Source organism: Calliphora vicina, chromosome 1 (genome assembly GCF_958450345.1).
Source record: "Calliphora vicina chromosome 1, idCalVici1.1, whole genome shotgun sequence".
Taxonomy (NCBI): domain Eukaryota; kingdom Metazoa; phylum Arthropoda; class Insecta; order Diptera; family Calliphoridae; genus Calliphora; species Calliphora vicina.
This window is the reverse complement of record NC_088780.1, coordinates 153796695-153912151: the sequence shown is the minus strand read 5'-3', so window position 1 is coordinate 153912151 and position 115457 is coordinate 153796695. Positions and strand designations below refer to the sequence as shown.

At 29.3% G+C, this 115457-nt stretch overlaps 4 protein-coding genes across 6 annotated transcripts; 2 read left to right on the top strand and 2 right to left on the bottom strand.

The window, feature by feature from the left end:
• Positions 1–7027: 7027 nt before the first annotated feature.
• Positions 7028–42773, top strand: LOC135964131 (juvenile hormone esterase). Of its 2 annotated transcripts, none has more exons than XM_065516211.1 (8): positions 7028–7443; positions 29904–30008; positions 38233–38369; positions 38436–38597; positions 38661–39388; positions 39454–39623; positions 40928–41208; positions 41286–42773. In XM_065516211.1, the coding sequence occupies exons 1-8, from the start codon at positions 7282–7284 to the stop codon at positions 41476–41478; spliced, it is 1938 nt and encodes a 645-aa protein (XP_065372283.1). In that variant the 5' UTR covers positions 7028–7281; the 3' UTR covers positions 41479–42773. The 2 variants fall into 2 exon arrangements, with proteins under 2 accessions (XP_065372283.1, XP_065372284.1); XM_065516212.1 differs by lacking the exon at positions 7028–7443 and adding an exon at positions 23547–24086.
• Polr3C (RNA polymerase III subunit C) lies at positions 42521–45794 on the bottom strand. Its single transcript, XM_065516213.1, has 8 exons — positions 45568–45794; positions 45371–45498; positions 44966–45309; positions 44656–44810; positions 43676–43781; positions 43263–43612; positions 43018–43185; positions 42521–42952 (listed from the first exon to the last, which is right to left on the bottom strand). The coding sequence occupies exons 1-8, from the start codon at positions 45712–45714 to the stop codon at positions 42785–42787; spliced, it is 1566 nt and encodes a 521-aa protein (XP_065372285.1). The 5' UTR covers positions 45715–45794; the 3' UTR covers positions 42521–42784.
• A 12123-nt stretch (positions 45795–57917) lies between these two features.
• On the bottom strand, positions 57918–112022 carry LOC135964128 (fatty-acid amide hydrolase 2-A). 2 transcript variants are annotated; one of them, XM_065516208.1, is made up of 4 exons: positions 111888–112011; positions 111688–111772; positions 94017–94197; positions 57918–60059 (listed from the first exon to the last, which is right to left on the bottom strand). In XM_065516208.1, the coding sequence occupies exons 2-4, from the start codon at positions 111738–111740 to the stop codon at positions 58656–58658; spliced, it is 1638 nt and encodes a 545-aa protein (XP_065372280.1). In that variant the 5' UTR covers positions 111741–111772; positions 111888–112011; the 3' UTR covers positions 57918–58655. The 2 variants fall into 2 exon arrangements, with proteins under 2 accessions (XP_065372280.1, XP_065372278.1); XM_065516206.1 differs by having other exon boundaries at positions 111688–112022.
• Positions 109138–110653, top strand: LOC135964127 (succinate--hydroxymethylglutarate CoA-transferase). The gene has a single exon (XM_065516205.1). It carries the CDS (start codon positions 109223–109225, stop codon positions 110537–110539), a length of 1317 nt encoding a protein of 438 aa, XP_065372277.1. The 5' UTR covers positions 109138–109222; the 3' UTR covers positions 110540–110653.
• Positions 112023–115457: the final 3435 nt, after the last annotated feature.

Below are 115457 nucleotides of genomic sequence, written 5' to 3'. Positions count from 1 at the left end.
GAAAAACAAAAAAACATGCATTAAAAATTATGAAACAATTAACAATAATTTCAGCAATGTAAAACGCTTAACGTTAAAATAAAATAAAAATAAATACATGATGACACATTAATGGATTTCTGTTAAACTTGCTCTCCAAAGTATGCAATTTTTACAAGAGATGAAAACAGTTTAAAAGAGATGATGAGATTTTTAGTTCCGTTAAAGAAAAAAAATGTTGGTAGGTGAGCGTTTAAAAATAAATGTTGTTGCGATCAATGTAAACAAAAACGATTAAACAATAAACTTGTATGTGAATGATCTTGTTACATAATAATTATATGTGTGCACCAAAGTGTGTGTGAATTCATCACTTTCATCTCCTGAAATATTTTTCAACGATCACTATGGTTTTTGTTATTGATTTTGTTCGATGGTCCGTTCGTTGGTTAGTGCTTTTTTCACTTTCTTTATTTATCGTTATTTTGTTGACTTTTTTCGTTATTTTCATGGTGTGTGTATGTGAACAATGAATTGTTATTTGTTTTTGTTATTGCATTTTTTCATCTTTCTTCATTTTACTAAAGAATGTTCACGAAAAATAAGATCAGCAATATAGAGTTTCGAAGTTTGTATTTTTATACATTACAAAACTTTTCATAGAATTCCATTCCTATCGAAAGTGGAATTTATTACGTTTTACATGGGAATTAACAAAATCAAGAGGAATAGTATCTACAGAATCGAAATCTCTCAATGTTTTTTGATATTTAACTTCGTATGAGTCGATCTAGTACCATAAGTATATAAGTATAATTAGCGATATTAACAGCTTCAAAATTCGTTTGTAGAAATTTATTGTATTACATTTGTATTTCCAAACTATGTATATTGGTCTGTATTTTTCTCCTGTTAAAACTATCTCTGGCACCCACTCTAAATTGTTGTAAATTTTCTTGTATTTATTTACTTATTCGTTTCTTTTCCAACAATTTAGGTGACTGCAATGATGATGAACTTGCATAATCGTTTACGGCTCGCAAAGTGTATTTTAAATCGTTATATTTAATCAGTCAGTTGGTCAGTGGTTGAAATTGAACTGGTATTGTTTATCTGTCGACTTCATTGTTAAAAATATTAAATTTTGCGCGGTTTTATTTATAATTTAAATAAATAATGCTTTATATTATGGGAATTTGTTGCGTTAAGTTTATCTTGTTGTTGTAAGTAATTAATTTAATTGAAAAACGAAAGACTTAAGCTAAAAACCGGCCATTATTTAAAATGTATTAAGTGGAATTTCAAAAAGTATTAATTGGAAAATTATCAAGGTAACACTTTACAAGGAGGAGAAAGTTAAAAAACTGTTACAATTACATATAGCTGCGGTCAAAATATTAGCACCACAAGCTTCATATGCATACTTATACATACAGTGGTGGCCAGGAATTTAAGGCAACATTTTTTTTGCTAAATTCCATGTAATTGTCAATTATTTTTTCAAATATTTCCACAAATATGAATGCATGAGGAATGTTTTAACACACAAGTGTTTTTTATTCGACTGTGCCAATTCATACATATTCACCATGAACACATAAAATTTTTCGACAACTTGACCAAAAAATTGTTTTTTTAAATAAACATATTTTCACACATTTATATCATTATAATTTTATTATTATAAAATATTCGGACCAAATTTCGTATTTTTAGTTCCATTAGTTTCGGTCATATTAACAGCGGATGTTCGCTGAGGTGGGCCAACGTATTTCCACATATCTTTGTCCATATGTGTATGTTTTACCGATTTTTCCAAACATTTTTCAGAAACTAGAAACATTAATAATAAATTTCATACCCTTAGAGGTCCTTTTATTTTGGCTCTATCGCACTTAAAATTCAGTTGATGAAAAATTCAAGTATTTGTCTTAAATTGGTGGCCACCACTGTATATTATATTTAATTAAAATTACTACAGAAATAAAAATATACCCCATATTAATTGCTTTAAAGATCTGTGGTGTTAATATTTTAACCGGAACTTCTTAAATATTAAGTCCTTAAAAATTACAAACATGCATAAAAAACATCATAGGGAGAATCCACCCCAAAGCTGACAGAAAACAGCACTCTTCGGATTTCTCAGTTATTATCGGGCCTGTCACACATTTCGTTCGCTATGGTTTCAATTCCGTGTTATCAATCAATATTTCACATGAAATATGTTCCCTTTTCCCATTTTTCGTTCATTGACTTTGTCTGCTTTTATACAGAGCAAGTTTACTTGAAGCAAGTCTCTTCGATTCCCTTTTAAACTTGCTCGTCTGTTTACACACACCAAGTCTGTGTGCAATTTTGTATGTCAAAACCTAATAGACGTCATAGTGAAAGTGAGAAAACAAAAGAGAATTGAAGAGACTTGCCTGTACAAGCAAGTGTGTACCCCTGTTCTTTCTTCTTGCCTCTCTCACCTATAAACTCTAGAATTGCGCAAGAAAACTTGCCCTGTGTAAAAGCAGACTTTGTTTACGTGGAAAAATTCCCCATGTTGTGAAATTTTTAGATGGAATTTCGTAAACAATAAAGAGCTGTTACGAACAAAATCACCTATTGTGAATGAACAGGATTATCACGACAGCAATTTTATCTTAGAGGAAAATGGATATTTCATGGGAATATAAATTTCACATGTTATTGTCTTCGACTACTGTTGAACCACTAACCTGAACAAAATTTCATTAAGTACCTACTCAACGAAATAAAATAATGGGCTTTGGTAACGTCGTATGTATGTGGCAACTAGTCCATTACCAAAATTCACAAATTTTTTGCTGGGGAGTAGTTATAAAATAAAATAATTCATTAAAATTCGAGATGACTGTTATCCGCTTTGGCACAGTTCATCCACATAAGATATCGTAAAAATGTTCTAAATTTAAAAATATTATAATGTTTTTAATGAATAATACAAAGGGTAATATTTTATTTAACTTATCTTCATAATTATTTCATTGCGCGTAAAATCTTTATAAGAAATTAGTGGCAAAATAATTATTACACTTTTACTATTTTAGTCAGGTCAAAATAAAGGTTCAATTGCAAAATCACCTTTAAACATTGAGAATCTTGTGAATTTGCATTGCAAATTTAAGCAATGGTGTGTTTCTGTATATTTTGTAAGTGTAGTAAAAATGCAATGCATATACAATGATGCAAGACCATTTGCACAATATTGTGAATAGGGCTAATAAATATTGTAGGGAGAATCCATATCAAAACGCACATAAAACTGCTATTTTCGGATTTGACATCTACGATTCCAAAGGGTTCCTCAAATCAATGACTAATTTCATCGGAGAACCTTTCCATTTCAAAAAATATATCGATTTGAAAATTGAAAAATTGGTTAAAATTGTCTAAAATTATATACTCATAATTGCCCATAACTTTGAAGGTACTCAAAGTTCAACATAATTTTTGTTCCCATTTTAAAGGCAAAGATATTGTCCTTAAAATGGTGTGAATAAAATTGTTTACTTTCAAAAGTTTAAAGGTAAATTTAATGGTATGAGTTCACCTAAACTCTCTACTATATTCGCGATGGAGGCTCGATTAGTTCAGGAGTTATATAGAAAAACGTTATTAAAAGTACATTTTTTCATAAACATTCATATACAAATTTAAGCACTTGTATTTTACCACATAAATTGAAATTGATTCAACTATTTGCTTAAATTTGTATATGAATTTATATGACAAAACGTACTTTTAACAATATCTGTATACAGATATTGAATTACACTGGCTTTCAACTTGAATTCCAGTAAAAATGTTTATTGGGTAAGAATCCTTGGAATGTACTGTCTAATGCTCAACCGAAGTTGCATCGCTGAATTGTTGTATAATGGTTATTAAAATTGTAATATTAACAACTATACGATATTAACAACACTGTATGAACTACAATTTTTCAATATTAAATAATAATACTTTTCTGGCTAGTGTCCATAGTGTCTCTTATATTAATGTTATTTTTTTTGTCGTTAAATATTTCTCTTAAAACCTGTACGTCGCAACTACGTCATTATCACAATAAAAGTAAAAAAAAAACAAACAACTGTATACAAGAATACAACACCCTATTATGTGAGACAACAACAACAGCAATTACAATAAACAATAAATGTTACTTTCATTAAAAAGTGCAAGTGTTTCTTTCCGTGGCATTGTTATTGTTTAACAACAACAACAGCATTTTGTTCAGAGAAACGCAATGGAAACACAGTAAACAAAACAAACCAAAAAACAATCCAGTCTGACCACTTGTTTTTTAACTTTTTTTCGGATTATTGTTATTATCATCTGTTCAGAGAGGCTGAACACATTGAAAGTCAGTCTACTACCGGTAGTGGACGAAGTCCTAACTAGGTTATTGGTCTGGTGTTGGCAACAAAATACCAAAACTGTATTAAAACATTCATAAATACATATTAATTATTGCTGAAAAATACAGACTGTATTGTTAAATATTAGTTTTTGTTTAAATAGTTATGCTAATTCTTTTTTTTACTATTTCAGAGTTGTTAGACTTGACGTTTTTGGTTATTGTTATGTTAGACAACATCGATTATGTATTTATGTTAAAATTAACATTTTGAGAGGGCGTCCAGCCATCATAACTGTTAAACTAACGGTTTAGGAAAAATTTGAATTTGTTAAAAATTAATGAAACAGTTTTTCGACCGTAACAATATTGTGGGTGATTAATATCAGCTTTTGAGAAATTATATTTTAAGATACGTTTTTTGTTGTATGTACTTCCTCGTATCTCGTATCGCTCGTATATGAATGCTAATTAGCCCCATGTTTATTACACATTTTGTTCAGGAGGGCCTTATTTTTTAGTTACCCTTGCCATTGCTTTTATTTTATATCCTTCAGATTCTTGTAAATTTTGTTAATAATAAATATCACATCAAAATTTCAAAAGTAATTTTTGTTGCACTTTTGTTGACTGAAGTTTATGTCAGTTGGTCAAGATGTAACCAAAATTTATTACAAAAGGTCTTCCAATTGTAGTTTAGAAATATTCAATAGAATTTCAGAAATTTGTAATTATATTTCAGAATTTTTTAATTCTATTTCAGATATTCCAAATTGTATTTTTTGGGAATGGTTTCAATTTCGATTTCGTTTTAGGTTCTTCAGATTTTAATTTGACAGCGTTTTTAATACTAAAACAAAAGTGAAGATTTTGGTTAATAATCTGTGGTTTTGGTACTGAAATTGATTAACATTTTTAGAAAAATAAATATGAATTCCACTTTGAAAACTGAAAGTGATTTAATTCCGAAAGAAATTTTCGTTTTACTTTTTCTGAAGAAGCGAAATACGGAATTATTTTCGCTTTCGATCAGAATGGAGTTCTGTGACAGGCCTACTAATAACCCGATCCAAAAAAATCATTCGACTTTGTATTTTTTATACATGGAAATCCGAAAATGCTTTCTTTCGAATCCAATTACACAATAGCTCCTAGAATTTTCTATTTGTATTTCAGATATTTCCAATTGTATTTCAGAATTTTGTAATTGTACTTTAAAATTGTCTAATGTTATTTTAAAAATTTTCCAATTGTCTTTCAGACATTTTCGTCACACAGCTTTCACACAAAACAACAATTTAAATACTCATGTTTCAACTTCCCCTCTTTTCACCAACCAAATCCGGGTAACGTTTTCGTTTTTCAAACGAATTCAACTATTTTGGTGTTTTGTAAATCGAATCCACTCGTTTTACTTTCGAGTAAACAAACCTATTTCAATTTTCATTTATACAATTTTAGAAATCGCTCTTTTTTAAAACCCCCGATTTATAGAACATTATTAGGTTTTAAATATTTAAGCTAAACTTTTAGTGTTATAGTTACTGAAATTGTAACATTTACTTTTCTGAAGCGAACATTTTGCGTTTTTCGTTTTCTGAAGAAGTTTTCATACGTTGTGACTGTGACTTTCGTACAGTATACAAATGTAGGAAGTAAATGTACCTAAATATGTTCCTAGTAAAACAAATATAGTAAATTTGACGAACTTATGTCAACTGTTTGTGTTAATTAATATTTTTTAAGTTTGAAATATTAGAAAAAAAAAATTTTTTATAACAGGAAATAAAAAATATTTCATTAACAGGTTTATAGGTTTTTGGTCAAATCAACTAAACAAAAGACTTAAACTTTAGCTGATTTTACCAAAAACGTAGAATGATTCTAAGTATTCTTCAACAAGTTTATGGTTTAGATCATTTGTTAAAAATGTTCTAATCAGTGGAAAAAAAATGTTTGTCTAACTAAACTGTTATTATTGGCAAACTACGGAAGAGTTTAAGGGAACATAAGATAAACTTCCTACATTACCATAAACGAAAAATCAAATATTATAAACAAAAAAAAATATTTTGAATAAAATAATATGTATAATAAAAACCCTATAAGTTTAAATAAAATATTTATTTGTTTTAGATAATAAATAAACATGTTATGTATATAAAATCAAAGTTTTAGCAAAACAAACATTATAACGCAAAAAACGGTAGAGCAGGTTAAAGACTTTTTTAAATTTAATTTGAATCTATTAAAAACATATTTGAAATAGACCCATTATAAATACATTGACATGAGAAATTCTAATTTCTGATTGAATGATTAAATGAGCAAAATTGAAAACACATTCTTACAAATTGTTCATGTTGAATCCGTTAAATTCGAAATAAAACCTTAAACTAGTTGACATTCATTTGGAAAAAGACCATGACCGAGCAAAGATATTGTTTTGGTTAAAATATTTAGAGATACACACAAAACTTAAATATACAAAACGAATTCATAACTGTGCAAACTTGGAAAATGCTTTGTAGAAAGAATTAATTTAAACAAAAGCTCAAACACATGTAAAACAAAAAGAAGTGACTTGTTTAAATAATTTAAAAACTAATAAAACAAATTGCTTGTGAATTTATTATAATTATTTTATATCTGCAGTAAATTGAAACAACTACTAAAAAAACCGTGTTTATTTAAAAAAAATTAAGCATCAAAATTTGTAATTGTAACTACATGCCACAGTTGGTGTTCAACAAAATTTAATATATTTTAATACTTAAAAAAATATACAAAGAAGAATTTAAAGAAATTAATGTGAATGCTACAGAAGTAGTTGAAAAAAATAAATAAAGTGTCTTATAGTTGGCCTAAACAAAAAAAAGAAATATATATGAGAATATTATAAAAAAATTAAAAACATGTTGTTTCGTAAACCTTGTGGCAGTAGTACAATATTAACATTGCTAACCTTCGTACTAGTCTGCATAATTGGAGTGCCAGAATCCACATCAATTGCTATAGCACCTTCAACATTTGGTACAGCCATTGCTAGAGCGGGCAAACTCTCAAACTCTTTAAAGGTGAGTACAATTGTATTAATTAGAAACAAACAAACAAATGAAAAACAATATAAATATTACTAGTTAAAATAATATTAATACAGGGTCTTAATTATTATTCAACAAATTCATTTGCACGTGAGATAAATTTATTTTGAAAATATGTATTTCAAAACTTGAAATTCTCATTATTCACAAAGAAGAAGAAAAATGTTTTCGCTAATATGACTCTTAATATTTGATAATTATATTAGAAGACAGCTGTGTGAAAATGTTTGTAGAAAAAAATATTTGGTAATAACAAACAAATATTTTCAAATCAGATTATTAAAGTTGTCAAATCTTACAATGTTGTCAGATCTGGTAATGTACTGATAAAGAAAAATTGTCAGGCGGATTATTATGTAACTGCTTTCGAAAATAAATTCGTTGGAATTTGTATGCTTTATACATTGTATTTCGAAAGTGTTTCGTTTAGAATCGAGTTAAATAATAACCCCCCAGTTCAGACGATTGTAAATATAAATAAATAATAAATTTAAATAAATTTATCTACCACCAAAAATTGCCAGTTCACGCGGTTGTCAGACTGTTGTATGGCAAAAATTGCCAGATCCAAACAATTTGGAATTATTCATCAGTGCCTTGTTCTATCTTTTTTCTTCCCATAAACATCGCCGTGCCTCAACTTCTTCGCTAAGTTTTATAATATTTTCGTGTGATCACACGGATTCAACCTTTCAGCTGTAGGATTTTAGCTTGTGCCTTGATATTTTACCGTTTTCATAGCCTATTGGCGACTGGGTAAGAAAAGTCAAGTCAATTGGCTCATATCTGCAATTTATGATGCAGGCATAGAGAAACATAGAGCGGAAACTAGAAAAAAACTCAAACAAAAAAATTACTCAAAATAATCACACATACGAGTGTTTTTGTTTTCATATAGTTTTTTCTACTAATACATTCTCACCACTTAGGTTTCTGACAACTGAGTTAGGTCTTTGACAGGAGAGTTTCTGCTCTATGCCAATTCTCTATGGATGCAGGTTTCATTAATTGAAATGTCGCTATACATTTTTTATTTAATTTTTGTCCCATAAACCACTTTTGAATTTCAAATGATTTTATTGTCCCTGATAATTCTCTGACATTAGCAACGCGATGTGTTCAAACAATTGTCAGATGTCTGACAAAAATGTTAGACATTTGTTGAACATTTTTCTGACAATATTATAAGATCTGATAGTACTTTAACAAAAGAGCAATAAATCATCATAATATTAATAGGCAAGTCGATTTCTTTAGACCCCTTTTACGCTCACATTATACATTCAATTTGGGCAAGAAATATACCATTTTAAAGGGATTTATTCACAGAAGTGCAGAATATATATTTTATTGAAATCGGTTCAGTTTTTTAGGAGCTATAACCCAGCAGTTAAGCAAGTAGTCAATGTATCCCTTAAAGACAGTAATTGTCACAAATGTCTTATCACTTGGCTGACACCATTTTATATATTTTGGTCATTTGACACGTGTGTGCACTTTGTAGTGCAGAGAGAAGACAATTGGTTACTTTATGCATCCCAAGTAATCTAGCGTGAAGACAATTGTCACTTAAGTGTCTCTAAGTAATCTAGAGTGTAGTCACTTTAAACGTTTTGTGAGTAATTCGTACAAACTGGTTTTTTACAAATTGTGTTAATATAATTCTCATACAGTTTATTTTTATTTTTGCTTAAGTATATTGATATCGCATGTAACATAGCATGAAGTCAATAGTCACTTTAGTGTCTCTTAGTAACCTATGATGAAGTCACTTCAAACTTTTTTTGTACTGCAGTTTATTTTACCCACCAGAAGCGTTGACTACCTTCGATCAGCTATCCGATAGTCACTTAGGACATGCATGAGTTAAAATAACTAGTCAAGTAGCTGATCAAGTAACCAGTTACAAAGCTAGCGAGGTAACTGACGCTATGTAACCAGTATGTGAAGCCAATGCGTTGCCTACTTTGGACCAGCTATTAGACAGTCCCATTGTAATCAAAAAGAGACAATTGACCCCCTGCCTAGGACATGCCCGTGTTAAAATGACTAGTCACGTGGCTATTGAAGTAACTAGCTCCCACCCTAAATGATGGGTAAAGTGACTAGTTCGGTACTGTCTCCTAGAACTGCTGGGAAGCGTTTAAAGATGTTACTAACACATATGCAAAAACGTGTACATGTGAACCTTAAGCTAAAAAGTAAACAAAGCAATGCGTATCCCACCAGTTCGAGGAGACAGTACCGAACTAGTGATTTTACCCATCCTTTAGGGTGGGAGCTAGTTACTTCGATAGCCACGTGACTAGTCATTTTAACACGGGCATGTCCTAGGCAGGGGGTCAATTGTCTCTTTTTGATTACAATGGGACTGTCTAGCTGGTCCAAAGTAGGCACGCATTAGATTCACATACTTGTTACATAGCGTCAGTTACACTACTAGCTTTGTAACTGGTTACTTGATCAGCTACTTGACTAGTTATTTTAATACGTACATGTCCTAAGCAGGGGTTCAATTGACTCATTTGATACAATGTGACTATCTGATCGAAAGTAGTCAACGCTTCTGGTGGGTAAAATAAAGTGCAGTACAAAAAAAAAGTATGAAGTGACTTCTCCATAGGTTACTAAGAGACACTAAAGTGACTATTGACTTCATGCTATGTTACATGGGATACCAGATACTTAAGCAAAAATAAAAATAAACTGTATGAGAATTATATCAACACAATTTTTATAAAACCAGTTTGTACGAATTACTCACAAAACGTTTAAAGTGACTACACTCCAGATTACTTAGAGACACTTAAGTGTCAATTGTCTTCACGCTAGATTACTTGGGATGTATAAAGTAACCAATTGTCTTCTCTCTGCACTACAAAGTGCACACACGTGTCAAATGACCAAAATATATAAATTGGAGTTAGCCAAGTGATAAGACATTTGTGACAATTACTGTCTTTAAGGGATACATTGACTACTTGCTTAACTGCTGGGGTTTGTCCAATTTGTTGTTGTAAATAAATAAGATAAGAGAAACAATTAAACAGTATTGATTTCGCTCTGTTTTAAGTCAGAGTTGTTATAGAAAACAATGAAGAAGAAGATTTTAATAATTTAAAGTCGCTTGCAGGTTTTTTTTATTTTCTCAATATGTAAATAGTAAGTAAATAGTTATTGTATAATATCTGCAGAACTATAATTTTGACGGTCTTTAAACTTTATACGAATCAATTTCTTATCACTGCATGAAGTTTAAGCAAAAATGGAACGGATAGGAACAGGTGGCGAGTCACCTCCCATACAAAGTAAATAGTTATTTTTAAATATTTTGTGAGCTATAATTCCAAGATTATTCAAACTTTGTATAAATGTCTCTTTTATCATTTTGCATAGTATCGCTGAAAATTTTCGGGATTGGAATAGTGGTCGTGTCACACCCTATACAAAGTAAATATTTAATTTTGAATATATGGAGAATTATTACAATTATAAAAGTGTTAAAACTTTTTACGAATTAATTTCTTATTACTGTGCGGAGTTAGCTGAATATAGGCGAAGTTAGATTAGAGGGCGTAGCACCTCCCATACAAAGTATTTATTTCGAAAGTCTGGGGAACCAAAATGGAGGGTCGGTAAAGGAGGTGAGTCACCTCCCATTAAAAGTAATAATTACAAGATTCTGCAAACTTTGTACGCATAGATCTATTACCATTTTACAGAGATTGGATGAAAATGGTCGGGATTTCATTAGCGGTCGTGGCAATTCCCATACAAAGTAAATAATTAATTTCGAATATCGGGAGAACTATAATTCTAAAAGTATTTAAAATGTGTATCAATCAATTTATTACCATTCTACGGAGGTTAGCTAAAAACGCATTTATTCCTGATCCTTTTTACAAAGTTTAGTGATTGGATTAGTAGGAATGACCCCTCCCATAAAAAGGAATGTTAAAGTGAAGCTTGATATGAGTTATTTTTTTACATAAAATACATAAAAATGGGTGGGATTAGTGGTATCTCCCATACCAAATTAGTTATTGTTTGAATATCAAGTAAACTGTAATTGAGAAATTCTCAATATTTTGCATGTGTTATTAAATATAAATATATGATAATATGACCTTTTTTAGGTCATATTTCTAGTTTCCCTAGTGATAGATTTTATCGTAGTTCCTATAGTAATCAAGATTTTTGAATTTATAATTTCTTAAGCTTTCGGTGGATTTTATAATTGACATTCTAAAAGGTCTTCCAATAGGAACTTCCGAACTTTGACAGTTGATAGCGATCATATTGTTGAATCTACATCTGTCGAATTTTATCGAGCAAATGATAAAATTGTTTTATCAAAATAGGTGTTGTTCGGGCCCATTTAAAATCAGCGTCAACGATGAGGTCAATTTCAATTTCGCGCTAGCCAGCGAAGCCGATGTTATATTCTGTTATACATAGTGGCCTTTCAAACGAATACAAAATTTATCGGAATGAAATCAAATACTTTCCATTTCTTAAGTTGATTTAAACCTAAAAATTAAATTACATTTTTAATGAAACCACTTTCAGTTTTCTTAGTGGCATTTATTCCTCTTGCATTTCATTTCGCTCGAATGTGCAATTAATACCGTATTTTACTTCTTCAGAAAATGTCGAATTAGTCAAACCTGTCACAGATTTCAATTCCGATTGAAAGTGGAATTAATTCCGTATTTTGCTTATTCTAGCGTTTTCGTTTGTCAGAACATCAGTTTGGCGTTTTCAAATCAAAAACGCAAATTTTAAGCGATATGCGCTTTTCAAAACATGGGCGAATAAATTATACAGAATCTGAGGAACCTAATATGTGATCGAACGAAATAAAAACCATTCCGAACAAAATGTATGACAGGCCTGAATATTTGCTAATTCTCGCATTCGTATACGAGCGAATACTTATTCGAACGTTTCTCTTATACCATTTCGAATAAATTGTAAAGAAAATTATAATGATTGTGCTCGATAACAAACGAGTTTTTACTCGAACGCGAGAATTAGCCCCCAGAATGTGTGACAGACCTGTATAAAAAGTTTTTAATAAAAATTTAAATTCTTTGCCACATCTCTTTTTTTACCAAGTCATTTAAAATGTTGTAACATACATAATACAAAAGGTATACATACAAATAAAAATATTCTTAACTCATTCACTTAATATTTTAAATCTTTCAATAGTTATTTGATTTTTTGTAATGAAAGATGACTTAATGGTTGCGATTAACAATCAAAAACCATTAAGTAAGATCTTGCATGATATTTTTGGAAAAAATAAAACAATAAATAATTTTAAAAAATTATGAAAAAATTACAGTTTTATTTTGCTAACGGCACTTGAATGTTGAGAAAAAAATATTCAAGGCAAATTTTGTAAAACAGAAGTTGTATTAATATTTTTTTTTTCTTTTTGTAACTGTAATATTAAACAATAATAGTAATAATATTTAATAAAAATAATAAAATAAAACAGTTACAATAATATTGTAATAAATCACGTGCATCGTACACATTTTAAAACTCTAGACTCTCAATCAATATGACAGAATCATGTCAAGGTCGTTTAATGAACTCTTAAACAAACTAAAAATAAAAGATAAATAGAATATAAAGATTTTTGTAAAAATATAAAATTAATCTAATGACTTTGATTAGCTGTGTCTTTTTAAATTTTTCTAAGTAATTTAATAAATTTAATTTCAAGGTACATTTACTTTAAATCAAATTATTTGCGTTGATTTTTATTAATGAAACCTTTTAGCGGTAAATACGGAAGATGAGCCACAAACAAAATAGGTGTTAGATAATATCAACTAATTAGATAAACGAAAATTATATACAAACAAACAAACATTTCATTTTACAATTTATTTTAAGTTTTTTTTTAAAAAAAAAATAAATAAGTAGCAATACTAAGATAAAAATTCTTAAAACAAAATAATTTTAATGTATTTGTTTTGTTTCTTTTTTATTATATTTAAGCTTTTAAGGTTCCATTTAATTTGTTTGTATTTTTTATTTACTTTTAATTATAGTTAAAACAAAAAGCGTTTTTGTAGGCAACATTGTTCGTAAATTACTGACTGACTGTCTGTCTGTCTATTTGTTTGTCATATTTTAACAGTACATGGCATTGTTGTTTAATATTGGGTGTAGTGTTGCCATACGGCCTTGAATGAGCTTGATTGTAAAGTTATTTTAAGGCTTGTCAAGGCACATTCTTAACTATCGCACCTGTCACAGAATTCCCTTTCTATCGAAAGTGAAATAATTCTGTATTTCGCTTCTTCAGAAAAAGTAAAACGAAAATTTCTTTCGGAATGAAATCACTTACCGTTTTCAAAGTGGAATTGACATTTCTTCGTAATTATTTGTTTTTCTAAAATTGTAAAATTCATAAAATTGTCCAGTAAAAAATGAATGAGTGACGTGTTATACCAGGGCATTGAAATTGATTGGATTTTTCCACCAACTGCGGAAAAGATACCAAAAAATAGTCCAATAATGAAATTGAATTATGACGAACATCAAAATGCGTAGGCATTGAATTATGAATAGGCGAAAGACTCATTCCACGAGCTGTCAGAGACTAAATCGGATCAAATTATTATTGAATTTACCAATAATACGAATTTTTGAATATCGAAGAAGAATATCAGATATTTCACCATCAAGTGAAAGAAAGTCACCATGAGGAAGATATACAATCCCCACTAAAAGCTTTACATCACCAAAAACAATTTCAACAAAGAGACACTCAACAACTCCATAATTTTGTAGAGTTTGGATTTAAATTTGGACTCGTACAATTTAAATGAGCTACGTTAAAGTTACGATTCAAATTATATAATTGAGATCGTAGTAAATTATTGTCACTGCCAACATTTCCTAAATTATCTCGGGCAGACATATTAAATACAATTTTAAAAAAATATTCAAATGCTTAAAAATAATCTATCTATCTACAGTGACTCAAATGCAAAATCGGACAAGAGTTTATCTGATATAAATGTGCTCTAAACATAAATGGATGTACCAAAAAAATTGTTTTTTTCGCTTCTATTTACAATACACATACCTATATCTCTAAAAAATAACAAAAACTAAAATTTGTATAATTAAAACTGTAAACTTTTGCATAAAAACCAAAATAACTCAATTTTTTGAGCCAAACACATACTCCGGCACTCAATATTCAGCCCAAACCATAACAGAGCCTACTCCATGCTTAACAGTGGCCTTTGTGTTTTTATAATAGAATTCGGCAACAGCTTGCAGTCTGATCCATGTACAATAATTTTACTTCCGTCAGTGATTAAAGGCTTAAAATAATGGCAACTATCAATAAAAATGCGCTTTACGGTGGTTTATCAACAAATTTACTACTTTGTCCCAAAAATCTTCTATTTTGTTTATGGTTTGGGACTGCATATTGAGTGCCGGAGTATGAATTTGCATTTTATCGATGGCAAAATAGACAAATTTGTCTATCTCAACATTTTGAAGCAAAATTTTGAGAAAAGTGCGCAAAAGTTGGTACAGAAAACATCTTTTCATTTTATCAAGACTACGATCCCAAGCTCACATCAGGTGTTGCAAATCTGTGGTTGATCCATAACTGTCCCAAACTTATGGAAACTCCTGCACAGAGCCCAGACTTTAATGCAATGGAGCATCTTTGGAAGGAATTAGCTAGGAGAGTGCATCAAATTAAATTTAAGACTTTAGGTCAGATAAAAGAATCCTTACTGGAAGCATGGAACTCAATAGCGCCGGAAGTATGCCAAAACATGGTAAAATCGATTCAAAAGCGATTACAGTTCATTCGAGAAAACAAAGGATATGCAACTAAATATTTATCGCCCACTTTTGAATACCTATTTTACTCTGTCCGATTTTGTGTTTGGGTCAAGAAATTGAATTATTTTGGTTTTTATGCAAAAGTTTACAGTTTTAATTATGCAAATTTTAGTTTTTGTTATTTTTTAGAGATATAGGTTTTTTTGGTACACCCATTTATGTTTAGAGCACATTTATATCAGACAAACTCTTGTCCGATTTTGCGTTTGAGTCACTGTATATAAATAAAAATCAATTGTCGTTCGCCCACTTTTTTCGATTTATCTAAAATCGGAAAACGGCTATACCGATTTGGCTAATTTTTTGATTAAATGTTCGTAGTTATCCAATTTAAGTTTCTACTGAAGGAATTCGATTTATCTAAAATCGGAAAACGTCTATTTGGCTAATTTGTTTTTAAATGTTCGCCCACTTTTTTCGATACATGTATCTAAATTCGCAGAACGCCTGGACCGATTTGGCTATTTATTTTTAAATGTTCGCAATAGTCCACAACAGTTTTGTACGCCCTATAATACGCTCACTAATACGCCCACTTATCAAATGCTGTAAATATGTGACCGAAAGTGATCACTCATTTTTCTGGCCAAAAATCTATTTTTTATATAAAAGCACACAATGTCTCGATCTGTGATCACTCATATTTCTGAACAAAAATCGATTTTTTATATAAAAACTCAAAATATGTACATTGATTTATATGTATGCTGTTGTTGCTTGGACAGCACAACGTCTGTCGGGTCAGCTAGTACACAATAAATGAAGTAAAATTAAAATTTTCCCAATTTTTAGTTTGTCAAGTTATTTTTTTTCAAAATCAAGCTTCCCAATATCAAGATAATTCACTAATCGAATCTGGCAACCCTAATTGGGTGTCATTGTTGGCGGCAAATTATTTTTGTTGTATTTGTTTTAACGATAATTTAACAATTAGCTGAAGAAAAGTGAATAGCGGGTCATAATATTTAAATATTTATGGTTTAACATAACTCATGTTTATGCTAAATGAATAGCGACATACTTAATTTATCTCATGTAAGGGTAGTGCTCATAGGGAGTGTCATTACAGTGACCTACATATTTGTAAACGTAATTAAAATACAGCAGTTTAAAAATAATTTTTGCAAATTTCAATATTTTTCTAAACACTGAAATGTTTGATAATGCCAGCCAGCGTAACTGTCGGAACTTGATCTAGTTGGAAATAATAGACTACCCATAAAATGTATGGGATTTTCGAAAAATATTTATTTGTTTCACTCCAACGGAAATTTCGTCTAAAAATATGTTTTACAATTTTAGGCGGTATAATAAACCAGATATGAAATTTATGGAATTTTTCGCTCCACCGTCAGTTTTTTTTTTAGTGGGATAATGTAAATGAATTTCGCATATTACGTTGGAATTGGTATCGATTCCGTATTATTTCCATGAAGTTTATACAACTTTGTAACGTGTCAAAGCGATATATGGATTTTGTGATTCCGCGTGTAACCAGTTGAAATTTACCACTGATATTTTCTACTAATATAAAATATAAAATGAGAAGATTCAGTATAACCGAATATAACACTTTTACTTGTTTTAAGTAATGGATCTACTTATATAAAAAGTTTCAGACTCAGGAAGCTCTGATAAGAGTATGAGAACTTATTGTCCCCCAAACAGCATTTTGTAGTTCTGTTTCATGTAAAATGATTAAAAACATTTATTTGATGCAATGAGTTGCAATACAATGGAAACTTTTTTGATGAATCCGAATACAATTTAAGAGGCAGTCATGGGAGAACATTTGTAAGACGGCTGAAGGGAAAAAGACTGGACACCAGGTCCACAAAAATACAGATAAGATTGTCAGTATCAATATTATTGTGTGGGGCTGTTTGGTCCAATTTATATCATAAAATATACTATGGAATCCGATACAGATCAATTTTTAACGATATTATCTATTAATACCCTGAGGAAAATATGACCCTAGCTTGGGGTACGTGTTTTGAAGTGGACTGAACAATCGAAAATGGAAAATTGTAGAGAGCAAAATATACAGGCCTGTCACACATTTCGGAATGGTTTCAATTCCGTAGTTTTTATTCTGATCGATTTAATTTTAGGTTCTTTAGATTCCGTGTAATTTATTATAATGTTAATTAATATTTAATAATTCTGTATTTCATATTTTAATTTGAAAACGGAAAGTGGTTTCATTCCGAAAGAAATGTTCGTACTTTTTGTGAAGAAGCAAATTAAGGAATTAATTCCACTTTCGGTCGGAATGGAATTCTGAGACAAGCCTGATAGACTTCAAATTATAACTCGATTATAAGGAGATGGCAAAATATTTCAAAGGAGTCGATTGCATCTTTAATTGGGTCAATATATTGTCACTGTAAAGCAGTAAAAATTAAACCTAAGTTTAAATACTTTTGAATCTTTACAAATAAAAATCAAATGTCGTTCGTTGGTAATTGAATCAGTAGGGAACGGCCATAGCCCAACATAGGTTTTTACGGAATGAAAAACAGACCACGCCTTCTTTTACGCCCACTTTTTTCGATTTATCTAAAATCGGAAAACGGCTGCATCGATTTGGCTAATTTGTTGTTTGACTGATCATAGTAATCCAATTTATGTTTTTACTGAAAAACATAAATTGGATTACCATTTTTTTTGATATATATAAAATCGCAGGACGCCTGGACCGATTAAACTATTTTTTTTTACTGTTCGCAATACATAGTCCGCAAAAGTTTTTACATAAATAAAAATTGTCCACGTCCGCTAATACGCCCACTTATTAAATACATCTGCAAAATACATCGGTCTGTGATCAATCATATTTAAGACCAAAACTCATATTTCTGACCAAAAATCGATTTTTTATATAAAAACTCAAAATATCTAAATTCGCTAATAACTTTGCCAATAAGCGTTTAATCAAGAAAAGAAGCTCGATCAGTGATCACTCATATTTCTGACCAAAAATCGATTTTTTATATAAAAACCCAAAATATGTAAATTCGCTAATAACTTGGCCAATAAGCGTTTCATCGAGAAAAGAAGCTCAATCTGTGATCACTCATAATTCTGACCAAAATTCGATGTTTTTATATAAAAACCCATCTAAATTCGCTAATAACTTGGCCAATAAGCGTTTAATCGAGAAAAGAAACTCGATCAGTGATCACTCATATTTCTGACCAAAAATCGATTTTTTATATAAAAACTCAAAATATCTAAATTCGCTAATAACATGGCCAATAAGCGTTTAATCAAGAAAAGAAGCTCGATCTGTGATCACTCATATGTCTGACCAAAAATCGATTTTTTATATAAAAACTCAAAATATCTAAATTCGCTAATAACTTGGCCAATAAGCGTTTAATCAAGAAAAAGAGCTCGATCTGTGATCACTCATATTTCTTAACAAAAATCGATTTTTTATATAAAAACTCAAAATATCTAAATTCGCTAATAACTTGGCCAATAAGCGTTTAATCAAGATAAGAAGCTCGATCAGTGATCACTCATATTTCTGATCAAAAATCGATTTTTTATATAAAAACCCAAAATATCTAAATTCGATAATAACTTGGCCAATAAGCGTTTAATCAAGAAAAAGAGCTCGATCTGTGATCACTCATATTTCTTAACAAAAATCGATTTTTTATATAAAAACTCAAAATATCTAAATTCGCTAATAACTGGGCCAATAAGCGTTTAATCAAGAAAAGGAGCTCGATCTGTGATCACTCATATTTCTGACCATAAATCGATTTTTTATATAAAAACCCAAAATATCTAAATTCGATAATAACTTGGCCAATAAGCGTTTAATCAAGAAAAAGAGCTCGATCTGTGATCACTCATATTTCTTAACAAAAATCGATTTTTTATATAAAAACTCAAGATATCTAAATTGGCTAATAACTTGGCCAATAAGCGTTTAATCAAGAAAAAGAGCTCGATCTGTGATCACTCATATTTCTTAACAAAAATCGATTTTTTATATAAAAACTCAAAATATCTAATAACTTGGCCAATAAGCGTTTAATCAAGAAAAGAAGCTCGATCTGTGATCACTCATATTTCTGACCAAAAATCGATTTTTTATATAAAAACTCAAAATATCTAAATTCGCTAATAAATTGGCCAATAAGCGATTAATCAAAAAAAGAAGCTCGATCTGTGATCATTTCTGACAAAAAAAATAATTTTTTATATAAAAACGAAAAGAAGCTCGATCTGTGATCAATCATTTTTCAGACCAAAATTCGATTATTTATATAAAAACTCAAAATATGTACATTTATTTACATGTATTCTGTTGTGGCAAGACTTAGGTTCTTTGTCTCTCAGTAGCGCTTCTATGTATATTTTATTGTATGTCCTATTTGAATAAAAATTATCATTCAATAATACGTTTTTTTTTCATTTTAACTATTTTTACCCTTTTCAAACCGCTTCTCACAAATTTACAAATCGAACACAAGCTTTTTTTTAATTTGGACAGAACAACGTCTTTCTGGTCAGCTAGTTTTTAATATTTTTTTGTTAATATAAGTAAATAATTTTTGACTTTGACTTATTAATTGAATCCGTATATATTCAAAATTTGAAAAATTGTTAGAGATAAAATTAAAATTTCTTTCATGACCAAATACTGGTACCACAGAGAATAGAACTTCCGAAATATATTTTTATTTGTAAAAGGTTTTTTAAATTTTAAACAACATCTCATTAAATAAATAATTTTGTTTATAATAAACCGAACAATGCCAATAAATAATTTGAAAGATTCACGCATTCGATTAGAAAAAAGAACCAGTACAATAAACAAAAATTATAACATTTCCGAAACAAGATCATAATGTAATTAAAAACAGTAGCAAACAATAATAATAACAATAAATTACTACAAATAGTGCTGCTTTAAGTGAGTAATGTGTATCGAGTAGTTGGTACTCAATATCAGTTCAGAGGCCAAATTACCACATACGAGATCGAATGAGCTCTCGTATCCAAAGAAATGTCGAAAGCGAAATTAAAATAAAATATACTACATGTCTTGATCGATTTAGAATGCCATAATTCCAAACAAGAAAATTGTAATTTATTTAACAAATAAGATAATTCAGTTCCAGAATACATTTTTTAGTTTTTAAAGTTAAGACATGTGACACCACTAAGAAGAAAATAAACAACTTCAACTTTTAAAACAAGATAGTGATGGAAATCAAATGATTTCAGATAATAAGCTTAATTTTGATCGATTTCAAATATAATTTTTGAGCCAATACCTTTTTATTTACATTAAAATATGTATGTATGATTGAGTTAAATCGTACTAACTACAACACAACATCAGTTTAAATTGCATTGTAATCGAAAAAGGCATCACTTGCAACAAAAAACATGTCAACAACAATACAAAACAACAATTGTTGGTGCTGTTTGTTGTTGTATTTGTTGCGTGTTTTATAACAAAACTACAATACGATTAGCTCTAGAGCTGCTAGAGTAATTACGAGTATTTTGGGAGAGCAAAAATTTAAAAATTCGTAGAAAATATTGTTAAATAGACAGCAATCAAATATTGTTAATAAAATATAAATAACAAATCAAATTAGTGGTAGTTGCATTTAAAAAATTAATGAAAAAAAAAAACAAAAACGAAAAAACCTATTGCAAAAATTTTAAAATAAAACCACATTATAGTGCATGAAAATACCAGCAAAAATAGTGAGCCAAACTAAGCCAGTATATCTTGCAAATACTCTGTTTGACTGGATTTAAAAAATCAGTTACAAACGAATAGTTGTAGTGTTTAAACACACAAAAAAGTGTATAATTTAGTTAAACGCAAGAAAATTTATAAAACGAAAACATTAAGGAAATTTTCCACAAATAATATTCAACCAAAATAAGAGAATTTTCCAAAAATTCCAAGTAAAAATGTAATAAAATTTAGGAAGTGTTGGAAAGTTTAGTGTTTCTATACAAAATGTTTAAATTATAAGAAAATTTTATAGTTTTCTCAAACATATTTCCTTTACATTAAAAAGCGCAATATGTTACACAATAATGCACAGTGGAATGAAATAAACAAATATGTTATAATTGAAATTTTTAAAAATCTTTGACACTAACAAGTTATATATAAATTACTTTAAAAGTGACGCCAAAACAAACAAACAAACAATCAAACGCTTCTTCAGGCCTCAAAAAACGTTTGACGTATGGAAATATGATTTCATGTCTGATGTGTTCAAAGTTCAGTGAATAGTTCGATATGTCATAGCTGAGATACAGTCGACTTATTTTTATTTTCGCATTCCTAAGGATTATAGACAGGTTCTTCTTCAAAATAATACAAATAAGTATTTTGGTGAGGTTTTCAGTATTGTTTTTTATACCCACCAATAAAAATACTTATGAGGGTGGTGTTTAAAACCGAAAAACCGGATTTTTTCCGTAATTTTGATTTACCCTTTTATGTCACTCGGTTAAGCGGTTTTAAAAATTTGGCACAAAAAATGATAAATTTCATGTTTTGGTGGATTTTTGGTTGGACTTATTTGGTCCGACTTAAAATCTAAACTTCTGTTTTAAAAGCTGTTTTGATACCAATTTTCAAGCATTACAAGAATTCTAAATATATATGTATTAGAGACCGGCTAAATCGGTTAACCGTAGGACCGGTTTTCTTAACAATCCGGCATTTTATAAACTCTATATGGGCGGATTATATTGATTTTGCCATTCCGTTGGTAAATCATCGAATCGAAAAATAATGTACTAAATTTCTTGCTCGATATCGAAGCCATAATCTCAAATAAGAAAATAACGTTCGAATTGTCTGTCTGTAGAAGGCACGATGGGATATAGGTAAGGAAAGGACCTAGGTAGATGAACAAGGAGACCTAGAAAACTGAAGTTATAACACCGTCATCGATACATTAGTTAAAGTAGAAAAGTGCATATTCAGTTTTTCTTGATCGCATCAAAATTCCTTTTAAATGAACTATAAAATATCAAAGGATAAACAATTTTCATGAATTATATTTCGTATATTACTTAAAAATTAGGGATTTTTTTAAAATTCTTAGCATTTATTTTGAAACATTTGTACAATATAAATTTATTCAAAGCATTATCCCCTATCGGCAATAACATGTGAAATTTTCCATTTCCCTCGAAGGGAAAATTGCTATCGTGATATTCCCATGAAATTTTCATTCACAATAGTTCATTTTGTTCGTAACAGCTGTTAATTGTTTACAAAATTCCATCTAAAAATTTCACAACAAGGGGAATTTTTTCAATATTTCATGTAAAATATTGATTCAGAGCCATGTTGTTTTAAGTAACTGCTCATCTCTCTGTTCTAAAGCGAAGCATATCCTAGAGAGAGCGTTCTGCATCGATCGCAAATAGTAGTCGGACGGGGCACGGTCTGGTCTATAAATCGGGTGAGGCAAAACTTCCCAACCACTTCATGTGGTTGGGAAGTGGCCGAGCATTGTCATGATGGAATATTACGGTTTCATGTCTGGCAGCATATTCTGGGCCAATGCTCGCTTCAAACGAATCAGTTGCGTTCAGTACAGATTCCCTGTGATGGTCTGGTCTGATTTCAGCAGCCCATTTGCTCCCACCAAATGCAAAAATAATTTTCTTTTATAGCGTTCAAGCATCGTCTTTCAAGGTCTCTCGGCTTCAATTCGTATGGTACCCAATTTCCCTGCTTTTGGATGAATGCTCGTGCTCGCAAACGTTTTGAAATTGCTGCTTTAGTAGCTCCCAATGATTTTGCAAGCTCTTGTTGAGTTTTACAACAATCTTTATTAAGTAATGCCTCCAATTCTTGGTCTTAAAACTTTCAAAATCACCACTTCTGAACCGTACAAACCAACATTTATTTCGTTCGAAATTTATCGATTACGAGTGCGAGAATTTGCCGCCAGAAGTTTTATAAGGATTTTTGACATACCTGATACAACTTCAAATACATAATATTATACATTTAAAAAATATAAATTTTGTTCCACTATGCAAACTACAAGAAGAAAAAACCAAACTTTAAGAGTGTTACAAAAATGTAGCTTTATCTCCAGTTGTCTCCGTACACGCTCACTTTATATAATAACAAAAAGAAAGAAGGAAAAAAACTAACAACAACAATGGCTTGTCGTCGCTCATTGGAATATGTGACTGCATTAGCAGCAATTGCAATGGCTCTTGCTCTGATTGCATTCGCAATATCGGTCACAAACCTAAATCGTGATAATCGTGAAAGAAAAGAAAACAATGATTTTAATACAACAAATAGACAACAAATGGAAAATAACTCCGAAACACAATTACTAATTGGAACAACCACAACGAACAATAATTTAATAAATTCGACGATAAAATCAACTGAAATATCAAGCTCAGCAACGGAAACAGCTACGTCAACGACAACGACTACCGCAAGTACAAGCACAAGTACTTCCACTACTACTACTACTACAGCATCAACGTTGACTCCAACCGAGGAAAACAATAATATTCATATTGTATTGCCGACTATTAAATCCATGGTAACAGCAGTGACATCAAATAACATTTTACCGGTTGATGATGATGTTGCCGATGATGCTGCTGTTGTTATCAATAATAGCTATGGTGAATTTTTAACGACAACAATGTCTTCCGCAATTGATCCTTCAACAATAGAGGTAATTTCACAAGTTGTTTGCCAAATGTGCGAGTTTACTTAATGTCTGTACTTAAAGGAATGCAGTCGTTAATATAATTTTAAATTGGGAGCAAATTTGTTTTTTGAACCACTTTTCAGGGCCATAGAAATTTGTAAATGATCCTTTGCCATAAATTTGGAATCCGTAAATATAAGTTGCAATTTTTTTTAATAACACAAAATCTTTTTAAAACGTTTTGGAGAAAATAATAGAACCAACAATAGAACCAAAGCCAGGGTTCTATTGTAGTTATAGTTTTTCTTTTTCCCGCACTTTTTCATTTCTCGGGAAATCGGGATTAATTTTGATCCCGGGAATTCCCGCCTAGAACAAATTATTAAATTTTAAGAATGTAGACTTCGTTAAAAAACTATAAAATGTAATTGGATACAAATAAAAAAATCCAATAAAAATTTAATATAACGAGATAAAGTGACTCGATTTCGCATTTTGGTTATATACAATCCTGTCACCATTCGCAATTGTATCGGAATATCTTCAATTTCCATTAGATTTTGTTATACCTTCGTTAGATTCCAATTAATTCTGTTAATTCGCAAAAATATTTTTTTTTTTTAATTTTTGAATTGGCAATGTTTTGATTACTAAATTAAAAATTTAGTAAAAATGTTAATTAAAACTTGAAGAAAACGCTAATATTAAACAAAATTCAATTCCACGGAAGGTTTCATTCTAAAAAATTTTGTTTTACTCTTTGTGAAAAATCAAACTAAAATAATTCCATTTTCGATCGGAATAAAATTCGGTGACCGCCCTGAACATTCACGAGTATAAGGAATTATTTGTTGGAACATTGATGATTATCTCCACCCAACTAAAATGTTTCAAAACACAACAGAAAAATTCGCACATTTAATCAATAAATTCAATTAGCTCAACCTAAAAGTAATTGTCAAAAACCTAAGTCTGTAGTAAATTATAGGCAGCTATTGTTTGGCACTTGGCTGACAATTTTTTTGGTCATTTGACACGTACATGCTCTTTGTAGTTCAGAGAGTTCCAGAAGTAATCTATTGGAGAGTTGTCGTAAGGTTTGTTTACAAGCAATCGGTTATAGGTAGAGTTCTTCACGGGAATTTCCGGGGAATTGTGCGAGAATTCCTGGGAATTATTTTCCTAAGTTTTATGTGATATTTTTTGAACTTGAGTTTCTTTAAAAGATTCTTAAAGCTCCAAAACAAATGCAGAATATTCATACAACAAAACAAAATAGACCAATAACAAGTTCATTATTCAAATTAATGCAAAAACTCGTGAATATTCAGGGCTGTCACAGAATTCTATTCCAAACGAAAGTGGAATTATTTTAGTATTTAGCTTTTTCACAAAGAGTAAAACGAACATTATTGGAATAAAATTTTGTTTAATATTATTGGGTTTTCTTCTAGTTTTAATTAACTTTACTTAATTTTCGATTTAATAAGCCAAACATTGTCAATTCAAAATTAAAAAAAAATATTTAGTTTTTGCGAATTAACAAAATTAATTAGAATCTAAAGAAGGTAGAACAGAATCTAATGCAAATTAAAGCTATTCCGATGCAAATGGTGACAGGTTTGTATATAATCAAAATTAGAAATCGAGTCGTTTATCTCGTTATGTTAAATTTTTATTAAATTTTTTATTTGTATCCAATTAAAAAATTTCCGGGAATTCCCGGGAATATTTTTTTGTTAATTTTCGGGAAATGATTGTCGGGAATTTTCGGGAATTTCTTCATAAGTTTTCTTCTAAAAGTTACAATTTTCAGATTCGTTTCGATGGCCAAATTTGTTGCTAATTGAATCATTATATTATATCCATAGATTTGTTCGGTTCTAGCAACTGATAGTCAGTTGGCAAAGAAGTATTACAGTTGAAATAATCGAATTTTTTTCACTCAACTCAAGCCACTGCAGAAACATTTGGTTATTAAGAATGAATATAATTTAAATTTTATGCTCTTAAAGGAATTATTAAGATGTCAAACATTACAACTTTTAGGGATATTCAATGAATATTATTCATATTTAGAGAAAATAATTACAATAATAGTGGTTCAAATTTGTTTATATACAATCAGATATGAAAAATGTCTCTAACTACGCATGTTTTATAGATTTAACTTAGTCGAAATTCTTAAGTTTTTTAATTAAACATAGAATTTATTGATTTTATACTGATTAAAACTACGACTGTAACAATACCGATAAAATGCCAATATTAAATTAGAAACCCTTATAAAGGCTGGACAGCACTGTACAACCAAATATAGTTAATTTATACTTCTTTTAAAATCTTGGTACAATTACAATTCAATTTATTCGAAAAAAAATTCCCGGGAATTCCGGAATGAAACGATTTTTTAATTTCCTCCCGGGAAAGAAAAAAGTCTGGGAAATTAGGAACCCTAGTCCACATTCTTAAAATTGAATTTGTTGTAGGCGGGAATTCCCGGGATCACGGGAATTTCAAAATTAATCCCGATTCCCCAGGAAATGAAAAAGTGTGGGAAAAGAAAAACTCTAGTTATAGGACTACATTAAAAAATGCATTTTTTATTAAAAGTGCATTTATAATGCAATTTTCATATTTCACACACATTTAGCTTTTTTGCAATATAGTAGATATATTTCAAACTGGAGTGAATCCCAGTCTTGCAAAGAATGCACTGGCTTAAGAACCTGCTTTAGTACCACAATTTTGTAGCATTCATTAGGCACGTATGCATAATTTATATGTTGACAAATTTATATCTATCATTTCACAAATAAAACTAAAGTTTATTATTAAATTGTTTCCTTCAATGTAATGTTTAGTGAAAAATGAAATAACCCACATTTTTTGAGACCACTTTTCTTTCTTCATCAAGTTTCCATAAAGAAAGTGAAAATAATTGTAAAGTTATATAAACAAAATGAGTAGTAAATGAACATAAATAGGAAAATGCATTACGAGTTGTCAGACGTGTACGTTTGTTGGTCATAATGATGTTTATGCAAAAACTCTTGAATATTATTATTATTATTATTTGATGTACCAATTTTTAAAGTTGGCCAATAGCCATTGACTTGAATTATAGTTAAATGCGAGCGAAGATGAAAAACTTTACGGTTTTGTTTTATGATTTATTAATACACAAAAGCTATTGTTATATTGTTTTAAGCATCACCATTATTGGCTGCCTTCGCAAAACTATTTTCGAATATAGTTTTGCAAAATAAATGGCGCAAAATGGGATAATTAAAAACTGCGTAATACGCACCTATATTAGATGATTTGCTTTAAATGTTTAAGTTTTTATTTCAAAAAGAAGAAATTCTTACCGATAAGCAACTTCGCGCTCTCCTGTACGCGGTCGAGTAACTCAAAAATAGAGTTGTATTCCATTTTGAGTCGGAATATGTGGTGGAAATAATAAGGAGATCAGATGGAGTGAAGGTACTTGAATGCTTCTTTCGACATTGCACTGAATACACATGCCTAGAACATCAAGAGCTTCTTTCTTTAATTTATACCATCCATAAAAACAGATGGAACAACATGATCTGTTGAGTCTTGCGTACATTAAAATCGTCTCTATGAGCATAACCCCATTCAGAGATTGTCACATGATCTTGGTTAAGTGTAACATTCATGTTTTGCCTCATTGCCCCAATCTCCGACAGGCTTGGTCTATAATTGAATGAATATGAATGGCAAATGTTGCTGTCATCTGCAAAAGAATAGATTTGATTGGAAGTTTGACGTAGAATGTAGTTTAGAAAGAGAAAGATAAGAAATAGAGATAAGATAAGATAAAGACCCCTGAATTGGTCTTGAAGTCGTTTGATGAGATTCGATCTATTACTATTCGTATAGTGCAATCTCTAAGAATGCTCGATATAAATCTAGAGAAGTTGTTTCCGACACCGAAAGCAATAAGTTTTGATAAAAGCGCACCATGACACACTCTATCAAAGGCCTCAGAAATATCTAGAGCCACCTTTACTTTCGCCATAACTTTGAATGGAACGACACCATTTCTCCGATTCCTCTACGAAAGCCATACTGCAACGTGCAGAACTAATTGCTATTCTGCGATTATCTTCAGGGTTGTTAGCCTCTCTCTTTTTAGGAATTGGCATTACATTAGCAACCTTTCAACATACTGGAAATGTGACGGCTCGGTATAAAGAGCTGAATAGGTTAACTAATGGACGAGCTAGCGTTGAAGAACATTGCTTCAAACCAGTGCTATCAGGCCCAGGAGACTTTTTTATGTTGAGTTCCGCTAAAACCTTTTCCTTAATTTAGTTTCTTCTGTTTAAAGCAACCTCAATATCTCGAATTTAAATTCGAATTTTCGAACATATCTTAAGTAGCATATATTCTGAAACTACTGTAAAATTAATGAAAGTTTTTAATTTTTTTAAAAAATTGTACGAGAATTCCCGGGAATTATTTTCCTTAGTTTTATTTGATGTTTTTTGAACTTGACATTCTCTAAAAATCCTTAAAGCTCCAAAACAAATGCAGAAGATTAATACAACAAAAAATATTTAATAACACATTCATTATTAAAATTATTCCAAAAACTCGTGAATGTTAAGGCTGACACAGAATTCTATTCCGACCGAAAGTGGAATTATTTTAGTATTTAGCTTTTTCACAAAGAGTAATAAGCAAATTAACATAATTATTTGAAGTCTAACGAAGGGAAAAAAAAATCTAATGGAAATTGAAGCCATTCCGATACAAATGACAAATGGTGACAGGTTTGTATATAACCAAAAATAGAAATCGAGTCAGTTTATTTCTTTATATTAAATTTTTATTGGATTTTTTACATTTTAAAACCAAAGAAATTTTTTAGATTTTAAACGAAGTCTACATTCTTAAAATTTAATAATTTGTTCTATGCGGGAATTCCCGGGATCCCTGGAAATTTCAAAATTAATGCCGATTTCCCGGGAAATGAAAAAGTGAGGTAAAAGAAACACTTTACTTCCATATGTATTGGGACATGTATTCGATACATATGGAATTCCTTGTGTACGTCTAAATTCACGTTCTACATACCATTCATAATTTCGATAATTTCGAGTTGAAATTATGACCGTAATGAGTTATAAAACACTTCTCAATAAATGTTTAGTTTTTACATACTGTATGTTTCAGTTAGTCACTAATTTAACTTAATTTTAAATTTCAACATTTTATTTTTGAAAACATAGTAGTAATCTCCTTAAAAACTGAGTACCCAAATACACAATACTTTCATAACACTTTCATCCCACACTAGTAAAATACTTTCTCTTCAAACAAAATTATATTTGAATGAATTTTGAATCGTTATTGTTATTTAAAACATATAAACAAACTAATTTAATTCCCTTATTTAGAATGTCTCAAACGTTTGTGTAATACAAAATGTTACAGAACCATGGAAAAATATTACGTACGAATTTTTACGTAAACATCAAACCGAACATTTTAAAATATTCATAAACCATTAAATACGGATATTGAACTCATTTCAAACAATATGAAAACAAAATCGAAATTAACATACAACGATATACAAAAACGTTTTGCTAGACATGATGAAACCACAAAAAAAAAAACACAAATTTGAATAAAAAACTTTTTAAAATGAAATCATAATAGAAAAAAATTTAGCAAAATATTAAAAAACAAAAACTTGTTTCAGGTTCTTTTTAAAAAGCACGTGTAATAAACATTTGTAATAACTAATAAATAATAAAAATTAAAATGAAATAGAAACTTACCTAATACCTATCTATTTCTTTTCAGGAAACCACAGCATGGAAAACACTGACATCACATCCAAATTCTCTGGTACAATTGTTACCATCACGTGCCATGCGTGTGGTGCAAGAAGTTGTAAGGTCATTTCGTGTAAGTATTTTAAATGCTGCATTAAACTAAATTATAATAAAACAGAAATTAAAATGATTAGAAGAAAAAAAAAATAACAAATCTTTATACATAAATTAACACCATTAATTGGTTAATACCAATAATGGTTATTACTCGTACAATAACAATGAAAATACTAACAAAAACAACAACCAAAACGCAAATATTGAATTCTGCAACTAGCCATAACCAAACCAAACATGCATTCTTAGCAGCCAACAAGTGTCCTTCAAATCAGCTCATGAAACCAACCAGCAAACACACTTTGTTGTTTTTGCAAAGCAAAAAACTGACCAATATGTATTATGGTTGCAACTAGATTTTGAAGAAAAATCTAAGATTGGTGAAGGAAATAAATCATTTCGTAGCAAACTCAATAATTTTGAGATTTTGCTAATTAGGGGCATATTTTTTTCTCGAATGTCTAAATTAAACCGGTTTTTTTTATTGTTGTAAACTCGACCAGTTTCCGTTTTCTTTAACATTTCGGTTTTTTGACAAACCGAGTTTTTTAAGACGGTTAGCCGGTTTTAACGAAATGTATTTTCTAAAGCTTATTTCAACATATTTTTGAAAAACTTTTATAATATTTATAAAAATATTCACCCCTATCGCGAATCTATATTTCACATGAAATATGTTCCCTTTTCCTTTTTTCGTTCATCAACTTTGTTCACGTGAAAAAATTCCCCATGTTGTGGAATTTTTAGATGGAATTTTGTAAACAATAAAAAGCAGTTACGAACAAAATCAACTATTGTGAATGAAAAGTTCATGGGAAATTTCACGATAGCAATTTTCCCTTCAAGGGAAATGGATATTTCATGGGAACAAAATTTCACATGTTATTGCCGATATTCGCCAAATGACGAAATCGTTTATTTTAAACGTACTTTTTCGGCTAAACCTACAACCGGTTTTTTTAAATTTGCCGTTTTTAGCATATTCTGTTCTAACTTCACATACACAGTTATCGCTCCTGACAGTCATTTCCCAGCAGCTCTAGGATAATATCCTGAACTTGTGATTGTATCTATCATTCATTGAGTTAACTAGTTACATAACCAGCAACGTTACTACACAATTAATGTTTAAATTAACTACACTATAGATTACATAGAGATAGTTAAGTGACAATTGTCTTTACGCTAGATTACATTTGATGTACAAAGTAACCAATTTATCTTTGCTTTACAAATATTACATAAGTGTCAAATGACCCAAAATATATAAATTGGAGTCAGCCAAGTGATCAGACATTAGTGACAAATACTATCTATAAGGGATACATTTACTACATACTTAACTAGGTTGGGTGCTACTGATTTTAAAACCCATAATTGAGGTGTTTTAATCAAAAATTTACTTTTTCTCATCTCTTAAATACCTTGAAAATAGTGTATGCATACTGGAAAAGTAGATAAAAAACAAGTAAGAGTGCTATATTCGGCTGTGCCAAATCTTACATACCTTTCACCAAATTATATTTCAAAATAAAAATTTTTAATATTTTTAGGTAAAAAAATTTATTTTTTTTGCAGTTTTTTAATTTTTTGGAAAAACTAATTTTCAAATTGTTAATATTTAGCGAAAAAAAAACTTTTGGTGAAAAAAAAAATCGGGTTAAAAAATATTAATTTGTGGTTTTATATACCTCTTTGCAAAGGTCTTTGAAATATCTATCATTAGATATCAATATTGTCTATATTAATGACTTAGTAATCCAGATATAGGTAAAAAATCGAGGTTGTCCTGGTTTTTCCTCATATCTCAGCCATTTGTGGATCGATTTTGCTGATTTTAAATAGCAAACTTCTCGAAAGCATGTTTGATAGAATTATTGATTTGGATCCCGAAGATATCTGGGGTCTTCAGAAAATTGATTTCAACAGACAGACAGGCGGACATGGCTTAATCGACTCCGCTATCTATAAGGATCCAGAATATATATACTTTATAGGGTCGGAAATGAAAAATGTAGAAATTACAAACGGAATGACAAACTCATATAAACCCTTCTCACGAAGGTGAGGGTATAAAAATGTTTCAGAATTCCAAAATATGTGAATTAGTTTAAAAAGGAAAATGTTACTTTGATTTGGTTTACAGAACAGGGGGATTTTAATGATTAATTATATTGTAATGAGGAATAACAGAGTGTTCAATGAAAAAATAAAAGTCGAAATGACCTTGTTCTGCAAATAGAGTGATTTAAACGAGCGATTTTCAAAAACGAATAATTAACAAATTGATGTTCTTTGGAAATCACACAATTGTGTACATTGAAAAGGTTTGTTTACACGAAAGTAAAACGAGTAAATCATGTGTTTCACAGGACACCAAAATATTTGAATTTGAGTAAACCGAAAACCTTACTCGGATTCGGTTTACAGAGTAGATGTAATATCAAAGAGCAGGTTTCCAAAAATGTATATCTAGACTAGTGTGAATATAGCGTTTTGTTAATTATGAACTAAGTTCAAAATAATCACCCTTTTTCTGTAAATCAAATGATTTCAAAAAGGAGCGATTTTCAAAAACAAATAATTGACAAATTTATGTTCTGAAAATCGCACGATTTTGTACATTGTTTGGTTAATACTGATACTGATTTGAAACTTATAACAATTTATAAATATATATAAAAGGTATTTTACAGCATAGATATCTATTTGTTAAAATTACGGGCAGAAATCATTTGGATTTGATTTATAGCAGACCAAAATATGTGAATTCGTTTTAAAAACGGAAACGTTACCGGATTCGGTTTACAGAACAGGAGGAATACTTTTACTGATCATCGTTACCCTTAAAATATCCCTATAGCTCGACTGACGTTATCTCTAAAATACATTTACCAACATAGATACAATTAACGATACCGTTTTAACTATGTTACTGATATAATCGAAACTACAGTTATCATTGTTATATAAATTATTAAAATTATTCTATAATTGAGTCTATTAAAATGAAAGAAGTTAAAAAATGTCTTGTAAATTTTAGTAATGAGAGGTTGTCAGAGGTTGCCCTAACTATTAAATCCGAAAACCCAAACCGATTAAAAATGGATTTATGTGAATTTTGGGAGCCATAGATATGCAATTGAAATTACTTCTTCCCTAAACCAATGTCTAAACCACAATAGCATTTAGACGATGGTGATGACGATGACCATAAACCGTAAAAATTTAACAACAAAAAATCGAGTATTTATGTTACAAACTTGCAGAGATGTCCAAACAAAATTAAAAATTATTTGAAAAATAAATACAAAACAAGTTCACTAAGATTGCCAATGGCCATGTTCATGTACGCATACATTATTTTAGTATTAGAAAATAAAATCTTACCATAAACGTTTGATAAGGCCTACAGCTAAAGAGTTTTTTTTTGGCCAAATTAGTTTAAATAGTCAGAGTTTTTCAATAATGATGGTGACACCTGTCACTGACAACAGCCACTACCATTCAACTTCATGGTATTCTGTGTCAATGCCTTTGTGAATAGTCTGTCAGTAAGTCCATGCTGGTGTTTTGTTTTACGATCCACATTGTTTCATAGTATAGAGTCTGAGTACGTACAAACATATTTTTATGTCTATTTATTTAACAAATTTTGTTAAATATAATAAAAGATTATTTCATATGAGTACGAGTAGAGTATCGAATAGATGAGATCGTCGTCGGCCATAGACAAGTGTAGTGAATGTATGATGTATTTTTTTTGTTTAGTATTTAACCGTAAGCTTTTAATTTTGAAAACATACTGGTAGGTGATACTGAACTGATACTGTTTGATATTCGTATACGTTAATACACTTAAACTTGTTCACAATTATTAATGATTGAAGTTCAATACAGTTTTGTTGCATTTTTGGAAAAAATTCATTAAAAAAATAAAAAACTGGGCAGAAAATTTTGAAAAACCTGTTCGATTTTGCATTGCATAATATTTAAGAGATTGTTGCTTAAAAATCGTTTTTATTACATATTTATAATTGCATACTAATTTGGCCTAATTTGGTTAACAAATTTTAACGAAGATGCAACTTGTGTGGTGGGAAGATAAATTAGTAATTTTGAAACAATGCAGTTTATTTTATGTTTAAAAATTTAAGTAATAACACAGCTGTATTAATGATAAATTAAAGCATTTTTTGGTTTCTTTTAACTCTTGATTAAAACTTGTTAGATTATCTGATTTTCACTGGTTTTTGTAACCGATTTTCCTTATTACAAACATTCCCTCCTGTTCTGTAAACCGAATCCGAGTACAGCTTTCGTTTTTAAAGCGAATTTATTCTCCCTGCTCTTTAAATCGAGTGATTTCAAAAACGACTAATTGAAAAATTTATGTTCTCCAAATTGCACGATTTTTTTACATTGAACCAGGGATGATAAATGACATTTTCAAAATTGTACATAATTCAGTACAAAATTTTACTTTTTTTACCATAATTGTACTAAAACGCAAAACCGTCACACCTTCTTTAATAACATTGTTTAGATGGTCCAGAATTGAAAATGGTAAGTTGTGTTCCGCAACAAACAAGCTTAACATAACTTCTAGTTTTTAGCGGATTCTGCCACAGGACATGTGGTTGTTTTTACAAAATAATTTATTTTTCGTGTGGTCTTAACTGCATTAATTTTTCTAATGTGTCTGTCACAGGATTCATGTCGTTTTATATGAGTTATTCCACCTAGAATAGAAATATTACAAATACCACATTTTTTGTTGGCCCCGTCTTTAATAATCCACGGAAATTCTTTGGTCCATGCTTCTCTGAAGGTTGTTGTATATGGTTTGCGCGTTTTATTCGTTCTATAACACAATGAAAAACATATTTTACATATTGAAATCCAATTATTTTGTCTTCAAACTTACGTTGCTTCTTCTAGATCCATTAAGGTAATTAAAAATATTTAGTTGCACTTATTAAAATGTATAAATTAAATCGTTTGAATATGTTTGTATGAGCTTTATATAATTTATGATTAGTGATGGAACATGCCATTGGAGTACTGAACATTCCATTGGAGTACTGCAGTACTTTTACAATGCCAATTGTACTGAAAAAAGTACAATTGTACTGACTTTATCATCCCTGCATTGAACAGGTTAGCTTACACGAAAGTAAAACGGGTAATTCTTGTGTATTCGTTTTACAGAACACCAAAAAGTGAATCCGTCGAATTCATATGATTTCCAATTTTACTTTGGCATAAAAAATACCACATTAAATGTACAAAATCGTGCGATTTGGAGAACATCAAATTGTCAATTATTCGTTTTTTAAATCACTCGATTTGCTTAACAGGGACCATTGTTATATAACTCATTGTCCTGTAAATCAAATCCAACTAAAGTTTTCTGTTTTAACACGAATTCACATATTTTGGTGTTCTGTAAAACGAATCCATTTTATTTACTCGCTTTACTTTCTAGTAAACAAACCAGTTTCAATGTACAAATCAAATTCTCAATTATTCGATGTAATAGCTTGTTTTAAAATCCCTCGATTAAGAGGACAGGGGCGATAATCTTCCTTTATTTTGTTATTCATTTGATTATAAACGTAACACTTGCATATTTATATATTTGTTTTCGCTCCATGTGGATAAGATCCACTATTGCCATCGCTACTTTTCTTTTCTTTTCTGATCTTGAATTATGGGATTTTATCTTAAAATTTTGTTTATAGTTTGTCCTCAAGTCCAAGAAAATATTAAGCACGATTCACCCTAAATCAAATATCTGCATCATTTTTGGAACATTACATATTGATATTGATAATTAAGCCAAATGCCAGTAAATAAATTTCAAATAATCCATCACTAATGTGTAAACTTTTATCAAAAGACTTTTATTGAAAGGTTAAATGTGGAAAAAATGCGTAATTCATTTCGAAAGAGAACTTTTCAAATTTATTTTCTCTACATATAAATATCCTTACAAGTTTTAACCCAGTTAGCATTTGGAAGATTGTTGAGTCTTTTCGACTAGTTTTGATAACCTAAAACTGATTAATAAGTTGCACTCTTAACAAATGATTCAAAAACGATTTCCTTTAATGATTAAAAAGTGATTCAACTCAAAAATTATTCAAAAATGAGTGAAAACTAATCAGAAGAGGGGCCCATAAAATACGAATTTAGACGAGTCGCGGATAAGGTACCATTTTCTCCCGACAAAAGTATCATTTATGATCAGAAAATGAGCGCATATTCCAGCTTTTAATCAAAAATGACTGGAGTTTGATTAAAATTTTCAAAAAATGCTAGCTGGGAATGTTTAGCATCTCCAAACATGTTTCTGTTTTTGTCACAAAGAGAAAGTAAAGAGTGAGCCAGAAGAAACTTATACTTGTATTATGTTAAACAAAACTTAAACCGTTCAATAAAAAATTCTCAAAAATACGTAAATATTGCACAAATTCATTAAACATTAAAATATTAGCATATTACTCGGTATTTATAAATTTATCCACTTTATCCGGGAATCCTCCCATTAAAGATTTTATAGTTGATTCCGTAACTCTTTTGGAAGAGGTGGTCAACTTACGCTTAAAATCGGACATGTCCTGGGATACGTTTCATGTGTTCTTTAATTCTATTTTTACAAGAGCCCAATACCATTCCATTGGCTGAAGTTCTGGACAGTTGGGTGGATTTGCCTCCAGTTGTACATAATTTACATTATTGTTTGAATATCACTCAAGGGCCTTTTTTCCATAGTGGCGTGATGACAATTCGGGCCAAAAATAAGAAGGCTCTCTGTGCTGTTTTAAGAAAGGTAAAATCCGTTTTTGTAGGCACTCCATAATATATATTAATGTGTTTATCGTGCCTGATGTCACAAATGATTGGCTTATTTTGCCACAACTGCAAATGGCTTGCCACACAAGAACATTACCTCATCCATTAACCACATGAAAACCTTGACCCAACAGCTGTATTTTTTTTTAATAAAATTTGACTTCAACTTTTTCGTTCGTTCTTTATACGACTCCAACTCAGCATTAGTTTTAACTCCGCGTACAAAATAATCAGATCATTTAACTGTAAGAGCTGCTTTTCTGATAGAAGTGTTCGGTGCTCTTCGAAAGAGATGTTCAATGTTCAGAAAGTCTTCCTTATACTGTTTAATGGCTTTTGTTACAGTGTGACGATGAACCTTCAGATCTTTCTTTTAAAGGCCATATTGGATTTTTTTGAAAAGTTAATGTTGAGAAATCATTAATTTTCAATTGTATAAAAGCTAACGTGATTAAAAGAATAATAATTTGTTGGACCAAGGATAAGTTTTGGGTGGAATAGTGTGTATAATTTTTTTCTGACTCACATTCACTTTAAATGACCGAGTATTTCTGTTGTGTCAGTTGATTTTCTGTTACTAGTTTCGAAAAAACGATTTCGTAAACGACTTTGCACATTTTGGTGTTCTGTAAATCCAATACACATGATTTACTAGTTTAACTTTCGATTAAACAAACCTAATCATTGCAAATATCACGAATGTCAACGGAGTTCATAAAAATTATCAAACTAGTAAAGTTACAACGGAGAAAAAAGTGCATAACAAGTTATTATAATCCATGTTCTCTTTGTGCCGCCCACTAGTTTCAAAAGAACCTGATATTTAAAGACGAATCTTTTTAGGAGTATAAATGTACTTATATTTATATTTAGATTGGTACTTTAAATTGTTAGAATAGTTTATAGCATAAAAATTAACATAATTGCTTAAATAATATTTCAAAATTAATTGCTCACCAAAATGACCACTCCTTAACGACCTCCAAGCTAAGACAGGTGAATAAAAACATTTGTTTTAGGTGGACTTAATTGAGCTAAGAAGTAAAGCCAACAAAATGACATACATACAAGTGAAAACTTCTTATATTTGTTAATAAATCAAAAAGATACAAAATCATTTAAAATAATATTTTGAAATGTTATTTTGGCAAAGATATTCTAACAAGATGCTAAACAATTTAAGAACTTTTGTTAACCATTTAGAAGTGGCATGTCAAAAATGTTAACCAAACAACCATGTCAAGGTGCTTGCAAGAAAACAAAAATTTATTATTTTCAATATTTTTGGCAAATACTTAAAGAAAAAAATAACTAAGCATTTAAATAAATTTATTAGTTGAAGTGAATTTTTAACAATTTAAAAAATTTAAATATATTTACAGAAAGATACCCAGGTGATAGTAACAACATCGGCGGGTAAAGTAAGGGGGCGTTTTCAAAAGTATCGTTCTGGTGAACGTGGTGGTTATTACAGCTTTAAAGGCATACGTTATGGACAAGCACCAGTGGGCGATAGAAGGTAGATTTTTTTATACAATTAATTTTAATTATAAACCTAATTTTTACATAATTTTGTTACTTTTAGATTCCGAACTGCAGAACCAGAGAAAAGTTGGTTGGGTATAAGAGATGCCTCTAGAGAGGGTAATAGTTGTCCTCATAAAAATATGATTTTAGATACATTTAAGGGCAATGAGGATTGTTTGTTTATAAATGTATTTACACCCAAAATGCCCAAGGGAGAATTGTAAGTATTTGTGGTGAATTTGTATTGTATTGAAAAGTTATTAACATAATTTAAAATTTCCAGCAATCCTGAGTTTCCCGTTATGGTTTGGCTACATGGTGGTGGCTATTCTTTTGGCTCTGGCAACACATTTTTATATGGTCCCGACTATTTGGTGGCTGAAAATGTTGTATTGGTTACCTTAAACTATAGATTAGGTCCTTTGGGCTTTTTAACGGCTGGACCCGATGCCCCCGGTAATCAAGGTTTAAAAGATCAAATTTTGGCCTTAAAATGGGTGCGTGATAATATAGGTGCCTTTGGAGGAGATCCTAATCAAGTTACGGTGTTTGGAGAATCGGCTGGTGCTTCTTCAGTGCAAATGTTATTACTGTCTCCTTTAGCTAAAGGCCTGTTTCATCGTGCCATTTCCGAAAGTGGTTCGGCTTTAAATCCTTGGTCTATGGGTGAAAATTCAGTGGCCAGAGCTTCTAGATTAGCATCAAATTTGGGCTATGTAGGTGCTAATACTACAGAAGATATCTTAGAATTTCTGAGAAGAGCTCCTGCCATGAAACTTGTGGAAGCAGCACCTACCACCCTAACCGAAGAAGATTTCCGCAATAATATTGGTTTACCATTTGTACCCGTCATTGAGGGTTATTGGAATAAGGAGGGAGAGAAAAATGTCTACTATGAAACACCGTTTATAACAGAAACACCACAAGAGTTGTATAAGAAACATAAGTTCCACAAAAATATCCCATACATGACAGGCTACAATACACACGAGGCCATGTTATTTATAAGACGTAAGTTGGAAAATTGTATATGAAGTAAATGGTGTAAAAAACTAATTAATTTGTTTTCTATTTAGGTTTACGTAAAAATCCCCAACTATTGCAGATTATTGAAAATGACTTTGACCGTTTGGTACCTCATGATCTCAATGTTACAGACCAATTAGTTCGTGTCAGCCGGGATATACGTCAATTTTATTTGGGCTCAAAACAAGTTGGCATCGAGTCGGTCGATGAAATGATTGCGGTAAGTGTTTTTTTACTGGTAAATATTTTATTTCGATTAAAATCCTGATGTTTTAAAACGTAGAAAAGGTTTTTATAGAAATTTTTTATGGAAATCACTTAGAAAGTATATAAAAACTGACTGATTTTCATAAAAATTTTCTGTTTTACTGAATACGTCTCTAAATGTAATAGACTTTGGTTCTGATTTAGAAACTCCACTGAAAAACTATTTTAAAGGCCTGAAACACGAAATCATAGAGAAATGTAGAGCGGAAACTAGAAAAAAACACAAAATGTTTTTCTTTTCACATAGTTTTTTCTACTAATACATTCTCACTACTTAGGTTACTGAGTTAGGTCTTTGACAGGAGAGTTTCCGCTCTATGTCTATTCTCTATGCACGTAATTTTATATGTAAATCAAACAGTTTGGAAATAATTTTTGAGTGTTAAAATTTAGTTTTGTATGAAAAACAATCAAACATTATTTGAAAACTGAGTGAATTTCATAAAAGAATTTGAAAATTGTTTTCCGGTCATGTTACTGACTCATGCATAGAGAACATAAAGCGGAAACTAGAAAAAAACTCAAACAAAAAAATTACTCAAAAAAGTGACACATACGAGTGTTGTTTTTGTTTTCACATAGTTTTTTATACTAATACAGTCTCACCACTTAGGTTTTTGACAACTGAGTAAGGTCTGATCTATGATCCGATCCGATAAATACACATAAAGCGGAAACTAGAAAAAAAACTCAAACAAAAAAATCACTTAAAATAAGCAAACACACGAGTGTTGGTTTTTGTTTTCACAATGTTTTTTTTTTACAAATACATTCACATCACTTAGGTTTTTGATAACTGAGTTAGGTCTTTGACAGGAGAGTTTCCGCTTTATGTATACTTATATATTTTATTCAAATTTAAATCAATTTCTTTAAAACTTGATAAGATCTTAGAGTAAGTTAATAAGGTTTATTGAACATTTGAAGACTACACCATTTCCAATTGTATTTCAGAAATATTTATATTTTAGAAATTTTTAAATTAACTTAAAACTTTTCATAATTTTCGAATTTAAATACAATTAGAAACATCTAAAACAGAAAATTGCATGAAAAACGTTTAAGCATTTTTTCCAGATTTAACTTTGTCAGACTTCTTAAATCTTTTAATAAAAGTATTTAAAAATAGTGATTTTCAAAAATTTTTAAATTGTTTTCCAGTCATATTTCTGAATTAGGTTCTAATTTAAATCTATGTATTTATAGTCCTTTTTTCCTTTTATGTATTTTTACTATAATTTTGAATTCAAATTTCAGTTACTCACCGATTTGATGTTCCTGCAAGGTATAAGACGTACAGCCAGAAATCATGCAAAATATGGCAATGCTCCAGTCTACATGTATCGCTTTTCATTCGATGGTGCTTTAGGTTTATATAAACGCATGTTGGGCCTACAAAGGCCGGGTGTATGTCACGGTGATGAAATGGGTTATTTATTCAAATTTGGTTTCTTTAATTTGAGTTTAGATCCAAAATCAATGGAAGTACTAGTCAAAAATCGTATGGTGCGAATGTGGACAAATTTCGCTAAATATGGGTAAAATAACAACATTATTAATTGTTAATACAAGTGTTTATAATTAAAATTGTGTATTTTTTTGTTGTAATTTACAGAAATCCCACCCCACCACATATAGAGGATAATTTACTTACCACCACTTGGCAGCCTATAAAAGCCAATGATGTTATGGAGAATTTAAGTTATATGGATATAACCAAAAATCTTGAAATGAAAGTGAATCCGGAACTTGAACGGCAACAGTTTTGGGATTATATGTATGAGCATTACAATGGTAATGCCATGTAGTTTTATAATCATATACATACATAGAGTACATAAATACATTAAAAACAACATACACATATTAAATTTAATACATTTTGTTAGACAAAATACATTTTCAATAAAAACTGAAACCGTTAACACCATCATAACATTTTTTTTACACAAAAATACATATACAATATTTAAATAAATGAAATTTTATAACAATAGTGCATTAGATATGTTCATTAACCCGGCAATTCCCATACCCTCGCCAAAGGGAGAAACAGTTTGTTTTTATTAAAAATAGTAAATATACGTCTAGTTTACACTATAAATAAGTTTAAAATAAAAAAAAATGTAGCTAGTTGCGATTTTATAGCGGGGTCACCAATAGGTGACACTGGGCAGAGAAAAAATAATTTTCTAAAAATACTTGCTGATATTGTTAGCCTGAATATATAGCAGTATTTATTAAAAAAAATTATTGTGATACTTAACCGTTTGGCATTTTTATAACAACTTATTTATCATAAGACACACACCAGTATGTTAAAATCAAAAACACTGCTTAAAGATTTTTAAAAATCCCCTAGTTAATAAAATTCTAGCGTTGCCAAAATAAAATCTGATATAAAACAGGATCTTATCTGTATATAAATAATATCAATATTTATCAGTGATATCTGTTTCTATGTTTAAAACTACCGTTAATCTTTGTCACCTGTAGGTGACACTGGGAATTGCCGGGTTAACAAAAAACTAATACGAATTATTACAAATTAAAAAAAAAAAACTTTTCAATAAAAATTTGTTTAACAAATTTTAATAATTCTTGATAGAACAATACTATTTTATTCATTTACTAAAAACTATTACCAATTATTTAATCTTGTTCATATACTTCTAATAATTCGTGATAGTGGTTTGTTACAGAACATACCTAATAATTATCCTCAAAATTTAATCTCTTCTAAATCATCTGCCATTTTTACAAAAAAATATTAAAAAAAACTGTGTTTTTTTACATTTCACAAATATAATAATAATAATTTTAGTTTAGCTTTAGTTTTAACATATGTAATTATTATTATTTTTTTATATATACATAAAATATGTTATTTTTTTATTTAAGTTCTTCTTTGAATATAAAAAAAGCATTTAATAAGTTATTGTATTGTAAACATTGTAAATAGTCAAAGAAAAATATGTATACAAAATATTACAAATTGTTTTTCTAATATTCAACAGATTTGTTTAAATTATTTCCAAATAATTTGTTGTTTAATATAAACGTTTTTTTATACATAAATAAAATTGAAAATTAAACAAAATAAGCGTTATTAAGTTATTTTTTAGCATTTGCTAAAGTTGGCTGTTGGGAGGAGTGATAGAGATACATTTGTAATAAAAATATTGAATCGTCTAAAGTTAATTCAGCTTTCGATAAAGTTTTAATGCGTGTCTTTACTTTATCAAGTATTTCACGTTCTGGTGGTGTTAAAGTTTCAAGTATCTAGACAAAAATAAAACATTTAAAATTATTTTGAAATAAATAAATGTCTTAAATTTAAAACTAACCTCTGCTATATATTCCTCCGATTCTCCTCTTTCTTTCATGGTGGCCACAATACTGTCTAATTTTTGAGATTTCTCGATTAAACGTTTATGTTCATTTTTCTCATAATTGGAACGGGTTATGTCATTATACAGGGCCTTATAGCAAATATCCAATAACATTTTGGTGATCTGTATAAGAAAATATTATTAATATTTTAGAATTATGTATGTCTACGAAAAATTGTTTATTTCATTTATTAATTTACCTGTTTGTGTTTCAAATAAAACAAATAAAACGCCTTTGCCGGACCAGTTCCACCACCGCCTGCTTTGCGTATAGTTTTGATTTGCAAAAATTGCTCCTGAAAAAGATTGTACGATAGTAATTTTGCTTCTTTAGCCGGTATCATGGCTTCTTTTTGTAAATCTTCCTGTTCTATATATTTTTTTACGCGAACTACACGAAATATACGCGAAGCTTTTGAACCAAATCTTTCGGTTATAACATTTTCCACACAGGATAAAGCTAAATTTTCAAATGCCACCGACATGTCCACCACATATTGACCACCACCCATTTCTCCAATTTTCCGGATGAAACCAAGAGAATCGTCAGCTGAAATAATAGTTAATATTAAGAGTTAAGGAATGATTATGTCTAATATATATGTTTAAATACCTATTGATGCTATATATTGCTCCAAATGTCGAACTAAATCCAAATTGCTAGAATTTTTCTCAGCATATTGTTTGACTTCAACAACAGTAAAAGGATTTGAATATTGCTAAAAAAAAATATATATTTAAGAAAAAAACTTAAGATCATTATAATAAATTATTTAGTGTGATAGGCAATGAGATAGTAAAAAATTGTGTTTTCAGATATCAGCGAAAAATAATGAGTGTATGACTTAAATCTGAGGGATTTAAAATTGTTTTGCTTTGTAAATATCGAATTTTGTGCTAACAAATGGAAATTTTGCTTTAGTTCTTTAATTTGAAAAATAGTGCCGCTGAAGCACACCAATAATTGGGAGCTACTCAAGCAGCAATTTCAAAACGAGTGCGAGCAGCGGGATTCATCCAAAAGCAAAAAATTGGGTACCAAAAGAATTGAAGCCGAAAGACCTAGAACGACGATTTTGCATGTCCGCATTGACGTTTAAACGCTATAAAAGAAAATCATTTTTGTACCGAATCATTACTTGCGATGACAAATGGACACATTACGATAACACGAAGCGAGCATTGACCGAAAAACGCCAAAAATTTGCGTAATATTTCAGACATGAAACTGTAATATTCCCTCATAACAAAGTAGTCCAGGTCGAGCCCCGTCCGACAACTATTTGTTTCGATCGATGCAGAATGCACTCTCTGGGATACACTTCACGTTGGAACAGAGTATCCGAAATTGGCTTCGTTCTTGGCCTCAGTTTACAGAAAGATGGTAAAAGGTCATAGCTAATAAATGTATTAATAGCGTCAAAATTGGTGACAAATGAAAGTGTTCATTTGGAGTAATAATTGTAATTTCCGTCACACATCTGTTGTAACAATATCGAAAAACCCGGTTTCTCCATATGCGATCAATGATCATAAACTTTTTTTTGTAAATTTGTTCCACAATAATTTGAAAATAAAAATTCAATAACTTACTTTTTGCCAAGGATCAGTTCTTTCGTACATTTGTTTTAATATGTATTTGAAACATTCAGCTGCACTGGCTCCAAGTTTTCGTTCAATGGCGCCCACCATAATGGCATCACGGAAGTCTTGATGAAAACGGCTAAAATTTATTTGCCAATAAAACACTGAAATTTTAAGTAAGAAATATTAAATTTTGTAACGTTTCTACGAATAACAAAATTGTAAAGTGGTCCCTATAATATTATTACAATTTTCTCAAGGGTGTTGTTCAAATAATGTATTTATGAATACATATTTAGCCTGGTGATGTATATCTTACCCGCATCTTTAGCTTGTGAGGCCGGTAAAGCGCCAGATTGTATTTTCAGTAACGTTGGTATATCAATATCGGGTGGAAAGAATAAATCATATGGTTCAATATTGAACTTTGGCACAGGATCCGCTTCACCTTCAGTCGGCACCAGCATAGGCAGTTTGATCAAATAGTTATCCTTAATCATGGTAACAAAGGTATCACGTATAGTTTCGAATTTTTCATTGATCTCATTATTTGAGGCACATTTCAAAACGACATTAGAGGCGGTCTGAGAGCCACTATGTAAAAGCTCTTCAGCAATGGCAGCACCAACGGAACCATATTTAGTTTGTATTAAATGCACGTATCTTAAATAGAACAATGTAACAATGAAATAAATATTACTTTTTTCTAGGTAGAATAGCTTACCTGGAGTATCTTAGTATGTACAAAATTTCATCACGTTTCAAAGAATATTCCGGCACAAATGCATTAGTCTCACTGGGCTGGAAGGTTATCAATTGATATTTTATCAATATACCTAATGCTGTGGAAACCTTTAAAGCATAAAAAATATAAATTCACTTTATATATTTGTATTATTATTGTTTTTTTGGTTTGTTTACTTCTCTTCTCGTTAAATTGGAAGTTTTAACCAGGTTACTCAACGTTCTCGCATTTGCTCCAAACAAACAATCACCCACTATTTGCACTGTTTCACCAAAACATTGTTTTAATATCACCGAACATAAATTGCCATAATCTATAGACATTTTTCTATAAATTTTATTAATTATTCGATTTGTTTGAAAACGTGCAATAAAAAATAAACAAAAGTGCACGTTCTTCTACTTCAAAGGATAGCCAGACTTTGGTTGTTGTTTTATTTTCATAAACAGCTGTGAAGTGGCAACATCTTATTCATGCAGAGCAGTTCTGTAAACAGGGATGTCACGATAACTGCATAGGATAAGAACCATAGGATAGCGTAATATTTGCCCACGGAGTGTTCATTTCATTAAAGATGTTTCGCAACATTTAGAGCTTGTGCAGCTTAAACAATACATTATGAAGTATTTGTAATTTACAATTCTCTTAGTGGCAACCCTTAAAGATAATTAAGAATAAATAATAATGTTAATGCCGTTTTCACTCATTGGCAATACAGGTTTTCATAGATAATGTTGTTTATGAAATGGATAAAACAGTAGAAACTCAGTTTTTTATAGATAATGCAGTGACTCTTTAGGAAAATACTTTATTCGTACCCAGTACTATTGTGAATTAAAAGAAGTTTAGGTTTAAAAACACAGAATGTGTTCCACATTGTTTTAATTTGTAATAATGCTGTTACATTGTCTGTTCTTTATTCCGTATTCTGCAAGATTGTTTAATTTCATCGCATAATAGACAAAAACGTCTATATATTTCGAAACTTTAATATTCAATCAAGTTGAAAAATTCGTAAAATTAATCCCAACAAATTTTCACCTGCTAATTTTGTTGTTATGCACTTAAGATATTTTTATGGTTAGGGCTAGATATGATTGACAGTTATTCGACATATTTCCTACCATTTCTGCTATCGATTCAAAGTGGTAAACGCAAAACATACATATATGTTTTTTCTTTCATTACTTTGATTTTAAGAGAATTTAAGGACATTTTTTAAAAACATTCATTTAATTTAAAATATTTAAACTCAATAAAATTAGCAAGTATTATTGAGTAGTAGCCAACTGAAAAGTATTAAATAGTTACTAGTTATCAAATGTAGTAGAATTTTGTATATTTCGATTTCATGAGACCAATGTTCTTCTTCTGTCGTTTTCAAAACCGATTCCGACAATGATTGGATTCTATGACAACCCCGATTGAGAAAATTCCATATGATAGTGAAAATTTAAATTTTAAATTGAGAAAATTCCAAATGAGAAGAATTTGAGTTTTAAATTGAGAAAATTCCAATTAAAATTGAGAAAAATATAAATAAAACAGAATTTTAATTTAAAATTGGGAAAATTCCAATTAATAAAAAATAAAATGGAGAATTTCCATTTAAATTATTGGCATTTTACTCTATGTAAATACGAGACCATCCATGTGTTCTACGACAAAATAAATTCAAAGTGGTCTCGGCTATCCAGATCACTTGCTTTCCAGATATGACATAATGGTAAATTTTTTTTATAATTATTGTTTTTAATTTAAAGTCATAGAGAAACATAGAGTGGAAACTAGAAAAAACTCAAACAAAAAAATTACTCAAAATAATAACACATACGAGTGTTGTTTTTGTTTTCACATAGTTTTTTCTACTAACACATTCTCACCACTTAGACCTAAGTCTTTGACAGCAGAGTTTCCGCTCTATGTATATTCTCTATGTTTAAAGTTATTTATAAATGTTTCTCAATTTTATTTGGAATTTTCTAAATATCAATTTGGAATTCACAATTTTATTTGGAATTTTCGCAATTTAAAATTGAAGTTCCATACTATATTCGGAATTTTCTCAATATAAAATTTAATTTTTCAATATCATTTGGAATTTTTGCAATCTCAATTTGAAATTATCAAATTTATTTGCAATTTCTCAATATTATTTGGAATTCTATTAATTTTAAATTTAAATTCTCAATTTCATTGGGAATTTAAAAATTCAAAATTGAAATTCTTAATTTAATTTAGAATTTTCTTAATTTCAAATTGAAATTCAAAAATTCATTTGGAATTTTCTCTATTTCAATAGAAAATTACCAATTTCAATTTGAAATTCTCATATTTATATGGAATTTTCTCAATTTTAAATTGAAATTCAAAATTTCGTATGAAATTTTCTCAATTACATACAATGAAAAGTAGTGTAGTCGATGCCTAGTTTGTTTAGTATCAAGATAGAAAAAACATTAAGATCTGAACAGTACTTTCGGCTTTTGTTTGTCTTAATGTGTGTTAAAAATAAGTAAGAAAGTATGGTCTGTCAAGCCCGACCATATAATACCCTACACTAAGTAAAAGAGCAAAAACATTTTTCTTTTAAAATTTCAATAATTTATATTTTTGAGTGATTTTCGGAAGTGGGTCTTATATGGGGGCTATGACCAATTATGGACCGATCACCATGAAATTAGGTCGTGTGATTTATGTCTATATGAAAGTTTACTATGTTGAATTTTGTGAGTATACCAACATTTTTAAGCGATTTATGCACGTTAAAGTGATTTTCGGAAGCGGGTCTATATGAGAGCTATGACTAATTATGGACCGATCGTAACAAAATTTGGTGACATGAATTTTGTATATATAAAACTTATTTGGAGAGCAATTTGTGGAGATACATTTAAAAATTAAACATTTATGACCGATAAAGTCCAATTTCGGAAGGACATTTGTATGAGAGCTAGGTGAAATAATGGACCGATTTCAGCCAGTTTCAATAGGCTTGGTCCTTGAGCCGAAAAAATAATATGTACCGAATTTCATCGAAATATCTTCAAAATTGCGACCTGTACTCTGCGCACAATGTTTACATGGACAGCCAGCCGACCAGACGGACATCGTTTAATCGACTCAGAAAGTGATTCCAAGTGTTAGACTAATATTTTTGGGCGTTACAAACATCTGCACAAACGCATTATACCCTCCCCACTATGGTGGTGTAGGGTATAAAAATTCGTGGCAAAAGTTTCATGTACAATTTGATTAGCGATGCCAGAAGGGTTCAAAATCTCTATATATTAAGTCTGGCACAACTAATGGTTTTATAAAGGCGGATATGAGAAATTAAATGTAAAATAATGACGGATATAAAAATACTACTTGTACTTTTTATAGTCAAAGCAATTTTTAATTTCAATTGTTAAAATGCTGTTTCCTAGAAACCTAGCATCTTGTTGAAATCACGAAATATTAAGCTTTCACCACTTAAATTTCATACAAACCTATGTATGTATGTATGAATATAAATTTAAAATTATAAACAAATAGCTGAAATAATGTTTGTATATAATCCAGTGTCTACATATATAATGGATTATTTCATAAATGAAATTAAATTTAAAAAATATTTCTAAACTACCACTATGTCTTGTATTAACATAAAACGTGGCGTCATAGATAAAGTAGATAATGAATTATTTCATAAATCAACATTGAATTTAAAAAATTTCTAAACTACCACAATGTCTACTTCCAACATAAAACGTGGCGTCATAGATAATGTACATAATACATAAGACGAATGAATGTAAGTATGTAAAAGTACATTTAGTACATTATCTACTAAATAAAGGTATATAAATATACATTTATACATATGCATAGTAAGTATGTAGTATATAAAGAAAATTTTACTATTGTATATTTGAGCACGTCATCTTATCATTATTATTTTCCGTATAATGTACTCGTCATTTGACAATTATTTAGATTTAAAGGTCATTTTTATAAACAATTGTATTAAAACGTATAGTTTTCTTGTTATACTAATTAAAACTTAAGTATAAGAACGTTGCAAATACATTATCTTTTAGTTAATTTGTTTTAATGCTTCATAATTGTAGAATGAATAGAAAAAATTAACTAAAACACGTGCGGTTATTGTCGCTATTTACTGTTACTTGTTCGCCGAATTGAAATTGAATACCTAAAAAAAGTAATTGTAACCTAAACCTTGAACTTAATGAAATGGATTTTTATTATTTGAAATTTTGCTAACAATTGAACAAATCTACATAATATTCTCATAAATGAAAATTAACACAAATTATAGAATGGAATACATAAATTTAAAAAAATTAATAACTTTAAGAATTAATTAAAACACAAATATGCCAACAGTATTAGTTATACTGTTAAAAGATTTAAGGCCTTATTTATAATCAATTTTTAAATTTATTACAGGTTTATAAAACAAATTTTGTATGGAAAATGTGTTTTATAAACCTATTAATTAAATTTCAGAATTGTTGAATTTCTTTTTGTACGTGGCCTACGGGGTCAAATTCACTGTGGTTTTAATCAGCCGATTCAACACGGTAAAGGAACACGTTTTATTTAATCTATCTACGTTATCACGGTTGTCAATCAAGTAATACAATTGAAACCTCAAATGCGCAGAATATATTAAGGACCAATAAAATGTTTATATTAATTTGAAAAGTTTAAACTACGTTAAGTGCTTATACTATTAACAATTTAACAAAAAAAAAACTCCTTAAATTTAAAAATATTGTACTAAAAAATCCTTCGTAATTTTTTTATTATTTTATTTAAAGTAATTCAGTTGTGTCTAAGACGACAGTTTTTATACAAGTGAACGTTTCTGTTTGAAAACAATCTTTAAGAAGACCCGTATCTTGTGTCGAAACAAAAGCAACAACTTTAAAATTTTTATATTTAAGAAAACCAAAACTTGTTCGTTTTAATCATTGAGAACAATAACAACTACTTGTTTGGTGAGCAAAGCCAGCACATGCCTGGAACTGAAATTTTCGAAAACAAATTTTGTTGGTAGTTTTACTAACTAGTCTTTAAACATGCATATTCTACATAACTATTACCAAATATGTACATTTATACATGTGCGTATCTATGTATCTGTGTACCCTTTTTAATCAAATGCCTATTCGTTGAGATACATATTTGGGTGTTGGGTATTATTTGTGAGAAAGAGAGGTTTTATAGATTTACATTCATCTTGAATAATGTAGCCAGATGTGGCTTAAATCATGTTGACATTTTATACCATTTGAATCATTATAATTTTAAATCATATTTATCTTAAGCAAAATATCTAGATAAATTATGAGAACTTAGAAATAATTAAACTTTCAAACGTAGCATTATTCGGATGTAAATACATATGTACTTTAAATCAAGGATTTTGGTAAGGGTATTTTGGCTTGTTTCGGTAACGGTAGTGACCAGTAAACCCGGTAATTTCGAACAGGCTAAAAACCGACTTTTTAAAAAACCTTTTTGTCGGTTAAATGAAAATTAATTTACGATTATATCGGTAACGGTAATTACAGTTACTACGGTGACGATAGCTTGGTAGCCAACCTTGCTTTAACTATATCAAGGATTTTCATTGTTATAATCTTCATTTGTTTATATGAAAAGGCATAAAGATTTATGTTTATTTACAGCACTTTTAATAATTTATATTTTTATAAAATGTTAAACGATTCACCATAAAATTTTAGCGTTTTCATTATTTATTTCCTTTTTAATTTTAGAGTTTTTGTATATAATGGAATATTGATTTACTTAGTAATGAGAATTCGTAAGAGCGTAATGATGTGGCATCCTCAAATTTAGTTAACATGAGGGTAATACAAAGAGAGTAATATTACGCATTTTCTAACAAAATCAAATGTTAATAAAATCACCTTCTGTTTTTTTATGTAAACCAATGCATAACATCAAATGTTAATGAATTCTTTAGCAGAGTTCAAAATGTTACTTTAAATATTTAACATTTCATATTGTGAATAAACAGTAATCAGTGTCACTGGGAATGACACATACTTTTCGTAAAGGGATTTTTTTAACTATTCGGTTTTCAGATATACATACATACATAGATATTGTAACAATACTATATACATATTTACTTTAAATATACAGTGATTGAGAATACAATGGAAACTATTTTTGAAAAATATATCTCTTAAATTCAGTTTTCAAATTTAATTAGCTAAAGAACATTAAAAGTGTTCGAGACGGAAATGGAATATTGATCTCATTTCGGATGAATCTAAATACAATTTAAGATGGATGGGAGAACATTTGTAATTCGGCCGAATAGAAAGAGACTGGCCTGCAAGTACACAAATAAGGCTGTCATGTTACGCTTAGGAAATTATGCTCCTCAGCCCGACTATGATCCCAAACACACCTATAGGGTTGTAAACGAGTGGTTATATCCACTGAGGTTCGTGTTTTGAAGTGACCTGTCCATTTGCCAGATCTCAATCCCATAGAAATCTTATGGGAAATTGTAGATCGCAAAATACGGGCTTAAAAGCTTTATGAGATGCGCTTATTAGGGAATGGCTAAATACGATTGAACCTTTAAGTGGTTCAATGCATCGTCGCTGTGAAGCACTAATAAAAAAGTGATATCCAACTAAATACTGAGTCACTAAAAGGGCCAGACTATTTTTGCAGAAATTAAACCTAAGTTTGCATTGTTTTGTTAATAACAAACAATAAATACTGATTGATAAACGGAGCAATTTCAACCAGTTTCAATAGGGTTCGTGATTGGACCAATTAAGAGCTTGAACAATTTTCTTGACATATCCTGAAAATATAAACCTATAGTTTGATTACATGGATTCTCTTTAAGGCAAGTGTGGAATCATTCTCATAAGATTTTGCTCCACGGCCTCCCTTACCCATTTCATTGTAAGCTGGGCCCACTTTTTTTTCTTATTCTTATATGGTTGGTTTCATGTCAAGTGAACCAACTTTTGAAATCGATGTCTTCCGATCGGGATGAAATTTGCACCAAGGTTAGACACAATTACTATCCAATAGGACTAACCTTGGTGCAAAGACATCGATTTCAAAAGCTGGTTCACTTGACAACAATTTACTTTCCTACACCATTTTCAGTTGAAATTGAGAACATTTTAATTGTAGTACCGAAAAGCAAGTTAATATTGCAATATTGCAGAATATAAAATTAATATTGAGAAAAAAATTTTGAATTTGAGAAAAATTAAAAGATATGAAACACAAATTGAAATTGAATGTTGAGAAATTTAAAATGTGTATGTTTTTTTTTTAAATGTTTTTTTAATAAAATAAATGCTTCGACCATGAATTTATGAAGTTTGTTTAAACATAATAGAAATTTATTATTTTTCAATATTAATTGAGGTTGTTGTATTTTCTCAACTTTAATTTTCAGAATATTAATTTCGATTTCGTAATTTCAATTTATATTTTCTCAATATTAATTTCGATTTCTCAACATTAATTTGCTATTCTGAATATCAATTTCGATTTGCTTTTTCACAATTTTCTTGCTTTTCTGTATTAATGCCTATCTTCACAATAAGTGTGTTCGCGTACTTTCTAGTAAAAATTATCCAGTAACTTTAATTTAGAGCGTAAAAATACATTTACTCTCAATCTAAAAAATATCCAAAAAAGTACTCGAACAACAATTTGTAAAAATAAGTGGTATTTGATTATAAATCAATTTAAAACGTTTGTTTTGTGTTATTTTACTTATTTTCTTTGCAAAACTTGTAAATTGTGTTAATTTTCAACTTTATCGTTTGTTTACATTTGCAACAATATGTTTTAAACATATTTTTTATGTTGATATTTTTTACTGAACATAAAAAATCCAGTAAAAACTATCATAGAATTCCATCTCTAGCTACGAACTGTCAATTTTAACATTATTTTGCTCTCTCGTTACAATTTTTTAATAGTAAACGAACGGCATCCCGTAACTTCCAGTGATAATTTGTACAAATTATTACAAATTATCAAGTTCGCGTACAACTAATATTAAATTGGATTTCTCGATTTCAATTTGTTATTTCTCAATATAAATTTGGATTTTCTCAATTCCAACTTGATAATTCAAAATTAAATTTAGCACATGAGTTACATTTCACTACAATTATTTCATAATTTTATCAACAGATATAATTAACGGATTTCGAAGTCAATTATTTTGACAGATATAAAGCAATAAGAATTTTTTTTCTCAAATAAAAATTGGAAAACTTATTAGAATACAGTTGTTGGCCACCTGGAATCTTTATACGGATCCCTATAGCGCTGCGGACCCTGATTTGGACAATAGTTCACTAAATTCCGATTTGAAAAAACTTATTATGACTCAGAAAATTTGTTATTTTAAATTTCTGTATATTTATATTTAGTTACTAAAATTAGTTTACATTTAAAATTAAATTTGAAAAGTTTAATGCACTGCTTGGCATTATACAATTGACATTTTTACGGAATGTATTTATAAATTCCGTAAAAAAAATAATTCTTATATTAAAATCTTTAATATGTTAAACTGGTAAGTAAACCAGGTGTTAATATTATTTATCCATAAAAAACAAAATCGATGTCTGAAACGTAAATTATATTAAACACATTTTAAATTCATGTGGAATTGTATAGAAGGAAAATAAATTCTTAAAAATTACCAAAAAAAAAAAATAAACATGGTATCTAAGATTCGTCGTATTAAAAAAAAGCTAAAACCAGAAATCTAAAAGAAACTTTGACTTGACTGGAAACCAGTAAAAAATGTGCAAATCGACCGAGAGACTGAAAGACGCACAGACAGACGATATTAGGCAATCAACAACCCCATGCCACTTTACAAACGGCCTTGTGCCACTCAAGCAGAACCAAACAACCAACATAAAAATAAAATAAAACAACAAGTAGTTAGTTGCAGATTTTTGGCTGTAACATTTTTGGTTGGCTTAAAATTTTTGGCTAAAAAACAAATACTAGAATTTGGCAGTTAAAATAAATTTAAAGTAAAACAACATTCAAACGAGAAAAATCAAAAGAATCAGAACCACAATATGTACAAACATTTAATAAAAATATACAAATAAACATTAAATTAAACTGAATTATAATTACAACAAAAAATAATAATTTATGTGAATTGATTATAAATTTATTTAATAGAAATTACAAAGGAAACATTAATGTGTTGGTTGTTTCTCTTTTCATTTTAACAATTTTAAACACAGAATTCCATTTCGAGCGAAAGTGTATTGAATTCCGTAATTTACTTCTGAGGAAGCAAAAATTGGAATTCTAATTTCGATCTGAATGGAATTCTTTGAAAGGCAGGTATATTAAACTTTGCTAGAATCCTGAATGTTTCTAAATTGTTTACATTATTTGTCTAATATTTGATTCAATACAAAAAACCCAACTTCTATAATAAATGAAGTGCAAAAGAAGAGGCTAAATTTTATATAGTTTTTAAGTTTATAATTAATATATTTTTTTTATTACAAGCATTTGATTTTATTGTAGTTTTAGCAGTTGTTTTTTTGTAAATATTGTAGGTATATCATGTAATATAGTATACATTACAGTTTACATTATGCCACAAAGACTATAATTAATTCAGTTTACATGTTGTTAAAACTGAGGTTGATTTTTTGGAGGCCAACTTCTATGGTTTTTCCAGTTAAAATGCAATTTTTGTCTAAAAAGTATTTTTTCATAAACTATAAAAATGTGAATTTTAGCTACACCATTTTCATTTAAAATTCTGTAGTTTTTTATTTTTGAAAATTGCTCCCAACCATTTCCAAAAAAAACTTTTCGGAAGAGCACTTCTCGAATCAAGCAAAAAACTAATACACTCAGGTCTCGTTTTATGCGGATTTTTTTATGCGGATTCAAATTTATGCGATTTTTAAATTAAATTTTTTTTAGAATTTGAAAAGATTTTGAAATTTTAGATGGTTTTTAAAGCTTTTTTTTAATTCTTCATTTACATAACCGATCCCTTAAGGGCCTTACCTTTTTATCATTTTTAAATTAAACCAATTTTGCAAAATCAAATTCTTAATATAGATTCAGATACGGAAAGAGAATTAAAGATTCATCGCGGACTGACAAAATCGCAAAGTTTTATGACAAATTATTTTGCAAGAAAAGAAGCAATTGAAGCTCTTAAAAATTCTTCGATTTCGTCCTCTATTCATTAGATTAATTCTAGTAATGAAAATGATATTTTACCATGTGATGACAATATGATTATATCATCTAGTGATGAAAGTGACGTTGAACCAATTCCAAACCGATGCAGACAATTATTTAGTGATTCAGATTAATCGTATATATTTACAGAATTTCATTACGAAATGTATTAGCTCATTTTTTTGGATCATTTTCACTTTTTCTGTAATTATAAATATTTTGTTTATTTTTTTTAACGTATTTTGTTTTTATTGTTTAAGTAAATTAAATAAATATATTTTTGTTGATTTTTTTTATGCGATTTCTGATTTTTTAATTAAAATCTGAATTTATGCGGGGTTTCAGAATATTGGAACGAATCATTAGTTTTTATATGAAGCTAGAGTATCAATTTATGCGAATTCAATTTATGCGATTTTTTTGGAACGCATCTATCGCATAAAACGAGACCTGAGTGTATACTTTAAGATAAAAATTTAAAACAAATATTTTGATTATTGTAGGTCCGAATGTACATTAGAGTGCTCCCAAAAATTAAATAGAGAATTTTGCGAATAAGCGCAAAAATCTAAATTAACCCTTAAACGCAATTGGGGTCAAAATTACCCACAAATAAATTACAATATAAATTTAGTTAAAGTATTGAAAACTGTTAAGTATGACCTTATAACATCTTTCTGGCAACATATGGATTCAGAGCCAAAAGAACTGCTAAACTTTTGAGGCATATCTCAGACAGAGCGCTCAGCATCTATCGAAAGAAATAGTAATCGGACGGGCACGGTCTGAACTATTCATTCTAAATACTTTATAACAGGTATTACAACTTGTGTTTCACTTTAAACGAATATGTTGCGTTCAGTACATGTTCCTTGTGATGGTCTTTTTATACCCTTCTCCATGATTGTATGGGCGAAGGGTATATACATATAAGTTTGTCATTCCGTTTGTAATTTCTACATTTTTCATTTCCGACCTATAAAGTATATATATTCTGGATCCTTATAGATAGCGGAGGCGATTAAGCCATGTCCGTCTGTCTGTCTGTTGAAATCAATTTTCTGAAGACCCCAGATATCTTCAGGATCCAAATCTTCAATAATTCTGTCAGACATGCTTTCGAGAAGTTTCCTATTTAAAATCAACAAAATCGGTCCACAAAAGGCTGAGATATGAGGAAAAAACCAGGACAACCTCGATTTTTGACCTATATTTGGATTACAAAGTCATTAATATAGACAATATGGATATCTAATGATAGATATTCAATGACCTTTGCAACGAGGTATATAAGACCATAGTAAGTTGGACCTACAATGGGTCAAAATCGGAAAAAATATTTTTTAACACGAATTGTTTTTTTCACCGTAAAAAAAATTTAAAAAAACAAAAAATTTTTTTTAAATTTAAAAAAAATTTTAAAATTTAAAATAACAATTCGATTTTTTTTTTGAAAAAAAAAATAAATTTTGTTTACTTAAAAATATTTAATTTTGAAGTATAATTTGGTGAAGGGTATATAAGATTCGGCACAGCCGAATATAGCTCTCTTACTTGTTACTCCTGCATTTGCCCTGGGGAGTTTTTTAACCAATTTTTGTCCTTTATATATCATTAGAACGCTAATTACCTACACATTTCAATACTCTGTCAAAATTTTTACAAAAACTGAAAAAAACAACAAATTTCTCCTAGTTAATGCATTCAGTATCTTCCTAAATCCGAAGAACAGTTGTAGGGGAGGGGGAGATTGGTGATCGTTCTGTACCTTGATATATTTCTTCGCCCATACAATCATGGAGAATCCTAATGCAAAAAAAAAAATAGAGGTAGTAGAGGTTTTTTGCTTATATATCACCCATTTGTTGGCCGACTTTTTCGATTTTAAATAGCAAACCAAGAATAAATATTCCTGATATACTGATCTAATATCATGTTTGAAATTTATTTTAGGGTTTCGGTAAGATGATTTCAACAGACAGACGAGCATGTTTATATCGAATTCGCTACATCCATAATATATATATTTCATGGCGTCGTAAATGAATAATGTGGAACAAAAGGTAATTGTGGTGAAGGCTATAATTATACAATAATAGAGTTGTTAAATTTGGATGTGTGGATGTACGAGAGTCATGAGAATCTTACGTCCCACGGTGCTTCAGATACATAATTTTCGGTAACAATTCTATAGCTCTCAAGTTATTTCTAACTTATACTATTAATAAGAACAATGTAAAACTAAAAAAAAGATATTTATTTTTTTAAACTTTATTAATATTATTATTATTTACAAAATTTAAAAGATTTATTAAAATATATTGTATAATTATTGTAGGTAAATATGTATGTATGTATATAAAATTAAAAATTAAAAAAAAATAGTGATGTAATATTGAAAAATAATGATGAAACGAAATCTTTGATATGTTTAATTACGGTATTTTGTTCAAAAATTATTTACATAATTTTGTATTGTATTATTATGCTTAAAAATATTAACTAATAAAAAATGAGATGTTTATGTAATAAAATGAAGAAATAATTTAAAGAAATGCAGAATATTTTGGAAAAAAAATAAAAATAATATTTGAAAATATATATAGGAATATGTATTTATATTTAAAATAGTAAACATTTTGGCAACACTGGCAATGATTTGAAATTATTTGAGCTTTAATTAGTCAATACGTAAAATATATAAATAAATGGGTCAATAAGATTTTTACGTAACTTGCGTAATTGTGTTTAGATTTATAAAATAATGTATATTTTTAAAAAAATGTAACTGTGAAATTTCTCAGTGTTACCAATTGAACATAACAATCAATAATGCCTAATTATATATTGTAATAAACATGTTTTACAATCAAATAGAATCGAATTTAATTAAATGTGATGTTAAGATGAAAAAACGAAATAAAAATTGAATAAAAATCTAAATAAAAAAATATATGTATATATAAATGTTCTAAAATTTGTTTGTTAGGCTTTAGTCAATACGTTTACTAGAATCCTCAGATGGTGGTCTCACCCAGCCACCATAACGTCTTTCCATTTCCCGTGCCACAGCTAGACACAGATGATCCTGGCCCGGATTCGCCACTACTTGAATACCCATCGGCAGACGACGTCGATCTAAACCAATCATACAATTGGTTACGGGCAAACCCAAGGTATTGAAAATAGCCATATACATGGGCTCCAATAGCTTATGATAGATTTGATAATGCTGATGGGCTGTATTCGGGAATGTGGGGTAAATGAAGACCCCATCATTGCCCAGCAATTCTTTGAATTCAGTCTTTAAAGCCTCAATAATAGTGGCCAAGTGTTTGTGTCGTGAATTTGGTATGATTTTCATGAAATTTTGCAAATGACCAAATATAACTGAGGGCAAAATGCTGTCGGAACAGCCAAAGAAATATTTCACCGTCTCGGTGCAAACAGTTTTGGGTCTTTGGCCCTCTTCGGTTTTGTGATAAATAGTTTCAATATTCTTCATGGTTAACATGGCGGACAGTGATATGTCCAGGGACCATTTCATTTTACGTATATTCACACGCTTGGCATTGAAATCATTGGCCACGCGATTTATAGCGGCATGCAAATCACGACTCAGGGGTCTCATCATACCCGAAGGACCATCGTTATCCATGAAAAAGAAACGTATACCGGTAACACTTATTTCCTTTTCTAGTGTTAGTTTGGGACCGGTTGGATCAGTCATACATCTCAGCAGCAGCGGCAAATCCTTGGCATATCTGGTCATAGGAGCAATAGTAAAAAAATCACCCCATTTAGGAAAATCCGAAGTAGGATGATGTCCCTTAAAGGAAACGGCATAAGGTGTTGGTTTATGACCCCATATACCACTAAACATGGCCGGTAATCTTGACGAGCCACCTATATCCGATGTTAAACCCAGCAAAGATGCTCCACTAGCCAATAGAGCAGCTTCTCCACCCGACGAACCACCCGGCGTTCTTTTCAAATCGTAAGGATTCCTCGTCTGACCCGTTACATTATTATAAGTTTCCCATAGCAGACACAATTCGGGAGTGTTGGATACTAGCAGTATAATGCCACCATAACGTTTTATTTGTTCTACAACGGGTGCATCAGATTTGGCAATTTGTGGTGTTTTAAAAACACGACCCGCTTGATTTGTCATTCCTTTAACTGCTATGGATTCTTTAACGGTCACCGGTATGCCTAGAAGAGGTGTGTATTCCTCCATTTCCTCTTGCGTGCTCAGACCCATTTCGATGATACGATCTACTTCGCGGGCTTCCTGCAGAGCCTCTTCAAAGCGATCTTGTACGATGGCATTTATCAGAGGATTTACTTGATTACATCGCTCTATATAGGCTTCCACCACTTCTTCACTTTTGATCTGAAAGAAGAAGGTATGGAAAATAAATTTAATTAAATTTTAATATTAATATATAATATTTTAAGATAACAATTATAAAGAGTAAGTTAACCAGTTGTTAGTTAGCACAAGGTTTTAGAATTGTTGAATACTGTTGTTCATATATATTGGACATTTTGCGGAACATATTCACAGAAGGATTTTACAAATCAAGTTGTAAAGGGTGTAAGTAATTATGAGTTAATTTAATTATACATATTAATATTTTTTTACTTCTGGACAATTACACTTCAACCCTGATTAAAACAATATTATTCATTGGCAAATCAGTTAACAGGCATTTATCTAGAGTGTTAATTTAAACTCTGTTGTAATTATTTTCTAAAGAAAATTATCCACTGTTAGATTATATATATGGATATATAATTAAGCCAATTGTGACATTAAAGTAAATTAATTGAATTGAAAGAGAAAGCTCTGAAAAGTTAATAATTTTAATTAAAGAAATCATAATATTTCCAATGAACATAATAGAGGTTAATTTTGTTATAATCGGGTCACCCTGCTAATAGCTCTAAAAATATAACATTCTAGTTTTGTCCGTTAGATAGATAATTCATGAAAGTACTAGAATATGGCACTGTGTATATAAATAGTAAACGAAAATTGCAGTCAGTTAGTGATGATGGGCGCTGTTAGAAGTATCATCAACTGCATTATTTTAAAGTTTTTTTATATTATTAATAAAGTGTGGCTATATAAATTGTGTAAATTTTAATAAATAAAAAAGTTGTTACAATTTTAAACTACTAAACTGCTTTAATTAGCAATTAAAAGAATATGGTTTATTTAAAGGAAATAAACCAACGTTTTTAAAAGGCAAAAACGTAACAATATTCTGAATCATTGAAGATAACGGAGTCCATATAGCCATGGCCTTCTATATGTTAAAAACAATTTTCCGAAGAGCTCAAATAATTTGGAAATAACTTTAATTCATACATCAATATATACGAAATTCGACCCACAAATTGCTGAGATATAAGCAAACAACTACGACTAACTATTTTTTTCCTTTTTGTTATATATATCTGGATTACTAATATAGTAATTCATACCGATAATGGATAAAAATCGGGAAAATATTTTTTAATATTTTAAATCATCAAGAAATCGGGAAATTAAATAACAATATTTGTCTTAGATTTCATAGAAACGTGTTGATTCGACTTATAATTAAAGTACTGGTTTCGGCAAATGGTTATGACTTTTTTACAATTGCTCGATTATGTATAAAAAACATACAATAGTTTTTGATCGATTTATTTGAAGCAGAACAATTTGCATGTCATTTGCAATCAGATTCATAATTTTTTTTGTTTTTAAAGAGAACATCTTCATGAATTTTAAAAATCAAATGATAAAATTAACTATGTATGTTTACATATTTATTTATAATGGTGAATATTAAGGATAGGAAAAAAACTTTACAGTTTTGTTTCAAAATATAAATTATAGCTCAATCGAATACACAAAGAATTTAAATCATGACCATGATCAATATAAATATAAAAATAAATAAATTCAAAGCACATGTTAAGTTATGCGACTATGTGAATAATAAGGTTATCAAATATCAAATAAATTGGTCCTTCGCGGTAAACAGATAATTGAAATTAAATTAAAAGAGTGTTTGTATTTTGGATAATATACAAATTTAGCTTGATAAAGAAAAAATTAAATGAAATTTATGGATTTTTGGAACATTATAATCTATGTATACATACAGACAATTTTGAAATGTTGAGATGAAGATATATTAAATACAAAAAATTGGACTAAAATTAAATTTATTTTGAAGAAAGGTGCTTTGCCAATCGGATATTGAAAATACCGGATCTGAAAATACCGGATATGGATCTGTGCACACAGAAAACAGATCGGTTGGAAATTGGTTACAGTCATTAAAAAATGATTAATTAGTCCAATATATTACTGCAACTATTAAAAATGTATAACTCTAACTGATTTTTAACAGTAATGAATATTAAAACGTAATTCTAATCGAAATATGATTATTACAATATTTTTATTAGTTATGATAACCAATTTGATTAATTACTAAAAATTAGTTTGTATGGTATCAACCACAACCAAATTTAATATAGTGTATTAGTTTTAAGTACTAAATATTAGTATTTACAATCAATAATATGGTTTTGATAATGTATTTTATAATATAAATATATATTCCATTACTGTAGCTAATTATTGATAGTTATTATCGTTTCAATTCGATTACAATTAATGAAAATTTAAACAATTGGAAATCACAACCGAAACAATAAATGATTCATATGAATTTCTTGTCAGTAATGAAAAAAATTTGTGAAAATATACATACAATTTTTTATTTAACACAAATAAAAAATACAAAAAATAAATTTGTGAAAATATATAATTTAATATTAAAAATTAATAAAAAAAAATACAAAAAAACGGTGGACTTATTTAAAAGAGGTAAGTCATTTATATTTAATAACTTTTATATATACATACATGTACATATACATATATCCACCCAAATTTGGAAAAATATATACACATGTACATATATTTTTTGCAAATTGGTCGTAATAATTTTTAAGATTTTAGTTTACATATTTTATATGTATGTAAATTGACCGACTAACAAAAAAACGTTTTTTGTTAGCCCTATCAAAATATACGTACATACATATGTATCTTGGTTTTTTTTAAGGAGTTTGCAAAAATATTATTGTTGTGTTTCACCCACTCTTACATACGGTCTCATTTGAAACCATTCAACCAAAACGGTTATATTAAAAACGTCTTCTCATAATAATTCTGGTGGAGTTTTTACTTCCGGATTCTCTTACTAAATATCAAGATCTCAACAGTTTATCGTTACCTAATATAGAAAGGAACTAACTCGTGTTTTTTCAAGTCTAGATTTTTTGGCGATTTATTTATCGAAATAAACGAAAATCTGGACATACAAAAGAAAACACGAGTTAGGGCCTTTCTATATTAATATAACGTTATATTTGCAAATTTATTTATTAATTATGTTCACATATTCTACAAGCTGAATTCCCATAATTTATTCCGAATGAAAAATGTCCCAAAGTTAAAATAGTGTCTACTTGTTCGATAAAACTAATGGAATAAACTTAACGAAACGTGGCACTCAATATCAAATCAAATGTAAGAAATCGGAGATGCCAGGAGTAAATAAAAATACGATATTCTTTAAAATTAAAAGTAATGAAAAAACTATGCAATTTAAAAAAATTGCATAGTTTTACATTGACAAACGGAAGGAAAAATAGATTTATTTGAAGTTTATCCCTGCAACACTAAACAAAAACTAATGTTCGTGAAAAACGATAAATTTTCCAGAATAATTTTTATAAATTAATACGAAAGAAGATAAATCAAGATCTTCGAAACAGCTTGTAGAGAAAATGTAAATTATAATATGTTGCAGAGATCTTGATTTTTATCACGATATATTCTCTTTTATTTTTATAATTTATAAGTTGTCCCTATTATTTGTTACTACACTTTTTCAAATCCTTTATGTTTATATTTCTATATATATATACATTGACGATATTTAAGTAGATGAATTTGAATTTTCTGCAGTTGTAACTTTTTTATACTTCAAAATTGTATTAAATTTTTTTATTAAATTTGCAAAACAAAAAATAAATGTCGGGAAATTTCAAAAGATCTCTTTACCAGACCAAGTTCTTTCTCTGGATTGTGAATACCGATATTGTAAAAATTAATTGTTGAATTCTCTATAGGAATATACGAACCATCTTTTTAGGGTACAACATGGTATTATTGCTCAACATAACGTACAAAAACACAAGCTCCATTGTTAAAATAAATTGTGATGCCAAAGCAAGTACTGATGAAATTCATAGAGATGGTATGTGTAAGATACAAAAATTCAACTTTTTAAATATGTGTTTCATGAATAAATGTTCAATATTTCTAGCATTTTGTGACTTCAGTATTACATTATTTTAAATGCTTGGTGTAAGTGACTAAAATGTATGCATATTTCAAATGATTTTCGTTTCGACTCTAGTTTCAAAAATAAATAATAACATAAAATAAGGTTTTGGTCTTATTTTAGTACAATTTGGAGAATAAATTACTTTTATTTGATTTAGTGCAATATTGGAAATCTAATTTTCTTATGAAACCATATGTATTAAACGTTTTTGCAAAGAAAAATAAAATAAATTTTTAATGTTTTCATAATTACATTATGTTTTAGTGAAAAATCATTTCAAAATCCCAGGAAAAATTAAGTTCAGTTATCAAAATCAAGAAATCTCAAATGAAATTCTACAAGATTATGTCGCACAGTATTATTGCACACCCGGATGGGGACTAATGGTTGAAGAAATATCAGAAGGTTTATAATAATTTCTAACATTTAAATTTTACTACATTGATTACTATATTTACAGATATAATTATTAATCAAAACGTAGAATTTGAAATAGAAGTGCTTTTATTGGAGTCAAATGACATATTTATGGAAAGTGTTGAGTTAAATAAACCACATATAAATATAGAAAACGTATTGGCAGACGAAAATAATGATGCCAAAGTTTCATCTATTATCGATTCAAAAGTACTTATTTTTACATTAACATTAAGTCGTACAAGTAGTCCGAATCATTGACAATAGTACCGAACTCTAAATAAGTGTTAGTAATAAAAGTGTAAATGTATTGGTACCTTTTTAATTAATATAATAATGTTTATTAGGTATTGTAATATTGAAATTCACCTAGAGGCGTGCGTATATGTGAGACATTAAGTTACAAAAATGAGAGTCGGACTACTTGTTACATTTTGTTTGAATTAACATAAATATGTATTCATATTTTCAGATATTAAATGGTATTGAAGATTTAGATTTGAAAATTATAATCCAAAATAGTTCCACAAAATACTTAGAGAATTGTGATCGCATTAAAATTTCAAAAATAGTTATTAAATATGTGCTCCAAAAAGACTTAAATATAGAGTGAGTATTATAAAATTTTGTTGCATACTTCGAAAATAGTTTTTTGCTGAATATAGTTCTTATATACATATGGATGTGATTAATTATTTTTTAGATTGAATCGTTACGATTTTTTGTATCTAGCGGAATTAGTAAATAAAATTTTACCAAGTGAACCTGTTGAACTTTATTATTCTCCTGCCAAGCATGGTCAAAAAGCATCAGGAAAACTTTACGATGCTTACAACAATTATCGAAAAAAATTATCCGAAAGTGGATTGTTGCAAAGAAGATCGTATAGTTTAAAACACGTAAATTCTGCTGCATATGAAGGTAAGTTGTTGTCCTGTGAAAAGGCGCCGCTTTAAATTATATTACAAATTTTCTAGGATTTCCCGATGATTCAAACGACTTTGCATTCATAAAATCCAATTCAACTCCAAACGATGAATTTTCAATTAAATGGGCGAAATGTTTGCAAGAAAGGCAAAACTTATTAAAAAATCATTCAACAACAACATACGATTTCATTAATCTATTTCCTGTATTTAATAATAATGATCACTTAATTTTTAAGTTGTTAAAAACGGATGTTATATCAATATTTCCAAGCTATTCTGGAATTCAAACTTGGGACATTTTTTATCAGAAAGTGTTCCAAAAACTTCTTTTTATAAATGATAAAACAGCTCAAAAATTTTTGAAATGTTCTGAACATTTAAATGAAGGTAATTTTAAACATTTACATTTCTTAAATTTAACTTGGCCGAGTTCTACGACATACATATAAAGAAAGTAGCAACACTAAAGAGAATCATCCATATCTCGTAACATGTTTATCTCTTACCGCTCCGAAATGGCTATAAGTAACATTAGTATTTATTTTGCTATTTAATTGCAGAATCAAAAAAAGCTGTTGCATTTCTTTTACTCCCTTATTTGTTTCCATCGACGGTTTTAAGAGCCAAAAGCCATAACTCAACAAAATTATCAAAAATCGAAGTACAAGAAAAATTTATTTCACATTTTGATGTAAGTTTTTTAAACATTTTAAACGAAATACAATATATTTTTTTTGCATACATATGTATTTATTTACGTGGTCATTAAAAAATAAAATTTTTGTTATGATTTACCTCAGACATTAGAACAGGCTGATATTAATGAAAGAACTTCCACTGAGTTGCAGCCAAGGATTGTTTTTATTTGTGAATTTAATAATTTAAAAGCATACGTGACACTGTGTGATAAGCTATATAATTTTGAAAATCCGTTGGATGCTATAGAAAGCTGTTTCTTCATATACATGGGATTAAATATAATATATTCTAAGGAAACAAAAATTATATGGAATTTTATTCAAAAATATGTATTCAAAATTTGTACTCAACATGATTTAAATAACACTAGTATTAGATCTGTGTACTACAAACTTATTCATTAATACACTAAAAGTGAACATTTGTAACATTTGTGAACCATTGTTAACAATTCTTTTTTTTTGTATATTTTAAATATTTCATAATGAAATGCTCATGTTGTAAAAAGCAATTTAAAAGATTTATGTTGTATTCTGTACATTTAAGAAGTATTCATCGCAGTGCTACGAGATTTAAGTGCAGCGACAAATGCAACAGAATATTTTCTAACATTAAGTCCCATTTAAAACATATTCAAACTTGTCATTTTAAAGATAACCAATTAGTTTTGTTAAACAAAAATAATAATTCAGCTGTAATCAATAGTAATCACGAAACAGAAAATTTAAATTTTGATATTGAACAAATACCAGTTTCAGATCTGAGCTCACATAAAGAAATTTTAAAAATAATTTTAAAAGTTGTTAGTGACGATAGAACTCCACGAACTAGTGCATTTAAAACATTTAAAGAACTTTTCTCGTTTTATGATGTTGGCATAAATAATGCATTAAGCTGTTTAACTACAACTGGTAGTGAAAATCTAGAACTTTTTTCTATACTAAAATCTTTATTATGCCCTTCAGAAATCAAATCTGAATATTTGCTTTTAAAACACTTACAAATTCAAAATATTCTAATTAATTATGAAATTGTTGATCTCGGAAAAGAATTTTATTTTGCATACGCAAATTGCAATAAAATAGTTAAACAAAAAAATGATTTTTTTTATATAATCGTTGATATTCAACAACTCTTCACTATTCTTTTTTCCAAAACAAATTTGCTAAACATAATTTTAAATTATGTAGAACAAATAAATTTGTCAACTTCATTCTGCAACATAATTCAAAGTCCATTATGGAAAAAAAAAATTGAAGATATAAATCCAAACAACGACAATAATATAATATTAATACCTGTTATGATTTTATATATAATTTTGAATCCGTTAGGTTCACATAGTGGTCAGCAAAAAATTGGAGGTTTATATATAAAAATTTTAGCACTTCCAGAACACCTAAATTCAAAATTATCATCAATTTTTTTGGCAATGCTCTTTTTTACAGAAGATAGAAAAAAATTTGGCAATGAAAAAATATTTAAAAAACTTATAGAAAAATTAAACGTTTTACAAAATCAAGGTATTACACTGAATGGTAATGTAATTAAAATTATTCCATGTATGGTAGGCGGTGATAACTTAGGAATTAATTCCGTTTTGGGATTCGTAGAATCATTTAATTCAAATTATTTCTGCCGTTTTTGCAATTGCCATTCTAATGAAACAAAATTATTATGCACTGAAAATATGTCGAAATTAAAAACTAAAGAAAATTTTAACATTGATTTTCAAATTTATGGTTTAAAAGAAAATTCCGTTTTTAACAGTTTAGACAATTTTCATACAGTGGACAACTATTGTGTTGACATAATGCATGACCTTTTAGAAGGAGTTTGTCATTATGATATTTTACTAATTTTACAAAAATTTGTGTTAGAAAAAAAGATGCTTTCAATTGAACTTTTAAATAAACGTATCGAATTATTTGATTTTGGACCTAATAACGTTAAGCCTCCGTTTTTCGATACAGATTGTTTAAACAAAACAAAATTTAAATTAACAGCTTCCGAAATGCTTTTAATTGTGAAATATTTTCCTATGCTGATTGGCGACCTTGTTAAATATAATATAGAATGGAAATTATTTCTATACCTCAGAGAAATTATTTACATCTTATTCAAAAAATGTATATCATTTGGTACAGATATATATTTAAAATCGCTAATTGAAAATCACAATAAATTATTCATACAAATTTCAAGTGGTAGTTTAAAACCAAAATTCCATTTTTTAATACATTACCCAAACATAATAAAACAAATAGGACCACTTTTCCAAACAAACTCTATGAGATTTGAGAGCAAACACTAAGTGTTTAAAAAAACTGCTCACAACTCAAACAACAGAATTAACATTCTGAAGTCATTGCATATAAAAAATCAGTTTAAACTTGCAAGATTAATTTTATATAACAATTTTGATATTGACATTTCATTTGGCTCTGTTCGAAATAGATGTATACAAAATTATAACTTGAGTGCGACATCACGAGAAATAACCTATCTTAGATATGACAGTTTATATTTTAAAAAATTTGTAGTTGTTTGTGTACACCTTTATGAAAATTTCGAACCAGTTTTTGGTTTAGTTGAACATGTAATTCATGACAATGATGATTTTTTTCTGTGTATAAAAATTGTTGAAACGTGGTACTTCGATGATCATTTCTTTGCATACAGAATTAACAGTCAAACTAAAATCTTTCAAATTGTAAACATAAAACACATAAAACTAAAATATATTTCTCATATAGTTACTTCAGCTAATGGAGAAGAATTTGTAATATGGGATTGTTAATTCTAGTTAATATAATTTTATAATGTAGTAATTTTAATAAATATTTTATATTTGTATGTATATAAATTTGTAACTACATACATATTTAAAATTGTAAAATTAATTAATATATATGTTTTTATATAACTCAAATAATGTATAAAAATATTTTAAAATATCTTAATAAAACTGTTTAAAAATTGAGCTTATTTTGAATTATTTTCTTTTTTATCTAATGAATTAGGAAGATTTTTTATGCAACCGATCTCAAAAATATATTGATTAAGTCAATCAACTTTTCTGTTATGAACGCCAATTATGTGTTAATTCAGTTGCATCTATCATATATTCGGTACTAAACATATTATGTTTTTCTATTAACCATACTAACAGCTAACAATATCTGTTGTTATACCTGTTAGGTTACTAAAAGTCAAATGTTGCTATCGAAAATATTGTGCTAAGAAAAGAAATTGTTAGTAATTGTAACCGAATTGTGTGATAGTACATGCAACCGACTAAATTCGATTGGGGACAAATTCGGTTGTGAACACGAATCTGTTTTCTCTGTGTGGTTTTAATTTTGAATGATCACTTAGATATGAGAATGCTTTCCGCAAGATTGCTGCAAGAAAAATACCTATTTTGATTATTAAACTTCAAATAATTTTCAAAACTAATTTCCATATAAAACACTTCATCACCTATGTACTTGATTAACGGTTTAAATATGTTAGTTGTTACGTTTAGACAAACTTGAAGTTATTTTTTTTTCGGTATTCAATATCGTTAGCTCTCAAATAAAGTTTGTATTAGTGGAAAATGTGTTACTAATTGCATTAGCTGTCTGTTATTAAAATTTTCAATGTAGCAATAAATGAATATTTATAATTAAACACGCTCAATATTGCGTAATTTGCAGTTAAAAAAAGGTTATAGAAAATGTTCTGTATTTAAAAATGTCATAGTCATCGTAATTTATTTAAATCGCATAAAAAAATTCTATGAAAACTCTTATAAATATTAAAATTTATGGTGGTTTCATTAAATGCTAATTATTGACACAAGAGCTTTAATGAAGAGAAAATTACTAGACAACAATTAAATGAAATAACTGTTAAAAATGACAAAGAAAATTAAGGCAAATTCACAGGAAATGACAACCTATACCCTAAATAACTCAACACAAAAATACATGTGATCAATTATTACATGTTAAAGATGGGATTTAACCAATGAAATTGTTTTTCAGAGGTAGACATAATGAATATTTTTAATATATCATACAGAAAATCGAATATATTAATGGTTTCTCTTTAAGAGCTCGACATAACGAAATCTTATATATAAATAGGCCACACGTTTTTTTGTGGTACACTTTTAAGTATGTTATTGTCCACCAATATTGATGAAACATATATATATATATATGGTTTAAAAGATTATTTTCTCTAGATGTGCACAATATAAATTTTTTTTAAAAATTATTTCCATAAAAGTGTTAAAAAGCGTTCTAAATTTGCTTGAAAAACAACAACAACATGTTTATGCACATCTAAATTTGTACACAAACGTGAAAAAATATTTTTGCGTATACTCAAAGTAACTGTATAATTTCGTTATTAGTGGTCGAATTTTGACCACCAGGCGATCCTAGTATTAATAAATATCTCTGATTATTTAATAATAAATATCGAGGGCCTATATTCAAAAGCCTCTATCTTAAAAAACACAACTTTTCAGGTATTACTTGAGTTATTAAAATTCGATATTCTACAATATTTTTTTAAAGCAACTACTGAATCTGACACATATAATTGGTTCTTAAAATTTTTCATTATTGGGGACTTTATGAAAGCTAGAGGATTTTTCTACTCAAAATATTCAATGTGTATGTATGCAAATGATAAGATAGAGGATTTTGCATTTTAATAAAATTTAATTATTTTGATTTCATTTATGCGATCTGTCAGTTTTTAATATAATTTATTTAAAAAATTAACAATAAACAATAAACAATTTTTGCTTTTTTAAGTTTTTGGTGTAAATTATCGTAAAATACTAGATAAAACTTTAAAAGCAGACACTTTTTTAAGCAAACTCCAAGTTTATTTATTTATTTTAATGCCATGGACATTATATTTTCCAAAAACAAAAAGGTAAAATATGTTCAGGGTAATTCAGTTCAGAATCAGCATTCACTATTTTGATAAATGATTGAAAAATAAGTAAAGTAAGTAAACATGAATTGCAAGAAGAAATTATTCCAAAAAAATATTTGAAAAGATAAAGGGTTTTGCATTCGTAAAAAATTAATTGTATAAGATAGAGAAATAACAGCAAAAACAAATATCTTTGTTATGAAATTCACATCATAGATGAGGACGAAGGAATCTAGACTGGTCCCCAAGTACTCAAATAACAAAGTCAAGTTTGGCGGTGGAAATATTATATTGTGGGGCAGTCAGGAAAATGGGTTCAATTCATATCCTAAAATATACTATGACTGGAATCAGATGCAGATCCCTTTTAAATGATATTATGTATCCATAGGCTGAAGTTTGGAGATTCCAGCACGACAATGACCTCTAATTTACATATAGGGTTGTAACCGAGTGTTTTCATGCGGCCTGAAAAATCGCCAGATCTCAATCACATAGAAACCCTATGGGAAATTGTTAATTTTGCTTTACCGAATCTTATATACCCTTCACTAAATTATACTTTCAAATAAAAATTTTAAATATTTTTAGCTGAACAAAATTAAATTTGTTTTTTAAGTTTTCGTATAATTTAAAATTTTGTTTTATTTATTAGTGAAATAAAACGTATAACAAAAAAATTTTTTAGTAAACAAAAATTCGGGTTACAAAACACTTTTCCCGAGTTTGACCCATTGTAGGTCCGACTTACTATGCCCTTATATACGTCGTTTTAAATGAATTTGAAATATCTTTGGTTAGATATCCATATAGTCCAGGTAGGTTGTCCAGTTTTTTTCCTTATATCTTGGGCCGATTTTCTCGATTTTAAATAGCAACCGAACTGGGTCTATAGTGATTATATTGCTGTATGAATCATACTTTTGGGGGCTACTTTCCGTAGCCCCCAAATCGATCCACAAATGACTGGGTTATAAGCAAAAAACCACGACTACCCCGATTTTTTTACCTATTTTTGATCTATATGTGGATTACAAACCCCCATTTTCTCAATCTCTGGTTATGTTTTATCGTGACGATAAACTGACAGTTCTCATACAAAAAAAAATGTTAATTGGAGGTTCATCGTTACGAAAAACGTTAACCAGATATTGAGAAAATGTGGGTAAGTTATTTATATAGAAAATATGGATATCCAATGATAGATATTTCAAAGATCTTTCCAATGCCATAATAATTCGGACATACAATGGCTCAAAATCGGGGGAAAAAAACAAACAAAAATTAGAATTCATCAATTATTGGGAATTCAGCACACTAATTCTTAACAAAACAATTAATTTTGTATTCCCGTACAACACTCTAAAAAATGCATGTAAAATTACTCCTGTAAAGTAAGTAATTTTTCATGTAAAATTACAGAAAATGCGTAAATTTAGACATAATATGTTTATGGAAATTAATTACATACTTTTGCCTGCAAAAATACATTCAAAATTAAGTATATTGAATGTTGATAAACATGTTTTTAATAAATAAACATATTTACTTTGAAATTACATATATTGTGCGTAAAATTTATATGAATCTTAAACACAAAACGAGTAATATACAAATATGAATTGTCAAAAAATTTTTACTGAAATAATAAAAAGTTTGAAAACGTTTATTGTCAAAAAATTGCTCAAAGAAAAATTTTCAATTGTTAAGAAATTTATTTAAATATTGCTGAGAGTGTCTATATATCGGAAGCAAATACCATAACAAAGAACAAGTAATTACAGCAATATTTATGCTGAAGTTGTGAATTTAAATTGGACAAATGCAAATCGAAAATTACAGTTATCGCAACAAAAAGTATAAAAGTACCGTAAAGATATTTTTCAAATATCTGGTCTGACTGATGTTTTCCGTAATCCAAAAACTTGTGTTATATGTATTCTGTCTATATTCTTTTAATTTTTTTATATTTGTTCAGTGTTAAATCTTAATAAAACAGTTCCTTTTTAATAAAATATCCTTCAAAAATAAGTTTATTAATTTTATGTCTTTTGAATAGAAAGGGGTGGGAATATTGACATTATATATACATGTATTATATGTAGCTTTAAGCAGTTTAACTGTAACTTTACATATTTTTATTCATAATTGGGCTGATTATTAATGTTTTTTACATACAAAAAATTAAAATTTACATGAAATTGGTATGTTGCTAAACATTTTTTACACATACATATATGTAGGTAAATTTACAGTTTTTGTATCTATTATTTTACATACAATGTGTGTAAATATTTGAGTTTAGACATAACATGTATTTTTACTCTAAATATAGTAGGAGAAAAGTTACCTACTATAAATGGAGTAAAGTTACATGAAAATTTATTAGAGTGAACTGTTTGATAAAAAATTAGTTTACCTTAAATTTTTTTCACCAACAAATATTTTCAATCTTTATCTTATGGCGTTTTCTTTTCTGACACAAAATGTTGCCAATATATTTTGTACCATTTATTAAATATTACCCATACCCTCATAATGTTTTACATTTTTAACGATCACAATAGAACAAAAACCATTACCATTTATGCAATTTTCTTTTATGTACCTTCTAAATGTTGTAAAACTATACATTTAGCTGTTTAAAAAGTGCTGCATTTCTAACCCTTTGATAAATTGAGGGTGAAACGTGTAGCATATCTTCGGGGTTTTAGGGCAACATTATTTGAAAAGAACACGTTATACCCTCGCCAAACTAAATTTTTTTTAGAAAAGAACACAGAAAAGGGTAAAAGGCAGAATAAAGGCATCATTTATGCCAGAAAAGAAAACGCCATTAAAGTATACTTTGTATATAGCTCCCGAATATAGCTCCCTTACTTGTTTTTTTATTAATATACTTAAATAAAAGTATATGTATAGTAATAAAAATAGTAATAGTAATAAAAAAATATAAATTTCTTAAGCATTTTTTTGGTTTTTGGCCTATTAATTAAATATGTATTTGGAAAAATTTCCATTGTAACCTTTAACCTCTGTATGTTGTCTGCAGGATGTGTTACATGTTTGTCAATAGTTTTACATATAACTAGGTTTCACTAAATTCAAACTATCCTAGTATTACAAATTTTATCACAAAATCGTTGTAATAATATGATGAATTTAATATATACAGAAGTACTGAGGACTGTGTGCAACTTGAAGTACATACTCGTAGTTTTTATTTACAAAGTTAAACTTTTACAATTTAAAATTATAGTTTTACTTTAATGAGGTTATATTTTAAAAAAATACAAAATTCCCCAATGATATTCGGTAAAATTGTTTTGATAAAAAAGAAACTACTTGTTTTTTTTAGAATGTACTTGAACTTTAACCCATTTAATATTAATTTTATACTACTATACATAATAAAAGTAAAATAATAATTGTTTATTTGTAATTATAATATTTTTTTTAAAAAATTATTGTTTCATATAATATTAAAATTGCATATAATTATGAACATTAAAACAAAACAATACATATCTGCACTTGTTAATGTCAGAGTACATATCCGTACACACCGGTACGTACCTAAATAATACGTACATTTGCAAGTATCTCAACCTTAAATAAAAACAGAAATAATCATATTTTTACAGCTTTTATGGTTCACTAAATTAAATATGTACCAGTAAGGTAGAGTAGCTGCACTTAACGATAGTTAATAATTTCGTTATGAAATAATGTTTATTATACAATTTAACTAACTAGTAACTATGCAAATACATATAGTCAAGGTCAGTTCGAAATGTTTGCATTATTATGGTACTTTTAGTACGTTTATGAGGAGTGGGTTTGAATTTTCACAAGGATGCAAAATTATATTAACCAACAAAACAAAAAAAAAACAAATTGCTTTACTTGGTAGTACACTACACCATTTCTAATTACATTTCAGAAGTTTCCAATTGATTATTTCAGATTCCAATTACATTTCAGAAATTTTCTATTGAGTTTCAGAATTTTTTAATTGTATTTCAGAATATTCCATTTATTTTTTAGAAGATTCAATTTCAAAAAATTCTAATAGCAATATTAATGTAAATTTCTGAAATAATATTTAGAAAATTTTCAAATATAATTTAAAAATTCTGAAACACAAATAGAAAATTATAAAAAATTTCTGAAATACATTTGGAAATGGTGTAGAGAGCTAATAAAACTAGTGTAAGAAGTTTTAAATATTGTATGATTTATTATCTTTACTAACATTAACAATAGATAAACTTTAGCCAAAGTACTTTATTACTACCATAATTACTATTAAAACACTTAGCCATGTTTACAAAATTAGTTTTCATGGAATTAGATATTACAGTACATTTATTCAGAGTGTTAAAAGGGCTGCCAAATAATTTTGATACAACAATTTTGAAATTTTTCGAAAGTTTTGGAATTATTTCGGTAACAATATTTAATGATATTTTTGGCCATCATTTTTATACACACCATCCAAACATTCCTCAAAATGTTTGTCGCAGACCACTTTGTTATATATATTCTGGGTCCTCATTAGATTCTAGACGGTCCTAAACGAATGCAGTTAATGTGGGTCTGCGACAAATTTTTTAATGTATTGCAAACAGAATGACAAACTCAATATACCTTTTTTGATGGTGGGTATAAAAATATTCATTAATTTGAATCTAATTTTATAATCAACATTATAGAGGAACAAGTTCACCTAACTTAGTTCGGTGACCTGCCACATATTGTGTAAAATGTGTCAATTTCTTAGTATGACGTCATGTTAAAGTGACGGATCTCTTTTTTTATAATATAGAACAGGTCCCTTGTCATTGTCAGCAGCTTTTTATTTAGAAACATTACATTTTTTAGGTTCTATAATATGTGATATTTATTTAGTGTGATTTGAAATTTATCGATATAAGACTATTATTTAAAGTTATTCCTGTAGAGCATGTTCCAGTGGACCTTTAGACATCGTACCAGGTCGTGTCAATAAGTCCGTGTCTTTTTGAATGAAACACAGGTTTTTGGATAAAAAATCATGTTATTTTTCAACATAGTTTTGAGATCTATACACTTTTTCCAACGTTTCTCCAATTTATCCCTTCCAAAATATAAGATATGTCGATGTCATCAAAATAGGTATTTGTTTGTGAGATGATTTCATAGTTGGAGACAAAACTCTTTCCGCCGATCCATTACTTCAGGTTTGGAAACAAGAAATTGTCATTCGGGGCTAAATCTGGAGAATAGGGCGGATGAGAGAGCAATTCGTAGCCTAATTCATGTATTTTTGCCTTGAATTGTACTGGTGAAAAAGAAAGTGCGGTTGTTTTTTTTTCAAATCCTCAATAAATCGACCCAATAAGTTGGCATAATATGCACCATTGATTATTTTTCCCTTTAGAAGGTATCGGATTATACTGCGTGCATTCCAAAAAACGGTTGCCATGACTTTATTGGCTGACAAATCCAATTTGGCCTTCTTTGGTGCCGAAATCTACTGTTTTGACTGTTGTTTGGTATCTGGTGTGTTATGGTGGTTTCACATTTCGTACACGGTTACGAAACTCTTCCATATTGCAGTTGAACAACGCCAAATACTCCTGCGAAGTTGTCACACGATTGCGTTTGTGGTCGATTCGGAGCAAACTCAGCACCCATCAAGCTTTCAAATCACTCAAAATTTAAACCACTGAGCCATGTGAGACACCTATTGCTTTCACAATCTCCAATCGGCCAACGCCGAATTTTTCAATTGTATCGGGTGTAGAGACCTCAACTGGGCATCCAGGATGTTCTACATCTTACGTGCTTGTACGGCCAAGAAATTCACTTTTTCCTTTTTCTCCTTAAGTCACGGTAGTCTTCTATCAATTTCAAACTAAATGACACAGCTTGTTCAAATTTTGACAGGAGTCAACTGACATATACTTGATGACAGTATTTTTATTGTCCTTTCAGTTAAGAGTAGGGAGATGGATCTCATTTTTGGAAGGAAAAGTTATTTGAACAAACATTTTAAAACATTAACTAAATATTTGTAAAAAGGAAGGGCCAGCTGGAAAGGTAATATTATTCATCTGGACTCTTTGTGAATTTAAATCTTTCGAATTTCTTTTTTCATGACATTAAGTAAAGTCTTAACCAAGGCTCTCATCGCAAAAATGCCAATAAATGAAAATATAACTGATTTTACATTTCAAAAACTCATGTAACAGTTGATAAAAAATGCACTTAGTAAATTAGTTTCTAAAGCTTTCAAAGTTTTTGAAATGAAATATCAGTTACATTTGTCTTGAGGCATGCTTAAGCATTACAGGGTAATATAGCGATGCACAGACAATTCTCTACATGTTTTGGAATAAATCAAGAAGTTTCAATATTTTGCTCAAGTAAAAATTGTGTGGGAATGAATACCAGCCCGATTTCAACATATCATGTAATTGGGCTAAAACTTGTAGTATACTGCGGCATTAACGAATATAAAAAAGTACTTCAAAATGTATAAATGTACTTTTCAATTCCTATTGTAAGCAAAACTATTATAAAGACATATTTACATATATTCTGTCGAATCAAGGGCATTTTAATTTGAAATTTCACATCGTTGTGGTTCGTTAAATGTCTTGTCAATCTAATATTTTAATGTTGTTTTATTTTATAGTTGATCTAAATTATACCTTCAATGATAAGTATCTTATTTGAACATAATTTCAAAAGATTGACAGACAGCCAATTACCATCTAACCTAAGTAAAATGTAAGATTAATGTAAATGTAAATGTGAAATTCCTAAAATAAAATTATGCATTTGAAGCTAAGTATAGAGAAGTTTAGCTATTGTGAACAAGGAATGAAAGCTAATTTATGCCTATGATTAAGAAAGTGTGGTCTTTATTACTAGGATTTAAAAATGTAAATATTGATAAATTAATAGTAATTTGTTATAATTATTGTGCAGTCCATCTTAGTTTAAGTTTTATTGGTTACTAATTATTAGAATTTTAGAAGAATTCGAAAGAATTCAAAATTGTTGTGCATTTAATGTTTAACTTCCTTCACTATTTGCATATGTATGAATTCGTTTTAAATTCATTCGACTGTATATAAATATGTAATTTACATTGCTTATGTAGTTTTAATGTAAAAAGTAAATAAATGAAAATTGTAAATTTTGCAATAGCATTTATAAAAAATATATGTATATCTGTGTATAAATGCATAAGCGTATTTATGTAGATATGTATAGCTATCAATAACCAATATCGATAGATAGTAGATAGAGAGGAAAATATGCATGTAAATACAGTAGCAATTTAAAATGTTTGTTTTTAAAAAAGAGTAACAAAAAAACAACATGTTACGATCAACTAATGGTGCAAAATAGTAACACAATGTTAAAATCCGCGCAAAAAAAATTAAACACATGTTGTAAAAGAATGCATTTTTTATATGGAAACTTCATAGAACCATATTTTCATATTTTTAAAAAATAATATAATTTACGAAATATTTTATACATTTCAAAGTTAAAACTATATGGACTCTGATGACTTTAAACTATATTTATAGCATTGTATTGAAGATTGTATAATGTCGGAACCAAACCAGAGTAATTTATGTAAATGTTTCTAAATTTACTAGTCCAGAAACTTTGAAAGACCAGTTAGTGTCAATAAGTCCGTGACTTTTTGAATTTCCCACCTCTTAATTGAAAGAGCAACACTGCTGCTGTCAACAGGCATCTGTCCAAGGCGTATGTAACAAGGTGACAGCAGTGGCGAATTGAAATAAATACAGGCGAATTCACTTATTTTTTATATATAGAGTTTGACATACGGGCGAATATTTTTTATATATGTAGTTTGACATTTGTGCGAGCTATTTCTATAATCAGCTGTGCTGCCGATGGCACCTTATTAAATGCACCTTGCATTTGTCAGTTGACTTCTGTCAAAATTTCAACAAGCTGCGTCATTTAGTTTGCTCTTGACAGCCATTGATAGCAAACTAACGCGTTACTTGAGGAGAAAATGTAAAAAAGCGAATTTCGTGTACTCATTAAGCATTATTTTTTGCGGAAAAACCATCACTCAAATCAAGGATAAGCTTGATATTTACTATTGGAACTCTGCACCATCTGTTTTAATGGTAAAAAAGTGGATTACGGAATTTCGTTATGGCCGTACTAGCTTAGAAGATGCCGAACGTTCTGGACGCCCAGTTGAGGTCTCTACACCCGAAACAATTAAAAAAAATCACTATACGGCGTTGACCGATCGAAAATTGAAAGTGCGAGAAATTGTAAAAGCCATAGGCATCTCTCGTGGATCAGTGGTTTAAAATGTTAAATGATCATTTGGGAAAGCTTTCCGTGTTTGCTCACAATAGACTAAAAACGAAATCGTGTGACAACTTCGCAGGATTGTTTGTTGTTCAACAGCAATGCGGACGTGTTTTTTCGCCGTGGACACCAGAGACCAAACAGTAGTCAAAACAGTGGGGTGAATCGGCACCAAAGAAGGCCAAGGAGCTTTTTCTGTCAATAAAGTCATAGCGATTTTGGTATGCATAACGAATATTATTTAATGAGGATTTGAAAAACGACCGCATTTGGTTCGTTATCTCCTGGATAAGCAATGATGCACACATGTGCAGTTTCCATGGCAGACATTCATGAATTGGGCTAGAAATTGCTCCCTCATACGATCTATTCTCCGGATTTAGGAATTTTGCACCAACGAATCCACATATGCAAGAAGTTTTGCTTTACTTCTTTAATTTGAAAAATGCGCCGCTGAAGCATACCGCTTAACATGGTGAATGTGTTCCATGGGTTACTTAGCCCGAAAGATGGTGGCGGTTCAGAAGTGGTGATTTTGTAATGGAAGACAAAGATCGACAGGCCAGCCAAGAATTGAGGAGCCGCAGACCAAAGGTACTTTTTCGATTTTTTTTACAAATTGATTTTTTGGTATTTTTATAATATTTGGGTTGAAATCTGCTAGAAAAAATCAATTTCCCAAAATTTTTAAATTTTCAAAAAAGTACATTTTGTTCTGCGGCTCCTCAATTGAAGGTATTACACCGTGAAAATTGTTATAAAAATCAAAAAGAGTTTCCAAAATCATTAATAACTACTCAAGTAGTAATTTCAATTTTAAGTCATGTTTAGGCCGCAGCCTATACTACAGATCACTGATGCCCAATTTGTGCCACACAGCAAACGCCACTATGAACATTCTGCATCTACGATTATATTGTAGTTATCACTTGTGGAGCTGAAGTAAATTCGCTACACTGATCGTGCGATTTGTTTCTTGTTAAAGATTTGTTGCTAATGGTAAATGTAAAAAGAAATATTTCTTTAAAACTTCTGTCTTTAAAAAGGTTTTACATTGTTTTTGTTTTGATTTATTGTTGTTGCATATAAATATATAGTTTTTGTTAAACAATGTAAACACATATGTACAATTTATTGTTGTAACCATTGAGCGAACATGGCCATCAAATACTTTATCAACATCAACCTCATCATCAGCAACAAAAAAGCAAAATGTGTAGACTATACATAAATACAAGTTTAACTATATTTTTGCAAAAAAAAAACAAGTAAGAGTGTTTTATACGGCTCTGCCGAATCTTATATACCCACCACCAATATTAGTCTGAAAGCGATTTTTGTAGATTTGTATTATCTGATTTTGCCTATTTTCAATACCAAATTTTGTATGGACACCACTATTCTATAGATATTTTTGTATTATAAAGCCGTATTCCAGGTAGATATTTGTATGGGTGCAAAACAGTTTTAAAAAATATCAAATATATCAAAAATATCGGCTGTACCGCATCTTATAATTATACTTTAAAACAAAATTTATTTTTTTTTTTCAAAATTAATTTTTTAAAAACAGTTTTTTAACAAATTTTTTTTTTTTAAATTTATTAGTGAAAATTAATTTATGGCAAAAAATTATTTTTTGTGAAAAAAGTATTCGGGTTAAAAAATATTTTTCCCGATTTTGAACCATTGTAGGTCCAACTTACTACGTATTTGCAAAAGACTTTGAAATATGTATTATAAGATATCCAAATTGTTTATGTTAATATCTTAGTAATCTAAATATAGATAAAAAATAGGCCAAAAATCGAGGTTGTCCTGGTTTTTTTCTTATATCTCAGCCATTTGTGGGTCGATTTTAAATAGCAACCGAACCCGGTTTATACCGGATATATTGATGTATGAAGCAATTATATACATATGTATGTTATTTGAAGGCTATGGAAAGTTGATTTCAACATACAGACGTATAGACGGACATGGCTATATCGACTCTTCTATCTATAACGATCCAGAATATATTTATATACTTTGTGGGGTCGAAAATGAAAAATGTAAAAATTACAAACGGAATGACAAACTTATATATACCCTTGGCACTCATGGTGAAGGGCATAAATATATTTTTTGGAGGTTATCTCAGAGTTTGGTCCATAACTGTATTTGACCAATCATTTATGATCATCAAAGAATATTTGATAAAATTTTCATTCCCCTAAGGCCCTATCGTGCCTGCAACAGACAGACTGACGGGCATAGCTAGGATCCAGAACCTGTATAAACTTTTGTGGATTTGTGATGAATATTCCAATGTGTTACAAACGGAATGAAAAAATCAATATACCCCCCATATTTTTGGTGGTGGGTATAAAAATATATATACATATAGGTATATTTATATACAAATGTATCTACACGATACTTTAACGCGTATATAGATATAATTTTATGATCATACATGCATAAATACACACAGTTTATTTGTAATTTCAGGTTGTAAACACATTCCATTTGTTTGTCTGTCTGGCTGGCTTAAATCTTTAAGATAGAAGATTTGTTTTATGCCGACCGCCAATGGTTTTTATGTTTATAAAATTTCATCAACTACCGCTTATAATACAAAGATGACTAAGTGCAGATACAGTTGTAATAAAAGTTGCTAAAATATATATGAACTATTTCGTAGTAACCTAACATGTCATGGTCTAATACATAAACTTATTGGGGAATTGAGAGTATTCAAAATGAAACAAATAAAAAAAATACATTTATGTATATAAAAGGCATAACTGCAAAGCTATGAATTCCTTAAACTGCAAATAGGAACGTTGGACTCATGGTTAAAACGAAAACATCACGTCCCTAACAAATCGCAATTATTAATCAGTTATATTCATTGTATGGACGAACGGCGCAATTTCTAGGTTAATTGTTTTATTTATGATTTCGGCAAAAACCAATCAAAGAAAAATTATAAATCAAAACGAAATTTCTGGGTAAAAATTAGTAGAACATTTAATTGGATAACAGTAAATAAACATTTTAAAAAACACACCTATTAATTAACTTTTTCAACTGAAAAATTTGTCACATAGAATATAAAGTCTTAATTTTGGATTACACAGTGCAACACGAAAAAAAACACATACGGACACCACTACATTATTAAAGATAAAAAAATACCCGTGTCTCCCAGTTTTGCCCAAAGTCATGCACTTTTTTATGTGCCCCCAAAGATTTGGGGTCTCGGTGTAATTTTTGCAAAAAATTATAATTTTCTCCGGCTCATATCTTGCAAACATTTCGAAATTTTGACTTATTCTCTGAGGCAAAGTAGTAGCCCTTGTCATAAAGAACACAAATTTTAAACATATAAATTCAAAAACATTGCATCTTCAAGATCAAAATCGCAAAAAAATTTTAAAAAAATCGATTTTTTTATCTTTTTTCCCCTGTTCAGTTCCATAGGTTGCAAACCGTTCAAAATTCAAGGAAACAATCATCTACAAAAATGTACCTAAGATCTCAATAAACAACTTTCTAGAACATATTAACTTCCTAGGAATGATTCTTAACACCGTCTAGGTATGTTAATATAGGTTAGTAAGAAAAAAGTAAAGGAATTAAGTGTTTTGGATCATAAACTATTAAATAAACTATAAACTAAAGCATACTTTTAGGCAGCATAAAGAAAAATTTATTTTTGCGATTTTGATCTTGAAGATGAAGATGAAGATTTTTTGATTTAATATGTTCTTTATGACAAGAGCTATAACATTGCTTAAGAGAGTAAATCAAAGTTCCGAACTGTTTGCAAGATATGAGCCTGATAAAATGATCACTTTTTTGCAAAAATTACTCCGAGTCCCCCAAATCTTTGGGGCCCATAAAAAAAGTGCATGACTTTTGGCAAAACTGGAAACACGGGTCTTTTATCACGTAGTGGTGTCTGTATATGGTTATATTTCCATGACTCAAAAAATTACACACAGTGTTAGTCAGTTAAATATTAATGAAAACAAAAACCTCCATACATTATTATCATCTTTAAAATCTTAGTTGTGAGGTACAAAAGATATTCGCAGAAATAATTTGAAAATAATACATTATTTCTATGAATGGGTTAATGGAGGTCACCACTAAATAGCAAGATGATATAAGCAATTGTTATTGTTTTAATTTTTAATAATTGTCCTTTGCACTGTGTGGCAATTAATTGTATCACCTGGTGTCAACAGTTTCTCCTTTTGTTTTGTAGTTGTTTTTGTTTATTATTTTAATTTTTTTTTTAAAACAAAAGTTAAAATTGAATGAATGTCTGGAGTTTAATAGCACCAAAAAAAGATTAATGCATAAAAAAGTACTCATAATTAAATTTGTATTAAAAACTCGTGCCAATTTAAGCATTTAATTAAAAATTGTTTGTTTTTAACTCATTTCAAAACTTCCAGAAAAATCGCATCAAAAAAAAATGTCAAATAAATAAATGAAAAAAACTACATTACATTTTTAGTTTATTTTATTTTTACTATTAAATTCGTAGTTAAATCGCTCAAGTTCATTGCTAAAAGCTGACATCTAAAATGTAATTTTATTTTTCTTTTACCCACCCATTTTCGTATTAAAATAATAAACTTGACATACACTTATATACGTACAATTCGGATATACTATGAAGTACATACTTATAAAACTAAAAACAAAATTTAGTTTATTTAATTTTATTTTGATACCCTATACCTTTTTTCGAAATCGTTTTCCATCACATACCTGTATGTGACCAATATAAGAAGTGTAACGGACCTTCCTTAATGTTTCATTAAAATGATACTCTATCCGTGACTCGTCTAAATGAGTCTTTTATGGGCACCTCTTCTGATCAGTTGCCACTAATTTTTGAGAAATTTTTGAATCGAATTGCTGTTAATTTTGGAGTCATTTTCGAATTATATTTTAGTATTTTTTGAGTCTTTTCTGAGTCATTTTTATGTCTGTTCCCAAATAAGCACCAAAGCTCCAAAAATTAATTGAAAATTTTATTGGAATTTTACTTGAATGAAAATTACATTGTTTTAAACTTGAAAAATATTTGCAAAAATTTAATATTTTTCATAACATATCGAGCCCTTAGCGCCAAATTATCGTAAGCGACAAAACACAAATTTTACAGGAGAAGGTTTTATTTGATTATTTTGAAATTTATACATAGAATTAAAAATGTTATGATGCGATATAATATAATTTCGTTCAAGCTATTTCTCTATTTTTCAAAAATATTTATAACTTTTGACAATTAAAAATTCATGGAATACTTTATAGGAAAATATGACAAACAATTTTTTTTATTGAATTTTTGCATAGATACAAATTTTTCGAATTGAAATAAAATTTTTATTTATGAATAGTTTTTAATGAAATTTCACAGTTATGTATGTAGATTATTCTATTTAAAATGGAAAAATAAAAACGAATTTTGAAATTTATTATCAGCAATCCCGCAATTCCCAAAAAAGTGTTGAAAAATTCCAAAAATGGTAATTTTTAGTTTTTTGGCTATAATATCCATACCAGGGTCGGTGTTATCGGTTACAAAATAATTAGAAACATATTGAGCCAGCTATAATCGGTTACTATATTTTGATATCGAACATGCGATTTGAGAATTTTTGCTTTAAAGTTGAATTTTACATAAAAAATAGGTGTTTTTTTGAAAGGACCTGGTACCCTCGGTAACAACAATTTTGAAATTGGTTTCCCTTTAAAATATTTTATGAAGACTAAGCTTTCAGAAAGCAGAAATTCCTTATACATCCTCTTAGAAATTTTTTGCGATAACTTAAAAAGAAAAAAGTTCTTTTTTCCCAAAAAATATCGAAAAATTGCCTTTTAAAATTTTTTTAAATTCAAATGCATATAACTTTGGACTTAGTCATTATTTTTAAACAGTTCTTTTTCCATTTGACACATACATGTGTTGTTAGTCCAATAAAGGAAAATCGGGAAATATTTGGATACGCTGTTATCAAAAAACTGGAGTAGGGTGGATAAAAATGTTGAAAATTTAATTTTCAAATGCGAATATCTCCTAAGCTATAATAGATAATTGATAGCTACGACGAGGTTTTTTATAGTGCTCGATGAGAAGATTCTACATGTATAATGTTTTTGCAATCGGAACTCAAACCAAGATATAATATCGTTTTAAAAATGTAACATACCCGAGGTGTCCTACTTTGAGGGCCCTTGGTCGCGCCCCTGGTGGGCCCATGAGGTCCACGTTCAAAACTTAAACTCGACAACACTTCTTCTTTGCGCACGTGGAATTTCATTCAAACCAATCTAACCATTTAGTAGTTACAGATTTATTTCCCTCTTTTTTTTCTATACCACTGTGTGTCGCTTACGATAAAATTTGTTTACTGTAAAATATAAACATTGACTTACGATAAAATCTTACCCCCTATATTTTTGATGTTATTAACAATTTTGATATTCTGAGAACGCGAAAACATAAGTCGGTCCATAAAATTTTAATTTCTGCAATAAAACAAAATTTTTTATGTACATTTTGTTTTTCAAATAAATCACTTTTTAATCATTAATAGGAATCATTTTCGAAACATTTTTTAAGCATGTTACTTATTAATCAGTTTTATATCATCAAAACTAGTCGAAAGTCACCCAATAATCTTCCAAATGCTGACTGGAAGGTTTCAAATACATTGACCAATTTTCAGTTATATATCCAACTTTTACATTCAAATCCTTTCCAGGATCCACGAGACATAGGAAGACATCTTTACGTATTCTGTACTAGAGTTTGAATGCCAAGTGATGCTTCATGGGTTCCAGTTTCTAATTTAAATTCAAAGCTGGTTTTTTCCATATTTATGTGCCTTATATCTGTTCTGGGTATGGTTGTAAAATACTTTCTGAAACATTTTAACATGACATATGAGGCTAAGTCTGTGATGTTTACTTAGAGTTAGGATTATTCTTCTTTGGTACTGTTAAAAATGTCGACTGTTTGAAGATGGATGGGAATATTCAAACTATAATCAATAATAACAATAACTACTCGACAGCCAAAAAGGCTACTCTGGCAAAATATCTTTTTTTTGTATATTATTGGGACGCTGATCAGAAATATGTCAATTTTAAAATCGTACTTGCAGTTTTTGAGATATTTTCACTAAAAAATCCCGTTTTTAACCGTTTTATATCAAGAATGTGGAATTTAACTAAACATTTTAAAAACTATTTATAAATTCAAAATCTATGGAAGTTAAGCTCATTTTTAGGATCATTTTGGTTCCAAGGACATTAATGTCTTAATTTGAGTTAATTATAAGGACTTGGGCCGCAGATTGGTATGTATATGTTATGCTAGTTATAACATTTACAAAGCTGTAAAAGGTCAAACAAATTCTATTTGTAATTCTAAAGTTTACAAGTAATTCAACATCATCTCAAATGCAGAATACAATTTCATACAATGTAAAAAATGTAGGGAAATTTTAAGTCGTTTCTTAACTAACTATAGCTAATATGTATGCATGTCAGACAAAATGGCTCATTATATTTAGTGTATGTATACTATATAGTTTTGTTTTAAAACATTTTGCATGTAAAAGTATCTTCTGTTTCTTTGTTGTACGTACTTTGTACCCCACATTTAACCCAGCCACATTAAAGCACGAGTACAATTCATATGTCATGGAATTGCAAATTCCCATTAAAAAAAAGAAGAAAACAAATACTATTACGTTTTATTAGTGAATAACCCAGCAGTTCTGGGTGACTGTCCCGAACTAGTGATTTTAGCTATCATTTGGGAAGACCACTAGTTACATAAATTGCTGCGTGACTAGTTATTTTAACATGTGCGTTTCATCATTAGGGACTATAAATGACAACTGACTGCAATAAAACGACTTTCTAATTTAAAGTAACTACACTCTAGATTACTTAGAGGCACTAAAGAAACAATTGACTTCACTCTAGATTCCCTGGGATGTATAAAGTAACCAAAAGACTTATCACTGCACTACTAATAGCGCATATATGTCAAATGACCAAAAATATGTATATAAATTTGAGTCAGCCTAGTGATCAGACCTTAGTGAACATTACTGTCTATTAATGATACATTTTGCCTACTTGGAGAACTGTTGGGAAGTCAGTACTAAATTTTACATATACATATATTTATCATCATCATTGTTGAGTACTAGACTTTGATACGTTTAAGACATTTAAGGTAGTTAATCAAATTTTTTTCGCAATAATTTCATAGTCAGTTAAGTACAAACACAAAATGGAAACAATTAAAATTTGAAATAGTACTTAATACAAAAAATTACAAACGTTTTGTTGATTTTTTGGGGGATTTCTTAAAATTTAATTTTTTTATTATTATTTAATAATTTTTATAGAAACTTTATAGATCAAGTTTTATTCTCAATTTTTTAATACACTTTAAAAATAGTGTTGCTTATGCAGAAAATTACACTGGCAGAAACTTACAAACACATAAATTTAAACTATTATTTTGTTTAACTAACTATCTGTTCTCTTTTCAATTTATTGTTTAACATTCCATACTTTCTTCATCATCAATGAATGCTATGCAATCATTAAGTTATTTAATAATTTGTTTTTTTTTTAGTAAATAATTTACACAAGAATAAACTGATTTATTGAACGGGTGAGTGAGTGAATGAATGAATGAGTGAATAAGTGAGTACATTCACATTTAGCACGCAAATTTACAAAATCTTTTATTTTTCTTCTTCAATTAAAACAAAGAAAATCGGAAAAAATGTTGTTGAAAACCAAAGAGAAATGAGAAGTTAAAATATATTAGTTTACCATTTACTACTATTATTTAATAAAAATCAATTAAGTCTGAAAACACAAAGCAGATGAAAAAGTAATATTCGTAACAGAATTGAATAAAAAAAATTCGAAACAGAAAAAAAACAAAAGCAGTAAAAGCAACTTGTTTAATCAACGAGTTGGAAACTCAATTTTGTTTAACCCATTAGGATATAATTTAAGTTAATAAGATGGGGGGAAATATTTAAATCTCTCATAATATATGTGAGAATTGGAAATTTTGTGTTGTTATTAAGAAAATAAATAAATTATTATCAGTTTTAAATCCGGTTTCCAAAGAAAACATTTTAAAAATATTTATTTAGTAATATTTTCTCCATAATTTATTATGTTTTGTAAACAGTCGTCCATCTGCGATATTTAATTAAAAACGTATTTTAATTTTGTCATTTCATTTAGTGAAATTACCCTAACGTAACGTACAGTTCACATAAAATTCAACATAAATAATTTCATATTTTCATGACGATCAGTCCATAATTGCATGACCAATAAATCGTATACAAATGTTGGATTCCAAAAAAAATGTATCGAAAATAAGTTTCATATAGAAAGAAATCACGTTTTTCTAAAATTGCGAATTTTTGTAGATGTTTCTCCACATAATTTATGATAACTCAAAAAAAGTTAGTCCGATATTATTGAAGTAAACTTAAAAAAGTTCCAATTTACATAACCTTTAATCTGTTTACATATTGCGTTTTAATCGGTTCAGTAGTTTCGGAGTTATAATAAAAAATTGAAGTAAAAAATATATTGAAAATAGCTAATTTTTTTGTTTTAGAAAACTCATTAAAAATCGAAACCGGCAGAAATGGTTCAGGTTTATTACTTTATCGCAAACCCAAATATAATAGCAACTAAATGAGATATAGATCATAAAAATCGATCGATTCTTTTCGAATTTATTCACAATTAAGTGAATTCGCTCATTTTCACAAAATTTTACTTTTTGTTTGATATACATAAAATTGAATAGTTAATGTTTTTCTTTCGATTGATTGAATTTTGAAAACATTTTCCCCATGCTATGTACAAAATTTCACATATATATTGCGTTTCAATCGGCTCAGTAGTTTCGGAGTTATAATAACAAATTGAAGCAAAAAATATATTTTGTTCGTGAAAAATGCATTTTTTTTTTGTTTTAAAAAAATCATGAAAAATGGAAAACGGCAGAAATTGTTCAGATTTATTACTTTATCGAAAAGCCACATGTAATAGGAACAAAATGAGATATCGATCATAAAAATGGATTGATTTTTTTTCCAATTTATTCACAATTAAGTGAATTCGCTTATTTTCAGAAAATTGCAGAAAATTCAGCCGATTAAAACGCAATATATATTTGAAAATTTGTACATAGCATGGGGAAAATATTTTTAAAATTCAATCAATCGAAAGAATATTATTAACTAGTTGAATCACACTCAAACAAAGATAGTCAACTCAGTGTCAGTTATATCAACTGGAAATTTGTTCACCAGTTAAGAATTTGCAGCAATCTTCTCAACAAACATATAAATTTATTTTAATTTAGAGGAGGACATACATAGTCTTTAAGAAAATGAAATTTGAGATCACCTATTTAGAATACAAGGTGAAATTCACGGTGTCAAAGTTGACCACATCGGGTTAGAATTAAAAAATAACACGTAACACGCTTTTTGGTAATATCTCAATCCGCCTAGTCGTTAAGCATAGACAACAGAGGCTTTGAAGTCTATCATAAGTTATTTTAGAATTCATTAGAAATAAGGGGATATTTTAAAAAAATATTTGAACAACCATTAAGAAAATAAAGTCAAGATACTTTTTAAGTACTTTTTCGGTACTTTTCGGTGGCCATTTTGACCAAAATAACAGTTGAAAAATAACGATTTAGAAAATATAATATCTGACATATTTTTAAAAGCTAACATGATTAAAAAAATAATAATGTTTTTGGTCCAAGGATTAGTTTTGACTAGAATAGAATATACAAAATTTAAAATAAAAATTCAAGTTCAAATTTTGTTCCCAATTTTGACTCATTGTAGGTACGAATTTCTGTGACCTTATATGACTAGTTGGAAAGGTCTTTGAAGCAAAAAAAAAAAATAAAAAAATTTTTCATTTTGATAAAAAAAAAAAAAAATTGAATTTTACAAAAAAAAAAAAGTAAAAAATTGTATGTCTTGAGTAACAAAACATTTATTTTCATAGATATCCCAATCGCATCTCACTCAGCGACAAAAATATCTCTTAAAGGAAAAGACCTAAGCTTTCCTTTGAGCGAAAAGAAAATAAAAAAGTATGGTCGGTCAAGCCCGACCTATTATATGGTCGGGCTACACTAAGTAAAAGAGCAAAAACATTTTTCTTTTAAAATTTCAATAATTAATATTTTTGAGTGATTTTCGGAAGCTGGCCTTATATGGGAGCTATGACCAATTATGGACCGATCACCATGAAATTAGGTCGTGTGATTTATGTCTATATTAAAGTTAACTATGCTGAATTTTGTGAGTATATCAACATTTTTAAGCGATTTATGCACGTTAAAGTGATTTTCGGAAGCGGGTCTATATGGGAGCTATGACTAATTATGGACCGATCGTAACAAAATTTGGTGACATGAATTTTGTATATATAAAACTTATTTGGAGCGCAATTTATGTAGATACATTTATAAATTAAACATTTATGACCGATAAAGTCCAATTTCGGAAGGACATTTGTATGGGGCTATGTGAAATAATAGACCGATTTCAGCCAGTTTCAATAGGCTTGGTCTTTGGGCCGAAAAAATAATATGTACCAAATTTGATGGAAATATCTTCAAAATTGCAACATGTACTCTGCGCACAAGGTTTACATGGACAGCCAGCCAACCAATCGACTCAGAAAGTGATTCTAGGTCGATCGGTATACTTTAAGGTGGGTGTTAGACTAATATTTTTGGGAGTTACAAACATCTGCACAAACGCATAATACCCTCCCCACTATGGTGGTGTTGGGTACAAAAAGGGTCCATTTCGAAAAAAGTCAACAAAGTTTTTGATTTTGCAAAAAAAAAGTAAAAAAAAATAGTTTTGCGTTACAAAACATTTATTTTGATAGATAAACCAATTACATCCCACTCAGCGACAAAAAATTTCTTAAAGGAAAAGACCTAAGCTTTCGTTTGAGAAAAATGGGACATTTTGAAAGAAAAAAATTAAAAAAGTTTTTGATTTTGGAAAAAAATTAAAAAATTTTCTATTTAAAAAAAAAAAGTTGAAGAAATAGCTATCGAAACTATTTTGGACACATTTTGCTAAGAACAATGAGAAAAAATGGATGAGAAAAAATCACCTGTTTGGACCATATATAAAATTTTGACCCCCTCTAACTCAGAGAGTTCTTGACCGATTGGAATAGGAATAACCTTGTAATCGATTTCAAAAATTGATTCACTTGACATTAAATACCCCTTATTTATATTTTTCCAACTCAAATGTTTAATTTCAATTAATATTATAAATTAAGCTACCTTTCACTATTTCACTGCAATTCTAATATTTAACAAAAAAAAATGTGAACGTTAGCTAATTTGCTAAATAATTTGAATTCCTGAACGATTTTATAAATATATTGTGCACTGTAATAAAAATATTTGCAATAATACGAGTAGTTTTCTGATTCATTATCAAGATTATAAGAAATACATATGTATGTACATTATTTCGCAGCAAATTTTCCATAAATTGAAATGTATTTTGTTTTTTTTTTCATTTATTATTTTGTATTTATTTGCTCTACCCGTAATTAAGAATAATTTTCATGCATAGAAGTGTATTAAACATTATGGACAGATTGTTATTGTTTTTATTAATATTATTTGTTATTGCAAAAAAAAGAAGAAAAAAAACAAACAACATTTAATTGAGTCAAGCACGTTTTGTTTGAAATTGTCAATTGATTTCGCGGCAATTTTATTAGAATTAATAAATTTTAATAAAATGCAGTCAACAGCAATTATAATATTTCTATATAGACATATTTTTATGTTAAATAAAAGCATAGCTTTAAATTAATTAATTCAATTTGAGCATTAATTCACTAAAATCTTAATGCGGAATTAAAAAATATCAGCCTTTCATTCCTTAAATTCCCAATATCTAATTCTTTAGTTTCATTTAAGGACTTTTATTTAAAAAGAATTCATTCATAACATAATTCATTCAATGATTCAATATTTTTTAATTCTAATCTAAAACAAATTGAATTAAATTTGTTTTGATTTTCTTTTGCTTAATCATTTACAAAATGAATTGCAAAAAATTATCTGAAGCCTTTTTGTAACAGATTTTTGAAGAAATTGAATAAACATTTAATCATTCAATACATTTTTAAAGCTATATTCAATAAGGAATTAATTCTATAATGAATGAATTCTCAAAGGAATGAATTCAATACATTTGAAGTACAAAGGAATTAGGCCTATGAATTAATTGTTAACATTCAAACCCGCAAGACTGCCTCAAGGCATGTATTTCAAAACACCACTTATCGCAAAAAGTAATTATATCTTCATTTTTTAAATTTTACGCTGACTCTAGTTACAGATTTGTTAACAATTCCCTCGAAGGTCGAAATGCATGCTGACTTTTAGTTTTTGTTCTGTCAGCTGTTTTCTGAGAGATGTCATAATTTTAGGACGTGAAATTTTGTGTGAGATATTTTTTTTTAAATCAAAGTTTAACTAAATTTTAGTCGCCCGATCTATTCGAAATATTTTTTTTAAAAGGTAAGATATTCTTCTTTCAGTCTATGCATTTGAGAACGCAAAAACTAAGGGGTGCCCCAGGGCACTGTTATATTTTATAGTTTTTTCCTTTTTTGTTATATTTTCTGTTGTATAAAAACAAAATGATTGGAATGGCACATAGAGACCGCAGACGAATTAAATTATCCGCCTTGACTCATGATCAGTTGGTACTCCACAAGAAGATCCACAGCCAGAAAGTTCAAAAGTTGGCGAAAGAGCAAAACAACCAGTTAATGACGTCCGTTCTGAAAATATCGACAATTCTAATCTTGTTGATGCAAACTACGCAAAAAGTAGTAAACACTGTGTGTTTGCTCAAAATGCGATCTTCATTCATGCTGCTCAAATGTCAAATCTTTTTTTATGACATATTTTCTTACTTTTTGTATATTTTTTCATTAGTTTTTCAATAAAATCGTATCATAATTAATGTTTGCAACTTATTGTTTTTTACACATAAACCGGCAATAATGCCCTGAGGCACTCTTCACCTTTTTGCATCTGGTTCCTAAACTCCGTTTGCAAATCCGTTTCTGATGGCTGTTCTGAGTTTATTGGGTCATAATTACCCTAAAAAAATTATTCGGCAACTTTTTCAGAGATCAAATTTGAATAAAACTAAAGGTAGTGTCACATGGCAAGTATTTGCTCAAAAAAGCGTAACCACTTTTTAGTACAAATATGTTTGACGTATTTACTCTTACAAGTGTTTTGAATTCAAATTTATTTTATTTAGTGGTTACGTCTTTTTCATCAAATATTTGTCATGTGCGACCTTACCTTAATATGTATGTCTTGTAAATATATGAAAAAGATTTCAAAGAAATGTAAAAATTAACATGGGGATGTTTTTTAAAAAAATATTAACTTATAAGGAAATTATGACTCACCTTTTTAGTTCTTATCATTTTGGCAAGATCAACGGCGGGTATTTCCAATAGATGCGATTTAATGGGCGGCAGCTTTTGACGGTTCACTTTGATGTTGGTGAAACGACTATAGGGTACAACGAACCAACTGAACACGATCATGGCCGTACGCAGAAAGCGCCGCATTATGTACCCCATAATTCTGGAACAAAGTAGGACAGCAATTTTGGCGGTTTTTATTAAACAGGCGGGGAGGAAAAAAATACAACAAAAATTTTAATTTTTTTAAACTACGATTTTTGGTTTCAAAACAAAAAACTGGGTCAAATATATATGAATATATTTATTTTTGTAGTTTTTTTTGAATTTTTGTGCAATAGATTTTTGACTGTTATTATGACGATTTTTCTTTTTTAAGTTTTGTGAGATATTTTTGTTTTTTTAATTTCTTTGTTTGCTTTGGTTTGTTGTTGCTTCTTTTACTGGTTATAATATGTTGGGGTTTTGGCCAGTTTAAAGAGTCTTGTTAATAACCATCCGCCAATTTGGTTTAGCTACTCTCTACAAAAGAGAGTGCTAAAACCAAAGGCATGGTTTAGAGCCAACTTAAATGTTTCTTACCAACTACCATGCATTTTTGGTATTTGGCTAAGAAACCACACACTGCAAGTTGTATTATTATTATTATTGAACACCACACTCTCTCATCGACTATTTATTAAATTATTTTTGTTATTTATTTTGTTTCTTTCTTCTTTGTTGTTGTATTTGTTTAAGAATTGTGCAATCTAATTTTTTTAACTTTTTTTATTTTTGATAATATTGCTGGTAGCAATCGCCGACGTCTGTCTGCTAATAGTAATAGTTTTCGGCTGCAGCTTAAATGCTGTCGTTTTCTTGCCACTAACAACTAACTGCTCAAAAGCAAACACTTTGCAAATAGACTTTGTACTGTTCGTTAAGTTGCACAACATGCGTTGCGTTTAATGTTGTTGTTTTCTTAAGGCGCGTCTGTTGGCACAAGTGATGATGACAATTTAACAACGTTGCAACGTTCCAGCGAAGATTTGTTTTGTATGTGGCAGGAGCAAATGACCGAGATCATGTAATGTACATTTTGTGACTGCTGCTGCCAATAGTGGGATTGTAATGCAGCCAAATTTGGCTAAAAACACGACCGTCTAAACGATCAAGTAACAGATCGTTCGATTGCTGGCTATTCGTATTCACTTGAAGCCAAAAACTAGGTTTGCCACAGGCTAACTTGCCCGTTGTAGCAAGATTTTTGTATTAATTTTTTTCTATTTATATTATTTTTTTTTAGTTTATTTGGCTATTAGGTTAAGAAATTTGTTTGTGTTAAAAATAAACTCTTTTTAATTATGTAAGTTTTATCTTTAAATTTATCAATATTTTTTTAATTAGAACAGTGTTTTGATTATTTTTTTTTAATTTCTTATTTATTAATTTTAATTATTTCTTTTGTTTTCGTTTTAATTTGAAATTCACTTGCTGATTTCAAAATCTTTTTTAAACTTTATCTTTTGTTTTAGCAATTCATTATATTTTTTTCTTAATTATCTTCTTTTTTTATAATAATTACAAATTTGCCAAAGCCATAATAGCAAAAAATCATAAAAACACCAAATTCGCACAGACAAGACAACTCTTTAACGCCCGACCTCTGTTGAGTAAATAGTTTCTGCAGCTCAAGCTGCATAGTTATTTAAACAAATGTTTACAACTAAATCGCAGAAAACAAATTGTATTTCATAAATATTATTTAAACTGATCTCTTACACTCTTTTCCCTTACAAAATCTCTCTTTAATTCTCATGCTCTTTTGCTAAACATTATTTTTTTTAAATAAAAAAAACATTAATAAAAACTAGTTCTTGTATTAAATTTATAATAGTTGTAGTTTTTGTTTTTCATGTGCTATAAATTGTTTACAACATCACAGCAAAAATATGCATTCGTATGCGACAAATTGTATCTCAACGAACATACTCGTAGATACAATGATTAAGTCCAACATCAATCAAGTTGCAAGCTGGGTTTAAAAGCTTTAAATTTGCTTATTTGTTTACTGAAAAACTGTTTTGATCGAACTTTGAATATCGAACATTTTAGGTTTGTCACTCTCAAGAATCATATTTCAGAACTTAAAATTATATATGTATATATGTATTTCTCTTTTAAGAGAAGCTTAGTTTTCAAAGAGCGCGATATTACAAAAAGACTTGAATCTTATTTATCAAAGAAAAAATGCAAAAAAGAAAATCATAATACATAATATTGTAAATCATATCAGAAACTTGTATATATATTTAACTTTAAACATATTTAATATTGATGTCAAAGATGCACCTTATATCGAGGTCTCATTTTACTGTCGCACAGGGAATTATTTTAAGAAGTTAAAGGTCACCTAAATAAATGTTTTAAGTCAAGCATGTATGGCAATTTTTTTTATCTAGTTTTTGATTTGTGTGTTAAACACAGTATGAATTGAAAATAAATGTGTTAAATGAAATGAAATAAATGTTTAGCCAGTTTCTGATGTTAAACACAGTATGAATTGCATTTTAAACTGAAAAGAAATATAATTACAGCAAATTATGACAGTTAATGGACAACCTATCCTATCCAGTATAAAAATTATAATTTGTCAATTTAACTTTTTCGGGAATACTTAAAGCAAATAATTAAGTTATTTGTATGTCAGCCCAAAAACCAGTCAATCCATGTCACTAGCAGAGCTTCGAATTAATTAGAAAATTTGTTGTTTAAAAACGTTCGCCAGTTTTACTGAATCATGCTCCAATTCTTTAGCTTCATTGAAATAAAAACATACTCATTATTAGTGTAGTTCCTAATGGAATGATTGCGGTCTTTAAATGATAAAATTGTGTGTTTATTCAAATTTAAAATCAAAATTGAATAATATGAATTATATACGAATTCCTCCTATTCATATCCATGTTCTTTACATACATATATCAAAAATACCTTTCTAGCGATGTTCTAGTTTGTAGCTGCCCCGCAGACTATCATGGCCTCAGAGAATTCACCGATCGCGTCTTAAGTGATCTTCCAATACCCCAAAAAGAGAGGAAATTCAGCGAAACAGTCACCTCCACAAATACCCGCTTTATTTCAACTGTTCGATTATCCGTAGTGCAGCCGCACTTCCCAGCAGAAACAGTGGGACTCGCGTGTTGACATCCGAAGGATCAACCGCTGATATCGTGATATCAACAGGTTGGTAAATGAGGACATGCGGAACAAATGGTTAGACCATCTAAAGGACAGTAAGATGAGTTCAGGAATTGGCAAGTTGTGGTCTATAGTTCGATCTCACTCTAACCTGGATAACAGGGTCGAAACTACCGACCATAAGTGGAGCTAGCGTGCATTCTGTTGTCTTTTCAGTGAGGACTCTGAGACAAACAGAGCGCAACGAATTGTTGTTCACAAACTGCAAAACAATCTAGTCTCGGACACAACACAGCTTTGCACGCCAACTAAAGTTGCAGAGGCCATCAATGTGGAAAAAACCGTCCAAAGTGATTGGCCCATGCGGTATGCCAACGTGTTTCAACATTAGCATGGACTAATGTTGCAACACGTTGGCAAGCGGAGAGTTGAATACCTGACAACGGTTATTAACTTATTAGTGAAGAGCCTGGGAAAAGGGTATAGTCATACTAATCCTGCAGACCGATATCCTCCCCCAGCTGTCCAGTGGCGTACCAGCAGCATCTCTGCATTAAATGTGATTGTAACTCAGATCCCGCAGAGCTTAAAGCAGTCAAAATACGATTCTCATGGCGCTAGACTTGTCGAAGGCTTTCAGCCCGATTAAACTCTTCCGGGCTATCCTGCTGTCCACTGTGCCCAACAACATGAAGATGTGGATCGTAAACTATCTGAGTGGTCGTTAAGGAGTTCCTCTGGGCGGGGTCATTCGCTACTCCTGTTTAACTACAATACTATCTGTCTAAACTCCCTGCACCTCCACAGGGAGCGGATGCGATATCTTGTACTGACGATTGCATTATTATTACGACAAGCCACAACATTGATATCCTATGAGGACTGGACTGGTGAAAGGTTTTCTCGGATAAATATCCAACGATTATTATTACGACGAGCCACAACATTGATATCCTATGAGGACTGGACTGGTGAAAGCTTTTCTCTGAGAAATATCCAACTCCTTCAAGGCACGTAAACTGCAACTTTCACCAAAGAACTCTTTGGCAACACTCTTTACAACCTAGATGAAGGAGGTAGGCTAAATTCAAATTCCACTGCCCACAAATTATTGTTCGCGTCATCTCTGACAGCCTCTTTACCTATTTAGCTCATGTCTATACAATCGCGCTCAAATAGCGAACTAAAAAGCCCTAACTCGAACTCGAAGCCCTAGCCGACAGCACATGTGGCATGGATACATAAACCTTGTTAGCAAATAACCTTGGAACATGAGGAAACCAAACTTCCCTCAGTAATGGGACACAACGTTATGTTGACAAAACAGTTCCTTCTGGGATGTTATTGGATTGTCATCTTTGCTTCATCACATCACACAACCAAATTCTTCCCCGAGGTATGTCAAGAAGGAACTTCGAGTATACGAATATAACATAAGAGGTTTGTGCATGATTCATTGGATATGCATTTATATACGGCAGATTTGAACGACATTTATAGAGATGCCATCAATATCGCTTGAATGTCGAACTTGAAGGTCTCCGATACCAGAAACGGAAAAAAAACTGCTGCGAAAAAGAAGAGTAGTTCTTTCAAAACTTAGGTCGGAATGAAACAACAGGCTTAATGCCAAGGCGAATTTATATACCAGATGGTGTCGGTGGCGAATTCAGCCTAATACGAGCGAATTCGAAAAAACTCGCTCATTGTTGAGAATGTCAAACTCCATATATAAAAATAATGATTACGAGCGTATTTGCCTGAATTCGCCACCGACACCACCTGATATATAAATTCGCTTAGCATAAAGCCTATTTTTAAAGTCCAGCATTTATGAGAAGTAAAAACCTTGGCAAGCACAGTTAAATATCCCCCCAATTATTAAAAAAGTGAAACAACTTTTAGCTCGGGATGATATTTCCAATGATTTTTACTTTTGATAAAAATGATAATTTGCTAATGGAAATAATAGTGTAACTTGCGATATGATATAATTAAAAAAAATCTTTAAAGAATAATAAATGTAAAATCTAGTACTAACAAGTACTGTTTTTACACAGAGAAAACAGATTCGTGATAGCAACCGAATTTGTTGCCAATCGAATGATTCGGTTGCACACATAGAATTTTTCGGTTCTATCAACAGAAAGTCAGTTGATAAAAAAACATTTATGTTATCCCTTCCAAAATTTTGTAGCCATAACGGTAAATTCGATTGACAATAAATTCGGTTACTATCACGAATCTGTTTTCTCTGTGTAGTTTTTTATTTATTTGTATTATTTATCTAATATTAAAATGAATGTTGAATTAAATAAATTTATCTTCATTCATTTATTAAGCATTTTGAAATTTTAAATCATTGCTTTGAAAATTTTGAGCCGCCGCAAAATATTTATCACTTGTTGTCGGATAGATTTATTATAAACATTATTGCTAAAACTATAATAATTCTTAAAGAAACGGAGAATTCAAGACAAGGGGATTAAATTTATGGAAAAAAACTTCATTTTAATCTACAAAATATGCTTGATAAAAGTCAAATAAAGCAGTTATTCTTCTGCTTTAAAAGAAAGCAAGCAGTTACATTGGAAATGTCTAAGATGTAAATTAATGGTTTAAAAAAAACTCATTCATGTAGATTTTGTAAATAAATTTTATATTTAACAACAACTCAGTATATTTCAGTTTCAATTATCTTTGAAATCAATTTAAATACATTTTAATAACTAAATTTATTTCAATTATAAGATCATTTATTATTTTTACAACAATAATAATAATAATAATGTTTTTATACACAAATTACAAAATACGGTTATTAAACAATTCAAGTGTAAAACATTTAAATAATTTACATGCATCCATATGTATAGATACATTTACATTATAAAAATATTAATTGAAATGATAAACAGCAGTAAGTAAGTAAGTAAGTGGTGATGCAATTTTTTGGAAAAATTAAGACATTTTTGTAAAACTACAAAAGTTTTTATGAGTAGTATGTAAACAAAACTTTACATTTACACGGTGTGGTAATTAAATCATAAATTTCCTTAAACAATCGTCGTAATACACCACAGAATGACCTTTACCCCAATAGTTCGTTTAAATGTCTATTAAATATGCATCTGGTTCTATTGGATTTATTGCAGCACTACAGTGCAGCATTCATTCGTTAACGTAATAATGAGTTGGCAATTTAAAATTCATACATACTTCTAAATACTCGTACGTATGTATGCACACGTTTGCCACATGACAATAGAACACCACAAATCAATAAATAAATAAATATTGAATTTTCTAATAAATCTCGTGTAATTAATTGAAACATTTACGTCTCAAGTCGGCAATTTTTAACAACAACTTGACGTTTATTAGGTGTAAATTGCTGTTAGGAATAGAGTACAAAGCAAAAAAATAAAAAAAAAACTAACACAACAAATAATATTAATAATTGTCTATTACATTTTGTTCTAAGAATTGTTGTTAAAATACATATTTAACAATTATTTTGTAATTACAAATATTTAATTGTCTCATGAAATGTAAAACATAAAAAAAAAGTTGTTTAAAAAAAATTAGAAAAAAATTTCTTTAATAAAAAAAACTTCCGGTCAAAAGGTGATTTTTAATAAAAAGATAAAACTATATCGCGAGTTTAACTACTAAGCAATATTATATAATGATACACCATTTGTAGATTTCAAACCATAAATATTTGCTAAAATTCAGTTTCCGAGAAGTTACAATAATTCAATTTATATGGTGTTGTAGTATTAAAATATTGTCATAATGTCCTAATATTTCATAATGTTTTTTTTTGTTTTTCGAACAAAAAATGTCCTAAAATAATACTATATAGAGTATACAATGTATGCTAAGTTTATTGTGTTATCGTAACCAACCAGCAGAGACCTTCGCCGAATGCCTAAGAGTCGTTTAAGCCGAACTGCCGAGTCGTGATATATTAGGACATTATGATAATGATGATAATAAGAGACCTTCGAAGCCATACGACGCAAATTGGTCTTTATATTCCGTTCAGAGGGTACTATATTTTAAGAAAATGATACGAACTTGCAAAACATTGTTGTCCAAAATATCGAGCGAGTATATCGTACGTGACATAAAACAGAAGTAATTTTGAGGTACATGTAGAAATATGCGAATCGTGGAATGCGTTATGTTTTCTTTTAATTTCTTAAACTAAACCAAAATTTTTTTCCTTTACAATCCATCATATTTAAATTAAAACAATCTTTGGTTGATTTTATAATAAATAAAATAAAACATTGTACGTGACATACCGTACGTGACAGATTTTTCTCTTATTGAAAAACAATATACATATATTCTGTAAATATATGTATGTATACAAAAACTAAAAAATAAATAGAAATGTATTCGGTTTCAAAAAACAAGGTGATAATAGCAAAAAAACAAAAAGAATCAAATTCAATACATACTACATGCTAATTGGAAATCATACTAATTAAAAAAATAAATATAGTCTGTTTCCTTCTATGCAAATCATTTTGAAAAAAAGTTTCAAAGGTTTTTGTTTTTTCAGTCGTGGTTATCATTCTCGTGGAATTGCCCATATGAATCTCTAGTATGAATCGATGTAGTGTATTTCAAACTTAAATATTTGAAATTATGATAGCTTACAAGTCTGGAAATTTTTCAAATTTTATCGATAATCAGATGCCAATTCTGTCACTCAACTCATATATGTAATACTACTGTCAAGGCTGGATCCTTTCCCAGCAGTTCTAGGAGACTGTCACGAACTAGTGATTTTATCTATAATTTAGGGTGGCAACTAGTTACATAACTATCTACGTGAGTACTTATTTTAACACGTGCCTGTCCTAAGTAGGGGGGCCTTTTGGATTACAATGAGACTGTCTGATAGCTGGTCCAAAATAGTCAACGCATTGGATTCACATACCGGTTACATATACAGGACTGTCACACATTTCGTTCGACTTCGTTTTAGGTTCTTCAGATTCCGTGTAATTTGTTAATTCAAAAATATTTAATAATTCTGTATTTCAGATTTTAATTTGACATATTAATTTAATATTTTAAAACAAAAGTGAAGTTTTTGGTACAGAAATTGATTAAAAATTTTAGAAAACCAAATAATTATAACCAAACATCAATTCCACTTCGAAAACTGAAAGTGGTTTCATTCGTTTTACTTTTTCTGAAGAAGCAAAATACGAAATTAATTCCACTTTCGATCGGAATGGAATTCTGTGACAGACCTGATAGTCAGTTACCTCACTAGCTACCTAACTGGTTACTAGGTCATCTACATAACTAGTTATTTTAACATGTCCGGGTGCTAATTGACCACAAATAGTCATCTAAAAAGACATGTCAAACCTTCCTCCGACAACTCTCCAACAGGCTGCAAAACCAACAACAACATTGTCGCAGTTGTAAGAACAAAGAAAACAAGGAAACGGTTTTCCGTCTACGCCGCATATGCCCAGACTGACACAGATTCCTGGGTAATACACAAAGAAAACAGAATCGTGATAGCAACCGAATTTGTTGCCAATCGAATGATTCGGTTGTAAACATAGAATTTTTCGATTCTATCGACAGAAAGTCAGTTGACAAAGACGAATTTCGGTTAAAGCAACCAAACTTTTGTTACCCCTTTTAAAATTTTGTATTTACAACTGTAAAATTCGGTCACTAATGTAGAATCATTCGATTGGCAACAAATTCGGTTGCTATCACGAATCTGTTTTCTCTGTGTACTAACGAACCTTGGTGAGTCAAATTGGATTTAGTATCTTCCCCATTCCCATAAATTTATTATTTAGAGAATATTACATCTGATGAAGGTGTGTTAAAATCTAAAACAATCGAATTGAAGGCCAGTTTAAACTATAACTATAATAAACTACAAACTGTCCCTTTTAGAAATGGTGTAAGTATAAATTATAATAAAAAAGTACGTAAGTAAGTTTAATTGCTATTTAATGTTGGGGACTTTATTTAAAATTAATTCAGTTAGACACGTGTATTTTTAGATTATTTGAAGAATTTTTAGTAATGTATTGCAATTGTTTGTAAAGGGTTAACACGTGAAACATTTGGATTCTAATCATGTTATCCCCTGTTTTGTAATTGATTAGGTAAATATATCATTATCTGTACTTGGTTTACGTTGGATGCTTTGAAACGATAATTAGTTTGTAAATTTCAGTATTAAGTAGTAATGTTTATATAAAAATACTAAATATGATTGCTGTTATTTATAGATCCCTTCAACAATCAAAATCAAAGTGCAAACTATAGTAAAACGTGATCAAAAACGTTTTAAAAATCAAGTTTTTATAAAAAATCATATATTTTTTTAATTGATCTTACTAAATCAATACAAGTTATAAATATGTATTGTACAAACATATGTATGTATATGATTTAAGCAATAATACTAAAGTATGAAAAATAGAATCAATATTGGTTTCCATGTTTTATTAAAAATGCACATTTAAGTAGGACGGCATTTCTGAGTGCGGCAGAAAAAAAGACACATGTTGTGTGTTGTTGTGTTCATAAATAACAAACACCCCAGCAGTTCTAGGAGATTGTCCCGAACTAGTGATTTTACACATCATTTAGGGTGAAAACGAGTTACATAACTAGCTACGTAACTAGCTACGTAACTAGTTATTTTAACACATGCTTGTCCTAAGCAGGGGGTCAATTGACACTTTTTGATTACAATGAGGCTGTCTAATAGTTGGTCCAAAGTAGTTAACGCATTGGATTCACATACTGGTTAAATAGCAGCAGTTACCTCACTAGCTACCTAACTGGTGACTTGATCAGTTACATTACTAGTTATTATAACATGTACGGGTGCTAATTGACCTCAAATAGTCTGCTAAAAAGACATATCATAGACGGTCAAATAAACGATTAATATATTGCTTCTGGTGGGTAAAGTAACTACTTTCTAAAGTGCAGTACAAAATAAACGTTTAAAGTGACTTCACTTTAGGTTATTAAGAGACACTAAAGTGACTATTGACATCATCCTACTTTAGCAAAAATAAAAATAAACTGTATGAGAATTATATCAACACAATTTGTATAAAACCAGTTTGTACGAATTACTCACAAAACGTTCACTCTAGATTACTTAAAGACACTTAAGTGACAATTGTCTTCACGCTAGATTACCTGGGATGTATAAAGTAAACAATTGTCTTCTCTTTGCACCACATACGAGACAAATGACCCAAAATATATAAATTGGAGTCAGACAAGTTATAGGACATTAGTGAAAATTACTGTATATAAGGGATACATTGACTACTTGCTTAACTGCTGGGACTTGACAAGCATTTTGACTGTAAACTTTTTGTATTAAGAATTTAAGATTTTACTTAATACGAGTACATACAACAACAATAATGTATATTTACAATATTAACAAAAAATTGTTGTAACTGAGTGTGTGTGGTTGGTTGATTTTATTATTGAGACAAAATAACACAAAATTACCATTCACCTTGATAAAGACCACATTGATTTATGATTAAAAGGGAGTGGGAATTTCCAATGTAAATAAATGCACTTAAGGATTATTGGAAAAACACATTCAATATGAATGAGACTAACGTAGTACATCGGGGAATTACGAAGGATTTAAGGAAATTTTTGCTGCTGTTATTATCATTAAAGAATAAAACAGCTATTAAGCTCTTTTCCGAAATTATAAGTTGTTAAATGTGTTTATAATTAATTTTAATAATTAATATTAATTTTGTAAATATGTAAACAAAAATATGTAATTCAAAAGGAGAAAATTAGTAAGAGACAAAATTCGTTTATTTAAAAGGGGAAAGAGAGATACATAATAACAATAGTGACGAGTATGAGTATAGAAAGTGGGGATTTAGCTTTGGAACTAAAAAGGATACTTTAGTGTTGTTTATCTGTGGAAAATTGTCCAAATATACAAAAATATTTGAAGAAATTTGTATGTTTATATTTATTAATTTACTTATATTCACGCAGAGAAAAAATATAGTTGGGCATGGTTACTGTAACGATTTCAATATTGTTACAAGTTTTTTAACTATATTATGGTCACAGTAACCATTTACATGATTGTGGTAACCATAATATGGTTAATTTATGATTCACATGATTGTAGCAACCATTTATATGGTTACAGTAAACAAATATATGTTTGTGACAACCATTCATATGATGATGGACTTATCATATTATGTTGCTCTCGGCTTAAAGCTTATCATAATCTGAGAACAACATATTATGATAAAATTATTCATCATAAATATGGTTGCCACAAACATATATTTGTTTACTGTAACGATATATATGGTTGCTACAATCATGTGAATCATAAATTAACCATATTATGGTTACCACAATCATGTACATGGTTACTGTGACTATAATATAGTTAAAAATCTTGTAACACTATTTAAATGGTTACAGTAACCATGCCCAATTATATTTTTTCTCTGCATGTTGACAACAAAAAATAAGAACGTAACACGATGCTACACCTATAATATGCAGGGGTCTGTCTCAATTAGCAATTCTGTTTTAATGGAGTCATTTTTTTTGACAAAAAAATTAAATAAAAATCAAAAAGTTATACGGGAATACAAAATAAATTTTTTTGTTAAGAATTATTGTGCTGAATTCCCAATAATTGATAAATTCACTGAAATTTATTGTTGGGGTATAAGCTAGTTCCTATGCGCATTTCACTGGTTGCTTAGGCCAGATCATCAGGAAACCTTCCCAAAATGTTTTAGAAAAAACTGATCGGTACAGGTTCCCTGTGATGGTCTGATCAGATGTCTGAAGCTCATAATTGATAGGACTCATGGATATTTGGCTTTGGTGTCGATTCGGATGTTTGGCCCGTATTTCGATCTACAATTTCCCATAGATTGGGCAGGCCACATTGAAACGCATACCGCTTTGGATTGTTATGGAGCTGGAATATCCAAATAAGTAGTATTGAAAATCTTACCTAACATCGTAAACTTATTTATAAAGTTTGTGAAGAAAATATGTCCAAGACAAAGACTGAATGATGAGTTAAATTTCTTAGTAAAAATTAATGAAAGGATGAATGTTATTTCTTCGAGTCTTCTAAATGTTAAACAGCCAACACATCCAAGAATATAAGTATGTATTGTAAAATAATGTTTTCTGGATAGGTTTTATGGTTGAAGATTAGTGATTTCAGGGTCAGTGAACTATTTAGAAATTTTTAAATAATATAATGAAAAGTTTAGTGATCACCCACTCGTCAAAGTAACACTGAACTAATTCAATTGCAGATAAATCTAATCTAAAGAGAAATAGGAAATAATCGATTATAATCGTAGTTTTACCTGAAAATACTCTTAAGTTTTTACCTTTTAAAAACGGTGGTTTATTCCCTTTAAATAAACCGTATTCTTTTGATTGCAAATAAAAGCAGTTTAGTAGTTTAAAATTTGTAACAACTCTTTATTTAAATTTATACAACAATTTAAATAGTCACTCTCTTGTAATACACACACTTTAAAACCACACTTTATGCCTAATAACACAGTGATAATGATAAACTAAAATGACTAAAATGACCACTATTTATATACACAGTGCCATCTTCCAGCTTTTTCATGAATTAACTTAACGGGACAAAACTAGAATGTTCTATTTCTAGAGCTTTTAGCAGCTTCAATGTTAATGTTAGCAGCTTTAACATTTAATGTTGCCATACTTACAATGTTAATAACATTGTTGATAAGTTGAAGTTTCTACTGATGGAAATGTGAATAGACATGATGAATGTTGAATGTGATGAATGTTGCAAGCAGCCGTTACAGACCGTTATACTATTCACATTTGCAGAGTTAATCATCTCAAACGTGATTAAGCTCTAATCACTTCAAAATCGAGATGATTATCCATACATTTAAATGATTTGTTAATCACTTCAAATTGACATGATTAAATCTTAATCACGTAGGATCAACTGAACATACCTCAAACTGATGATGATGTAGCATCGGCCACCTTTTAGTGTAGTACCGATAAATAAATTTTGACAGAAGTTTTTTTTTTTCCTTAAAAAACCTTAAATAATTCATCAATGTTCACAATTTAAAAGTTTAAAATAATCTGCTGGTATCTTTAATAAAGTATTTATTTCCATATTTAATGCCTTAAAGAAATATAAATTTGTTTGTTGTTTTTTATTTGTCAACTTAATCATTTTAGTGTCAACTTAATCATCTCAAATGTAATGTGAACGGCTTTGATTAACTTAATCAAAATTTTGCTTAAACGCGTTTAAAAGCCCAAGTGTGAACATAGCATTAAATTAAAATCGTTAATGCAACTGCTTAACAATACTATCAAATTGAGACTTAATGATACATTTCTAAATAAACCTTAATTAATTAATGAATCAATGAAACTAGATTCAGTTTATTATGATTAGTGTAACAAGCCAAGAAAGGGGACATTAAGCTACTTTTCTTTTCATATGATGGTACTTTTTAACACGGGGGTTTTTAAATTGACAATGATTTGTAATAAAATCCCTCTTAAATATCAATAATTCGAAAATAAATAATTAGAAACTAACTTGAGTAGAAGAATCTGTTACTTATTTAGCAGTTTTGGATCAATGAAGACTCAGCTCATTCCAGAACAAACGTCCCATTACAGTGGTCAATAAAAAAATAAATCGCTAAATTGACATTATAACATTTTGAACATACTTGCTCTTTAATAATGCACTCGCTCTTAATTTTAAGTTTAATCAAATTTCGCTTTCCAGTATTATCTTATAAATAAAACATGTTGTATACAATAATTAATGTTCAGAGCTGCGAAAAACTTTCCATGACAATGATGGAAAATTGAAATATCTGAATTGAGTTAATTTGTATTACAAAAAGTACCTTATTAGTACTAAATATGGATTGAAAAAAATCTTTGGATAACAGGGTTTTATTTCATTTCACAAAGTTTAATGGAATTTTTTTTCGCAGATATAAACACTATAGAATGCATTAAATAATTTACAGAAATTTATAGTACATATTTACAATACCGATCGAATCTTTTCAAATGGATTTTTGTATTCTATTGTACCATTATAGTCTCAAAAGAATGGCATAAAATGAATCTTGAAAAACAAATTTCGCACACTTCTCTGTACCATCTCTGTTCCATTGCAAGTTTATGAATATTAAAATGTGTAGCAATCATAAGGTGAGACAACAAGAAATGTGTAAAATGTTCAAAATTATAAAATATTTTCCAGTCTTCATGATAATGATCATAACACATCAGCATGATCGTAATAAAGTCGCTCTGTTTACAAACAACAAAATGCCGGAACATATTTATAACAAATGGAAACACCTACGTAATACAAGGGATCATCTCATCTCTTTAGAAAATATAATAGCTAAAATTATTTGTATTTATTAAAAAAAAGTTGTAGAATAAATTCTAAATACTAATACTTTGTTCACCTCAATTTTGTGGCATGATTTCTTATCATAATAATAAAAACTTTGTTTTATTTATTAAATTGTATATATCCAGTGTATTTGTTTTTATTTTGATACTGGTCCCCCCTCCCCAACCACTATTAGGTAATTCGAAAACACTTTTTATACTCAATAACAACGCAAACATATCAGATCTTTACTCTCTTAAATAAAAATACTTTGGTTAAACAAGTGGGGAATACTCATTTCCAGTGAAATCTCCACAGCCCAACATTAAATATTTCTTTCATTAGTTGTGCGGAAAGCTTCCCATAGAACGGAACGAAACGTGTGCGACGATAATAGAGCTATTTTTTTTTGTTTTCATACAAAAAATATAAAGTATATTAGACTATTAGATAAAAGTAAAACAACAGCTGTTTTTAAATCTATGCATGAACAAACAACTATAAAGAAATTTACGCTCTCAACATGATCACTATTCAACAAATAGTAAGACGCTCTGTTTGCAAACAATTTTATGCTGGATCACTTCCAATAACAGTGAAACACAAAAACTTTGCTACAAAATGCTCAAGCAATGAAATTACAGAACAACATCCATTGAAGGGTATAAAAATCTTAGATCTTACACGCATTGTAGCGGGTCCATATTGTACCATGATTCTAGCTGATATGGGAGCAGATGTATATAAAATCGAAAGACCCTTTGCCGGTGGTGACGAATCTAGAAAATGGGGTCCTCCTTTTCTAAAGGAAAGTAAAGACGCTACGTATTTCTTGGCATCCAATCGTAATAAGAAAAGTGTTTGTCTCGATTTGAAAAAAGGAAAAGACATTATTTACGAATTGGCTAAAAAATGTGATGTTCTAGTGGAAAATTATGTTCCTGGTAAATTAGATGAATTGGGCTTGGGTTATCAACAAATGAAACAGATTGCACCGCATTTAATCTATTGTTCCTTAACCGGTTATGGCTCACAAGGTCCGTATGCCAAAAGACCTGGCTATGATGTTATAGCTGCTTCTATGGGTGGTTTACTTCACATCACTGGTGAACGTGAGGGTCCCCCCAGTAAGGTAGGTGTAGCCGTTACTGATGTAGCCACCGGTCTGTATGCTCATGGTGCTATATTAGCTGCTCTACTGCAGCGCCAACGTACTAACCAAGGCCAGAAAATTGATGTTAATCTACTCTCTACACAAGTATCCTTGTTAATTAATGTTGCCTCCAACTATCTTAATGCGGGCTTAGAAGCTCAACGCTGGGGTACAGCCCACTCAAGTATAGTGCCTTATCAAAGTTTCAAAACTCAAGATGGTTACTTAACAATCGGCACTGGTAGTGATCAACAATTCCAGGAATTATGTCAAAGACTTAATCTGCAACAGTTAGCTGAAGACAGTAAATTCAAGACTAATCAAGATCGTGTCAAAAATCGTCTAGAACTTATTGCAACATTGGAGAAAATTTTATCACAGAAATCCTCCAAGGAATGGATGAAATTATTCGATAAAGTTTCTTTTGCTGTGGGTCCAGTCAATAGCATTCACGAAGTATTCGAAGATGAACATATTAAGGCAATTGATCTTGTCAAAACTTTGCCACATCCTCAAGATGGCAGTGTTAAGGTGGTTGGTCCACCAGTCGTGTTCAGTGATGCCAAAAATGATGCACGCACTGCACCTCCCGTCTTGGGTCAACATACTGATGAAGTTTTGCAAGAAGTATTGGGTTATACAAAAGAACAAATCAATGAACTTAGAAATAAGAAAATTATTGAATAAAAAGTCTGATGTTGAAATGAGATTTTGTAAATATGAACTATATGTATGTACTGTGAACTGATAATGACTGCCTATGATAAGACAAAATAAAATATGTATAAATTAAAATTGTGATTGATGTCTTTTGGTTTAAATAGTTTTATTGTGATAAAAAAAATTAAACTACTGTAACTCAGCCATTTTACAACCGATTTTTACAAATATTTTTCTATTTAAAAGGCAAAACTCATATCTGTAAATCAATTTTAAAATTAGTTTCCATATAACATATTTATGATGTTTTGAAGTTGTAACTCTAAAACGAAGTAATCGGGAAAACTAAAAGTATTTCCGTAGTCTATGCACCCCAACAAAACAGTATTGCTACACTTTTTTGTATCACTGTGTAATTGTTAAAAAAAATTTTGTTTTAATTTTTTTTTTTAAATTTTTAAAAAATATTTTTTTTTTAAATTTGTTTTTAATTTATTATTGAAACAAGTTTTATGGCAAAAAAATTTTTTTTGGTGAAATTTTTTTTTCCTGATTTTGACCCATTGTCGGACTCACTATGTCTTTGAAAAGGTCTTTAAAATATCTATCATTAGATATCCATATTGTCTATATTAATGATTTAGTAATCCAGATATAAAAAAAAATCGAGGTTGTCCTGATTTTTCCCTTATATCTCAGCCATTTGTAGTCCGATTTTCTCGATTTTAAAATGATGTATTAGAACATTATGACATGATAGGATAGATAGCTTCTGAATCCACTAAATATATTTTTAGTCCATTTTACCCTCATTTTCTCAATCTCTGGTTATTTTTTATCGGGACGATAAACTGACAGTTCTCATATCGTTACGATAAACCATAACCAGATATTGAGAAAATGAGGGTTAATCTAATAATACCTGTTACATATTTATAACCCAATAAATACTATACAATTTTACTAGTTGGCAACTCAGCATTCAAATGTAAACAATAAAATTACAAGAACAAGAAACTCTCACAAACAAAAACAAATGACCACAAAGAGAGGTCATGTGAATTAACATGCTTCTTTTTGTTTCTCATTTAACTTGACCCAGTGCAAAATAATTATAATTTTTTAAGGGAAATTAATACTAAATGTTTTTACTTATGGATTTAGTATGTACTTACTCGAGAAATAGATTATGCAGCTGACTTTTACCATAATTTATTATTGATTTCATAACGTCCACGACTAACACAAACGGTTTGGTGGCTAGTGACATGTTGGCGTATTTATTTTGATTTAATTTGTAGGTATGTTTTTAAATGAAATAAAAACAATTTTATAACACAAGAATTATAAAATCTTTTATTGATTCACCACTTACGTTTACAATTTTAAGAACTGTTTCTTTTCTTTAACACGAGTATTTAAGACAAATTAATGATTAACTAAAGAAACAACTAACTAAAAACACACACCTTCATTATTACACGTCTAAATTGAACAACCTTCGTCAAACACTTTTACCAAACAACTGATTTTTGTACGAATATTTGTTGTTTTTTACACCGGCATGACGCGGCAGTGCAGCTCAGCTGACAACTGAAATGGGCAGACAACGAAGGATGAATAAATAAATAAACGGCTGCAATAGCTATTGCAGTGTTTTAGTTTTGTGTTCTCTAGAGAACACAAAACTAAAACACACTCACTAATTCTAATATTTATTTAGTTAAATATCATTAATATTTGATGTGATTTTATTATTATTATTTTTGTACATACATATGTTGTTATTGGGTATTTAAATTTGATTTTTTCTTATTTTATACGAAACACAAACCAAACCACAACTAAAATGAAGATCGTGATGTACTAACTAACATTGATATCTAACTGCAACTCTTACTTTACATTTTCACAAATATTTATACATATTTATACATAAGGTGCGCGTCAAAATTATATGGTCACATACTTTTCGTTTAGTTTATCCAAAAATACTAATAGTATTCATTAGAGCTATTGGCTTAAATAATTGTTGATCAAACGTTGTAAAGTTAAGAATGCTTTTCTTGATTAATTAATTTCATCTTAAGTGCTTCAAAAATATGAAAACTTTTAAAAATATTAGCATTTATTTTGAAACATTTGTATAATATAAATTTATTCAAAGTATTGACCATTATTTGCTATGACCTTTTCCCAAGAACTGCTCATTTTTTGAGGTCAAGAACGAATCAAGCCAATATGGGATATTCCGTTTCAAAGTCAGGCATATCCCAGAGAGAGCGTGCTGTATCGATTGAAACAAATAGTAGTCGGACGGTGGTCGGGCTGGGCTATATAGCGGGTGATGCAAATCTTCGCAACCATTTCATTCTAAATATGTACTTATATTACTAATATAATAGATAGGTCCCTTTTGCTACCACCAAATACAGAGCATTACTTTAGCGTCATGGATATTTGGCTTTGGTGTCGATTCGGCTGGATGACCGGGCTTCACGTACAATTTCTTAAGCTTCGGGTTATCGTAATGGTTCCATTTTTCATCGCAAGTAATGATTCGGTGCAAAAATTATTTTCTTTTATAGCGTTAAAGCATCATTTCAAACATGCAAAATCGTATTTCAAGGTCTTTCGACATCAATTCGTATGGCACCCAATTTCACTGCTTTTGGATGAATCCTGATGCTTGCAATCATTTTGAAATTGCTGCTTGAGTAGCTTCCAATGATTTTGCCAGCTTTGGTTGAGTTTTACAACAACATTAATGGAGTAATGCCTAAAATTCTTGGTCTCCAAACTTTTTTGGCTGACCTGGGCGATCTTTGTCAAAATCACGACTTCTGAACCGCACAAACCATCTCCCGCACGTTGAAACCAATGAAACACATTCACCATAAGCATTTGTGAGTGTTCAGTGTTCTTCAGCGGCACTTTTTTTTAAATTAAAGAAGTAAATCAAAACGAAAAATTAAAAGATAAAATTTTAAATAAAAATATTTCATATGAGTTATGTATTACGATTTTGATAACCGCTTTGTCGAGATAAAAATTGACCCACTCTAATGAATATACAGTAATTTTGACTTACCTGCACAACCAACTTTGCACGATATTATGTGCAGGTAAGTTAAAAGTGCAGTTAACATCAGTTAACTTAACTGCTGATAAGTGCATTTAAGTTTACTGCCCAAAAAAGCAGCTAACGGCAAATAATTTAAATGAAGTTTTGTGATGTTTCCCTTTAAAAATAACGACAAATTTGATATTTTAACTACTTTTAAAATTATTAAGAAGTTTACAACACAATTTTTTTATTCAAAATCGTATTTTTCTTATTTTGTTTTGATTTACTTTTATATTAAGCAGCTAAATGAAATTTTTTTCATGAAAACCAGTTATAGCTTCCAAAAGTATTATGCACTTATCTTAAATGTGCAGGTATGAACAATGCACAAGTTTTGTGCACTTATATGCAATATGCTCTTAAGTGAAAGTCAGGTAAGTCAAAACTACTGTAGTATATTTTATTTTTATTTTGATTAAATTTTACAAATTGTAAAATTTTTCTCAAAAGATTTTTTTACACAAAATAATAAATTTTTACAACAAAAATTATCTAGCATTATTTGCAGATTCTTATCAAATCAGTGCTAATCTTATAATTTTAGCGCACTTTAAAATGCACATTTTTGATATTTCGGTTTGTAAATTCTTATCTGATCAACGTTCGAATAACAAGTATTGCATTTTAGCCAATAGCATCAATCAATACTATTTGTATTTTTGGATAAATGTAATGAAAATGAAATGTAATGTGACCTTATAATTTTGACGCACACCTTATATGTATCATGAACACACCCATACCTATAAATAAGTATGTAAACATGGGTGTTTGTTTATGCATACACCGCGGTCCATTTAGTTAACGTAACGTCATTTTTTTTTTACATATTTTCACTTTTTAATATAAACATAATAAACTACAATAACAATAAATTCATTAGTTAAATATAAGTGTGGATTTTAAAATCTTTGAAAAAAATCTTGGTCCGGTTATGATAAAATTTATAGTGAACAAAAGAAATGAATGCAAAAGAAAAACAAAGAGACTGATTTGTTTTCTTCTCTTTATGGTTAAAGAGATTATGAGTTTATTGACTCTAAAATTTAAGATGAATTTAGCTGTGTTCAAAGAAAATAGAATATAGGGACCACTTCTAAGTATTTTTTGTGTCAATAAGTATTTTCTTACAAAATTTACCGCTACTGTTTCTTTAAATATAAACAAAGTGCATGTTTTTATTTATTTACAGCTTCAACGACTAATTTAAACAAATAAACTAAATATACGTATGTATTTATATTTGATTTTGTAAACAAGTACTTTTCAATTATAAAGGTAAATAAATGTTTCTTCCGCTACCAGAGTTGTCAGGCTTTTGATTATTATTTGGAGTAATCCAGGAATTCCGGGGCAATTCAAAGTATTGACCATTTTTTTCCATCTTTCTGGCAACATGTGGATTCTGAGCCAAAAAAAAACTACTCATCTGTTGAGTCCAAGAATGAATCAAGCTAGTATCGGATACTTTAAAGCAGGGAAAGGCAACCTATACTATTGCATTTTACGATTGTATTAGTTATACACTCTCTCCGCTCTCACCACGAAGCGGTGTTGCCAGTAAACTTTCGTCTCTTTTCCCCAATTAAAAATATAAAATCTCATATTGTTCATCATACATCTTCAAAAGTTGGGACATTTTTTTTTCACTGGCAACACTGATTCTTAAATTGTGCGATAAAAAAACGATACACAACCTGCTTGTTTGAGTTCTCAAGCTAGACTGATTAAAAGTTGTTTATTTCTCTACAATGCGTGTGCACACGTACTTAAGAGAAGAGTAAATGAAAAACGCGGCGCCCATGTTTTGCCTTTCCC

Bases quoted from the DNA above. Each gene is read 5' to 3' on its own strand.
- LOC135964127 (XM_065516205.1), top strand. From the start codon at position 109,223: ATGATCACTATTCAACAAATAGTAAGACGCTCTGTTTGCAAACAATTT.
- LOC135964128 (XM_065516206.1), bottom strand. From the start codon at position 111,782: ATGTCACTAGCCACCAAACCGTTTGTGTTAGTCGTGGACGTTATGAAA. The intron at 94,198-111,687 runs GTAAGTACATAC...ACTTTGTTCCAG, and splicing joins CTGCATAATCTATTTCTCGA to AATTATGGGGTACATAATGC. The intron at 60,060-94,016 runs GTGAGTCATAAT...TTCTTCTTTCAG, and splicing joins AAATGATAAGAACTAAAAAG to ATCAAAAGTGAAGAAGTGGT.
- LOC135964131 (XM_065516212.1), top strand. From the start codon at position 23,547: ATGGCTTGTCGTCGCTCATTGGAATATGTGACTGCATTAGCAGCAATT. The intron at 24,087-29,903 runs GTAATTTCACAA...ATTTCTTTTCAG, and splicing joins TTGATCCTTCAACAATAGAG to GAAACCACAGCATGGAAAAC. The intron at 41,209-41,285 runs GTAAAATAACAA...TGTAATTTACAG, and splicing joins ACAAATTTCGCTAAATATGG to AAATCCCACCCCACCACATA.
- Polr3C (XM_065516213.1), bottom strand. From the start codon at position 45,714: ATGTCTATAGATTATGGCAATTTATGTTCGGTGATATTAAAACAATGT. The intron at 45,310-45,370 runs GTAAGCTATTCT...GTTCTATTTAAG, and splicing joins TACATACTAAGATACTCCAG to ATACGTGCATTTAATACAAA. The intron at 43,782-44,655 runs GTAAGTTATTGA...ATTTTTTTTTAG, and splicing joins GAACTGATCCTTGGCAAAAA to CAATATTCAAATCCTTTTAC.